This window comes from Pleurodeles waltl, chromosome 6, assembly GCF_031143425.1.
Source record: "Pleurodeles waltl isolate 20211129_DDA chromosome 6, aPleWal1.hap1.20221129, whole genome shotgun sequence".
NCBI classification, from domain to species: domain Eukaryota; kingdom Metazoa; phylum Chordata; class Amphibia; order Caudata; family Salamandridae; genus Pleurodeles; species Pleurodeles waltl.
In genome coordinates this window covers 369104663-369248841 of record NC_090445.1, presented here as the reverse complement: position 1 = coordinate 369248841, position 144179 = coordinate 369104663, and the positions used below count along the sequence as shown (strand labels likewise).

General features: G+C 45.5%; 1 protein-coding gene across 2 annotated transcripts; it reads right to left on the bottom strand.

Annotated features, from left to right (window-relative positions):
- Positions 1-32861: 32861 nt before the first annotated feature.
- LOC138299750 (leukotriene B4 receptor 1-like) lies at positions 32862-140552 on the bottom strand. Of its 2 annotated transcripts, XM_069238281.1 has the most exons (3): positions 140387-140552; positions 34915-36042; positions 32862-34280 (listed from the first exon to the last, which is right to left on the bottom strand). In XM_069238281.1, exon 2 carries the CDS (start codon positions 36023-36025, stop codon positions 34946-34948), a length of 1080 nt encoding a protein of 359 aa, XP_069094382.1. In that variant the 5' UTR covers positions 36026-36042; positions 140387-140552; the 3' UTR covers positions 32862-34280; positions 34915-34945. The 2 variants fall into 2 exon arrangements, with proteins under 2 accessions (XP_069094382.1, XP_069094381.1); XM_069238280.1 differs by having other exon boundaries at positions 32862-36042; positions 140387-140551.
- Between the last annotated feature and the right edge of the window lie 3627 nt (positions 140553-144179).

The window sequence follows — 144179 nt, the reverse complement described above, 5'->3', positions numbered from 1 at the left end:
CCTCTAGTAAGAAGTGTGTCCCTCCCAAGTATTGGCCTGTGTTTCAACGAGCCCGCCCCCATTGCTCTTCAGGAACCTCATGAGCCCTTAGTGAAACTTCATATACAGCAAATCATTTATCAGTGCCATCTCCCACCACTTAACTTGGCACCACATCCTTGGGTATACAAACATTTTTGTCTCCAGCAGGTCCTATAGGTAGGCTGCTACCATCACTACTGGACTCAGACTGCCTAGACTTGAGCTCCAGACTGTGTTCGTAAGCCAAGATCAGTTTCTTCTCTGCCAGGGCTCTCTCGGCCTCAGCTCTCCTCTCCTCTACCTCTATTTTTAACCTTGACAAATCTAGTTGAAATTCTCTTTCCTCCTCCTTTCCTCTGCGGTTGGGCCATGATGGGAAACACTGCTTCAAGGTCTCACAAAAGGAACAAAATCAGGGGTGTCACCCCACACTACTGGTGAATCCTCTGGAAAGCCATCCTCTTGTTCTACCAACTGAGCATGCTCTTGTGAGCGGGCTTCTGCCCAGGCCCTCAGCGCCTTTTGGTAATCCTCCTTCCTGGAGGCTCCATGGGTAGGTACCCCCATCCCTTTGCAGAAACCCTTCAACTGGTTGACAATTGGTATCTCCAGCTTGGCTAGGTCAAACTCTCCAGCACCACTTGCAGACCGAGCCAGAGACATGTTGTATAGAGAAAATGTCAAGCAGGGAAATTGCAGAGAAAGAAACAAATCAACAAGTGATCTTTGACCGTGGGTGGGTAGTGTACACGTAGCTATTGTATGGCACTGCACAAACGTAAGTCCTATTCCACCGCTGCACCCAATGTTAGAAATGGGGGTCTCTATCTGGCAGAGGTACGCATCCCTGTCCGAAGAGGGACCACAATCCTAGTCAGGGTAAGTCACACACAATCCAAATTATCCTGTGCCCACCCTCTGGTAGCTTGGCACTGAGTAGTCAGGCTTAACTTAGAAAGCCATGTGTAAAGTATTTGTGCAATAAACCATACAGTAACGCAGTGAAAACACCAGAAAAATACACCACAAAAGTTTAGAAAAGAGATAATATTTCTCTGAATAAAATAAGGTAAAAATGACAAAGATCCAATAAGCACAAGTTGAAATATCCCTTTTAAAAGGGTAAAAAGAGTATTAATCCTTACAAATAACCAGTTGTCTCTTTGTTACATACAATACCTGGTATGCGTAAAAAATAACGACGCACAGAGACCGCAGAGAAGGAGATGCGTTGAAAAATAAGGTGTTCGTTGAATGTTCAGATGCAGCACAGACTATGCGTTGTTTCTGTCCACACAGCAAGGGGCTTACGTTGTTTTTCGGGGAGCAGTCTTGGTTCCTCACTGCAATGCGGGAATACTTTGACGCCCAGGGGTGATGCGTGAAAATCCTTGATGTGCTGGACGAAGGCATGGGCGTTGCGTCAATCTGGCAGGTGATGCCTCAAATTTTTCCATCACAAGGCAGGCGCAGAATCGAATTTCCGTTCGGGAAATCAGGCTGCGTTGTTCGGATTAGCTGTGTGGTGATTTCTCAGTTGCAAGGCAGGCTTTGTATCGTTTTTGGCAGGAGTTGCGTTGATTTTAGACGCACAAGGAGTTTCCTGAACAGATGAAGTCTTTTTGACCCTGAGACTTCAGAAAACAGGAGGCAAGCTCAATCCAAGCCCTTAGAGAGCACTTTTGGGGAAGGCAGAGTCATTCTCAGCAAAGTCAGAAGCCAGCAGGGCAACAGCAGAGCAGCAGTCCTTCTCAGCAAAGCAGTTCAGATGAGTCCTTTGGCCAGCCAGGCAGCTCTTCTTGACAGGTTGCAGGTGTAGGTCCAGAAGTGTCTGAGTTGGTGGGGACAGAGACCCAGTTTAAATACCAAAAAATGCTTTTGAAGTGGGGGATACTTCAAAAAGCGGTTATGAAGTGCACAAGTTCCCCTTTCAGGACAGCCCTGTCTGCCAGGGTCCCAGTAGGGAGTTTGGCACTCCATTGTGTGAGGGCAGGCCACTAGCCTTTGAAATGTAAGTGTCAGGTCCTCCACCCTTCCAGCCCAGGAAGACCCATTCAATACGGAGATGAGTACAGGTGTGACTGAGCGTCCTGTGTTTGTGGTTGTCTCTGTGAAATGCACAAGGGAGCTGTCAATCAGCCCAGACGTTGATTGGAGACAGGCTGTAAGGCACAGATGGTTTTGAAGTGTGGAGAAATGCACACTTTCTAAAAGTGGTATTTCATAAATAGTAATATAAAATCGAACCTCACCAATAAGAGGGATTTTCTATTACCATTCTGGCCATACTAAATATGACCTGGTTACCCCTTTCAGATCAGAATCTACCACTCAAAATGTATATGAGGGCAGTCCTAATGCTAGCCTATGAAAGGAGCCGTCCTCACAGTGGTGGAAACCAAATTTAGGAGTTCTCCACTACCAGGACATATAAAACACATATGTACATGTCCTGTATTTTGCTTTGCTACATAGCACCCTGCCCTATGGGTTACCTAGGGCCTACCTTAGGGGTGACTTATTTGTAGAAAAAAGGGAGTTTTAAGGCTTAGCAAGTACTTTTGAATGCCAAGTGGCAGTGAAACTGCACACACAGACCTTGAAATAGCAGGCCTGAGACATGGTTAAGGGGCTACTAGTGTGGGCGGCACAATCAGTGCTGAAGACCCACTAGTAGCTTTTAATTTACAGGTCCTGGGCACATGTAGTGCACTTTAACTTGGGACTTATAAGTACATCAAATATGCTTATTGGGAGTGATCCAATGTTACCATGTTTAAGGGAGAGAGCATATTCACTTTAGCACTGGTTAGCAGTGGTAAAGTGCACAGAGTCCTAAAACCAACAGTGTCAGAAAAGTGGAGGGAGGCAGGCAAAAAGTTGGGGGATGACTACCCAAGGCCGTCAGGTCTAACATATGTTTTTCGAGTTTGGTGTCTCTGGACTCACAATGTAAAATCACAACTTATGGTGAAGATGGATTTTAAATTGCAGTTCTGAAAATGCCTCTTCTGGAAAGTTGGCATGTTCTTACTTTAGCCATTTGGTCCTGCTGCCTGTCTCTGAATACAATCTAGGGTGGGTGACAGCTGGGTTTTGTGCATTACCTCTCAGCAGCAACACACAAAGGAAGCTTAGGTATGACTTTATAGGCCATCCACATCTATATGGGCCACCATGGACAAGATGAGAGGGAGGAGCTGGGCACAACCCCACAAAAAGGGATGCCTACCCCCGTAGTGAGTCTGGAGTCAGGGCAGGAAGATCTGGACCTCTGTGCACATCGATGACCTTTCTGTGAAGTCTTCCACACTTCAAAGGCAAATCTGGATACAAGTACTGGACCTCTGACACCGCCACTTGAGCACACTTCGGGACCTGTGGCTACTCTCCTAGGAAGACGTACTGCTGTCCTGCTACAAAGACTGCCACTCTGCTGGACTGCTTCTGTGCTGTAATCCTGGTTTGCTGTGATGGCCTGCTGCCCTCTTGCCAGGGAGTGAGAAATACTGGACCTGTATCTCTCCACCCCAAAACCTAGAGTGACTCCAAGGGCCAGCTGACTGTTTTCCTGTTTTCTAAAGTCTCAGGGCATAAAAGACTTCCAACTTACATGTATCTGCATCTAGACTCTGCCATCTGTGAGTCTGCCCTTCCAAGTGGTGTCATCCAAATCCTGGACCCTTGGAAGGGAGGCCTAATGTGTGTCTTCAGTCAAACCAGGCATCCTCAATCTGTGCTGGGATTAGAACCAGCGATTCTTCACCTTTGCGTGGAACGGGACAGGCCTGGCGCATTGCCTTCGGAACCAATGCACTGCCCTTGGAATTGATGCATCCTCTGCTACAGCAGCAGAACTGGCCAGTGCCTCATCTTCAGAACTGGTGCATCATCAATTTTGTGTGGAGAAAAATGACACATCTACTGCTGTTGCAGGATCAGAACCAGCGCATTGCCTTGGCTGCACCCCACATCTTCCTTGACATTGACGTAGCCAGGATCAAGGTACCTTTTGTCAACAGCCATAAGCGGGTCCCTCTAACCGGCCTGTGCTCTATTGCGGTCAGCATGAACTCTTGACTTTGTCCTGGTCCAGTGCGACCAGATAGCCCTTATTGGGCCTTCTTGCTTCTAAGCACTTTTCTACACTTTGGGGGTCATTCCTACCCTGGCGGTCATGGACCGCCAGGGCAGGGGACGGAGGAAGCACCGCCAACAGGCTGGCGGTGCTTCAGGGGCCATTCTGACTGCGGCGGTAAAGCCGCGGTCAGAAAAGGGAAACCGGTGGTTTCCTGCCGGTTTTCCCCTGCCCCAGGGAATCCTCCACGGCGGTTTTCACCGCCAGAAACAGGATGGCGGGAACGGGTGTTGTGGGGCCCCCTAACAGGGCCCCATTAAGATTTTCAGTGTCTGCAAAGCAGACACTGAAAATCACGACGGGTGCAACTGCACCCGTCGCACACCAGCAACTCCTCCGGCTCCATTCGGAGCCGGCTTCATCGTTGCTGGGGCTTTCCCGCTGGGCGGGCGGGCGGCCTTTTGGCGGTCGCCCGCCAGCCCAGCGGGAAAGTCAAAATGACCGCCGCGGTCTTTTGACCGCGGTACGGTCTTTTGGCGGTCACCGCCTGGCAGGCGGCGCCTGGCAGGCGGCGCCCGCCGCCCGCCGGGGTAGGAATGACCCCCTTTATGCTTTAAATAATCATAACTCAAGTTCTACTTATTGGATTTGTGCTGGTTTTGTCTTGTTTCATTTATTAAATTACACTCTCCCTTTCTAACCTGGTGTGGAATCTTTTTGTGTGGTATTTTCACTATTTTACTGTTTGAAGTGTTGCACAAATACTTTACACATTGCCTCTTAAGTTAAGCCTGACTGCTCTGTGACAAGCTACTAAAGGGTAAGCACAAGCTAATTTAGGGTGTATTTGTGAATTACCGTGCCTAGGATTGTGGTTCCTGCATGATCAGGGTGCAAACCTCTGTCAACCAGAAATGCAATTTCTAACACGTACTGTATTGCCTATCACAGCCTCATCAAGGTAGGTGTTTTTTTACTTTTATTAATTCTACATCCACATGCCTAGGCTTACTGCCCGAAGTAGCAGTAAAGCCACTATTGAAGATGCAATTGTTTTGTAGATGCATATTTTGCCCTCTTTCTGAAATATGTGTAATCAATATACCTTTCTGAAGTGCTTTCTGGAGTGTTGTGATTTGCTTCTGACACTGTTATCCTTACTCACCCTTTAGTCATGAACTAACATCGAAATGTTGTGGACATCATCCCTGAATAAGAATTATCTGTCAGTTGGAAACATGAGCTTGGACAGGAAAGCTTATCCCAGTCCAGGTTCAGCTAAAGCACACAACAATAATCCCCTTGGAGGGAGGAATACACCTAAACTCTCTTGGCAAATGACTACCATACAATTAGATATTGGTACATTATGCAGATATATCTTAATGACCAAATATTGTATCAATATAGCAAAGCTATGATCAATAGTTCCTACTGTAGGTGCTCCAAAAGAAAGGTGCAGTAGACAGTGACATAGGTGAATAAAGTGCACAAGTGAGTATTTACAATATATACACACTAGGGGCTTATATTTAGTGCAGCTCCAACAGCAAAACTCAAGGTTAGAGTACATTGTGTAACATTATTTCATCAATATACATCCCCTAGTGTAAGTCAACATTTCCACCCCCCCCAGATGATTATAACAGGGTCATCATCAGGACCACCATGGTAGTGACCAAGTCACCTATTTTATTATAGGGGTGTTCCATAGGAGGAGGTATTGTTGCTCTTTTCTCAGAAATTGTATTATATACATAAATGCCAACCCTACCGATTTAGGTGGTAAGCCACGGCTTTTTCAGCAGCCCTACTGCTTACTGATTTTAGCCCACCATCCTACTGCCTTTCAGACAGAAAGACCTTGGAAAATCCTGGCCTCAAACAAACAGAAAATATATACAAGGTCCAGGATGACTTTGAATATTCCAGACGAAGTGTGCCCAAAGCTTGGTTAACGAAAGCTTAGCTGTCCAGGGACCCTATACAGCTTGCTCTGTTATTATGTCTGTTCAAGAGAACTAGCATTTTTGATGAAGATTTGTTAAAAACACATGACTCTCTGAAAGCCGTGCCCTCATCAGGTGTGTTAATTCTCCTTAACTTTGTGCAGTCACTAGAAGCACACCCACATTGCATGGTGCCATCCAAGGGGAAGCCAGTAAGTTATTTTCTTGATAGGCATAACAGGAAACAACCTGGGTGTCTGAGCAGCACCCAGTTGCTAGCACACACAACACCTCACTGAAATCTAACTAAACCCCTCTTCGAAACCTGACATCGCCACTGCATCACCCCGGGGGCTACAAGATCATACACTGTAACTGCACCTACAAACACGGCAGGGGCATCAACATCATGTTCAAGAATACTATTCAGTGCATCGTCACCAACAACTATACTTCACCCTTCATGGAACACCTCAATTTCCAGCTACAAACAGATGCCAAAACTACCTGAAGAGGTACCTTCCTAAACAGACCCCCAGGACCCCAACCAGCCTTCTTTGACATCATCCCCAACATCAACGCACCACTAGCCAACGACACCAAACACTACATTCTATTAGACAACTTCAATTTCCACATCAATTACCTCAATGACACCAACTCCACCACCCTCCTTGAGAACTTGAGCAAAATAGCCCTCATCCAGCTTGTCAATGTTCCCACACACACGACCAGACACACTCTTGACTCCCTCTTAACCTCAAGCAAAAGAATCACATTCAGCCACATCACAGAACTCTCCTGGTCTGACCACAACATCGTCCACTTCTCCATGGCTGAAGCCCAACACACCACCACCAGGAACCACAGAGCCGACTAACCCAACTGGAGCATAGTAACTGAATCACAGTGGATGCAGGCCCTCAGCTCATCCAAACCCAAGGACTCATTCGACCTTGACCAGGCCATCCTAAACTTCTCCTCCTCGATCAGTGAATGCGCGGACTCATTTGACTGGCTTCACCCCAGCCAGAACCAACGAAACCTCTACAAATGGCAGCTGGTACATTCTGGAGCTCAGAGTCATCAATCGCAGCTGCTACTCACCCAAGAAACAATTGCAATCCATCAGGAAGCCCTACAAAAGAACAGCCCATAAAACAGCCCTTAGTAACTACCACAACAACTCAAGAAGGCCAAGAGAGCGGCCATCACAATCTGCATCAACTTTGCAGACAACCGAACAGAAAACCTTTTTGAGATAGTCAAAGAACACTCCAACCTAGCAGCCACCGAGAACATCATCCACCCCTCCCAAGAACTCTGCAACACCCTCTCAGACTACTTCCACAGCAAGATCACCACCATCTACAACTTCAACCCCTAACTCACGATCTCCAAACTCAGCTCTCTCGACCCCCCCAGTGCACGCCAATAGTATGATTTCCACGTGGGCACCATTCACCACTCAATCCACATCAGCCATCATGTCATCCATTCACTCCGGGGCACCCACCGACCCATGCCCCACCACTGGTTCAACCTCAGAACCAACCCCATCAGCACAGACCTCACCAGCATCCTCAACATTTTCATCACCTCTGCAGTTTTTCCAGACAAATGGAAACATGTGGCATGTGGAAATCAAACCCCTCTTGAAAAACTCTCTGCTGACCCCAACTAACTCAAGAATTACCAAATCTCTACTCTCCTACCCTGCCAAAGTACACAAGAAAGCCATCAACCAGCAGCTCACTGACTGCCTGGAAGAAAACAACTTACTTGACACCTCCCAATCAGGGATCCATTCCAACTACAGCACCGAGACCTCACTCATCACTGCCACTGATGACATCAGAGCACTCCTCGACCAAGGAGGAACCGCCGCCCTGCTCCTCCTCGACCTATCAGCCATGTTCGACACCATCTCCCACCACACCCTCATCAACAGACAAACGCAGCATTAGAATAAAAAACAATGCCCTCAAATTGATCACCTCCTTCTAGACTGGATGCACTCAGAGCGTTCCACTACCCCCTTTCACCTCTGTACCCAAGAACATCATTTGAGGTGTATCCCAAGGCTCATCCCTCAGACCCACTTTGTTCAATACCAACATGACCCCCTTGACCAACATCATTAGATCCCACGGACTCAACATCATCTCCTATGCAGATGATACTCAGCTGATCATCTCACTTACTGAACACCCCTCCACTACCAGAACCAAGTTCTGCAATGCCATGACCACAGTAGCCAACTGTATGAAAATCAGCCGCCTAAATCTCAATTCCACCAAGACACAAATCATGATCTTTGGGAAAAACACCTCCATTTGTGACCGTAGCTGGTGGCCAGCCGAATTTGGGCCCACTCTCACGCCTACAGACTATGCTTGCAACTTTGGCATCATCCTTGACAGTAAACTGACCATGAAGAGGCAGATCAATGCAGTCACTTCCTCTTGCTTCCACACCCTCCACCTGCTCTGCAGAATGTTCAGGTGGATCCCAGCCGACATCAGAAAACTGTCATCCAGGCCCTTGTCACCAGCCACCTGGACTAGAGCAATGTTCTCTATACTGGCATGTCCGCCCAGCTCCTAAAGAGAGTCCAGACAATACAGAACTGACTCATCGTGACTCATCTTGGGACTTCCCAGGCGCTCCCGTATCACCCCCCACCTCAGCAACCTCCACTGCCTCCCCTTCCAGAAGAGATGTCATTCCAAGCTTGTTAGAAATAGGGTCTCAAGTTGGCAGTCGGTTTGCACCCTGTCCAAGTAGGGACCCTCACTCTAGTCAGGATAAGGGAGATACCCGCTCAGATAACCCCTGGTCACCCCCTTGGTACCTTGGCACAAGCAGTCCGGCTTATCTCAGAAGCAATGTGTAAAGCATTTCCGCTTAACACACAATAATAAGTGAAAACACTACAAAAGGACACCACACCAGTTTTAGAAAAATAGCCAATATTTATCTATATAAAACAAGACCAAATACGATGCAAATCCAACATACAGTAATAAAAATATGAATTCTGCAAGAATTATTAAAAAATGCAGTTCCTTTAAGTCGATAGCTCCACCTGGGGACTATCACGGCGTTGTGATCAGCAAAATCAACAGCTAATGCCGGCCGCGACGTTGCGGGCCAGCTACAGTGTCGGGAAGACCCTCAAACAGTACCTTGGATTTGCAGGGCGTAGTGATCCTCGCGGGGAGCTCCTGAGAGCAGCATCGCTGATGTTGCGGTGTCCGTTCCGGAGTTGGTGCAGGAGTCATCGAGCCCTTGCGGTCACATGCTTTGCAGATCGAACTCCAGGCTAATGAAGTCAGGTACGCCAGCGTGGATGGCTTCGGGGCTGCAGTGCGAAGCGGGACAATGCAACGCATGGTGCCCACAGGTCACGGTGCAGGCAGAGGCTCAGTGAAGGTGTACAGCGGCGTCGGCGAGACCAGGGCTGCGGTGTGAAGCGGGGCGATGTGATGTGCAGTGTCCACAGATCACGGTGCAGGCAGCATCGTTGTTGTTGCTGAAGCGCTGTCGTTGGTAGGCCCAAGCCAGCAGTGCGGGAGGGGGCGGTGCTTCGTGACCCTCATGAGCGGTGTCCACAGGTCACGGTGCAGGCAGGATGCCTGGTAAAGACACAGGAGTCGATGGTGCTGGCGTCGGTGGACCGGGGCTGCGGTGCGGGACGGGACGGTGCTTCGTGTACCTCACGAGTAGTGTCCACAGGCCATGGTGCAGGCAGCAGCGCCGGTGTCAGCAGGAGTGTCGTTGTCGGGGATGCCCAGGGGGTGGTGCGAACAGCGGCTTGGTGAAGTCATCCGATGACGGCATTGGGGAGACCAGGGTCCCGGTGCAAAGTGGGGCAATGCAACTCCGTGTGGCGTCAGCAGGTCACGGTGCAGGCCAGCAGCATCGTTGCCGACGTTGCGTTGGTTTCTCCTTTTGAACAGCACACAACACACAGTTCCCAGTGCTGCTGGTCGAGGAAACTGAAGTCTTTGGTGTCCCTGAGACTTCCAACAGGAGGCAAGCTCTACTCCAAGCCCTTGGAGAATTTTCTCACGCAGGACACACAGCAAAGCTTGCCCTTTGCACTCTTTTCAGGCAGAAGCAGCAACTGCAGGCCAGTCCAGCAAAGCAACACAGCAAAGGGACAGTACTCCTCCTTCAGTTCTGTAGACCTTCTCCTGGGCAGAGGTTCCTCTTGGTTCCAGAAAGAATCTAAAAGTCTGGGGTTTTGGGTCTTCTTCTTATACCCAGTTCTGCATTTGAAGTTGGCAAACTTCAAATCAAAGTCTCAAGTGCTTCCAATATCCTTCCTTGTCCAGGCCAGGCCCCAGACACTCACCAGGGGGTCGGAGACGGCATTGTGTGAGGGCAGGCACAGTCCTTTCAGGTGTGAGTGACCACTCCTGCCCTCCCGTCCCCTCCAGCACAGATGGCTAATCAAGATATGCAGGCTACACCCCGCCCCCCTTTGTGTCACTGTCTAGAGGAGAGGTGTGAACAGCCCACTGTCAAACTGACCCAGATGGGGAATCCACAAACAAGCAGAGTCATAGAATGCATTAAGCAAGAAAATGCCTACTTTTTAAAAGTGGCATTTGCAAACTAACAATCTAAAAACCAACTTCACTAAAAGATGCATTTTTAAATTGTGAGCTCAGAGACCCTAAACTCCACATTTGTATCTGCTCTCAAAGAGAATCTGTGCTTTAAGGATACTTAAAGGCAGCCCCCATGTTAACCTATGAGAGAGATAGGCCTTGCAAAGTGAAAACCGAATTTGGCAGTATTTCACTGTTAGGACATATAAAACACACTACTATGTGTCCTACCTTAAATATACACTGCACCCTGCCCCTGGGGCTACCTAGGGCCTACGTTAGGGGTGCCTGACATGTAGTAGAAAGGAAGGATTAGGCCTGGCAAATGGGTACACTTGCCACGTCGAATTGGCAGTTTAAAACTTCACACACAGACACTGCAGTGGCAGGTCTGAGCCATGTTCACAGGGCTATTAATGTGGGTGGCACAACCAGTGCTGCGGGCCCACTAGTAGCATTTGATTTACAGGCCCTGGGAACCTCTAGTGCACTTTACTAGGGACTCACCAGTAAATCAATATTCCAATCCTGGATAAACCAATCAACAGTACACTTTACACATAGAGCATATGCACCTTAGCACTGGTTAGCAGTGGTAAAGTACACAGAGTCCTAAAGCCAACAAAAACAGGTCAGAAAAAATAGGAGGAAGGAGGCAAAAAGACTGGGGATGACCCTGCAAAAAGGGCCATTTCCAACAAAGCTCCTCACACATGCCTACAAAGCCCTACGTGATCAAGGACCAGTCTACATCAACCACCATCTACACTTCCACCTACCCACTAGGCAGCTGCGCTCTTCCTCTCTGGCCCTTGCACACACATCTAGAATCTGCACAGCCACAGCAGCGGCCACTCTTTCTCCTACATCGCCACTAAGGCCTGGAACAACCTAACCCTTCCAACCCTTACCCTCCAAACGGCACCCTCACTGGCAGATTTCAGAAAGAGACTCAAGACCTGGCTCTTCGACAGAGACATTGAAACATCGCACCCCAGTGTCCAGATACCCCCAGGGGTGACAGCGACATGCTCTACAAATGACTGATTTATTGATTGATGGTCTGATCAGAGTGAAGCACTCACTGTCAGACCACAGAAACACTGAATTGGCATATAAAACTGATACTACTGAATATCAGTCACAATAGAGTAACAAACTAGCACACAAAGGCTTATATTTATACTTTTTTAGCGCCGCATTTGCGCCGCTTTTTTACGCAAAAACGGCGTAAACTTACAAAATACAATTGTATTTTGTATGTTTGTGCCGCTTTTACATCAAAAAATGATGCAAATGCGGCGCTAAAAAAGTATAAATATGGGCCAAAATGTCTGTGAGAGTACATTACTGAACAGAAGGAAGTGGAAAAGACTGTAAGAAAAGCATTATGGCTTCAACACCACCCCTTCCCAACTTAACTTATTTCACGTTGCCGATTTGACATTGGCCCTCCTACATTGTGGAAAAATGCAAGTACTTCGACTTAGAGTAAATCGCAACAGATGAGCTACTTACACCTCAGATGGGGCCATTTGACATTTCAGAAGGAAGAGAGTCAGTGGGAAGGACTAGAGGGGCTTAAAGGGACAATGGGGAGCAAATTAAGTAAAGAGGGAAGTTGTGGCAGCAAGAGGAATAAGAGAATAAACTGTAAACCACGAAAAGCAGGAATAGGGAGGGGATAAAGTGAGATGAGAGACTAAGGCACAATGGGTATACAGAGAAAAGAGAAACATTCAAAAACAAATAATGAAGAACTTGTAAAAGGTAGAGGAAAAGTAATGGCCTTCAGGTATGAGGGAGAGGCAGGAATCTGAAACTGGACCAAATCGGGTATGAGGAGGAAGAGACAAAAGGACATAAAGTGCTCAAAAGGTATAGGAATGGTGGCCTGCCACCTTAAATACTTTATAACCCCTCCAGTATCACGCCTTCATTTCTTTCTTGGATACCCCGAGTCTATGTGACAGGGAACTGCACTGCAATGGGATTCCATATGCAGGACATTGCACGGATAGCCTGTCTAGGGCACTGCACATTGAGAGGCCACTGTGAGACCACTGCATCCAGCGTCAAATCTTCATGGCACTGATAGGGGCAGGCCCCTGCAGCATCTATGGGGCAGGGACCCCGAACTATTCAGGCTGACTCAATTCAGCTCAGGGCCAATGAACAACTTTATGTAATGACACTCTCAAGTCAAGTCATGTGATGTAGTTTCCTGTGGTGCAACCACTTTTTTAGCCTTGGAAAATCCTCTGTGTTTGGTGACAGTGTGTTGGCAAGTAACGTGAATACCATATTACTCTCTGCACATCTAAATACATAGTTTATGACACAATTGTTTCATGTGTATGTGTTTTAAAAAACTATATGTCACCAATTCCGTACATTTGGCAGTAAGATCAAATCGCATTGAAGACGCCTCTTATCGAGATTGTTGTCCTGTGTATAGTCGTTGTAAAATGTGTCTTGTGAGAGACAGTAAAGAGTATTTTCCTCTTGTCAGTACTGCTTATATTAGTGTACAATCTATAACCAGCACCCCCCGTTTAGTTCATTAATCGCTTACAACAAAAGGCCCTGATTCCGAGTTTGTCGAAATGTAGGTGCTATTTATCACACCTGATAAGTAACGTTAGTGTAGAGCTTGGTACAATGCCCCAGAGTCTGTCCCGGCCACAACACCCAGGACCGGTGCTTCTTTAAGGCCACTCTAGATATCTGCCTTATGGCACCTTCAAGAAACGGCCTCAAATGGGGTTGTTGGTGGAAGAGAAAAAGCGCTATGAACCAGCGCCGGAACGGCTCCGCTTCCCGTGCAGGTCGGGCTGTGAACTCAGACATACAAACATCTGCTCAGGCACATCGTGGTCATCTGTAATAAACAGGCCGCGTATCTCTGCTTTCAGCTGGCTCTATGTTCTTTGTGCGCTTAAGTGACTATCGCTTTCTACATGCTGCAGGCATTTAAACACGCCGACCGTGTCGCTCGCTGCACACACCCTTTTTAGCTGTGCCAAACAAACTCTTCCAGCGCATGCAGAGAGATGATTAAGCCACTACGCTCTATTTATAGACACAGCTGTACCCAAACACCTCTCGGCTCAGTGATCTGTTGCCGGATGGTAGCAGAAAGTATGTGTGCCGCGTTTGGACTCTGTGTTTTAGGTTTTCTAGGCCCATCTGAACTGTAAACAGCGAAAATCTGAGTAATCCGGAAGGATCTACCCCCCTCTAGTCATTTACGAAAGGCAAGGACATGTATCATATGTAGGCATCGTAGCAAGGTTACTGTAAGGTCAACCCCAGTGTGCATGCATGTTTGGCCGGCCGTCTCGGGCCAACCAAACACACATGCACACTGTGCTCCCTTCAACCAGGAGAGAGCAAGCACAGGCTCCCAGTCTGGCTAGGAGCACCCTGGCTCGCTGCTCCCAGCCAATCCTAACGCTGCTCTGAGCAGCATCAGGATTGGCCGCAGGGCAAGCTGGGAGCCTGTGAATGTAGCGTGCCTGCAGCAAAGGAGTAGCATGGTGGAAGCGCAGCGGTGGTGGCACAATACAGGTAAGTTTTTTTTTAAATTAGTCCCCCCACGCACCTCACCACCCCTATTAAGCACGGCAAGCCGCTCCTGTTCTCTAAACCCCCCATATAGAACAATTGCCCCACCGTCTGCTTCTGCATATACCATCTCCATTCATCCGGTGAGGGAGCATGTGTGTAATGTAGGAGACTTTCAGAGCCCCTTGGACAGACAGGGGTCCGATGTAGGGTTAATTCCTCTAAGTCTCCCTTCCATGCTTGCATGTCGTCTTTTTAGTTTAATATCTCTTCCGCACTTGCACACTCTAGGACATCTCTTACCCAAGCCATAACTCGGGGGGAGGGCGCTGTCTTAAGCCACGTTGTGGCAATGTGTCTCTTGGCCAGTACAAGCCCCAGGAGAATGAACCTCTGGCTTAAGTGTTTCTTAGAAGGTGTGGGAAGCAAGCACAATAGTATTAGATGAATTACGAGTTGTACATCCCACCCTGAGGCTCTGTAGAGACTATTAAAAACCGTTTGCTAATATAAAGATAAAGACTGGCATGTCCAGACCATATGCAGAAAATCTGCTGGTTGGGTGTTGCAACATGGCCAGTTCTCCGGTCAGGTCTCATAGATTGTGTGCAATGTTTGGGGAGTGAGATATATCTGATGAATTAAGTTGTATTGGAGGAGTTTGAAACGCACATTGGAGCTGACCTTTCTTACCCCCTCATGTACCTTCTCCTATTCCTTGGGCGATTGGGGCTGCTCCATAAGCCTTTCCCATTTAGTCTGCGTTGGCAGCAACCCATGTGGTAAAACGATTCCAAGAGATCGGTACATGTGGGTAATCAGTCAACGACCCTGGGCCATCCCCGCATAGTGGTCAATGTGTTGGATCTAATCAGCTCATCCAGAAAGGATGTCCAAATTTCACAGGCCCTGCTGGCGATCTCCATAAATAGGAGGTACTGCCCCTCTCCCAGGGAGAAAGCAGCCACAGCTTCCTCCCTGGTGATAAAGTGTTGCTCGGGGTAAAGATTCCCCCATAACTTCACATCCCCAATCCTTCCATTTCTGCACCAAAACAGAGTCAACAATGAGCAGGAATGGCTGCACCACCCATAAAGGCATATCAGGGGCATATGGAACCCTATGAAGAATGTAGTGAACCACACCCTCCCACACCCCCGCCACTAGGCAGATGGGGGATCTCTGGGGGGATCTGGAGTCCAGACATCAAGAGGACCGGCAGTGTTCTCTCCCCATATGTACTACAAAGTAGCCTCTTCTCTCAATTATCATCTGCATGAAGCCAGTTGACTGCATGCTGTTGTATAGTAAAGCTGGAAACATGGAACCTCCGATCTCCCTGATACCGTGGCAACTGCAGGGTGGTAAGCTTGACCCGTCTGAGTCCAGATCCCCATAGCAGATCGGTTATCAGACTGTTCAGAGTTCGAAAATAATAGCAAGGGATCACATGTAACGTATTCTGTAGGGCATATAAACATTGAGCTAACACTATCATCTTTACAATAGCAATTCTGCCCATAAGGGGCAGGAGCAACCTCCTCCAGAACCAGACTGAGGCCCACAACCTCTTCACCCCCCTACCTATATTGCTCTTGTGGCATGCCGGGCAGTGTGGATCAAGTGTATTTCCAGATAACGGGCTTCTGTCAGCACCCAGGGAATACCTGCTCAGGGCAGTTCATCTGCTAGGGTGTCTACCAGCTGTCCTAGGGAAAACAGCTTGGATTTATTGGGATTGATGCGTAACCCCAAGATCTCCCCAAGTGCCTGCAAGAAACTAAGGAGGATAGGCACAGAATACGTTGGTTGGTGCAAGTATACCAGTGCACTGGCAGCAATTAAGGAGACCATATGGTTGGTTTCTTTCAACATTATTCCCAGTGGTTCCATCACCCGCTATAGTAGTTCCGCCAAGGGCTCCATTGCAATGGCAAAAAGAAGCAGCAACAAGGGCCACCCCTGCTGCATGCCTAGTCCCAGCTGCAAGGGCTCCGATACCACCCCACCGCACGCGAGCACATGGGTCAGTGTAAAGGAGGCGAATCCAACAGATAAATCCTGTACCTCGACTCATCTTCTGTAGCACACACCATAAGTAAGCCCAATTCTGGGAATCAAAGGCCTGCTCTATGTCAATGAGTGCCAGTGTGTATTCATCTGTCAGGAGCCGTGGAGCACGGTACACATAGGCCAAACTAACTTAGCTTCTAAATAAAGCCCAACTGGTCTGGGTGCATCAGAGTAGCCATTTGGGGGAGCAGTCTAACCGTCAACACCCACTGAGGATTTTCACATCTATTTAAGCAGCGATATTGGATGATAGGCTGTGGTGGACTCCAGATCCCTACCCATTTTTTGTATCATGTCCACCAGTGCTTTACACATGGAGGATGGCAGTGAACTGTTGCATTGAGCTTCACCATATATCTCTAGTAGCCAATTAGCCAGGACGTCTGTGAATCTTTGATAAAATTCAGCTGGAAGTCCGTCACTGAACGGGTCTTCCTGGGTCTGAGGTTCGTAATCACAGTGACAACCTCCTGTTTAGAGAGTTGGATGTCCAATGACTCTCTGATTCAGTCAACATTATGCTGTTTCTATAGATGTTAGCTACTTAAAGAAAACACTCCTTTGTACTGCCGACGTTTATGGATACCCAATCTGTACATTATGTTATGTTCCTCCTAAAGTAGAAAATGTAGACAAATTGAATATTGTACAATACCTTCTGTTAAATGTTTGTATTCACTTCTGGTATAGGATAATATAACCAAGGAATGTTTGTCCATGCTCGCATCAACTTTTGAAGAACACTCTGAGATCCATTGCATTTAGCAGCACTACATGAAGACGTTTTTAAATTAAGACCACAAATTAGTGGAGGCAGAATTCAGAACTAATAATAAGAGTAAACACAGCATAGTCCTACCGCAGCAGCCCCACAACATGCGCTTAGGCCAGGAAAGCAACAGTGAAGGCTCTGTTACATTAAAAGTAGAATGTTATATTATGAACATCTCAACACTACAAACCTTCCTGTGAAAACATAAAAATGAAAGCTGCCTAACACCAACTTCTTCTTTCTGAAGCAGACACTGTAGCATTGCTGTGAGAAACTCAACTGCATCACACATCACTCCCACCATGATCAATGGCATCTACTGGACACAACTCTCATGCTCTGGTTCCTGTGTACAAATCTTATTTTAGAGCATGGGTCTGCAATCTTTTCTACACTGAAGGCTACTAATGCTCAAAGAAAACCCTCTTGAGCTAGTAGCAAATGTTATCATTGTAAAATAGTGACAACATATATTAACATCCAATCAGCCACCACTCTAAAAAGAATTATAAGGAGTGATCTTCCAACCATCTTAGGTGACCAACAGCTTTAAAAGTGTTTTGGAAATACAACCTTTTATCTTGGCACTATTAGGGCCTGATTTATACTTTTTTAGTGCTGCATTTGCGTCATTTGTTGATGCAAAATTGGCGCAAACATAAAATATAATTGAATTGTGTACGTTTGCACCGCTTTTGTGGTGCTAAAAAAGTATAAATCAGGCCCTTAGTTTCTGAAAATACACATTTTTCTATCAAATGCTTTGTTCCCATTTTGGGCAAACAGCCTTAATTTTCAGGTGAAAAACCTTCTATGAAAAAAACCCCAGTATGTCAGGGTTGGTTAAAGGGAAGGGATGCCAGCCATGCTCTTAATGTGTCATTGATGGCTGACTGTGTGCCACAAATCAAGAATTCCCAAAATATATTAATGATTAGTTTGCCATTTCACTACTATTCCATGAGCGTATTCCTCTGTGGCAGAGATTAACTCCTTATGTTGGCAGGCAGCATATACTTTTGGTGGTCTTAACCACTGCTTAATTTGTAAAAGAAAAAGTGTCAGTGTCTGAAGCTCTGCTCAGAAGCCTGCAGTCTGTGCAACTAAACTTCAGCATGCAGAATACCAAGGCTGGTATTCTTAAACCTCCCTCATGCCTCTTTAATCCACTATCAGACACTCCCTGATCCTTTATCTCACTCCTGCAGGTTCCTCATTTTTCCCTTTGTGGCGTTTTCCTGTTTTTCTGATATGTGTGTTTTCCCTCTTTTGCTTATGGTAAATGTGTGATGAGAAAAATAAGTGCTGATCCCAACATTTACACACATACTCCCCCCTTTATGTCTCTCTCTCTCTCACTCTCTCTCTCTCTTTCTCTCTCTCTCTTTCTTTCCCGCCCTCTCTCTCTGTCTCTCCATTCTTCTTACCATGTCCATTGTTCACACACATAATGTGATTGATAGAGTAGGACCTACAACATGGCCTTTGACCTTGTTATTGTGCTACATTGAGCATGGAGACAAATGGTCAGCTGACAGACTAATTGACTGATCCAGTGTGGTTTGGACTGTTATCATCAGACAATACAATTGAATTGGCTGGCTGCCACTCTAAGCATTTTGAGATGAGCATTGCTGCCTTCTTTAATAAGCACATATCCTCTGAACGAGGTAATGGGTTTGGCATCACCTCTTAGAGATACTTTTAGGGATGGTTGTGCGCTTTCAGTAGCTCCCAAACTAATTGTAGGAGGCCCTTGTTTTAGACACTCAGCCTAACACCATCAGGCATGTCTGCATCACACTTTCTTTGTGACTAGAGACAATGGATTGCTCATTGGTGCAGGAAACAACTATTCTGCTTTGAATCTGCTACCTTTTAATCTACCACCTTGTTGTCTAACAACATTCCTCACACTGCTATCACTTGCTTAAGCTCGATGAACACAGATATGCAGTTCTTCACCTACCTTGTCCATGGCCATGAGCCTTAGTGCAACATGAAAATTGGGCCCATGTCCCTGATTTGGGTAGAAGAAAAACAACATTAAGACCCTCATTATGACATTGCTGGTAAGTGCTGCTTACTGCCATGCTGACTGCCGCCAACATACCGTGACCACGGCGGTATACCACTACGGGTATTATGACCCACACCTAGAAATCCGCCACTATACAGAAACACACATAAGTCCGCCAGCCCAAAGGTCAGTGACAAACTGGCGGTACCAAAACCCACACTGTTACGCCAACAGAAATATGCCCACAGCATCATGACCCACGAATCACCATGGTGGACATTCAACTGCGGTAAACCATTGGTGATGCAGACTGCCGCGATCAAAATACACACACACACTAACAAAACAACACCACATTGGACAATTCAAACTACACACACCTGACACACATACACACACCACACCCACACACCCACAACACTATAAAACACACACCCACACTACCCACAACTCTTTACGACCTAAAGAATTTACAACTGAGAAACAAGCCAGGGGCACCCACTGAATCTGAGCCACAAAACACCATAACTCATAAACCATCCACGCACCTCACAGCACACACCCCAACACATCACCCACACACCCTCACACACACCACTCACACTACACCCATGACACATTAACGACACCCCAGATTCTCGGAGGAGGAGCTAAAGGTCATGGTGGAGGAAATCATCTGGGTAGAGCCACAGCTATTCGGATCACAGGTGCAGCAAACGTCCATTGCTAGGAAGATGGAGCTATGGCGTAGAGTTGTGGACATGGTCAACGCCGTGGGACAACACCCCAGAACAAGGGATGACATCAGGAAGAGGTGGAACGACCTACAGGGGAAGGTGCGTTCCGTGGTAGCAAGACACCAGACAGCTGTACAGAGGACTGGCGATGGACCCCCACCTCCTCCCCCACAACTAACAACATGGGAGGAGTAAGTCTTGGCGATCATGCATCCTGAGGGCCTGGCAGGAGTAGCAGGAGGTAGACTCTGGTAAGTCAAATCTTTACTACTTTATCCCCCCACCTGCATGCCATCACAAAGTACTGCCCCTACCCTCACCCCCATCACTCGAGCACCTCACATATACCCCACCATCACAACCCACCCATCCCAGTACCAAGCCCTGCATGCAACACCAATGCATAGACCTCCATCAGAGACCTGCATGGACACCCATCACCACAGCATGCACACTAGTAACAATCACTTAGCTAACCAAATCACAACTCACAGAAGCCAAAGCTGCCTTGGTATTTACAACCATAGAGGGAAACATACCCATGCACAAGATGTCACACTCAGAAACAATAACACTGCATTTACATCCCCACAGGACCTCCATACAACGTCACCGGAGAGGAGGTGCCAGCAACATCCAGCCCACCCCCCAGAAGAGGCCCACAGTGATGACAGCAGTTCTGCACGCCTGGATCAGGATGACCAACCTGGCCCTTCAGGGACCTCTGGACAGTCGGTGACCCAGCCACAGTACCAAACCATCAAAGAGCCTCCCCCTTCAGGAAACACCATCACAGCACCCACACAGCGGGCCCATTCCTCTGTCCCCAGGACACGTCAATCAGCAGTGTGTCCACCACTACAGCAACCCCAGGCAACCCCACAAACACAGGACGATCAGGGACCTGGGGTCAGTGGCAGTGGGCCCACGGTTCAGGGGACAAAGGCACAGGACAACAGGGAAGCTGGGAGGACTGCTGTGTGACAGGTGGAAGACAGGCCCAGGGAACCAACTCTCCACGAGGCACTCATCAACATCCTGGGAGCATACCACCATTCCCAGGACACCATGGGCCAGATCCTGGCCAAGCTGCAGGAGACCCAGCGGCTGCAGGATGAACAGTACCTGGGGATCAGGGAGGACCTGAGGGACATCCACACCACCCTGGTCACCATTGCATGGGTGCTGACAGACATGGCCAACACCATGAGGGAGGCAGTGGCACACTAACGGGCCCCTGACACTAGCCACACTGAAGAACAGCCCTCCACCTCCACTGACGCTAGTGGACAAGAGGCTCCGCCACTGGAACAACAGGCCACCAGCACCCCACCCCCTGCAGAAGGAGAACAACCACGCAAAAAGTCCCTGCAATCCAGGCAGAAGTCAATGAACATTGCCAAGACCCCCACCAGGAAATAGGACTCACCTGATTGTCACGCTTCTGACCCACTCTGTCACCCTGTCCACCTGGAACTGACATTGCTCCACTTCCTATGCCCCCTTGGACAATGCACCTGTAATACCAAAAGACTGGACTCTGTCCTGGACATTTCTCCACCATCAACCCAGCCCATTGCAATACCCCCTACACATATTATCACAGAAATAAACACCCTTGGAACAAATACAAGTATGGAGTCTGTCAATTGATTGAAATATGTATTACTTAAACAAGCTGTAAACATTGCAATTCATATTTACAGTTATATTTACATAGGTATGACCTGTAGTGGGCAGCAGTAAACACACCATGAGCCAGAGTGGAGCACAGATATCTGAAAATATGGATGCCAAAGGGTACAGTAAGTGGCCATGGAAATAGGGAAATCAGGCTGCCATGTACAAGGTCCAACACAAAACTGCAGTGGAAGGTGAAGTTACAGTGTCTTACCTGTGTGTCACTGGAAGTACTGTTGAATTATTGTAGTTCTGTTGTCCACATCCTCTTCCTCTGCCTCCTCTTCGTCACAGTCCACTGGCTCCACCGCTGCCACACAACCATCCCCAGGCTCATCCTCCTGCAGAAAAGGCACCTGGCGTCTCATGGCCAGGTTATGCAACATGCAACATGCAACGGTGATCTGGCAAACCTTCTTGGGTGAGTACTACAGAGATCCACCTGTCAGATGGAGGCACCGGAATCTGGCCTTCAGGAGGCCAAAGGTGCACTCAATGATCCTCCTTGTTCGCCCATGTGTCTCATTGTAATGTTCCTCTGCCCTTGTCATGGCATTCCTCACTGGAGTCAGTAGCCATGAGAGGTCGGGGTAATCAAGGCCACCTGTAAATATCGAGGGATACCTGTTAGCCACACACTTACCATTAGGGCCAAACCCACACCCATATACATGCATCAACTGGGTGGGGACCATGGGCTCACCTATTAGCCACACCCTGTGCCTCTGGAGTTGAGCCATCACATAAGGGATGCTGCTATTCCTCAAGATAAAGGCATCATGCACAGAGCCAGGATACTTTGCATTGACATGGGAGATGTACTGGTCCGCCAGAGACACAATCTGCACATTCAGAGAGTAAAAGCTTTTTTGATTTCTGAACACCTGTTCATTACTCCGGGGGAGGGGGACAAAGGCAATATGTGTACCATCAATAGCACCAATGATGTTGGGGATATGTCCCAGTGCATAGAAGTCAGCCTTCGCTGTGGCCAAATCCTCCACCTTGGGGAATACGATGTAGCTGTGCATGTGTTTCAGCAGGGCAGACAACGCTGTGGCCAGCACGTTTGAGAACATAGGCTGTGACATCCCTGATGCCATGGCCACTGTCACTTGGAAGGAACCACTTGCCAAGAATTGGAGCCCTGACAGGACCTGCACTAGAGGGGGAGATACCTGTGGGGTGGCGGATAGCTGAAATCAGGTCTGGCTCCAATTGGGCACACAGCTCTTGGATTGTGGCCCTATCAAGTCTGTAGATTAGGATAATGTGCCTGTCCTCCATTGTTGACAGGTCCACCAGGGGTCTGTACACGGGGGGACGTCTCCATCTCCTATTCATCCTCAGTGATTGAACTCTAGAGTGAAAAACAGTGAGCAAAATGTCATATTCAAACATGTACTCAGATTAATATGCAATTTTTGTTTTACAGAAACAGTATGTGAACTTGTAAGTCAGTTGATGTGCCTATGTCTGCTGTGACTCAGTTACCTGCCATGGCCTGTGCCCTCCTGAAATGGCGGCTGCCTGACCTGTGCGGAGGGACAAGTGGAAATGAGGTAATTCCTCTGGCGTTGTACACTGTTGCGGCCGGCAGTCGATGACCGCCATACAACACCGCATTGGTTATCATTGAGCCCTACGGGTTCCAGGAACCAATCACGATGTACGCCTGTGATGACTGTATGCACCGCCGTGGATGTGACCACCATTTTCTCTCTGTTCACTCAACTGCTACCTGACCTTCAACAGGAAAGGACCTACACTACAAGTGCTGCTGTGACCTGTGTCTGGAAGTGACCATGGCTCGAGTGTCTGGGGAAATGGCACCTGCCTTCACTTCCGAGGAGTTGGAGAGACTGGTGGATGGGGTCCTACCCCAGTACCCTTTACTTTATGGTCCTCCAGACCAACAGATGAGTACACTGTGAGCATGATGCGTGGGGCATGAATGTATGGAGTGCTGTGTGTGTAAGCCTCATGTAGGGGGGGGCTGAGGGGTCCTGTGCATAGTGCTGCATGTATTGTGGTCAATGTCTGTGGGTAAGGGGATGGGAGGGATATGGTGGGCCATGAGTATAACAGTCCGGACGGTATGACTAATCCTTTTTTCTGCTGTATTTTTCCTGCAGGTCAGCGCCCATCAGAAGAATGATATTTGGCATGCCATTGCCAAGGAGGTGCGGACCTGGGGGTCTTTGACAGGCGGAGCACCCACTGCTGCAAACGGTGAGAAGTCCTGCGCCGCTGGGCAAGGAAGACGGCACGAGGAAGGGATGCCCATCGTACTCTGACCCCCCGGATGTTCCGCATCCTGGCGATGGCCTGTCCGGAGTTGAATGGGCGCTTGAAGTCATCACATCAGCCACAAGGGGGTGAGTACAGATTCAGATTCTTCACTTTGTGCGCGTTAAGGTGTTACCTGGGTGGTGGATGTGGGCTGTGGGTGCCCCTAGGCCAGCGCGAACATGGCAGGGTAGGTTCCATGATGGGCAAGCTCAGATGCACTCCAACCACAATAATGTTGGTGGACATCTACTACTGGGCAGGGTCCTGTGTGTTTCAGGTGTGCAGCTAATGGCGCTAGGCATTGTACCCCTTGGGCTGGTGACTAGCATTGTAACTGGTAGTGCATGGCCTAGTGCATAGGGATGTTCCCTGTGAGTTGTGTACACCAATGGTAGTGTTGTTGCTGGCATTGACCAAGTGTATTGTCTGTCTCTCCCCCCCTTTTTGTTTTGTGACCCTGCTCTTGTATGCATTAGCATCATCTGGTGGAGGAGTAGAGGCACCAGTGATGAAGGGAGCTGCATCCCACATGGGCCTGGAGGCCAAATCCACCGACGGTGAGGGCACCAGTGGGACGGAGGGCGAGGGGAGCACCACGATGGGGACAGGAGGGAACAGTACCTACAGCGACTCCTCCTCCGATGGAAGCTCCCTGGCGGCGGCGGACACCTCTGTGCCCACCCCAACTATAGGTACATCTGCCACCCCCGTACCAGCACCGCCCTACTACCAGCCCTCAGCGTGTATCCCATGCCCGCTCACCTAGGAGGGTGGGCATCTTCTTCGCCCCAGGCACCTTAGGCTCTGCCCCAGTCAGCCCTGCTGCCCTCAGTGAGGAGGCTATTGACCTCCTGAGATCCCTCTCTGTTGGGCAGTCAACCATACTGAATGCCATCCAGGGTCTAGCAGGGCATTTGCAACAAACAAATGCATAACTGGAGGGCATTCACTATGGCGAGGAGGCCCAACAGAGAGCATTCAAGGCTCTGGCCAACTCACTGATGGCAGCCATTGTCCCTGTCTCCAGCCTCCTCCCTCCAACGTCCACTACCCAGTCCCAATCCCCTCAACCCCAGCCTATCCCAAGCACACCTTTAGACCAGCATTCACCCAAATCAACATACAGAAGTGGCTCAGGCAAACACAAGCATCACACTTCATCTCACAGGCACTCACACAAGCACCATCCACATGCAGACACACCAACATCCACTGCCTCCAATGTGTCCCCCTTCTCCTCATTGTCTACCTCCCTCCCAGTAGCGTCTCCACTCACACCTGCATGCACTGCATCCTCCTCCACTACCTTCATCACCAGCACGCCTATCACTACATGCCCGTCACTGGCAGTCACCACCCCTACATCCATGCACATGTCCCCTGTGTCCTCTCCCCCTGTGTCTGTGACCCTCCTCCCAAAGTACACAAAGGCAAGCACACAGTCACTCAACAGCCATCCACCTCACAACAGCCAGGTGGCCAGAACCCAGCCCAGCACCTCAGCCACCCAGTCCACGGCCACTGTGGTTTCTGCAGCTACTGCAGGTGTGAGAGGCTCCAAGGAGGCACCCATCAGCACATCCAGTGTGTCAGCACCACCTGCCAAGGCCTAGAAGGGTCAGCCACCTAGCAATGGCAAGAAGGAGACACCAGCCAGCAAAGGGAAGGAGGCAACACCAGCCATCAAGGGGAAGGAGGCACCACCAGCCAGCAGGGCAAGATAAGAACACCAACTGGCAGAAGCAAGGAGGCATGACCATTTGCCAAGGGCAGGAAGGGGCACACAGCACCTGCCATGGCACTTCAGCCATCCGAGGCAGCAGGTGAAGGGCTGGAGCCTACCACCACCACTTACAGCACTGCCACCTGCAGTGCAACTGCCATCCACTGAGCAGCCGTAACCGCCGGCGAGCAGTGTGTAGTACTGAGTACATGGGCAGCAGTGCGTCCTGGCCCCTGCAACACCTGTCTGGGTGACACCCACCTGAGAGACTGTGACCTTGCCCCATCCAGGATTAATCACACTGGGCACAAAGCCCCCTCCAGAACCAGTGGAAGAAGGCATCCACTCACCCCCTCCTTGGTAGGATGAAGCACACTGGGCACAAAGCCCCCTCCAAAACCAGTGGGAAAACCACCCACTAGAGAGACTGTGGCTTAGCACTCCCCAGGAACAAGCAGTGGGCAAACCACCCAATAGAGAGACTGTGGCGTTGCACTCCCCAGGACAAAGCAGTGGGGATGGAGCCCCCTCCAGGCCAATGGCATTGTACCATCTTCCGGATGAGGTGCCCCTCTATTCCCCTTCCCCCTGAGGTGCCTGTGTTCTTTAGACCTGATGCCCCTGCAGTGTTCTCTCCATATTGAGGAAGGAGTCAAGTGTGGCCTTGGCCTATGTGTTAGTGCCCCTTGGACCACGGACATTGTGGAGTGGGCATTGTCCCTCCTTTTGTATATATTGTACATACTGTTTATTGTTTAAGGACGTATTTGTCTAAAACTGTACTACTACACTCATTTTAATCCATTCCTTTTGTCCTTGCATTATTCCTGAGGGTTAAGTTGTGTATATGTAATGTTGTTGCATCTGTTTGTGTGTATGGTGTTGGGGGTGGGGGTGTTGCATGTAGCGTGTTTGTGTCACTCTCTTACCCCCCCCCTTGTGCTAGGTGCGGTACTCCTGTGGTAGTCTTCGCCGGCGTTCGTGTTCCTGGTGTATGAGAAGGTACACCAGCATTGGAAAAAAGTGCAGCTCGGGCTCCATGGCGTCGTGGTTCTTCCTTGAGTGTCGAGAGGTGAGTTGTTTCCCTTCGGTGTACTGTTTCCGCAGTGCTTTTGATGGCATTGGTACCACCCTGGAAAAGGTTGCAGATAGGCCTGTTGTAATGCTGTGGGTGGTACATTGTCTTCTGCCTGGCTGTTAGCGGTTACCACTGCGGTGTTTGTTGCTACCGCCGTGGCTGTATGTGTTGGCGGTCATGATTCCATTTGTTTTACCGCCGTCCTGTTGGCGGTGTTACTGCTGCTTTCTCACTGAGCGCCAGGGTTGTAATGAGGGCCTAAATGTGGTGCTTTGTAACCTTTACTTACAAGTGCTGTTGCAGCTGCTGCACTAATGATAGATATCCCCTGCTTGCTGCAGATGTGATCCAATCATCAATCTTTACCTTAGGAGTGTCCAACAGAGTCCGGTCAGCGGAAGCGGCCACGGATCTCTGTGGTGCAGTTTGCTGACTTAACCACAGACTCCCTTTACCAAACCTCTCCGTGACCTGAAACGTAATTTGGCTGGGATAGTACCAGAAGAGGACTACACGTGCTCGTGCCCCTCAACCCATAGGTGTGGCGGTGTGTCTATCTGACGGAAAAGAAAAAAGGAAAGAAGATTGCTTGGACTTTAACAGGAGCCAGCAGCTCTTTTGGGCAGCGGAAGCGGCCACGGATCCCCATGGTGCGGTTTGCTACCCCAATCCACAGACACTCTCCAACAAACCTCCCCGTGACCTGAAACGCATCTTGATTGGGATGGTACCAGAGGAGGACTACACGTGCTTGTGCCCCTCAATCCAGAGGGTGGCAGTGTGTCCATCTGACGGAAAAGAAAAAAGGATGAAGACTGCTTAGGCCTTAATAGGAGCCAGCAGCCCATTTCAGCGGCAATCCAAGAGAAACAAGAAGCAAATTAAGCCCATACTTTCATCATTAACACCAAAATGGGAAGGGAATAGGAAGACAAAGCATCAATCCCTGATCTCCCCTATCACCTCTTTCTTCAGCAGGCTTCAAAAATCGGTAAGGATTTCTCATAATTCAGATTTTTTAAAGGCCCCTTTGGATGTGTTTTTTTCTCTACCTAATGGCTCTGCGACCCCACCTCATTCAATCTCCCCCATAAAAAGTGAATGCAGCCTGATATATGAGCAAGATGATAAGAGTAGGTTTAAGGAGAAAGGGCAGTCTGGAAAATCTACCCTCGGAAAAAATAACAGTCAAATTGAAGATAATTCTAAAGAAAATGTTTGGGGCTCAATTAATTACCTAGAATTACTGACTCTCAGGTCGTCTTTGCCTACCCCTGTTACCTCCAACTTTCAATCCTTGGAAAATCAAATTAACTTTCCCTATCTATGTACTCAATTTCCATTTGAGGTAAATGTGATTATCAAAGGAGCGAATGATTCTTCCTCAAGTGAACCTGTTGTGAGGCCACAGGAGCATGGCAAAGTGAGGAATTTGAATCATTCATCAGAATCTAATCATAGTTCTGAAAATCTCAATAATCTGGACTCTTTAAACTTAAATCTTTCTTGCCAAAATAGCCACTTGAGCCCCACCATGTACATCTTTAATAAGCCGTTTTACAAAGATACAGGAGTGTCCCTGCAAGAAGATATAATTGCAGTCTCAGAAACACAAACGGATATCTTGGTCCTTAAATGCAGATCCCTAAATGCATCCTTTATACTAAATGAAAAAAAAGTGAATCTGAAGGTAAGGAGGAAAATAAGGAGAACTCACTGCAAGCACGAAATACCAATAAGCAACTGGATCAAAATGCGGTATGGGATATCTTTTTTAAAACCTCACAGCTAACACTGGATGCTCTGTCCTCTCAGTCCTCTAAAATGGATGTCCAGGTGGATATACTGAATGCCATGGCCAAATCAGTAGCAGGGATTGACCAGAAATTGGCAAATTTAAACAACTTGATTAAGCAAGCTCAGAATCTTGCCGAAATGTCTATAACAGAATGCACTTGTGAGCTGATAATTGATAAGTTGTCCACTCTCCCAGAAGCTCTAAACTCATTGATAACAAACCTCAAAGAAAATTTAAATATGAGAAAAGAGGAAGAAATTATAATTAAAGGATCCCCCTTGTATCAGAGGGAGGCGGGGGAAAATAAAACCTCGGGGGAACAGAGCGAATTGGTGTACAATGAAATCAAAGGACAAAGAGATAGAATCCCTTGAAGAACCCAGATGTGATCAGGAAGGAGCATGTAAAGAAATTATAGGCTCTTTTGACTCCTCCAAATCAGTGGGGCCCCCGCTTCAACTAGTAAAGCCACCCACCAAAAGGCAAAAGAAAAAGCAACAAAAAGCGAGAAATAAAAAAGGGGTGGCCTTAATGGGCCCCTCCGCTATAAAATTGAATACCTTCTCAAGTCAGGTCATAGGAGATGATATGCCAATGTCCAAAGACCTCGTGAAAAACACAAAGAGTACTTCAACGACAAATAAATTGTTTCCATTATTTAACACTAGAGTGAGAGGCCATATCATCCAAAACCAAAAGGGGCAAAATGAACTCGACCTACACTCCAATGAGGGGGATATAAAAAGTAATGACCAACTAATTATGGTAATGTTAGATTATATAAATAAATCAGACGAGGAACCTCAAAATATTATATTACATCAACGGGAGACACAAGCTGTAACGAGTCCTAGTCCTAAAATAAATAGGAAGCCTTTTGAAAAAGAGGGTATAACAATTACGGTTGCATATTCGGAATATGCAGGGAATCATGGGGCTCAAATCAGAGCCCATTCGGCCCAACATCAAGCAAAAAAAGAAAGAATGCCAAGATCACCCCTGGAGGAAGAATACCTAAGTGGTTCAATAGCAAAACAAAAGGCTATAAAGTTAGAACGTTCCGATGGAGAGCCACTGTCAGGCAGTCAGGTAATAGAACATCTAAGGGCTGTCCGACTAGATGAACAGGTAGATACTATAGGTAGCTCCGAATTTGCTCTGCCAAATGATTGTTTACAACTAATATTGGAACCACAATATCAATCTAGGGCACGATTTGATATCTTAAATAGAGGAAATATATTAAAACTATTGCAAGCTATTCCTGCACTAAAAGATATAAAATCTACAGATATTGTCTCCATAGAGTTTTTACTAAGGGAAAACACAAATGAAAGAGGTCTAAAATAATTAACCCTGGTAACCTGGAGGTCATCACATTTAATAAAAAGAGTTGTTAAAGAAAAATGCTCCTTCTTAAAATGGGGAATTAATTTCAGTATACCCAAACAAGTAGGCTATCCTGACCCGCTAAACAATTCGCCTAAACAATCTAAGCCAAAAGAGATGGTTAAACCTTTCTCTGTTCTTAGATCGGCAAGTGGAAGAATGGAAATTAGGGTGTATGATATCCAATTCACGCTTACCATAGCTAGATTTAGGATGGATATCGGAAATAATCCACCTAGAACAACGTCAGTGACTTATGAGTAGTAGGGCACACAATAAGTTGACAATTTTGCATGAAAACCCTCTCCAAGTTTGCTCCTGGAATATAAACCGGGTTAGATCAAATACCAACAAAAAGATCTATCAAGCCTACTAATCAAATTTCAAATTATTCTTCTCCAGGAGACCTGGGCCACCGACCCTTTTTAATTTGATGGATATATGGGAATTTTTTCCCCAGCAATAAAGGAGAAAAGGTATGGCCATCCAAAGGGAGGATTAGCAATTTTTATCTCTGCAGGATTAAGCATTTTATGTACTCGATTATATGAGGAAAACACAGATTTCCTGCTAGTAAAGCTAGATGGATGGAATAAGGAACATTCCAGCCCACTCCTGCTAATTAATATCTATATCCATCCAGATGGACGATCCAGAAAGCATATAGCTTCCAAATTGATAGATACAATTTTAACTGCCCATCGGGATTTAGGACCTCTGGAGTTCTTAATAGCCGGGGACTTTAATCTGAAATTATTAAACCCCTTTGAAAGGAATACACAAACTATCTTGCAAGATCTATTATGAGCAGTCCCTGAGGGTAACAAAGAAAGAAAAATCCAGGACAGTAGCACTCTCCTTAGTAAAAGACCTCGAGGCTCTTGGGCTTAGACTTTTAAATGGAAGATATCCGCAAGATACTCCGCCGGCATCTATCTGCTACGTCACTGAAACGCAAGCGACAATTGATTATACTGTGGCCTCCTTATTTTTGCTTACGCATATTACAAAGTTTTATATTGTAAAATCAGATATGAGTGACCATGGCCAGCAATGCCTGGAGATAGAATGTGGCCCCCCCTAGCTTTAACCCTGCACTAACTACACCCAGGGATATTAATACAACAAACTACAAAAAACTTCGATAGACGGAAAAGTTAAAGGAATCCATTGGTGAACGGTCAATGGCGATAATCGACCAATGGACATAAATGGGGACCCAATAGCGATTTGGTCAACCTTCCTAGATACATTTGCGGCTGTTCTTCTCGCAGATCAACCACAAAAAAGGTTTATAGGGCTGTGCAAGGCACCTTTAGCATGATGGACTGTGAGCCCAGATGGGAGGCCAGACAAGGGAGTTGGTTGTTCCAAACCTGTATCACTTTAACTGCATCCACCAAATTCATTGGGGCATCTACAATTTGGTAAGCACATGGAAACAGGGACAGAGCTATACCTTTATGAGACTCACTGCAGAGAAACGCCGTTATAAAAACAATACAATTTTGGTTGCTACAATCAAAATATAACTCACCAATTGTATTTCGTATTCATTAAAAAACATTTCATAATACCGTCTGTTTTCTTTATAGCTTTGTCGTTTGAAGCTCTGCAAATAGGAGATGTTATTAATACCTAGTGACAACGCCACATAAGAATTTGTCAGCCTTGTAGAAATTCGAACTGGTAACCTTCAAATGAGCGCATTTATCAGACTCACTGATCCAGTCCTTTGTTTAAAGGTGCACCACTGAGGAGCAGGGTATGGCTAAGATATTCGCTGTACTACAAGTCATGCTTGAAGTGTCAGCGATAGATAGGTCTATCTGTAATCTGTCTAATAACGTAAATCTCAAACAACAAACACTTCTTTTTTAGAACGTTACTGACAACATACCTTTCGTCGGTGGCGTCATCCTGATAAAAAGGGGGGAATGTCCCCAATACTTGCCATTTAGCCAGTCAATACCAAGACAAAATTACCATGTGCCTCTCAAACTAGCTATCCACACATACACTAGCCAAGCTCACTCTTTCTCCTAATATAGCTGCATTGTTGAATCTGCTTTCGCCTCTGAGTGAAGGACCTACATGTACTGTTAGAGAAAGGACTGTGACAATGATTATCACTTGCGTCAGTCCCTCTACTTCGAGGCAGTGCCTCCTTCACATGTAAGTACAGCAATGTACCTGTTAGGTAGGGCATGCCATAGTATGTCCCAGAAGGTACCACCGTGAAGCATGACAACACCACCTACATGTTGTACAGCACTATATAAAATCCACTACAGTAACCTGTTGATTCAAACTAGCTAAGGAACTTGGAGATTACATGGTTTGTGTAGGACTTCGCAAATTAGAAAAGTGGGGAAGTAGGGATTAGAGTGCAAGTCCAAAGATTTCACAGATGCTAATTTCAAGTATCTCAAATTGAAGTAAATTAGATGGCTAGCTCAATCAGTTCATTTTTACCTTATTACTGCTACTTGGGGATCTACATTTCAAATCAGCGTTTATTTTTATTTATTCACAAAAAAACCTGATAAATACAATCTTTTCATTGTCACACATTTCTATCAATAAAAACATTGAAATATTTATATGTGATTCCAAGTAACAATGCAGGACTAAAAGTAGGAAACTACAAAGATAAAAATAGAGGTGTATGAAGTACTTGCTCCTGACATACTTCCAAAATGTAGATGCCAGTGATAATAATGGGAAGTCCGATGATTTACAATGGACGCAATAAATCTACCATCCGCGCACTGACTACTAGCACAAATACTTCATTTTTTAGTATGGCAGTGGTAAGTACACCACCGGTAATCCACCTTACGTTAGAGTTACCTCATCTACGGGAAGCAATTGGTTCTACATAGCCACACATTGCTTAGCGTTTAGAATGCCGAGAATCCGTTCTCATAGTGTAGTAGTAGGCTAGGAGGTCAGTTAATTCTCAAATGTCAGGCATTATAGTAAATGACGGGCAACCAATGGAAGCCTGAAAACCTACAAGAGAGGACAATACAAAACCAAACAAGACAAGAAAAAGCAGCACATCACAAGAAGTAAAACTTATTTTATTGGCATTATCAGTCATACACATATCGCCAATATTAATACATAGAGTATAAAAAGTGATGCATAGATAACAAGTCTATAAACTCATTTGCTGTGCTCCTCCCCGAAAGTGTCTTTTCTAATATGGAAACTTGCAGAGATAAGTGAAGGGACCCTTTCTGCTGGGCCTGGTATTTAAAGGAATCATAGATTGTTTCTTTGCTCATCTCAGGGATTCTGTATTTTCCCCAGTGTATTTTTAAGTGTTTGTATGTTGGTCTGGGTAAGAGAAAGTTCCTTCTTTGAAGTAACATCATTAGCATATTCTGACCTCCTTTGGAGCTCGGTTTGATCGATGTCACCAAGGCTCTATGTCGGGTCGCGTGTACACCGGCCTGTAATTGATAAGCGGTTACAGACCCTCAATGGTTCCTTGTGGCGAGAGCAGGAGGTGGAATATAGACCTGAAGAGGTTGTTCCACCACATTGGAGAGGCAACTTTCCAGTATCAGTGGAGAAACGGCCAACCTTACCCTACTCCAAGCTGACTTGCAAATTGAGACAAGAACCAACTCGATGCAAATGCATGAATCAAAGTTAAAGTCCCGCAGCCTTTTACCAAAACCTAGCCATACAGGTATCCTGGCCACAGCAATGGCCGTTAGGTCTCTTGTTGTCTTAACATTGCTTCTGTGTATTTTCTTTCTTTAAAACATCTTTCTTGACCAAAAGCTCTGGGTGTAAATTTGAACTTGTCATTTGGATACACTATATGTACCTGACACAATGCATATCTCTATGGGATCTAAACATTTTGGAATTGCAGGGAGGAAGGAGGGTGGAAAGGGAACCGGATCGATGCTAATAGTGCTTTGTTTATACAGTGCCTAATAATCCAGATTTGACCTACTTTGACAGTAATAGACTTAGATATAACTAGAATCAAGCGTGACCTGCAAATCATACAGATGTAGGCAGCAATTGTTTAGCTTGCTAAGCGGTCTTGCTGATCTTATTTGCTTGGCAGTGGCCTACTAATAGCTTTGAGTTTCACAGTGGAGTGAGCAGAGCACAATTCTGGCTGTTGCATGATGGGCAGCCCAGTTAGGACTCAATGGCTGGAGACTGCATGCCTTTGGGTGACCTTGAGAGCATGCAATGAGTTAACTAATGCAAACTTTCCTCAAAGCTGGCCTCTATATGACAAGAGGGAGTAGACGACATCTCTACCTTTAGTTTAAATTAATGTCATGAAATTATGTTCATAAGCGAAATCTTGAAAAACAGCAGTCATCACCTTTGCGGCATGTCTGTCCCTGTCCCCTATCACTCTCCTGCACCACAAACATACAGAGCTCAGTGTCTTCAAAGGGGTCAGAAATGTTGATGAAGGTGAAACTCTCCATGCTTGAAAAGCTCTGTTGAAGAAAAAAAACAACTGATGGGTGAAAAGCTTGAATTAACATCACCTACTAGTAAATACTCTTGGCCCCGTTCCAGTTCATTTTTTTTTTTTTTTTTTTTTGCTCACTGTGCCACTACAAACAGGGACCAAACATATGCAAATGAAAACCCACCTTTAGGCAGAAGAGTAGGGGAGGGGTTGCAATTATGGCAGCCCTGGCACAACCCAAATCACAACCCACTGTGGAGAGTGAACAACCATTCGTCGTGTCACTATGAGTTATTATGTATTAGTATTTAAATAGTAACTTGTAACTTGTTATCCCGTATATGCACAAAGGGCTTAACGACATACTGGTAACATTTACTTAATCCCCGAAGGACTTAAAAAACTTGTCAGACACTTTTTGTGATTTGAATAGGAGTGCACTGACAATACTCCGGCCACAAAATTGTGTTTTGCATTGCTTTTAGCATGGAAATGTAGACCTCTTTCTGTCTGAACCCCTAATGGAGCTCCCGTGTTTAATGTCTGTGGAAAATGTTTTCACAATTGGTTTACAAATGACTTAGAGGTAGTTCTATTGTTTTTCTGCCCAAATGTTTGACAGCTGGTGGAATGGTTTGTTAATCGTCAAATGTGCCTACTTTTTGCATAGTCAGAGTGGAACTCCTGGTTTCATTCTGCTGGGCCAGAGGAGAAAGTTTTGCTCTGAGTGTCAGTATCTGTGTTCATTCGGTCCAGCTCCCTGGGATCGCTCCTTTTTCCATGGCCAGGAAGTGAGTGAGCATCCTTGTTAGTGCCAGAGACTTCAGATGAGGTTCCTTCGAAGAGTTTGGCCATGAAGCCCACACCTGCTGTCTTAATGAAAGAGCCTCCTACAAAGGCATACAGAATGGGGTTTACGCTGCTGCTTAGGAACGCCAGGGCTGTAACATTGGGCCGAGCCCTAGCAGCAGCCGACTTCAGGCTGGTAGCACTGGAATCTGACAGCAGGTTGCCTAGGACTTGAATAACATTCACTACATGGTAGGGCAGCCAGAACACTGCAAAGGCCAGTACAATCAAGGCAATGAGGCATGCTGTCTTCTTCTTCTGCTGAAAGCGGGCACTCCTCAAGCGAAGCCCAATATAGTTGTAGCTTCCAAGAATGATGGTAAAGGGGAGGAGGAAGCCAAACAAGGTCTCAAACAAATATTGGAAGACAACATGCCTGGGGCTGATGTGGAAGGGAACACAGACGGTGCGGTTATAGTAGAAGGTGACCACCCGGTAGAAGGGCATGGGTATTGCGAACAGGAAGGCCAGGAGCCAGATGACCAATAGGATCGCCATCACTACTGGTTTAGTCCTCACCTTCTGGGACAGTATGGGCTTGTAGATGACCAGGAAGCGGTCCAAACTCATGAAAGAGATCAGGAAGATGCTGGCATACATGCTGAGGCAGCAAATGTAGTGGCAGATCTTGCAGATGGCAGTCCCAAAGGTCCAAGCACCTGTCGCCAGCAGGTGGATGAAGAGTGGTGCTGTGAGCAGTACGGCTGCATCAGCCACAGCCAGGTGGAGGATAAGTACACAGGTAACGCTGCGCTTTGTCATGCGTGCCAGGATGGTCCAGATGATGAAGATGTTGCCAGGGATGCCCACAACTGTGGCAATTGAGAGGATGATGATTCCTAATGCCGGAGACGAGCTTGGAGGTTGGGCTTGTGTGTGAGTGGCATTAAAGACAGTGGAGTTACTAAGCGAGATGGACATCTTGGTGGAAGGTCTTTCTAGTGGAGAAAATATATATATCTCAGTCAATGAAAATGACTAAATGCAATTGCTTTTTTACAGTTGTGCTATTATTATTTCTTTAAGCATTTTTTAAAAGACAGTCATAATTATGAATAGGCGCAAAATAACTGAACATGTTAAAGCAAAATTTCCAAATAACAATAACATATATAAAAGCAATGCTTGTTAACAAGTGAAATAAGAATGACACATGACCAAAATTGCACAAATTTACAGATGATAAAATGAGAAACACTCCAGTAAATATTAGGCGTGTTATGCAATAAAACATGCGATTTAAAAAGTCATTAAAAACAGCAACGATTCCATTCGCATTGCTATTTCATACATTTTGGTTGACATAAATCTACAATGAATGAGTTGTTTCAGCTATTGGCCACTTAATGGCACCAAGTGCAAAAGTAGAAAAAGATACACTTGCCAATCCTACCGATTTAGATGGTAAATCCTTTTAAAGTATCCATACTACTAACAGACTAATCTCCCGCTAGCTACCGCTTTAAATTTCAAGCCGTAGCAGCATAAGACATAGCCTACAGCAAACACGGTGCTGGGGGCCCCAAACATTCCTATCTCGGGGTGCACCCTCAGTCACTTCCTAATTCGAAGTGCTCACATTATATCAGCAGATTGCAGCCTGCTGTGTATTGTGTGCAGAGACTGAAAGGATGGGGCTGTATTGCAGAAACGAAAACAAGTTCTTTTAATATAATTTATTGACCATGTTCCCTTTCTTAGCATGCCTGGACAGGTTCTAGTAGGGATCTGGCCTGCTAATTTCAGGACTCGGTGGGGCCCCGTGGTGGGCTGGCTGGATGAATGTGCACCGGCTACAGGAGGGGCTTTTTATGGCCTGGCTTGACAGCGTAGCTGTAGCCAAACAATTATGTGAGAATTACCAAGCCAGGGTTTTTGCCTCCGTCCAGAAGCTGAGAGCCATGAGTACACGTTTTGATTGGGCGGAAGTTATGTGTTTTCTTTAAAATTTCCTAGCCCGCGACACAGCTTTGGTAATTTTATTCATTTATCCAGGTGCCTGAGCTTGGATTTTCAAGGACACACATATGGCATTGTAATGATGTTAAAGTGTCCTAGATAACTAGGTCGTTTATGTTGTATTTCTCTAGCAGCAGCTCAGATGGGAGGAGGGCAGTCATTAACCTATATGGATTTTAAGGTCTCGCTTGAAAGTGCAACTGATATTGGTGCTTGTAACTTACACCAATAATATTCTACAGTTTTTTCCTTCCATACAAATTCATATTCATTGCCATGCCATGCACTTGTAATGCTTTGCATTTCTATACAACATTCCTTTAAAGCTAGACCTACTGGACTTGCTAGTGCATGTTTGTATTTTGTACTACTGGATCCAAGCCTGCAGCAGCTTTCTATCTGTCTTCAATGTATGATGATGAAAAAAGTGCGATTACCCCACATATTTCAGCTTGTGAGTGCAAGAGAGCCCTTTGACTGTTGCAAAATAACGGGATATACTTAGGAGACAGGCTTCCGTTCACCTCTTAGGGCCTGATTTAGAAGTTGTCGGAGGGGAATACTCCATCACAAACATGACATTCTGTCTGCCATATTATGATCCTGTTCTATCCTATGGGGATCGTAATATGGCAGATGGGATATCCGTCATGTTTGTAACAGAGTACTCCCTCCACCAACTGTTCAGAGCAGTCGTTAAAAGGAGGCTTCCATTGGTTATAGTGGGCCTCTGGGTGTTTTGCAGCATTAGCGTCAGAATTGGTTATGTTAATCCTGCAAAGCACCCAACTAGCGTCAAAAATTCTGATATTGGTTCCCTAACTACCACCATATTTTAAATACGATGCACACATGGTGGCGTTAGGGGCACTGCACTGTGTGCAACACCATTTTTCTTAAATATGCCCCTAAGTGATTTCTCCAGAATCACAGGATGTTGAGCCCTCACCGAGACTCGAACCTGCTTCCTCAACTCAAAGGTTGGCAGCTCTGGCCATTATGCCACAACCACTCCCTGAGAGTTGAGACAAATGGACATTTTTTGTAGCTTTGGTAATAGTTACTTTTCTACCTAGTGATTTGTTATAGGGAAAGGGCAAACTTTTTGCATGCTTTTTAATCAATATAGTCAAATTTATATAAATTTGTACAAACATATCACCACCTTCTTCACTGAGGTACTGTTGTACCCCTTGTAAATAAAACATGAAAGTGCTCCTCAGTGCCATTTGGTCACCTTGAGCAAAACATCATGAAGAAGCGCTTTAATTTATGGACAATTATTTTCCACCGTCTCAAACGTCTTTGAGGAAACATTAGCAAAAGTTAAATTAGGAATCGGGAACTGGTGCTCTCACAGGGGATGATTTACTCACATAAAAACAGTACAACATTCCATGGAGCAATGAGTGGTGGCATCGTTTGCATTAATTTATAATAAAATGACGATAATGTTGAATGTAATACATTAGGATCCATTAAACATGATTGTGCTCAATGGCAGTTCCTGAGCCTATATACTTTAAAGACTCAGGCTACAGAGTAACTTTGCCTTGTACACTACACTGCTGCATTACATGACTGATTACACACATATCATGTGAGTCGTCCAATATCACAGTAAACCTTTGCAGAGAGCTGGAAACTCCTCAACTGAAGCTCGAGCTTTAAGATAACTGTTCATATTTCACTTTTACAGTTCTCTTTTGGATACTGAAATATGGATTTGTAGGACTGATAGAGTCACTTGAATTTATCACATATATTAGTTTCAATGTGGGGACAGATACGTTTCTTGCATAGTCTGTTAAGGCTGAGGACCGCAATAAAATAATGTTGGTGAGAGTAAAGAAATTGTTGATTTTATAATTAGAGAAAAGCGCATCCAGTAATGCATCTTTCTGGAAAGCTTGCCAGTTAGCACCAGCTTAAGCTTATTTCCAGGCCTTCAAATGTGAAAGAAATCAGGAGGCAGTGTTCCACATATGAAGCCCTAATTAAATATATTTTGTTGTAGTATCACAAATACTGGGTGGGACACTATGTAGATCGCAGCAAACAAAAATTAGCAACTATGATTATTAATAACGATTTCTCTTTTACCCACAGATAATAGACGAAGGAAGCCCCCGCCGGAGGGGTCAGAAAGTGTGGCACGGATGAATGAATGTGTTTGTGACAACTTTGACACAGAATAGGAAGCCCTGAAGGGCATGGATAATAACAAATAGGTTTCTAAATAGGAATCTGGAAATGTGGTCCTGATGAAAGCTGGTTGACCAGTTCTGGCAAATCTATGACTATTGAGTACCTTCACGATATGAGAGTTGACTGTGTGATAAACTAATATTGTCATTTTTACAGTTTTTATTTAGAGGACTTCATTGCAGATTACTGAAGCGAGTACACAACATAAAGGATTGTCATCATATGCAGGTTGGGTTATCTCTAATTTTCACCTTTAAAATCTATGCTATTTAATATTTGTTGTAGTAGAGAGGGCGTTCTTGGTCCAGTGGGTGGAATTATCCCCCTCTCTGTTTTAACCTTGCCACTGGTGGACTCAATAACATTTCTCATTGCACCCAGGGAGGCAGTTTTAATTTCCTCTGCACATAGACACCTCACATTTGTTCTTTTACACTTGGGAAGACCACATGAGCGGCATGGCGATACATCTATAAACAACATCTCCCCGTATAGAAACTAGGTAGTAACGTACATCTTATCGAATTGGATGGGTCCCAGGAGGGCCGAAGACAAAGCATACCACCCTTGGGGTGGGTGAGGGCTTTCGTCCTTAAACATTAAGTAACGCCATCCAAGGTATTATAGATTAGAAGGTTGAATTGACCATTTACATTCCTCCAGACCTTGTTAATGCTCAATAAAACTAATTTCACCAACTTTAGATGTCTGAAAGATTAAGCTGTGTGGAAGATTACAGGCAGTCTTTTGCAGCAGTAACATAACTCACACACTTACTTTATCAGATTTGTAACCTGCATTAGAAAAGGATCTGTGAAACAACAGCATGAGATGTGAGATGCAAGAAGGGAACAAGGAGGAGGCGCTCCCGAGCAGCTGCAGCTGAGCGGCACCGTATTGTAGGACGGAAGCAGCCCAACCAGGTTCGGGTGCGGCTTGTGGGTCAGATGAGCTCCTGAGCCTGCCACACTCTTCTTCGTTCATCGTCCTCAACACTCCTCATTGCTCATCATCCCCATCATCTGTATCTCCAGTAGCAGGGTGATAATTGACTGCCCTCTGCACAGCAACCATTAGAAACTCCTCGGACCGCCCTTAATTAAAAAATCTCCGGTTAGCCTCTGGAGAGTTCAGCCTCACTGCCTTGAAAACGTGCTCGTGCCCTCCTCTCCACTAGGCAAGACAAATACCCCAGGAGAGCGTGGTGGTGGTAGGAAAGGACCAGATCCTTGGCAGGCAGCTTTTCTGGGATGCAGAACCCAAGCGCTCCAGCATTAAGGGAGACTGAGGACTTCGGACCCCTCCTCATTTGATTCGTTTCATCTCTGCCTCATTCTGTCCTTCATAACATGTTTGTGCCCCCCTCTCCACCAGGCAAGACAACTAGTCCAGGAGAGGGTTGTGGCAGCACTAGGAAAAGTTGAGAACTGGTCCGACTCAGCCAGCCATCCTAGACCACCCCTAAGGACCTTGAGTCGCACAGCACCCAGCTTTTGGCAGCAGTTGGCAATCCTAGACAGCTCAAACTGCCACATGATCTAACAGGATGAGATCAGGGGAAGCCAGAAGCTCACTGCAGTAAGGAAGTATGGGGAGGAAGCTCACACAACAACTCACTCCTACTCCTGCAATTACTACTGCTGCAATTATAGCTCAGTGCCACGCCAAGGTAGCCCTGACAGCCAACTGAAAATTACCTCCAAATTTCAATATCTGAGAGATGAAAACCTGTTCATCCTATGAGACACATCTGAGATTAGGGGCCTGCCAGCCCCCTTAGAGCCAATGATAATTATACAAACAAGGACTATGCACCAGTGCCATCTCATGGTCCTGCCGCCTGTACTGACAACAACAGATGCCCCCAACTCTCAATTTATCATCTCAGGGGATCAAGGTATCCCTGTGGACTCGAAAGGTGCACATTTGGAACCCCCAACTTCCACCTCCACAGCAGGAAGAACTCTAGCTGGAGAGAATGGTGGTGCACTCTCACCTCTGTCATCACCGCATCAAGCACGTACTTCTCTGGTATCATTGGATCTGGCTCACCTTAAAAAATCCAAAGCAACAACTCCTATCACAGTTCCCTTCAAACCAGATGGAGCTAGCAGTCAAATGTAAGAGAAACTCGCTGAAAAGGTTCAGATAAACAAAGCTCACAATACGTGGATTCACACAAGCACATAGAGAGAGCAGAAACCTCCTAACTGACACATGAAGAGTGGGATGAGATGCTAGCCTCCTATGCCACTGACATCGAGCTGGAAACCAATTAGGATGCGGCGAATCAAAAAGCAAAGTCCCTCAAAGCAGAAGCTACTGCAAAAAGTAACAACCCACCCAACCCCTAGAAGTAGGGGTCTGGCCCTCTATCTTGATAACAATGCAATCCATAGTCAATACCATGGTAGCGGACTGGATGAAGGACAGCAGACTGAAGCTGAACTCAGACAAGACGGAGGTCCTCATTCTCAGACCCACCCCATCAGCCTGGGACGACTCTTGGTGGCCCACGTCACTAGGCACAGCCCTGGAACCCACGGACCACGCACTCAACCTGGGGGTCATCCTCGACTCCTCTCTCTCCATGACCAGGCAAGTCAACGCCTTCTCCGCGTCCTGCTTCAACACCCTCCGTATGCTCCGCAAGATCTTCAAATGGATCCCCCTCGACAAGAGAAAAACTGTTACCCAGGCCCTCATCACCAACAGACTCGACTACGGGAACGCCCTCTACTCAGGAATTACAAACAAGCTCCTGAGACGACTCCAACGCATCCAGAACGCCTTGGCCCGACTCATCCTCGATGTCCCCCGCCGCAGCCACATCACACTCCACCTGAGAGGCCTGCACTGGCCTGCAACATGGAGCTTGAAGGTGATCCTTTTGTTGACGGGGAGTCAACAAAAGGATCACCTTCAAGCTCCTGATCCACGCACGCAAAGCACTGCACAACACCGGACCCACCTACCTCAACAACCAACTCAGCTTCCACACCCCCACCCGAAGCCTCCGCTCAGCCAACCTCGCCCTCGCCACAGTCCCCCGCATCCGAAAGACCACCGCCGGCGGCAGATCCTTCTCCTACCTCGCCGCCAAGACCTGGAACACTCTCCCCACCATCTTACGACAGACCCAGGACCTGCTGGCCTTCAGGAGACTCCTCAAGACCTGGCTCTTCGACCAGTAGCACCCCCCCCCAGCACCTTGAGACCCTCGCGGGTATGTAGCGCGCTTTACAAATGCAGTGATTGATTGACTGATTGATTATCACTCAGCAAAAATGGACATTGAAATAGAGGTATTGAATACCACAGCCACCTATGTGGCCGGGATCGATGGTAAGATCTCTGACTTGAACAACCTTATCAGAAGGGCCCAAAATGTCGCTAGAGAGCTAACCCCTAGGTGTACATGTTCTCCAATACTGAAAATCCTGAGCACGTTACCAACCATGCTTGCAAGCTCATTTGACAAGCTAAAAGCTTTTTTGCAGCCCAAAATGGAAAACTGGACTAAACCACCATCAGAGGAGACAATGTACAAAGGGGGAAATACAGCGCTGAGACAATTCAAAACCATAACAATTAGGCTAAATGCAATTAGCCCTCTTTTAGCAACCAAACCTCTTTGTTCTGTTTCTAAATTCTGCTCAAGAGCCCGTTGCAATTGAAATAGGTGGGGCCGCAAATCAGAGAACAAAGAGAGACATCTTTAACAGTGACTCCAGCAGCAGGACAGATCCAAGCCAGTTTGGCCCTGATAGTCTATCTCAAAATACACTATCGGAAAAGTTCCACAGAAGTAGTCGGAGGTACAAGACCCAAACAAAGATGAGAAAGTCAAGGAATAAAAATTTCTCCAAAACCAACTGGCTGAGGAATTACGGAAGGAATGCAGCAAATTCCCCCAACGAGGGAAGGGGGAGAGTGGTTGATACAAATGGGGACAAATCTCCATCAATGGAAGCAACGCTAACAGCTAAAGGCAGGAACTCGCTAGGGGATCCCCTAATTTCCTGCATCTCTACCTTCCAGCCATCCAACCCAGCTGAAGAGAAAACATACAAAAAGTCTAGTGGGCTGTTAACTGCATCCACAAAGTACTGAGCCTTTCTAACTGCCCACAGTCTAACAAATGAGGAACCTCCAGCCTGCATCATATCGCCACCCAATCTAAAGAAAGTAATCTAGGACGAGTTGGCTGGAGGTCAGCGACTCTCTGAAATAATGATTTGTGACTCCCACATAGGAAGCCCCCAAAATTCCAACCAGGTCCTGAAGAGAACAATTCAAGTCAAACAAGCAGAATTCTCAGTGGTGAAACACATACAGGCCACTTGGCCTCTACTAACTCTCAGCCAAGAGCACATCCTGCAAGATCTCTGAAGCAAGAGATCACAGCATAACCCTGTTCTATCCACTTTACTGCTCATTAGGAAACAATGACATCCTCAATAGAGGAAATATCATGACACTGCTGAAGCAGATTCCAGATCTAGCAAGGGTAACCTCTGCTGACGGAGAATATGTCAAATTCGTAAACATAAACCATGGACAACATGGAGACTCCACAAAGCTCATCTGGAGCACACCGGACATGGCAGACAAGGTGCAACGCAAATGTAATCAACATTTGTACACAGTAAAGTGGGTCTTGCAATTTACCTGTCCACAACTCTCAAGAACAGCATAAAGGAGCAAAAAACTGACTCGGACAACATTCAGATACTGCACTTAGTGCTGCAGAATGGGTGAGCACCAACTATAGGTCTCTTAGTGAAATTAGTAAATCTCTATGCACCGCAAACCGCAAAGAGCATGCAGACACATTGGAGAAACTATGCGATAGCCTCCTCAGGCTACAGGCAACTAATCGGCACCCCCTGACCATGGTAACCAATGATTTCTACCCTTATTTACTAGGCTGTGCACCAATGAGCAAGATTATCGAGGCACAAGAGCACCAATGGGATATTCCAGGTCAGGCAGATGTAGAGTTGGGGAGCAGGGACCAAAGGGACCAAATTCTGCTAGGAAAATTAGAACATATGGGCCAACTGGCCCTAAATGGAGGCTTCCAAGGTGACCTTCCGACTGCTATGTCTTTTCATTCTACTAGCAGCAATTCTTTGATTGATTATACTTTTGGATCCTTTCCCCTTCTACAGTAAGTGTGAGCCTTTAAAACGGGGGAAAGAGCAGGGCGTGACTAACGACTGCAGGAGCTGGAACTTGCATTTGATGTGGCCATGAACACATCCACTGCAGATCCACAGGCATCTATCTACTTGCCCCATTTAAGAAGGGTAAAATGGTCTGCAACCAACATAGATTCACTGAAACCTGAAGATGAAACCATTTCAAGTTGGCTCATAGCGATAGGAACACTCCAAAACGAATTGGGAAATAACCACAACATCTTTTTCCCAACAATATGCCTCAAAAGTTAACACCCACATAGCCCAAACAACATCTGGCCTCCCAGTAGAAAGTTGGAATAAAAAGTGCCATTTAGACCAAAAAAGAGAGAAATGGCGGACAACTTCTGGGCAAAGCCCCCTTGGGACATAAAGCACCATAATGCAAACGCCACACCGAGGAGCAAATGTGTCTGAGGAAGCCTGGGTTTCCTTTCTTACTGCAACATCTCTATAAACACAGCCGATACATTGAGCAGTGAAGGGGTGGCCTCGGCAGATGAGCATTGCTACCTAGACTCCATCATCTCAGAGGAGGAGCGAATCCTAGATGAGGACACAATAAAAAGGCAGATCAATAAAGGAAGACTCACAGGTACTCCTTGCCCAAATGCAATCCCACAGGCCATCTAAAAGATCAACCCAGAAAAATGGGTGGGGCATATGGCTCCCCTTTTCACCCACGTTCTGTCAGGTACAACAAACCCAGCCTCCTGGAAAGGGTCCATCATCTCACCAATCTTCAAGGAAGGCGGTAAGTCAAAACCTGAAAAATACAGACTGATAGCCCTTATTGATAACAAGGCAAAGTATTATGTGGGTGTCCTACTGGAGCGGTTCCTTTATTGGGCTGAAGCCACTTCAATCATCTTGATTAACCAGATGGGGTTTTCAAAAATTACAGGCACCACAACAAACATCATGGCACTGACGTTGTTGCTGGAACCCTAAAAAAAAACAAAAAAACAACCATTGTATCTCTGTGACCTAGATTACAAAGCGGCCTTTGACTGTGTCCCATGAAACCTTCGCTGGAGCAAGCTAAAGAACTGGGACACTTCAGCTATGCTTTTGAGAGCAACTGAAAACCTATACACAGACACCTGGGTCAGAATAAAGCTGGGAAATGGGGCTAGCTTCTCCAGGACCATTCCAACATCCTGAGAGTTTAAATAGGTGTGTGTGTCCTGGCCCCAACACTCTTTACTCTATTCCTGGCAGACCTCTCCTCATCCCTGACCATAGTAAACCCTCATGCCCTGAAGCTCGGCATGATCATACTCTCAAACTTGTTGTATGCTGGTGATTTGGTGCTAATCGGCTATACCAAGATGGGGATGCAGCGCCTTCTAAACACCACCTACTACTACTTGCTAAGGAATGGCCTTTCAATTAACACCAAGAAAACTAAAATTCAGGAGCTGCTTGCGGTGCTAAAGAGGGGTGGGATGGTGCGTGCGTGGGTGGGGGGAAGGGTGGAGCTTTGGGGGAATTAATAAAATTAATTTTTGAAAAAGGTACCTGAATCATCGCCGCCGCCACTGTGCTGCTCCTCTCCTGTGCAGGCACAGGCTCCCTGCCTGCCCTGCGGGCAATCCTGACGCTGCTCAGAGCAGCGTCAGGATTGGCTGGTAGAGCCCCATCAGCCTACTGCGCATGTGTGTTTGGCCAGCCCGAGACGGCTGGCCAAACAGACATGCACAGCACTCTCCCTCAGTGCTCGTCACAGTTTATTATCATTTTTTGGTAAAAGGTTTGCAGCTGCTGCTGTTGGCAGGGGGGCCACGCTCCTCCGCCCTAGCGGAGGAGCTGCGCCTGCTAAAAGTATGAACTGCTGCAGAAGAACGAGGCAAAATCAGCTGATCCCTTGACTCCACGAAGGTTGAAGGTCGAAGAAGTCACCGTCTATAAATACCTTGACCTTACATTCATCAACAAAGGTAATTTTAAGTCGCATAGGGAGGAAATTAATACAAAAGGGCTTGTCCTTGGCTGCAGGTCTCATTGTGCTCTCTAGGAACATGAATGAACCTTCTTACAGCTCCATTTTGGGAATAACAATTGCAAAGATAATCCCAACCTTGGCATAAGGAAGCAAAGCCCTCCTAGGGAGGGCCTAAACTACTCTGGATAAAATCTACAGGGGGATTTTCCATCTTCCCAGATACACATTGGCAGCCTAGAATTTGGCCTCGTAAAACAAACAATTGCCAGAAGTGCAGCTTTTGTCATCATGTGCTGCACTCTCCAGTCAGCTGAAAGGAATACCCTGAATTACAACATCTGTCTGGAAATGAATAAAGCCCAATCAGCAGCCGGGAAATTCCTCAGAGCATCCATCGACCAGCTCATACCCATATCACCCACCCTTGAGGTATTTAGGAAGACAACTGACAGAATGTCGAGACTAATCTCATTACTAGAGGATAAGGCCTCTCTCGAGAATCGTGCCCATGCATGGGTGGTACTAATTAGATACACATCGTTAAAACTACAACCATATTTGGGCGAAGCCTTCAGTAGTAGAATCTAGGGAACGTTTAAAATATCGCCTTTGTGTTCTGCCCACTAATTGACAAGCAGCACCCAGGCTAAGGGTAGAAACCCCATGAAAGTTGTGCAGCCAATCAAAAGAAGACGCAATGCATATCATCTACCACTGTAGTTCAACTTTAATTCTGTGGCATCACTGACTTAGAACTATTTGGAACCAGACAAGTATATGTTCTTGCCGACAAGCAATAATAGCATGCTTAAATTCTGGGAACCCTCAAGTAATCTCTCGACAGTAAAATATCTACAGGGCGTGGATCCGGCTGGAAAGAAAGCACTTTGCCAGTTCGCACAGCTCCAATAGATAGAGCCAATCGGTCCTCGACGTAGATAGGGTAAAGTACCTGTTTCACTATCTGCTGTAATAGCCCCTAACTCTTGGCTTACTCTCCGCACTTTACTTAATATTTGCACAGGCCTCCTTTGAGCACTTCTTACTTTTATACTTGTAAACATGTTTAATGGCCCTTTGTTCCTGTAAAAACCAGGTCGCAATCTTACAGCTGGGACACTGAACAATGAGTAATAAGACACTCTTGCTCTCATATGCCAAGAACCTGTATACTTTTAATGAATCATTGCAATATATATATTGTAACTATGTTAACTGATCAAACAATAAAGTTTTAGTAGTCCTAAAAAAACAGTACTAACCCACTGATCTACTTTTTATAAAATACAAATCTGTCTCTTAGTTATCACAAGCAATGGCCTGCTCCCTGAATGCTTTTGTATAATTCAGACTGGGGACCAGTGACTACACAACTATCCCTTCAGCAAGCAAATTGAAGCATGAGCTATTTTATCATTATTATATTCTGAGACGTTCACATTTGACTATCATATTTTTCCTTCTTGTCAATTTAATTGGGACGAATTTTGTTCAAATAATGCAGGTGTGCTTTTAGACCATAGGCTGACTTTCACTGACTCTGCTCTTCGTAGTAGGACCCCGCCATGACTCCTCCCCTCTTGATTTCACCTCTTATAGGCCAAAAATCCCTGAATTACCTTGTGGGTTTTCAGGACATGTTTTCCCTTGTCAGGCAGAGGTTCACTGAGCTGCATCAATGGCTATGTCTGTTGGCCAAATGTATCCATTAGAACTACAATGAGTGCGTCAAGGTGCTGTGCGTGGCCAACAGTATGAAACCTCAGCTTAAAAGGCGACACATGGTAGGCAGTGAGTTGTAGGGTGTCCTCTGTAGACATCATGGGACAGTAGCAGCTGCAGTGGGGGTGTCTTCATGTTTTCTGATGACACTGTGTCGCGGCAAGACAGGCAGGTACGGCCTATGTTAAGGGCATTAACAAATAAGAGTGCGCACTAGAGTAGAGGCTGCCTGCTGGCACAGTGTTGACAAGCAGTGGGATTTAGCAGATTAGCAGGCGACTTGTGGCAGTCCCGATGTTTGGAGTTGGGCGTAAGAATGAGTTTGTCCGGCGTTGCTCATGCTGGTGAGTGAGGCTGAGAAGTACCTCATGCCAGGGAGTGAGGTTGAGTGGTGCTTCATGTCAGTGAGTGAAGCTGAGAGGTGCCTTGTGCCTGTGAGTGAGGTTGAGTGGTGCCTCATGCTGGTGAGTGGGACTGAGGGGTGCCTTGTGCCATGGAGTAAGGTCGAGTTGTGCCTCATACTAGTGAGTGAGACTGAGGGGTGCCTCATTCGGGTAAATGAGGCTAAGGGGTGCCTCATGCCGGGGAGTAAGTTTGAGGGGTGCCTCATGCCGGTAAATGAGGCTAAAGGCTGCCTCGTGCCAGGGACTGGGGTGCCTCATGCCAGTAAAAAGGCTGATGGGTTGCCTAATGCCAGTGAGTGAGGCTGAGGTATGCTTCATGCCAGGGACTGAGGTTGAGTTGTGCCTCATACTGCTGAGTGAGGCTAAGGGGTGCCTCATGCAGGTGAGTGCGGCTGAGGGGTGCCTCATGCCAGGGAGGGTTGATGAGGGGTTGTAGGAGGCAGGTCTGGTGTGTAGTGAGTACCTATGGTACTTACACCTTATACCAGGTCTAGGTATCCCTTCTTAGTGTGGTGTATTCAGTGTCTAGAAGCCAGGCTCTCTATAGGTAACTGTGGATGAGCAGCCAAGGCTTATCTACGAGACATGCAAAGTTCATTCAGTACCACTGTAGCCACACTTAGTACTTACACACATGAAAGAAAACACTCAGTGTTACAAAAATAAAAATGCTTTGTTTTGGTGACACAAATACCAAATATACCATAGAGGCTATACTCCCTTAGGAGGTAAGTAATTCACAAATTATATACACCAGTATCCAGAAATTGGCATAAACACACTAAGAAAACAGTGCAATTAGTGAAAATCACAATAGTTTGAAATAGGCCTAGGGGAGCACAAATAATATACTAAGAAAGTGGAATGCAAAGGTCGGTCCCCCACCTTGGTAAATGTAGTGTGTAGAGGGGAGCTGGGAGTACTAGGAAAGCCCAAAGGTAAGTACGACAAACCACCCCAGCGGCCAGGAAACCAGAACTAAATCACTTTAAATTCCCCTGATCACACACAGAGAAGAGAAAAATTATGCAAAGCCCAGAAGAGACTGCAAGACACCAACAGTGGATTCCTGGACAAGAAGACCTGTGGGAGAAGGGGACCAAGTCCAGGAAGCACAGGAGAGTCCAGGGAGGGCAGGATCCCCTACCCACCAGGATGAAGGTGCAAAAGGTGAGAACCACTGGTGAAGAAGAGTCAGCACTGCATCCAAGAAGATGAAGTTGAGTTCCTGGAGGATGCATGTGGTGTCCCACACCGGAAGGAGGATTGCAATCGGGTACGAGTCTTCGGGCTCCGCCAACAAGCTTTGGCACATGCAAAACTTGGGTTAGCAGAAAGTGGAGCTGCCGGGGATCAGGAAGGACCAGGTTGGCTCTACCCAGAAGGGGGAGTTAAGAGAGGGCCCTCAGCAACACAGAGAGCCCACAAAAGCCCAGGCAGCACCCACAGGGGTCCCACAGGAAGGGGACAGGAGAGACGCAGAAGAGGCCCATGCAGCACTACGAGAAAGGGTCCCACGCCACCGGTGAACCATTCAGGGAGCTGTGCATCGCAGGAAGGAGTACTGGAGGATGGAGCTTCAAGATGTCTGAAGATCTTGTGGAAAGGATACCAGCAAGCCATGGCAGCTGGAAAGGATGCAGTGCATGGGGGTACTGTCCTGCGTGGGCAGGTAAGGGCTTACCTCCACCCAAGTTGGACAGTTAGAAGAAAGGACTATCAGGACCACTTCAGTCCACCACCCATGATGCAGGATCCATGCAGCTCAGCAGAAGAGGGGATCCACGCTGCTGGTCGTCATCACAGTTGGTGCCTGCAGAAGCAGGGGAGGGACTCCTTCACCCCAAGGGAGATTCCTTCTTCCTTCTGAAGCAGGCTGAAGATGGGCTGTCCTCAGAGGATGCACGACTGGGGAAATGTTGCAGTTGCTGGAAGGAGCCAGAAATACAATGTTGCAGGAGACATATTGTGTCTTTGTTGCAGCTTGTAGGGTTCTGAAGAGTCCAGATGCAGTTTCTTCGGTCAGAAGTTGAGGTGGAGGTTGCAGAGGATTCCTGCTTGAGTCTTGCAATCTAAATCTGAGAAACAAGCCAATAAAGGGACCCTAAATAGCCCTGAAAGGGGATTGGTCACCTAGCTGGGTGACCACCTATGAGGTGGGGGCTCTGACGTCACCTGGTGGAACTGGCCACTCTGATGCTCCCAGAGTTCCCTGCCAACCTTGAATCCAAGATGGCAAAACCCAGGGACCCTCTGGAGGAGCTCTGGGCACCACCCCTGGAGTGGTGGTGGGAAGGGGAGTGGTCACTCTCCTTTCCTTTGTCCAGTTTCATGTCAGAGCAGGGACTGGGGGTCCCTGAATCGGTGTAGACTGGTTTATGCAAGGAAGGCACCAAATGTGCCCTTCAAAGCATTTCCAATGGCTTGGAGAGGCTACCCCTCCTAAACCTGTAACACCTATTGCCAAAGGGAGAGGGTGTAACACCCCTCTCCCAAAGGAAATCATTTGTTCTGCCTTCCTGTGTTTGAGCTGCATAAGCAACAGGAGGGCAGAAACCTGTATGGGCGGTAGCAGCAGCTTGGGCTGCCCCAAAACCCTCAGAAGACTGAAAGGGCAATACTGGGGGTCCTTGCAAAAACCTTGGGGTATGATTCCAACATGTTTGATACTAAACATGACTATGTTCAGAGTTACCATTATGTAGTTGGACATAGGTATTGACCCATGTCTAGTACACGCGTAAAATGGCGTCCCCGCACTCAGGAGGTCCAGGAAAATGGGCCAGGAGTTTGTGAGGTCACCTCTGCTAGTGCAGGGGTACCCTCACACACAGGTACTTTGCACCCTGCCCTCTGGGTTGGAAGGCCTGCCATCGGGTGACTTATAAGTGACCTGGTGCAGTGGAAAATGGCAGTGAAAGGGTGCTTGCAACTCTTCATACAGGCTGCAATGGCAGTCCTGCAGAACCATTTGCTTGGGCTCCCTATGGGTGGCAAAATATATGATGCAGCCCATAGGGATCCCCTGGAACCCCAATGCCCTGGGTACCTGGATGCCATATACTAGGGACTTATAATGGGGCACCAGTGTGCCAATTGTGGGATAAAATACAGTGATAACAGTTACCAACAACTAAATTTAGGGGGAGAGCATAACTACTGGGGTCCTGGGTAGCAGGATCCCAGTAGGCACAGTCAAACACACTGACAAACAGGCCAAAAGAGGGGGTAACCAAGCTAGAAGGAGGCTACTTTCCTACAGAGGTGCCTTATGCCGGTGAGTGAGGCTGAGAAAAGCCTCATGCCAGGGAGTGAGGTGGCAGGGTGCCTTATGCCAGTGAGCGAGGCTGAAGGATGCCTCACGCCTGGGAGTGAGGTTGAGCGGTGCCTCTTGCTGATGAAGGCTGAGTGGTACCTCATGCCCGGGAGTGAGGTTGAATGATGCCTCATGCCAGTGAGAGAGGCTGAGGGGTACCTCCTGTCAGTGAGTGAGGCTGAGGGGTACCTCATGCCGGTAAGTGAGGCTAAATGGTGCCTCATACTGGTGAGAGAGTCTGAGGGATGCCTTATGCTGATCAGTGAGGCTGAGGCATGAGGAGTACCTCATGCCAGTAAGTGAGGCTGAGGACCCTTCCATTTGCTGGGGAGGACCAAGCACTCCACAACAGCGTGCAGTACTGAGCTTCTGTGCAGGGCTGCTGACTAGGACCAATTCCCTATCTGCAGGATAGCTGAGAATGCCCAGAGAACCACATGACCCACAGACTAAATAGTGGTGGAAAGAGCAAATCTGGCTGACAGAAAGGATACAGTGGTTGGCTGGTTGGCTTCCTCCTCCTTCCATCAGATAAACATGTAAGCAAGAGAGTCTGACAGGAAGGAAAGGATTCAGTGTGAGCCAGGAATCAGCAATACACTTCTCACATCCACAATATTCCAGGCCGCCCTTTCATGAGAGGAAAGGTCTGGTAAAAAGTGAGAAAACAATGTTTGATTCCAAATGAAACATCTCTTAGACCTAAGTAAAAACACAAGCTGGTAGATTTTAAGGTAGGAATCCTTGCTATTCAGAACACCGAGATCGCCCAAATACCAGACTAAAGTAATGGCCAAGACAATCCAAACCCTGTCTTAATAAAAGGGGAAAGAAAAGGACTCCAGATGCTCAGAAGAAATGTCCTTGGGACTTCTAAGAACCAAAGGTACGTGCACAGCTGGAGTGTGTGTGGGTGGGGGGGGGTAGGAACAGCACCTGCAGTGGTCAAGTTCCTAAAATACCTTTTTAGCAGCTCTTCAGAACAAAAGGGTGAAAGCAGGCAATTTTTTCAGGAAAAAGTCTTTAAGGAAGTAGAGAAACAAAAAGGACATCCAGGAAGCAGCATGTAGTCCTTCAAAGAGACACCACTGGTGAGCTTTGGAGGACACCCTAAAACTTAACTAGGTGCAGGAAGCCACATCACTAGATCAGGTCAGGCACTTCAAACCTAATCACTCTACCGGGCTGTCATAAGACCATGACGCGGGGACGATGGATGAAGACGTTGCCACATGAGAGTACATGGGACTTTGAAAGCTGTAACAGGTGAACTCTGACAACCTGAACAACATGGAAAACCACTACGTGGAAGCCAGAATCGAGGAACCAAGCAATCAACCGAAACTGATGCCTTAGCCCTCAGAATCATCTTTAACATCGTCAGGAGGAGAGTACTGAGTCAGAGAACATGAGCGTGAAACTATACAGGGGATCTGAAGGCAACAGGAATGACAGAGCAGTAATCCCCACGCCTTGGGAGTTTGAAAGCTGGAACAAAAAGGTCATTCTCCGTCGAGTGTGAGCAGGCTTTTATATGTTTTGATAATATTACATATGTCATGGTGTCAGATCCTTTTAAATATAATACTTGTTCATGCACTGAATTGATTTGAGTATCAAATCAAATTAATTTACTGAAGTGCTTAGGCATTGGTTTTAGGTCACCTTTATCACGCATTTCTTAGCTCTGTTTGTACGCTGAAATTGCTAGATTGACAAAAGTTTCCTGCTGCTGTTGCATTAGCCAAAGGAGGATTTTTCCATTCTCTGCTGCAAGGTGACAAACGTATCCTTGCTGACTGTGTTTGTGCACGTTATTTGCTGGTACAATTTTAGGGATTCAAAAGCTGTAGTTTCAGTGTGCTTCTTACCAAACTAGAAGGAACATTTATTTAGTTTTGCAGGATCTAAGTTTGGTGGGCATCCATGTGCTTTATAATCTACAATGCACAAAGGAGCATAAAAGATCTTACCTGTTAGGGTGAGCAAGCAGATGGACTCTTTGGCAGGGGTATATGTTGTCTTACTGCCATGCAGGTATGCGAGGACGTTTAATAACTAAAAAAATATATAATATTGTGAATATATGAAGATGCTTGGCAGCTCAGCATTTTAGAGTTAGGGATTTCGGGCTCATAACTTATTGATCTGTGCTGAACATTACAGAGATAGAACTCTAATTATATGTTTAATTATTGAGGTGTTAGCAATCATGATGATAATTCCTAATCATATGACTTGCAGAAGAATACCACATAAGGATAATAAAAAAATGTGTTATTAAATTGGGAGAAGAAATCCCTCCCGATTTAATAAACACAATCTAGTTAGGTCACTGCATAGTTCTAACAGAATTTCTGCCCTATCCCTGCCAGCAGTGGCACAGGCGCATGCACGTCTCCAGAGAAGTGCATACTAGATTTAATTGGTTCTCAAAATTCTCTAAAGGGGCAAGGCTGGAAGGTGTATCTGGCCAGAGGTTCATGAGGCCTGATACCTTCTCCCCGGAGATACAGGTGAATCATTTTTCTTTACAATAAGAAGTTCCACACAGGTTGAAACTGAATATCGTGCATGTCTAAGATGTGCACTTCAGTAGCGTGTCACAAGCAGTTCTGAAGAGGTGGGAAAAATGATTAACTTCCATTTTTTTCTTACACCTTGAAAAGTATTCTCTTAATCACTCCTTCAGCCCAAGGTCCACACAGCAGGCTTCCATGCTCCAGGTCTCTCCATTCAGGGTTCCTGCCTTTTCTAGTCCTCATTGGCAGGCTGGCTTTTTTGGAGTCAGGAGTCCTTCTGCTTTTTATTTCTCCATAGCCTCAACAGGAGGCAAACCACATGACCCTTGGTGAGCAGTTTCCTACCCTTTTTTCAGATGGTGTCTTCTGAGGTAAACAAAAATGTAAGCAAAAATGTTTTGGAGATGTACTGTTAAGGTGCCGGTCGAATCCTGTGCGCTAGCCAGTACCTAAAAATTCCCTGCACCAAATTCTGAATAATTTTCCACAGAATGTCCACCTCCTTTTTCCCAACATATGTTGTTTCTTAGTTTACTGCAAACCTTCTCACAGTTGCTTATACAAAAAGTCCCAGGCCTTCCTCCAGCTGCAAAAACAATGTTTCTCCTACTTGTCACTCTCCTATATAGATAAGACTCCACCCTTTGTCCAGGGTTAGAACTGTTTCTCCACCTGCTGGCAGCATAGCCAGAACCTAGTGAGGCTTTCCGTTAGAATGATTTGAGTTCCTGGCACCCACCTTTGCGACCTCTACTTCAAAGGAAGAGCTGTGAAAGACATATTTTGTGCTGCCAACTCTTCCTGTTCCCTTCCAGTTGCCTAGTGCCTTCTAAGTGACCACTGTTACCGCCACTCCAGTCTCCCTGCTGCCAGAGAATAAGGGGGTCATTATGAACACAGCGGGGAAACCCCGACGTGTTCATGCTGGCAGTCTTATCACAGAGTGCCAGCCCCCTTGAGACCCCGCCGGCCGAATAATATACATTCTGCTGGGCCGGCGGGTGGAAACAGCGTTTCCGCCCACCAGCCCAGGAGAATGCAGGGCCGGGACATTGAAGATGGCTCCACATGGAGCCGTCGTCAATGCTGCTGTGCAGCGAGTGCAGCAGCACCCGTCGCGCAGATCGGGGCACTGCACGGGGGCTCCTGCACTGCCCAAGCCAAATGCATGGGCAGTGCAGAGGCCCCCAGGGGGGCCCCGGAGCCCCCTTTCCACCAGCCTTTCCCTGGCAGGGGAACCCACCAGGGAAAGGTTGGAGGAACAAGGGTTCTTTATCAGCAGCGCAGCCCTGTCGGATAAAGTAATCCGCCATCATCATGCTGCCTGTAGGCGGTAGCCTGGCGGTGGCGGAGGGCCACCTCTGGTGGCCCTCCCTTGTTCAGAATATAGCAGTTCAGACCGCCATGCCGGTGGCGGTATTTTCCGCCACCGCCGGCATGGCGGTCTGAACCGCCATGTTCGTAATGAGGGCCTTGGTCTTTGTTTTCAAGGAGTAGTGTCATTAACAGCTTGCTAGTGGTGTGTATTCAGCTTCAGGAGCAGGGCTAACCAGTTCTAAACCAGTTTACTCCTGGACAGTACAAAGTAATTTTTTTATAATGATGTGTTTCCACTAAAATTATCGAAAGTCTACTTACATTGAATTAGATTTTTATTAATCACTGAAAAGTAACTTAGATTTATACAGTTCTTTCATTTTCGCACGCCAAGGATCAATGAACTTGCTTTTGTTTATAATTGGGTCTGTTCATGCAAAATGTAACATTACCTGAAGAGTGGCCATCAGATTGTTGTAACTGTTCACTGCGGGGACGTTTTCCTTAATATCTAGTATGCCCCACTATTAGATATCAGGCACGTAGCCTGTGGGCTTCTGGAGCACACTTCAATGATGACTTAGCCAACATATAAAAGTTGTTTATTCTACGTGACCAAATCTCATTGAAGTGCTTTTTAACTATAGTCCAGCTAGAACACAGTGGTGCTCTCCAGAGGTTTATCGTCTATAAGGATAGCTTAATTACATACTGCAGTCCACATAAAGCATTTAACTTCCATGCCACTGGTGCATTTTCTATGCTATCTTCCATGGATTTACTGGAAAGTCAGTAAGCCAATTATGTGAAACCAATGCACCAATCGTGTTTTTAGGGGGACAAGCACTGTCATTGTTTGGCAGTATCATAGGACCGCGTCCTAAAGTCACCAACAACAACCACTAACAATCATTTGCAATGCTATGGGTCTCGCGTTTGCTCGAGTTAGAGCTATTAACGTTGTAAATACCTAACTGGATATTTCTTGCCACATAAATTGAAAATAAAAGGTAAAACAGTTGACATAAGCGAGTCAATTCAAAGCGCCAACACCGCCATGAGCGTGAGCACAAAGCAGACACACAAAAGGTAAAAGAAGTTTGCTCGCAGTCAAACGTATCTGCAAACGTGCAATTATCCATGTAACAGGGTCGATGGCCAAGGCGGTAACAACCTGCCCCAAGGAGGGACAAATGTAAAGCATTTACCAATGATAACAAAGGATTTTTGAAAGGCGAGCCCATGAATGAGTGATAGTGATTGCCGTGGTGTCTGCGTGGTTTAAAGATCACATAGATAACAACATGTCAGAAAAGCAGCACTTGCACGCTGCTATGCTCAACCTAAAAATGGGAAAGATCACTACAAAGTAAGTCTTTCTTACAAAAAAAAACCATAATTTGTTTAGGTACTGATTTTGGAGAATCTTGGCGGAGCTCTATTTTATCACCTGCTGATGCACATGATTTTCAGGAAATGTTGTCAGACCCCAAACACCCTTAATTCATTAGAGCATAACTCAGTATGAGAGGTGAGAGGCACTTGCCGGTTTTGCTATTCTGCGAAAAGGACATAGCTTTCTTTTTAGAATCTGGAAGTCCTACCTGGTATAACCCCGAAAAAAGTAGGGTATCGCAACACCTAAACGCAAGCAATCATGTCCCTAGAGGAATATGCAAGATGGGACAACATAAGAAGACTTAAGTCCAATAGCACAAGAATACTCAGATCAACCGATCTTTCCCAACATTCTAAGCTCTGCCAGGTATGAGGACAGCAGTTGGACCAGACTGACGTCAGTCCCCAGGCGCAGTGAGCTTCCCACAGATGCTAGACCCCTGGCACATGGTTGCCTCTCAAGAGAAGAACAGCCTGACTATTGAGGAAGGAAGTGAAAGCCTTCAGAACGAGAAACACAGCAGTGAGTTTTCTCACGGTGGAAATGCGGAAACTTTCACTTGGAGAACACTGTCACTGAGCCAGGTTGTCCCCCAGTGACAGGATGCTATAGACACCCCAAGAACAGATTTTAATCCAGCAACTACTATGCCAGATAGACTTGAAGTTAAAAAGAGCACACCACAATCTAGAGATCCTGACTGAAAATCCCAGTGAGCCAGAACGTGCTACACTGTAGGCTAAGGGTGCAGGCCTGCCAGGGGGGCACTGCAACAGATATGCCAGACATGAACTCCTGAACCTTCAGGTAAGCACCTGCTGAGGCCCATTGCCAGGAGCACCTGTAATTATTTCTTATAATAGTTGTATAAAACATGAGAAACTCCACGAACGGGATAAGCAAATATTTGGGCTCTGTGCAAGACTTCAGATGCACAAGCACAAACAATTCACACAGAAGTAGCTATGTCTGCAAGTATGTCACCATTGGTGTGAAACTAGAGGAAAAGTGGACTGGAATTACAACCATGATGAAAGAAAACATATAGAATTACAAGGGCGGGTACGTGTCCCTTTTCCCGTGCTGGTAGTAAACCAAGTGCTAATGATACCTATAATAATTTGGGATTTAAGGCTACAGATAAGACAATTCTGATTACTTTAGTTTGTACTGGATTACTCAGTGTAGTTACTTATGATTACTTTTTTTGTTTGATTGTGGGGTGGTTACTTTGATTCCTTTAAGTTTTATTGCTAACAAAGAAAATTACTTTCAACTTGTACCATGCAGTTCCCTGATTTAGATTATAGAACATGATGGCTATAATTACTTTACCATCATTGAATTAAAGAAGAAACTTACTTTACAATGCGGATTGCCTTGCCCTGTGTTTGCTAACCTTATTTTAAATTTTCTATAACATGTACAAGGCACAGGCTCATATGTGTAAGCATCATGGTAGAGCAGAGTCAAGTAAACCTGTGTTTAACCCTCTGGTAGCTTGGAACAAAAGCATTCAGGCTTAACTTAGAGGCAATGTGTAGAGTATTTATGCAGCACTCAAACAGTAATACAGTGAAAACACAACGAAAGAAAAATCCCAAACCAATTTAGAAAAATAGAGTACATTATAATAAATCTAATGACATCAAAACAAGAAAACTCTATTCAGTAGAACGAAAGTTATGAGCTTTTTCATTCGTAGGTAAAAATAGCATCAACTGGGGGTATTTGGTTATGCTGGACAGGAACAAAGTCACAAATTCAGGCCGACTGCAATGGAAGGTGGACTGAAAACAGACACTGGTTCATCCTTCTGGAAGATTTATCTCCTGTCTTGGATGCGAGGACTGCGTGGCACGACTGCTGGGCTATGTGTTGCTCGTTGTTGCTTTATGTTGACTGATCCTGCTCATGCTTTCAGTTAGGAGATACACCACTTTATGGGATTCTGAGTCACTCAGCATGGACCTGGTGAAACCTTTGATGAGAAACTGCACAGCTCTATACCACTCAGCCTTGTGCTGTGTTGGGTCTGGTGAGGCTTTCAGTCGGCAGCTGCACATCACTGTGTTGGATCCCATGAAGCTTGGTGACAACCTGTGTAGCGTGGCTCTGCATCACTCAGCTTCACTCTGCATCAAATGCGGTGAAACCTTTAGTTAGGCAGGGAGAAATGCAAGTGTCCAGAACCCTAAGGACAGCAGTGGGAGGGCAGGATTCTCTTTTACAGAGGCCAGGATAGGGGGTACTAGGTAAGATTCCGTTTGGGTCTAGCCAGCTGAAGAGCAGGAATGCCCTCAGGAAATTTGCTGTGCTGCTGTAGCTCAAATAGGAGGTCAGCCAAATGACTATGGGAGTCAGTTATGGGGTCCTGGGTTCAAGGCAAGCAAGTCTGGGTTTCCTTTAGGATTCTCAGACAGTAGGGCAGTCCTTCTTCTGAACAGGCCCAGGAGTCTTCTGATTTCAGGTTCTGGGGAGGCCACTTTTTCAACCAGTACCACGCTGAGGATAGGAGACACCCATTGTCTAACTCTAAAACCAGTCCTGGTCAGTTCTTCTCTGTTCTCTGCCTCTCCCTCCTTCTTCCTGGCCAGTGGAACAAAGGGCAGCCAGGCCCAGGTGTGATCTGTATCTGCATCTGCTAGAGACAGGGTAGGTTTCATCTGCAGTGAAGAAGAGCTGGGTACATCTCCCAGACCAACCTTTGAAGTACAATCAGGGCAGGGACACAGATCATCCCCAGCCATCCTGCCAGAAAGACCCACACCTCTCCATACCTTGGCCCCTTGTCTCCTGTGTGGAAGCATCACATATCTCACCACATGGGGGCCATTATATATTTATATATATTTATTTAATCTTTAAAGTACATCAACAAATTGCACTTACAAACCATGACAAACAATGATCAATAGATACAATAGATTAAAAATGCATTGAATTTAAACAATACAAAACGGGATTAAAACTGGCATAATACATTATAATACATACAAATAACTCACAAAGAAAGGTTGAAGGGATTTAACAGATAGGTGATCTTAGACACTGGTAGAAAGGTGCACTTGGCTTATGCAGGAAACGGCAACATTTTAAAAGTGACATTTTTCACAATTGTAATGAAAATACGACTTGAGCATGAGGTTGGATTTGACATTAATATTACAATGAGTCTTTGAATAAGGTATTATAATGTAACCCAGAGATATTCTATGGGGCAGCCAGGTTTGCCAAAGTGCAAAACAACTTTGGAGGTGTTGTCACTGACACGACATGTGAAACTTTAAATATACATGCCCCGCTTTTAAATACCATGCAAACCCCCACACTGCCCTGGGCAGCTGCAGCCTATCCTAGGGGTGACTTATAAGTATTAAGCATTTTCAATGCAACGGGTCTCGTATTTGTTCGAGTTAGAGCTATTAGCGTTGTAAAGCAAAAAAAAATGCAGCGCAATAACGCTATGTAAAATGCAGCGCGATCGTGCTGCGTGGAAAATAAACAGATAAAGTAGTCCAGACTCCAGGCTGAAAACATCGAGCCTCGTATGTTTTTGGTACTTCACCGGTGCTGTGTAGGTGGGCTAAACACGGGAAAAGGCCTGACATATGCATGCCTTTCACAAATGAAAGCAAGCGGATTTTAAAAGGCAAGCCCACGAACCAATGTAAGTGACTGACGTGGCATGGGTGTGGTTTCAAGCCCAAAGAGAGATTATGGAATGGACGGAGCACTTTGTGCTCGCCCATAAAAACGGTTAGACTTGGCAAAAGGTTCATTTTGGCAGGTCAAAATGGCAGTTTAAAACTGCACTACAGGCTGCAATGGTAGACCTGAGACATGTTGTTCGGTGCCACTTTAGTAGGAAGCACAATGAGCACTGCAGCGTACTTGTAACATTTAATTCCCAGGCTCTATGTATGTACATACAGTACTATATACTAGCGACCTGAGGAAAATTACATGTGACAATTGGGTGTATGCCAATTGCCCCATGTTTAAAAGGGAGATAACAAGCACTTTAGCACTTATTAGCAGGAGCTAAATGTACAGAGTCCTGTGGCCAACAAAAACGGGTTCAGCAAAAATAGGGTAGTGAAGACAATACATCTGGGGGAATGCCACACAAAAGGTGGTTGTCTTCCACAAGGCCTGGTTCACAAAGCGATTTTCGAGTACAGACTTCCATTTAAGGCTGAATGGAGCTCCATGTACACCTGACAGCTATCCACAAAAAGTGTAATCGATATTACTACTGCATAGGCAAAGCCATGAATGTAAGCAATTATGCAGTAGTCCCCATATAAGTGGTGGGAAGTTCAGGGCATGGTGTGCTTTGAGACTTTGTGAATACCCACAAAATCATGAGTTTTTCGAATCAAAAATCCCTCCTTGACCCTTCCTCAATCTGGAAACTGGCTGAAACATACTCTACCAAAGGGCTGGAGTACTCCCTTTGCAAAATGTGAAGGGGAACAGAACATGCCCAGACTTCACAGAGGTGTTTGGTGAAGGGTCTCTCCACATAGAAAACTGTATTCCCCAAGGAGGAAAGAAAAAATGATGCTCATTTTCACAAAGGACTGTATTTGCCTAATGCAAGTTAGATTGTGGCTATAAATCCACATAAGGGAATTAACAGATGGCACATGACGTTTCCAGTCGCACAGCTGGAAAGCTGACACAATGTTTGTGAATTCTAAAAAGTTGTATTTTCACACCCATACACAAGGAGTGTGTCATGTTTAAATGTCTGTGTTATCTTTTTCAATAGAGACCCCCCCATATAAAGATCTTTAAGAATACCTAGTAGCAGTACCTAATCTGTGACTGTAGATTCCAATGGGCCAGTGCGTAATATGTAATAATTTAAGTGCCAGGGCTCAAGGTATTCTACTGAAGCCGGTATGAACCACAGCTTCTGCTTCTGCTGTTGAGTGACACTGCCATTATTACTTACTAACCATCACACCTAAAAGAGTGACATTTTGAACTACTTCAGCCCGCCCCACGCTGTTGGGAGGTCTGAAGTCTGAGTTTTATCATTTTTTAATACATTAAGCACTCCTGCTGAGTGCAAAATATAGGTTGAGTGTGCCCCCTTGTGATGTACTCTCCTTAAAATGTGCCAGTGTTTAAAAATAAGTGCTGTGACGAGCATCAGCAAACACTTGAACAAATTAAGCACTGCAATGGCCAACATCAGCACTTATTTTTCGGCGCAGGGGCTCTTTAGTGTTTGTGTTTCAAAGTGCTCAATGACTGCTGTCTGTGCAGTGCTTAATCTGAGCCAGTGGTTTCCGGTTCTTGGCACTGGCACTTTATTGTCAACACCGGCTCTTATGAGAGTCTGCCACAGGGTGGCACTGTTTGTTTTTTTAGGAGCACCACAGCTGTTGTTTAATAATTAAACACACATTAAAATCACTAACAGCTGCCACCCAAAACTATAAGTATAGCTTGGATGGCATGTGTTAATCATTTTAATGTATATTTAAAGTCTGAATTGTCACACTTATATGAGTGGGCTGGCTGGTAGTGATAGTACTTCCATTGGCAGTGCTAGTGGGAGCAATGAGACGTGCATGGGCCAGGGCCCTCCTGACAAGGGTCCTGGCACTTCTTGTTTTACAAAATAAGCACGTCTGATATGTTTTGGATTCCTCTCTGCTGCTATTATGTTCATGGTGCATATTGCTACGGCCTTCCCCATTCGAGCCAATTGTGCGTGGATTATTTTAACACAAAGGAGGCAGCACCGCAGGCCCTCTCTTCAGAAGCTGAACGCTAAGGCGTTCACATCTGCTTCGAAGTCTCAAGGGCTGGAGTGAGAATGAGTCTTGTCGCTCACTGGCTGGCAGGGCCCGCTACTTTCAGTTTTTTGCAAAGTGGACTGGGGGGCCTTTGCTGACGCATGTTCTTACAGACGCACCACACGCAGCTGCGAGGTGTGAACAGCCCCCGTTTCTATTAATCAAAGGCACAGCTAGTGTTGGACCGCCTGTGCATCTCCTGCACACCCATCCGGAGGTATTAGGTAGAAAAGGCTCGGGATCTTTCTGAAGATGAACTCCGCAGACACCGCTAATTTCACACCTTCAGTTAATATACTATCTAATCTTTGACCTTTAAGAATTAGTCATGTGCAATTACATTAGAGGATACATTATTGGCACATGGGCTCAGTTTTTTAAGCATTGCAAACTAATTCTCATCAATCAAATCCCCGCATTTTGTTGCAGGAAAATTTTCAATACACCTCGATTGGTAGGTGATTGTAAAATAATGTTATATTAATTCCCGTTGCATCACATTGCAGATGAACACGAACTAATTATTTCAACCTGCGTTAGGTCAAATAATCTTATTTCTCTAAATAATTTATACTGTGTTGGATTAGGACGACAGATAAATTCACTGATCACTGTGCCCTGCATTAAGTCACAAGACTATATTGATCTAATGGCTTCACTTTGCATTAGATTAAAAAGTAATACTTCACTTACTGTTACCTGCGTTATATTGCAGTCATGAGATTGCAAGACAATTTACTGATTGATTCATCCTTTAATGATTTACAGAAAGTTACTTTGATTGATTTACTTCTGTTGCTCGAATTACAGAGGGACAGTACTCTGTTTATTTTATATACATTACGTAGTAGAAAGAGATTACCATTATTACCATGCACTTGAAATGGATTACAGGTGATTACTTTGATTGCTTCCCTCTGATTTAATCTGCATTAGATCACAGAACGTGATTACTCGTACAATTTACGATCTATTAGATTACAGAAGGAAATTAATCCAATGATTTTGTCTTTAATTTTACTCTGTTACACGGCGGCATGCGCGGATTGCTTTGCTGTGCATTGGACTAAAGCAGAGTACTTTAATTATTTGATTACGGTTCTTTACTTCAGTTACTCCACTTTTACTGAATTACAGAAGAATAAATTCACTACTTTATTCTGCATTAGATTACATAAAATTACTTATATTACATTACACCGAATTAAAGAAAGCGCACACACACAATACTTCAACGTGTGTTAGATACAGGGGAGCAAAGATCATCTAAGTTATTTTCTCATTGCTCGCTCTGAAAGGAAATGCATGCAAGGAGAATAACTAATATGATGTAGTTATTTAATTCAGGATGCACCCATCCAATCTCAGGGCAGCGACTTCCATCTGCATTCAAGGGGGTCAGTGGGTCACGCTTGCACTTCGAGGCACTTGGGACATATGCAAAGCATGATAACAGTAGGGTTGCAGGTTCCCACCATCCCCATTCTAATCAAATCAAATCAAATCATTAACATTTATAAAGCGCGCTACTCACCCGTGCGGGTCTCAAGGCGCTAGGGGGGAAAGGGGGGGGTTATCGCTGCTCGAACAGCCAAGTCTTTAGGAGTCTCCGGAAAGCGGAGTGGTCCTGGGTGGTCCTGAGGCTGGTGGGGAGGGAGTTCCAGGTCTTGGCCGCCAGGAAGGAGAAAGATCTCCCACCCGCCGTGGAGCGGCGGGTGCGAGGGACGGCAGCAAGTGCGAGGCCAGCGGAGCGGAGGGGGCGGGTGGGGACGTAGAAGCTGAGGCGTCTGTTGAGGTATTCCGGTCCCTTGTTGTGGAGGGCTTTGTGTGCGTGGGTGAGAAGACGGAAGGTGATCCTTTTGCTGACTGGGAGCCAATGCAGGTGTCTCAGGTGGGCGGAGATGTGGCTGTTGCGGGGTACGTCGAGGATGAGGCGGGCCGAGGCGTTTTGGATGCGTTGCAGGCGGTTTTGGAGTTTGGCTGTGGTCCCGGCGTAGAGGGTGTTGCCGTAGTCCAGGCGGCTCGTGACGAGGGCGTGGGTCACGGTTTTTCTGGTGTCGGCGGGGATCCAGCGGAAGATCTTACGGAGCATGCGGAGAGTGAGGAAGCAGGCGGAGGACACGGCGTTGACTTGCTTGGTCATGGAATCGCTTCAAAGTAGAAAATGTCGTCTAAGTGGACATTTCATCCGTTCTCCTGCCATTTCACAGCTGCGACCTGTCACAATCCCACACAGAAAACTATACCATAATCCTGCCACTTTCTTACCTCCTTCCAGGTTGTCTTTGAATCAAATACTTTGCAGCTAATCAGCAGGGATAGCATGCAACCATAAACCTGTCCCAGGAAGTAAGGGGGCGTGAGGCCATCGGCCTCAGTACTCGCTTGAGACAAATTGCACCAACATGTTAATTTTAAAGTACACATTCTCCATTACTCTGCCTAAAAACTGGTAGGGTTCACTAGGTGATGAACTATTGCAACCTTCCACTATACTCAAGAGCAATATTTCTCTGTAGCAGCAAATCATGAATGTTCATATGAAATCGTTTTGTGCCTGGTACAGATGCTGTAAACAAGTTGCAAGAGAAGCTTCGCTAGATCACATGCACACATAGCCTATCCTATGCTAAAATAGTCAAACGAGTTTTAAATACCATGTTATGAGATAATGTCGGCCATTGTCCCCGGGCCAGCTGATTAACAGGTGATGCTTCCCATGTCACACAATAAAATGCCAACAGAACAGGGTTTTTTTGTCACATTCCTGCCGTCGTGTGCCAGGGTACGTGCCAGGTTGCACACAGAATAGCAGTGTGTTACTAAAGTATTTTAAGCTGTGTTGAGTTGTTTTATAGTTTTGCTCAAATCTTCAAGGGTGCTGCAAGCAATGTGATGCTCAAAATGCCATCGCCCTAGAATGCGGCTGGAATGCCCCCGAGTACTGTAGGGATGCAGGAACGGGTCGGAGCTGCTCATTGCGCCGCGAGGCGCTGGCTGTGAAAGGCACTCTACACTGCACCCATGGGAGAGGAGAGGGTGCTCAGAGTGCCGGGATTGGTAAAGATTACCTATGGCTCCTGCTATTGCAGACCAGGCAGTTATTGGCCATGTATGTGACAGGTACTGCAATGAGCTTTCTCCAGCATGACTAGCACAGATTGTCGAGCGCGTTTACGCGGCACGTCACAGTGTCCCTTCACACTGCCCCCTACTTTGTAAAATACGATTGCCACGCTGTACATAAACTACAGTGCCATGGCGCACCCTACATTTCCCTCAGTATATATAGCACCATGGGCAGGTTAATTTCACCATTTTCCCGAATATATAAAAATACATTGCCATGTCATTTCCCGCTTACTCCCTTCTATGAAGCAACCATTGCCATGTCTCTTCTCTCCCCTTCGTGTAAAGCATCTGCCCATCGGAGGGTGACCAGAATTTTAAAGCCCAAAACCGGAACATTTCACGAATATAGAAGAAGGACTACAATTTTACTTCAATCGAGCCCACCGAATGAAGGCGCTCATCAGCATAGAATTACTGAAGCGGCACTGAGAACATAAATACAAATTATATTTTTAAAGCCGGTATCATGCCTGTCAATTAAATTCCTTTCTTCTACCAGCTACTAGCTACCCCTGCTTTGGAAAAGATAAAAAGGCACCTTCCACCGTTTTCACTCGACCCTCTCTAAAGGATATCGTCTAAATTTAACGAAATCTGACAGCTGGTGAAAATCCGGGATGCCTGGTTTCCCTACACTGCTGAGGCCCAATAGGCCCTAAAGAGACTGAGGTTGCATACCTTCCCATATATGAAGACCCGGTCCGGCGGCATGGGCTGATTTTTTCTTGCCGTGGGAAAGACCGAATCTCGTTTGCATATGGTTGCTCTCTGGGTGGACTGGCAAAGAGAGCTATAAAATGATGGACTGAAATGCAGCCCAAGTAACTATGACGGCAGGGGTTATTTCAAGCATTCCGCCTATCACTTGGTTTTGTTATTCTAAACTTGCTTAAAGCATAATTCCCACACAGCATTCCCGAAGGCCCATTTCATTTTGAACACTCGCCAGAACTCACCAGCGAGCTGTGCTTAATTTGAGCTGGTAATTGCAGAGGAAGGGCACCGGCACTCATTGAGGGAGACCGACACTTATTTGTCCTCATCAGAACTTTCCCGAACCTAACAAAGAGTAAAATAAAAACATGCAAAGTGGAAAGAGCAGGAAAAGAAAGACAGAAAATTGTCACAAAGGAGGAACCCGAACCTGCAAGAATGATATAAAGAGCAGGAAGTGTCTGGAACTGGTTTAAAGTGGTATGTGGTGGACTGAAGACTGCGCAGACATTTAACTGTTGTAGCGCAGGTGTTTTAATTAGAAATTGTTAATGAGTGTTTATGTATTTTGAATAATGAGTTTATGTAGAAAATGAAATACGTAGAAAAATAAGGCACGCATTTAGAAATGTGACCTCAAAGAATGGCCGCCAATGTTCACGAAATGTACTAATTAGTGATTAGTACTTGTGAAATATTGAATATGTACTAGACTAATGAAGTAATATGTCATATTAAGGATTATGAAGTATGTTTTAGCTTTATTAATTGTAGGCCTTAACTTAGCGAGTGTCTTGGCCTATTTTTAGCGGTTAGTAAAAATGCTGATCGAGTGAATTAAACTGTGAAATGTCCATTGTCCTGTTAAATGTGCTTAACAGAAGCTTTTCATGAGAACCGACTGCAGGGAGATGATGTTCCTGCTAATGTAACATTTTATGTGTAATGTGTGTGAGGCTGACTTTCCCAGGACAAGAACAATGAAGATACTGACTGGACCTGAAGATGCAACAATATTGTTACCTGACGAGCCAGATGATGAGAACATCGTAAAGAGAACCAATCAACTGCAGGTAAATAGTGAAATATTAGAATTCATAGATTCGATATAGGAATATTATTTGGTAAGATATGAACATACGATTAACTGACCAATAGGGTATATGGGGATAGTTTAGGTGACTTTGATATAACAATGCAACAGAGAAGAATTTATTCAGACTAGAGAAGAGATTCAGAATTACAAACACACAAAAAGGAGTACGGGGTTCTTTTATTACAACGAGGGGCAGACCTATGGTGCACCAGTTGTGCCACCACATTCCTCGTGGTCCTCTAGTGGAGACGGGGTATCAATGTGATGTGGAGCTGCAGTGGGTCTGGAGAACAGGGGGGAGTTTCCTTTACGGACTAGGTGGTCTCACACACTATATAGTGTCATGTTTCATCATATGGCTACCTAGTCCCACCCAGGTAGGACAGTGCCACCTGGGCGGACTCTACCTCACTGTTAAAGGAACAGGAGGGAGTGCGTAAATTAATTCTGGGTCTGGAAATGAAGGAATACAGCTAATCTAAGGAATAAAAACACCTAAACAGATACCTGTGTAAGTATTTAATAATAGGGTCTGTTTGGTGTGGTTAAAAATAGAGATTGGGACACCTCTGTGAGAACAAGGACTCACAGGGTCACCTATCTAAGAAGTGAAAGCCGACATGTTTCTGCCCTCAGTAGTGAGCTCTGGAAAGTCTTGGGGCATTCATCAGGGCAAAGGATCCCTAATACTCACGCTAGGAGTATGTGAAAAACACGGTACAGAGGTAACAATTAAAGAAAGGAAGCAAAAGAAGGGGGCCTACCTTGCCAGGGAACTACCTGGAGGGGACCCCGTCCCTAGAGGCTACTGGCCTCTGGTATCCAGGAGAGGGAGTGTCCCCTTATAGTCAGACATGCATCAAAAGAGGCGCTCGCTGTGCGCCTAAAGCGTCCTCTCCCTGGACCGCCTGACCGTGAGATTCAGAATTATTCAGAACTGTAGGAGGGAAGAAGAGACTTTAGGAGAGACTCGAGATTCATACCGACATTGGGCTCATATTCTCTGAGAACCTGATGTTTTGCTGATCGACTGATGACCTGAGGATGAAGACTGATTCTACTTTGCTGACCCATACCGAGGATAGGTATATACTGAAAAACAGTGACTGTTATGCATCTTATGCCTTTTTTTTCTAGGTACCAACTGCGCTGTTTTGACAGAACCATAGTTAGATGTTTTTCAAATTTGTGTTTCTAAATTGTTTTGCATGAAGCCCAACATGCTGATGCTAATCTGATGTTAGTGTAGGGCCCTCACAAATGACTTACGATTACAGGGACTAAATGTTTGACAAATTATTTTGCTGAATTCCGTTTACGTTATAACTTTGTCGCAGCTGACTCTGCTATTGATTTGCACTGTAACTTTAGAATGTGTCGTGGTTAGAACTTTGATTAGATTGAGTTTACTTACTAAACCTTTACTAAAGGTGTGGTTATTCATGACTGAAAGGTCATGGTGCATGAACATTACCGACTCCATTAATTAGTGATTTTATTGATTACCAATGATTATTGACTATTGTGTATTGATTATTGATTATGCACTGGAGCTATGGTAAGAACTTCTTAATTGCAAGTCAAAAGGTTCATCGATCTATTCGCGTCCCCTTGTAAGTATACTTATTAAGGTCTGACGCGCTAACAGTTATGGCAGCAGACTGATGGTTTGTCTCCTTAACCCCTTCACTGCGGGCGACGGCCACTGGCCGACACCCGCACTACCTCCCTGGTGCGGGTCACGACCAGTGACCGACACCAGGGAGGGGGTTAATAAATCCTCGGGTGCGTCGCACCGAGGATTTTTTATTTTATTTTTATATCCCAGGGAGACACGGAAGCTTCCGTGTCTTCCCCCCACCCGCCCCTTTGTGACATCAGCGCGCCGCGAGACGCGCTGACGTAACAAAGTTGATTTCTCCATTGGGGCAGGAAGCAGCCTTGCGGCCGCTTCCTGCTTCGATGGGGAGAACGGCCTTCCCCACGTTCGGGAAGGCCTCGTAAGAAAGGGGAGAGTCTCCCCTTTCTTACGAGGCCTTCCTGAAAGTGTTTCCTGGCCCCCGGTCGCAGCACAGCTGCGATCGGGGGGCCAGGAAACAGTTTAAGAAGGCCTCGTAAGAAAGGGGAGAGTCTTCCCTTTCTTACGAGGCCTTCTGAAAGTGTTTCCTGGCCCCCGATCGCAGCACAGCTGCGATAGGGGGCCAGGAAACACCACTAGATGCCAGGGATTTCACTTGGGGGGGGTCGGCCCCCTCGGAAAACGGGCCGGCCCCCCACCCGGGGAAACATTTAAAAACAATTAAAAAAAAAAAATAATAAAAATAAATGGACAGGGGGGTCGCCCGTGGGCAGGGCGACTCCCTGTGGGGGCAATATTTTTTTTTTGTTGTTGTAGGGTTTCCCTGGGGGCCATTTTGGCCCCCAAGGAAACCATACAACAACAACAAAAAAATTGATCTCTATATATATATATATATATATATATATAGATCTATATATACAGATAGATATCTATGTACATGGATATATCTATAGATAGATCTATAGATATATATAGATATATATGTATATATATATAGATCACTTTTGTCAATATGTGTGTGGTTTCCTTGGGTGCTGCGATCGGCCCCCAGGAAAACCAGACCCACATATAAAAGTTATATATATATATATATATATATATATATATATATATAGAGAGAGAGAGAGAGAGAGATAGATAGATTTGCCGCCAGTTGTCTTGCAGTTGCAGCTTGCGTCTTCAAAGCAATGCACATACTTCAACTGACGCTTTTCAACTGTAGCTTTTAGGCAGCAATTAAAAAGTCAAGTAAGTATTGTGACTATGTTTCTGCTACAAAAGGGTCAGACTTGTCTAGTGGCAGTTTTAGTGCCATAAAGAAGCGCAGAAGTTTTATATGCCTACTGCAAAGAGCAAATCTGTATTTTATGTAAATAGCTGAGTACATTAGTAAAGTCAGCCATTACCTGCGCTATAATACCAATGAAATGTATGTGCGGGGTGGAGGGCGGCTATGGAGAGATGAAGGGCACTTTTGCTGGGTGGTAATGAGGGAATCAGAGGAGGAGGGAGTGGGAGCACCAATAATGATTGTTGGACTGGGCACAGGAGGTGCTAAAGAATGTGACGAATGGTATGTGAGAAGGTGTTTTTTGAGGGTCTTGAAAGAACGTGCTGATTGAGGGAAGAAGCACAGGTAAGGTGGCCTCTACTGTTGCACGTATCTCACACACACCATCGATTTTGTGACTGTCTACGTAGGCTAGTGTTTTAGAGCAACAGTTTAGCCAATAGCAGAGATGGCATCTTGATGGATGACTGCTGCCGGCACTCGGGTTATAGAGGACAGCTCTGACATAGGATTCAGAGACTGAGACATCAGATACTGAGACAACATCTGAGGGATAGGACAATGGCGCAGACTCTGGGAGTGATTTTTCAGTCGGAGGAGTCCCATTCAATAACTCCTCTTCCAGTACCTTATGAGGGAGGTGATGAGGACAGTCCTGCTGTCCCTTCCCAAGCAGTTTGTGCAACTGGGTAATAGTGGGTTAGCCCAACCCAGAGAGCAGGTGAATGCGGCGGCAAGCAGAGAGAGAGAGAGAGAGTGCTCTCTTGGGAGCTCCCCAATTTAGTTCAGCCCCAAATTCCACCGCCCAAATCGTATTGAGGAGACATCAAAATTATCTATGGCAAAACAAACTGGTTTTGTAAGGCAGGCACCTGTGTTTTTGGTCCTGGGTTCGGCGGCCATATAGAGAAACACACTAAACCCAAACATTTCTGGAAACTAGACATTCGGGGGAGTCCACAGAGGTGTGACTTGTGTGGATTCCCCAAAGTTTTCTTACCCAGAATACCCTGCCAAGCTGAAATGTTGAATAAAAACTCTATTTTTCTCGCATTTCTGTCACACAAACTACAGGAATATGCTGGGATCCACAAAATTCCTACCACCCAGTGACTCCTCAGCTGTCCTGATAAAAACACTACCCCACTTGAGTGCCTACACCTAGTGCCTGCGTCAGGAATGGATCATCCCAGGGTCAACAGCTGCCTCATGTAAGGACCAACATTGACCGTTGTGTGATCTATTCCTTTTGCGGGCACCAGGCCTACCCACACAAGTGAGGTACTGTTTTTATCGGGAGACTTGGGGGAATGCTGGGTGGAAGGAAATTTGTGGCTCCTCTCAGATTCCAGAACTTTCTGTCACCGAAATAAGAGGAAAAAGTGTTTTTTTGGCCAAATTTTGATGTTTGCAAAGTATTCTGGGTAACAGAACCTGGTAGGAGCCCCACAAGTCACCCCATCTTGGATTCCCCTGGGTTTCTAGTTTTCAAAAATGCGCTGGTTTGCTAGGTTTCCCCAGGTGCTGGCTGAGCTAGAGGCCAAAATCCACAGGTAGGCACTGTTTTCTATGCAAAAATGTGATGTGTCCACGTTGTGTTTTGGGGCACTTCCTGTCGCGGGCACTAGGCCTACCCACACAAGTGAGGTATCATTTTTATAGGGAGACTTGGGGGAACGCTGGGTGGAAGGAAATTTGTGGCTCCTCTTAGATTCCAGAACTTTCTGTCACCGAAATGTGAGGAAAACGTGTTATTTTAGCCACATTTTGAGGTTTGCAAAGGATTCTGGGTAACAGAACCTGGTCAGAGCCCCACAAGTCACCTCATCTTGGATTCCCCTAGGTCTCTAGTTTTCAAAAATGCACAGGTTTGGTAGGTTTCCCTAGGTGCCGACTGAGCTAGAGGCCAAAATCTACAGGTAGGCACTTTGCAAAAAACAGCTCTGTTTTCTGTCAAAAAATGGGATGTGTCCATGTTGTGTTTTGGGGCATTTCTTGTCGCGGGCGTTAGGCCTACCCACACAAGTGAGGTATCATTTTTATCGGGAGACTTGGGGGAACGCTGGGTGGAAGGACATTTGTGTCTCCTCTCAGATTCCAGAACTTTCTGTCACCGAAATGGGAGGAAAACATGTTTTTTAGCCACATTTTGTGGTTTGCAAAGGATTCTGGGTAACAGAACCTGGTCAGAGCCCCACAAGTCACCCTATCTTGGATTCCCCTAGGCCTCTAGTTTTCAAACATGCACAGGTTTGGTAGGTTTCCCTATGTGCCGGCTGAGCTAGAGGCCAAAATCCACAGGTAGGCACTGTTTTCTATGAAAAAATGTGATGTGTCCACGTTGTGTTTTGGGGCACTTCCTGTCGCGGGCACTAGGCCTACCCACGCAAGTGAGGTATCATTGTTATCGGGAGACTTGGGGGAACGCTGGGTGGAAGGAAATTTGTGGCTCCTCTCAGATGCCAGAACTTTCTGTCACCGAAATGTGAGGAAAACGTGTTATTTTAGCCACATTTTGAGGTTTGCAAAGGATTCTGGGTAACAGAACCTGGTCAGAGCCCCACAAGTCACCTCATCTTGGATTCCCCTACGTCTCTAGTTTAAAAAAATGCACAGTTTTGGTAGGTTTCCTTAGGTGCCGACTGAGCTAGAGGCCAAAATCTACAGGTAGGCACTTTGAAAAAAACAGCTCTGTTTTCTGTCAAAAAATGGGATGTGTCCACGTTGTGTTTTGGGGCATTTCCTGTCGCGGGCACTAGGACTACCCACACAACTGAGGTATCATTTTTATCGGGAGACTTGGGGGAACGCTGGGTGGAAGGACCTTTGTGGCTCCCCTCAGATTTCAGAACTTTCTGTTACTGAAATGTGAGGAAAACGTGTTTTTAGCCACGTTTTGAGGTTTGCAAAGGATTCTGGATAACAGAACCTGGTCAGAGCCCCACAAGTCACCCCATCTTGGATTCCCCTAGATCTCTAGTTTTAAAAAATGCACAGGTTTGGTAGGTTTCCCTATGTGCCGGCTGAGCTAGAGGCCAAAATCTACAGGTAGGCACTTTGCAAAAAACAGCTCAGTTTTCTGTCAAAAAGTGTGATGTTTCCATGTTGTGTTTTGGGGTATATCCTGTCGCGGCCGCTAGGCCTACCCACACAAGTGAGGTATCATTTATATCGGGAGACTTGGGGGAACGCTGGGCGGAAGGAAATTTGGGGCTCCTCTCAGATTTCAGAACTTTCTGTCACTGAAATGTGAGAAAAAGTGTTTTTTTAGCCACATTTTGAGGTTTGCAAAGGATTCTGGGTAACAGAACCTGGTCAGAGCCCCACAAGTCACCCCATCTTGGATTTCCCTAGGTCTCTAGTTTTCAAAAATGCACAGAGTTGGTAGGTTTCCCTAGGTGCTGGCTGAGCTAGAGGCCAAAATCCACAGCTAGGCACTTTGCAAAAAACAGCTCTGTTTTCCGTCAAAAAAATGGGATGTGTCCACGTTGTGTTTTGGGGCATTTCCTGTCGCGGGCGCTAGGCCTACCCACACAAGTGAGGTATCATTTTTATCGGGAGACTTGGGGGAACATAGAATAGCAAAACAAGTGTTATTGCCCCTTATCTTTCTCTACATTTCTTCCTTCCAAATATAAGAGAGTGTGTAAAAAGACGCCTATTTGAGAAACGCCCTGCAATTCACATGCTAGTATGGGCACCCCGGAATTCAGAGATGTGCAAATAACCACTGCTCCTCAAAACCTTATCTTGAGCCCATTTTGGAAATGCAAAGGTTTTCTTGATACCTATTTTTCACTCCATATTTCAGCAAATTAATTGCTGTATACCCAGTATAGAATGAAAACCAACTGCAGGGTGCAGCTCATTTATTGGCTCTGGGTACCTAGGGTTCTTGATGAACCTACAAGCCCTTTATATCCCCGCAACCAGAAGAGTCTAGCAGACAAAACAGTATATTGCTTTCAGAAATCTGACATCACAGGAAAAAGTTACAGAGTAAAACATAAAGAAAAATGGCTGTTGTTTTCAGCTCAATTTCAATATTTTTTTATTTCAGCTGTTATTTTCTGTAGGAAAACCTTGTAGGATCTACACAAATGACCCCTTGCTGAATTCAGAATTTTGTCTAGTTTACAGAAATGTTTAGCTTTCTGGGATCCAGCATGGGTTTCACACCCATTCCTGTCACTAACTGGAAGGAGGCTGAAAGCACCAAAAATAGTAAAAATGGGGTATGTCCCAGTAAAATGCCAAATTTGTGTTGAAAAATGTGGTTTTCTGATTCAAGTCTGCCCGTCCCTGAAAGGTGGGAAGATGGTGATTTCAGCACCAGAAACCCTTTGTTGATGGCATTTTCAGGGAAAAAAACCACAAGCCTTCATCGGCAGCCCTTTTTTCCCATTTTTTGGGAAAAAACGAAATTTTCACTGTATTTTGGCTAATTTCTTGGTCTCCTCCAGGAGAAACCACAAACTCTGGGTACCATTAGAATCCCTAGGATGTTGGAAAAAAAGGACGCAAATTTGGCGTGGATAGCTTATGTGGACAAAAAGTTATGAAGGCCTAAGCGCGAACTACCCCAAATAGCCAAAAAAGAGCTCAGCACAGGGGGGTGGGGGGATGCCCAGCAGCTAAGAGGTTAAAAGCTTGCCATAGATGTCCAGTACAGAGTGATAACAGAGACTATAAGAGACTGATGGTTTGTCTCCTCAAGAGCTTGCCATAGATGTCCGGTAGAGAGTGACAACAGTTATGGTAGCAGCTTGAAGCTGGTCCTTTCGAGAATCATTATTTTTCTATTGAGATTTGGGTTTTGTTTTTCAGTGATGATAATTGGAGAGCAAATGATGTTCCCTTAAGCCCAGAAATGACTTTCCCAGATCCTGGATCCTGCTTATGGGTCGTTGAGGATGTTCTCAGCATTCTAGTGATAGTGTGAGTGAAATAGGTCGCACTTGCACAGCTTATGCAAATCGCAGGTGAATTGTGAGGTTTGTGAGGGGTTTTAGGGAGTTTGCGTACTCCAAATGAAGTTATAGTAGGAGTGTGCGCGTACTCTGCAGTGTGAGAGTAGGGAAGTTATGGAACTTTATATGTGTGTGGCGCTTTGTGCTAAAAAATTGTCCACATAGTTGTTGATGTACGGACCCTGCGTGGTCTAAAACTCCAGAGTATATTGAAAAGTACATGAGACAGTTGGTTATATGTTGTAGTTTTTCTGGTTTAGTAGGGTGATCGGGTGTGGTCAACAAGTCAGTGTGTGAATTAAAGTGGGCAAGAGAAAATTTAAACTGAGATTTGGCGAGTCCTATGTACACCAGGACAGATCCATGGATCAGATGAAAGTAAAATTTGCTGGTCAAATTTTGCTTGCGAATCTGAGAGACTGAGAAAGAGGAATAGCTGCATGCATGAAAGCAGCCATCAGTGAAAATCCATAAGGTTTCTGAAGCAATTGTGTTACCTTTCCTGTAGTAAACCAGCAGATTTGTTTTTGGTTTTTGGTTTTGATTAGTGCTCGCAATATTTAGCATTTGTTTTCTGTGAATTAGAGTTTAAGAGGACAAGCCGCAAGACTTTGCCAGCCGTAGTACGTGTGAGTGTGACGTAATCGGAGCCACGCTGAGGTAGGTTGGTTAGCGAGAAGGATCGCGCACGGATTGGCAGCCACCCGTGAGAGGCAATTGGTTGAGAACGTGGGTGAAAGGAATCTTAGGATTAAAAGTAATTTCCTGATTTGGTTCAAAAACACAAAAGTAGAAAAGATTAAGTTTTTCAAAGCGATTAGAAATGCCTTAAGGGGAGATATGTACATTACAGCGAGGGTAGGGGAGCCTACACCGCCAGAGAAAACACCAGCATATTTTGTAATGGAAGGGAGAGGTGTTGCCCCATGTCTTTGGTTAAAGAAGTGGTGCAAGTTGACAGAGAATAATGGAAGCTTACCGTTTCCTACAAATGGGACATTCAATTTGAGAATTTTGGAGCATTTACGGATGGCGCTATACGAATCGAAGCCCCTTTCAAGACAGCACAGTTTGAGGCATTAGCGGCTTGGGAGCTGGTAGCTAGGCAGCAACAGCAATTGAAATTTGGGAGAACAATGAAAAGGGCAGAAAATACTTTAGTGGAAGCTAAATGGGATTGGGATCAGAAGATATGGAGAACAGAGACTTTGCAGGGAGTTAAGTTTTTTCCGGCGATTACACAGGAGGGTGAGAAGCAAGGAAAGAAGGCGATGAGGAAGTCCAATAGAAGTCCGTCCGAAAGTAAGGGAGCTAGAAAGTCTTTAACAGTAGAGGAGGAATCAGACAATGATGAGTTTCTTATGCAGCTATTGAGAGATCGACCACCACCATATACAGTATGCAAGAGTGGTCCAAGTACTAGTGCCGATCCGACAGCTCCAACACAGGTGACAGGGACAGTGAGTCTGGTGCAGGTTAATGCTAGTCTGACACAGAACGCAATGCAAAATGGTCCTAATGTGCTGACTACTCCTGTAGTGCAGACACAGATGCAGCTGCCAAAGATACAGAGAATTTATCCTGATGTGCCCATTTTAGAAACAACTTTGAACTTAGTGGTGCCCATGTAGCAGGTAATTCCGAGACTAATACTGGTCCAGACTGAGCCGACTCCGATTTTGTTGCCCCAAGTGCAGTCGCAGGTAATGCCGAGATTTACACCAATGACAGGGACACAGTCAGACCTGACTCCAATGATAAATCAGAATATGGGAGTTACTCTCCCACAGAGTGTAGGTGCCAGTGCAGACCCAGATGCAATATCGCTACCAATTACTGTTGGTCCAGCGGTACCATTATTTGTACAAAAGAAACTAACTGTGAGTGAACAGGGAGCAATGGCCCAGAGTCTGATGAGGTGAGGACATAATGAACAAGTTCAGGTAGTCTCTCCCGTGGGACAGATTTTTGATGGGTCCAGATCATTGTTAGATTTTAGTCCATTTGTTGCACTTCCAGATGCCACGACAGGACCAGATGTAAGTCATAGCCTGAAATTATTGACACCGCAGACTTCGAATTTAGTGGCGCAGCAAGTGCCCACCATCCAAGCGAGTAACATTTCGTTACAGGGACTGACAGCACAGCAGTTGACTGACTGGTTAGACATGCTGAATACCCCACAGAATGCCGCTAAAGGAAAGGAGTATTTGAACTGTGTCACACTGGGCATGGAAGCGGGTGGACTCATTGAGGGAACAATGGAGGTGAATAGGTTAGAATCCTACATAGAGGCAGAATTGAGATATTTGTGCCCAAAAGAGAGGTGAGCAGAGTGCATCAGAGATTAGCAGACTTAGCAGAGAAGTATGGCATAGAAATTGAGAAAACGAAGCATTTGAAGAGGAGTTACAGATTCGATTTCGAGGCAAAGGCTTTTGAACATATGAGGTCGGCTAGAATGAAGGCACACCTTAAAGAATTATTGCAGAGTGCTCAGACCTGGGGAGCATTAGACAAATGGGAAGGCTGATGACTGAGAATAAGTAGCAGGATAAAGATCCAGTAAAGATTTTACCAATGAGGGAAATTCCCGGGAAATTTTGTTCATGTCCCTTGGAGTAGAAGTGACATTTTATTATTTACAAATGATTATCCAAAATTGAGAGAAAAACCCGTAGAGTGGTATCAGCAGACAGACAGGTGTGTGAAACTTGCAAAGTGTTTGTGGGAGGACTTGAACACATTACTGGAGACACTGGTTCCAGCTGACTTATGGGTCTAGTGTAAGAGGAGTGTAGACTGGCCAACAAGTGAACCGGACAGAGACAAGAATACAGGTGCACCATCTCCTGAGGTAATGAAATATTACTATAAGGTGATTGAGTTTCTGAAATCGAGGATTTCGCCCAAGAATATTGATTGGCAGAGAAATGACAGGACAGCTCAGGAAGCTAAAGATTCAATAAATGCGGATGATGAGAGATTGTTGCAGGTGTTCAAGCATTACAGTGGTACAGAAACAATTGAGGCGAAAGACATGCTTCATTTTGTGTTCAGATTTGTGGAAGGACTGAGACCTGAAATTAGCCAGATGATTAGGAATCATTTGATTTGCTGGCAATCTAAGCAGATTGATGAGGTGTTGCAGTATGTGAAATACTGCAGTGATGAGATTAAGTTGAAGCAGAAAAAGTTGAAAGAGAAGGCGACGGTGATGCAGATTAAGGCAGCTCCAACAGGAGTGCAAGGAACTTTTGTGCAGCAGATGCCACAGCAGCAGGGAAATGTCATGTTTCAGCCTCAGATGAGAGGTAGAGCTCGTGGAGGCAATATCAATCGTGGTCCGGATTTGAATACTGTAGAGGTTCAGAATGATGCGCAGGGTATGAAGAAGCTATTGCTGTGTCACATTTGCAGAGCCGTGGGACATTGGAAGCAGGAGTGTCTGATGATGGTACAGGAAGGTGTTGTTCAGCAGAGTAATGACGTCAATTCATTTCAGAATGTGAGAGGACCGAGAATAAGGGGTCCTAATCTAAATGTTCAGAATAATGTGAATCAAGTGCAAAATGTTCAGCCCGTGCATCAGGTGCAAATGCCCCATGCACAAGTGTCACAGTTGCAGCGATGCAACAGCAGGTTCCCATGGTACCTAGACAGCAAATGCAAATACCTCAAGGCCCGATGGAGCAGCAACAGATGATTCTTTCTCAACAGGTCAGAGACAAGACAGAAGTAGTAATACAGTTCATCAATTCCCATTGCACAGTGAGGGTGAAATAAATGGTGACTGGACGAGTAACAGTTCAGATGAGGGGCCATTTGTGATTGCGACTTCTTTAGCAATAGATCAGAGAGGACCCTATGTGAGGGGAAAGGTTATGGGTCACAGAGTTTCATTCTTGGTGGACACAGGAGCTACACGCTCTACAATGAGAAGTGCAGAGGTTCAGAATTTATCCCTTTCTGGAAGGATAGTTCAGGTTGTGGGAGTAGCAAAACAGTATTTGACAAACCCAATTACAGATTCAGTTCAAGTTGAGATTGGCAATTTTCAGGGACTGCATACTTTTGTAGTCTGAGATTCAAGTCCGGTATCCCTACTGGGAGGAGACTGCCTGTGTAAAACAAAATGTTTGATTACCTGCTCGAATGATGGAATTGAGATAAAGACGAATAGTGATGATGAGGAAGACCAAGCCCCAGAAACAGAGTGTGAAAATACAAATGAGGAGTACCCTTTGATTGAGTTTTTCCCGATGTTCACAGTGAAAGAGCTCCATCCTGATCTGGAGGGAACAGTGCAAGAGAAGGTGTGGGATTTGACAGGAAAAGAAGTAGGTCTGATCAAGAGAGTGGAGCCAGTTTTCCCCCAATTTCCACAGTACAACATGTCACAAGATGTGCTGATGAAAGTGGCTCAGATAATTGCAGATCTTGTGAAGCAGGGCGTTCTGAAAGAAGTATTGAGCAGTCCACGTAACTTACCGATAATGGGTTTCAATAAGCCCTGTGGGAAGGTTCGGATTGTTCAGGAATTGAGAAAAATAAATGAGATTGTGGTCAAATGTTGTCCCATAGTGCCCAATCCAGCTGTGATACTATTCTAGATTACATGTGATGCAGAGTGGTTCACGGTCATGTATTTGTCACAAGCATTCTTTTCTGTGCCTCTTCATGAGGACATCCAAATTCTCTTTTGTTTCAAATTCCTGGATTGAGACTATTGCTGGTGTAGAATTCCTCAAGGGTATACAGAGTCACCTTCCCTATTCAATCAGATCTTGAAAAAGAATTTGGAGTCACATCGACTTTGGTGCAGTACATTGATGACTTACTGATTGCGTCCAAGAGAAGGGATGAGTGCACCCTGTTGAACCATTTGGGAAAGACTGTGCATAATGGGCCTGATAACAACTTTGGCGGAGGGGGTTAATCCTTCCCAAATGTGATGGATATCCGCCCGCCGTATTACGAGTCCATTGTATCCTATGGAACTCGTAATACGGTGGCCGGGATATCCGTCACGTTTGGGACAGATTAACCCCCTCCGCCAAAGTTGTAATCAGGCCCAAAGTGTCTCTGCTTAAAATGCAGTATTGTCAGAAAGTAGTGAAATATTTGGTCACCAGCTTGAGAAAGAGTTGAGGAAGATATCCAGAGAAAGGATTACAACAATATTGCAGATAAGTCCCCCAACTACACAGAGGGATGTCAGGATGTTCTTGGGAATGGTGGGTTATTGTCGCCAATGGATTTCAAAGTTTTCAGTCATTTCAAAACCATTGCAGAAGCCGACTCATAAGGAAGTTACTGATCCCATAGTGCTAGACCAGGATGAGATGAAAGCGTTCACAGAGTTGAGAGAGAGTTTGTGCAGAGCTCCAGCGTTGGGTATGCCTGATTACACAAAGGGGGTTATTCCAACTTTGGAGGAGGTGTTAATCCGTCCCAAAAGTGACGGAAAAGTGACAGATTTACCACCAGCCGTATTACGAGTCCATTATATTCTATGGAACTCGTAATACGGCTGGTGGTATATCCGTCACTTTACCGTCACTTTTGGGACGGATTAACACCTCCTCCAAAGTTGGAATAACCCCCAAAGTCTTTTACACTGTTTTGTCATGAGCGTGATGCATGTTCATTGTCTATCTTGACACAGGTCCATGGAGGTGTAAATCGCCCAGTAGCACGTTTTTCAGCTACTTTGGACCCTGTTGCAGCAGCCCTACCAGGTTGTTTGCATGCAGTTGCCGCAGTTGGTCAAAGTCTTTCAGTGTGAAGGTGTGTTGATGGGATATCCCCTGACTGTAATGATCCCTCACTCGATTGAGATCTTACTGACACTGACGAAGACCCAATACCTGACTGGTGCTAGGTTGACTAGATATGAGATGAGTATTTTGGGGTCACCAAATGTGACACTGAAAAGATGTACATTGCTGAACCTGGCAACCTTACTTCCGAGTGAAAATGGCAAAATTGAGAAAGACGTGGAACATGACTGTCTCGAAGTAACTGAGCTGTGCACAAAACCGAGACCTGACATTAAAGATACATGATTCGAAGACAATGACCACATTATCTTTGTTGCTGGTTCTTGTCTGAGAGACAATACAGGGACACTGAGAGCAGGATATGCTGTGTGCACAATTACCGGTACCTTGGAAGCTTCCTGGCTTTGAAGGAGTGTATTCTACTTAAGTGGCGGAACTGGTCACCCTTACTAGAGCATGACATGTTTCTGCTACGTTGAGAGTTATTATCTATATAGATAGTCAGTATGGATTTAAAAAAGTTAATGATTTTGGTCAGTTATGGTCACAGAGAGGCTTCCTGACCTCTTCTGGTTCACCAGTGAGAAATGGTGAGAGAATTAAGGAACTGTTGCATGCAATACAAATGCCTGAAAAGATTGCCGTGGTGAAATGCAGTGCACATCTGAAGTCGCAGGACTATGTGTCATTGGGAAATGGATATGCGGATCAAGTCACAAGATTTTGCGCATTGAATTGTATATCGTTCAAAGACATGTGGGAACTGTTACCAGAAGAAGACAAAACTTATACAAGTTACACATTGAAAATAATTGGCACTTTGGAAGAATTAAAATCTTTGCAGAATAATGTTGACAAGGAGGAGAAGCGTTCATGGAGCAAATTGAAATGTGTTCAAAGACAAGATGAATTGTGGGTGTCTGAGGTGGGTCAATTGGTTTTTCCAAATAGTCTGTTGTCTCAAATGGTAAGGTACTATCTTGGTCAAGCACATATTGGGAGGGATGCCATGGGTCGTCTGTTCCAACATGATTGGTTCAACCCAAAGTTTAGGCAAGGTGCTGAAGCAGTTTGCCATCAGTGTGTCATTTGCCAACAGTTAAATGTGGGGAAAGGGACAGTGGTTAATTGAGCCACTTTGGAAGAGCAGGAGGTCCATTCAGCAGAATGCAAATGGATTTAATTGAAATGCCTGTGTGTGGAGGTTTGAGATATGTGTTGGTGATTGAGTTTATCTTTAGTCACTGAATTGAAGCGTACCCTACACAAAGAAATGATAGTCTCACAGTAGCGAAACTACTGCTTAGGGAACTGATACAGCATTTTGGGTTTCCAATCTCTTTAGAATCAAATAGGGGAAGTCACTTCAATAACGATGTAATTAAATTACTGTGTGCAGCATTGAACATTGAGCAGAAGTTGCATTGTAGTTATTGCCCTGAAGCATCAGGACTAGTGGAGCAGATGAATGGTACTTGAATTCAAGAGTTACAAAGATGTGTGCAGCTACGAATTTGAAATGGCCTGATACATTGCTTTTAGTGTTGATGTCAATGAGAAACACACCTGACAGGAAGACAGGATTGTTGCCTCATGAGATCCTCATGAGCAGAGCAATGAGGTTGCCAGCGGTGCCAGCAAATGCACTTGTCAACATTACAGATGACATGGTGTTGGATTACTGCAAGGGTCTGGCTGATGTAGTCCGCTCTTTTTCTCAGCAGGTGGAGGCCACCACACTGCCACCGATCCCTGACCCAGGGCACAACCTGAGAGCTGGGGACAGGGTTGGCATCCATAAGCACGTGAGAAGACATGTGTCACAGTGCCCTTTCCTCGGGATCTGCACGCTGCTGACCAAAAGGCCAACCTCACCACCTCAGAAATCTATCAGAGCGCAGAGTATTGATGAAGCCAGGCGGGGGAAGGGAAACTACAGCTTGCTTTTCTCAAGCGCTTTCACTTTTGCAACTGAGGCCTGAAAAGTTTTACTAATTAAACTTGAAGCGCTTTGATCATCATGCATGAAGAGCTTTACTCATTATGCCAGGGGCGCTTCTACTTGTTTTGCCTGAAGCGCTTTGATTGTCGTGCCAAGGGCGCTTTACTTGTGTGGCCTGAAGCACTTCGATTGTCAAGCCAAGGGTGCTTTCCTCGTGTGGCCTGAAGTGCTTTGATTATCGTGCCAAGCGCACTTTACTCATTTAGCCTGAAGCGCTTTGATTGTCGTGCCAAGGGCGCTTTACTCGTTTAGACTGAAGCGCTTTGCTCGTTGTGCTAAGGGGCGCTTTACTCATGTGGCCTGAAGCACTTTGATTGTCGTGCCAAGGACGCTTTACTCGTTTGGCCTGAAGCGCTTTGATCATCGTGCCAGTAGCTCTTGACTTTTGGTCTAAAGCTTTTTGCTCGTTTTGCTAAGGGGCGCTTTACTTTTGGGAGTAAACAACCCCCTTCAAGATTTGACTCATTAGGCCTTACCGATACGAGTAGGACCTACTCGTTTTTTAATTCACCATGGAAACAAGGATACTCTGACATGGTGCCACTCTGCCATGCAGGAAATCCGCTTTCTTCAGAGGAACTCCCCACGAGGTCCGACTGCACTGAAGTCTTCAAAATAGTGAGCAATGTGCTTGGGTGTGGCTGGACTTTTTCACCCAGCTCATCATCTCCCTCACCAGGAACCCTACAACAGCCAAGACCAACCTCCACGCCAGACTCCTAGACACCCGCCAACTGGATGAAAGCAAGCCACCTCAAACTAAACTCCAACAAGACCAAAATCATCATTTTCGGCCCCAACAAAACAATATGGGACGACTCCTGGTGGCCCACCACCTCCAACACCGCCACCCACGCACGCAAACTCGACATCATCTTAGATCCTTCTCTCTCCATGACCCAGCAAATCAACTCGATCACCTCCTCCTGCTTCAACACTCTCCGCATACTGCGAAAAAACTTCAAATGGATACCCATAGAAACAAAAAAGACAGTCACCCAGGCACTCATCAGCAACAGGCTAGACTACGCAAACCCCCTCTACGCTGGCACCACAGTCAAGCTTCAGCAGAAACTCCAGAGGATCCAAAACGCAGCCACAAGCATCATCCTGAACCTCCCACGCCATGAACACATCTCCGCCCACCTCAGATCCCTCAAATGGCTTCCTTTCGACAAATGGATCATCTTCAAAGTCCTCATCTACGCACACAAATCCCTCCACAACACTGGACCAGCCTACCTCAACGAAAGAGTGAACTTCCACATTCCCAGCCGCCACCTCCGCTCTGCCGACCTCGCCACAGTTCCTCGCATCCAACACACCACCTCAGGAGGAAGGTCCTTCTCCTACCTCGCCCCCAAAACCTGGAACTCCCTCCCCACCAACCTCCGCAAGACCCAGGACCTCATGTCTTTCCGAAATCACCTCAAGACATGGCTCTTTGAACAGTAAAATGGCAGCCCCTTCCCCCCTCTTTTTACACCCCCCCCAGTGCCTTGAGACCCTCACGGGTGAGTAGCGCACTTTATAATACTTTTTTGATTGATTGATTGATTGATGGTCCATTCATAGAATGGCATTGATAGGTGCATCTTGTTCATCAATGTCCTGACCCTGCAGCTACATGAGCTTTACCACAGGGCAGGCGACGCTGATGACCACTTCTGGAGAAAGCGGGGACGACAAGTGGGCTGCATGACGTGCCGCAAAGACGCAAAGCAGAGGTCAGGGTGGGTCCTGGACCACGCACAGCTTTATTCCTGACACTTGTTTGGAGCCTCGTTGGAAGGGACAATACCAAGTGGTCCTAACAAGTACTACAGCTGTGAAGTTTGCTGGGATCCCAAACTGGATTCAAGCAAGTCACACGAAGAAAGTGGCATGTCCACTGGATCATGAAGAAGCGTTGTTGAGGTTACCAACAACAGTGAGACATGTCTCAGAGCCAGAAGAAGAGCAAAGAGGAAATGAGACCAGATCCAAGATCGTTTAGGATGGTTCAGTCACTCCTGTGAGAGACTAGGGTAAAGACCTCCAGGAGAGCATCGAAGAGCCTATCTCAACTGAAGAAGCAGGAGAGCCTAGTCGGAGGAGAGCTTTCCCAGAAGCAGCCGAACCTGAGAGATCAATGGAGCAATTAACAGACCCAGAAGGGGAAGGAGTTGAGGTGGATCAAAGTCAAAGAGATCTGACTCCTCCTGAACCGGTTGCAAGTCCGTCAAGAGAAAACACCTCAGAACAAGAAAAAGTTTCAAGTTCAATCTTGAAGAGAATACTGACAAAAGGTCCACTGAAAGGAGATAAGTGGCCGGAATCGCAAGTGGAGAAAGGGAAAGAGGTGGTTGTCGAACCAACAATAGAGGAAGAAGTAGATGCCACAAGGAAGGAAGAGCTAAGTGAAGGAGAGCTGAATGGTGAACGAAAATTGAAAAGAAAGAGAATAGCAAGTTGAAGATACGCAGGTCCTGAATGGGCGTATGCAACTACAAACGAATGGCAGCAAAAGTTTATGTCTTTTTGTTTTGATAAAGAAGTTCCAGGTCAATATTTTGAGGTGACGTGAAGAAGATTGATGAAATGAACTGTTGAAAAAATCAGAGAGAAAATGTTTGAGAAAGAGACTGTTGAAAGTAACCGGAAGAGACATTGATAACCTGATTTGACTTTTTGAAACCTGATTTTGACAAAGCTGCTAACTGATTTTGACAAGGAAGAGGGTTCCTGGAAGTGAAACTGAAGAAGAATTGTTATTTTTGCTGCACGTTTGTCTAAATTTATTTTGCTTTCTGATTCTTTACGGTTCATGGCTGACTTTAATAAACAAGATAGAGGTGCTAGGCACTGTAAATATATAAGCATTAGTTTGGTAATTATGTGTGGGATATTGTTTGTGGTGTTGATTGTGGGTATGTCTGTTTTTGATATGAGAGGAGCCAACCATACTTCTGTTTTTGAGACGACTACTGCACTAACGGACTTAGAGAAGTTTAAGTTAGATGAGAAATAGTTGCATGATTATACTAATGCTATAGGAGAACTTTCTTCTAATGTTTTCTATCGCTTATTGAGTGAGTATGTTGAGAGAATGGGTGCAAAGAATTGTTTTGTGTGGACGCAGATTCCTTCATCAGTCGAGGAAGCAGTCACCTATCATAGTTTGCCCCTAACCTACGGGATAAGTTGTAGTCTGTTACTAACAAGATTTTATTCAATACTTCTATTCAAATCATGACCTTGTGTTTTCGTTTGTTCCTATAATTAGGTATTTGAGTAAAGTAGCTAAGGATAATGACATAGTATTAGTTAGAGGATTCTTTGAATCTACACTGGCATTTGGCACAGCTTGCGCACAACGCAACAATCTGACATGCTTGCTTACACCTTTAGAAAATATTTTTTTCGATCACACAGATGATAGGAGAAAGGCGTTAAAGGAGAAATTAGAAAAAGGCTTAGAGAAAAGAACTTACAAGAATGATTATGCTTAAAGTGCAATAAAACACAAGGGAAATCATCCTTAGATGCACAACACATAGGGAAGATTTGTATATATAGGCCTAAATCGCGCACTGACACTTTATTTGTGGGTACGAGTGAATGCAGGCATGTGTTTTTGTTTCAGGGTAAATGGACTTTTATGTTGAATGGGTAGGACCCTGCAATTCCAGGGATATACTGTATTTGTGGACTTAAAGCTTATTAACATCTTCCAAGGGAATGGTATGGGACATGGTATTTGGGGATAGTTTTCGCAAAGATTTATCAATTGGAGGATTTGAAAAAGTTTCCGAAAGTGACTGATTTACATCATAAGAGACAGAGGAGGGAGCCCTCTTCTGCGATAGTGGGAGATATATTTGGAGCAGTGATTCCGTCATGTGGGAGTCATACTGAATTTCATTAAGATTAGAAAGTTGTCTACTATTGTAGATAACTTGATGACAAATTTTCCAGGAGCTATACGCCTGATAGATACTGAATTAGCTGCGTATAGAGCTATGACTTTTCAAAATCGTCTTGCTTTAGACATTCTTTTAGCAAGAGGTGGTGGAGTCTGTAGAATGATTAATTCTAGGCATTGTTGTTCGTATATACCCGATACTAGTAGAGAGATAAGAGACTTCCTTACTAATCTGTCTAATGCAAATGCTGATTTGAAAGAATTGAAAGAACCAGGTGTTTCGGGAAAAGGTTGGTAAATGGTTTGCTTCAGTGGGAAATTGGTTCAGCAACATTTGGAATGGGGAACTATTGAAAATATTACAGGGAATATTAATCGTTGTGGTTTGTTTAATTGGGAAATGGGGATTATGCAAATTATGTAAAAGGATTAAATTGAAAAGGTCTAAAAACAATCAGAGGAGGGAAGAAAAGGGAAACATTTTATGGAGAAAATTCATGGGGAAGACAAAATTGTGAAGAATCTGAATTGTAAACGTTTGTGGGTAAAGGTTGGTGTGATGACATATTTAGTCATCAGCGGAGGGATTGTTAGCGCAGGTGTTTTAATTAGAAATTGTTAATGAGTGTTTATGTATTTTGAATAATGAGTTTATGTAGAAAATTAATTAATGTAGAAAAATAATGCACGCATTTGGAAATGTGACTATGACGAATGGCCACCAGTGTTCACAAAATGTAATGATTAGTGATTAGTACTTATGAAATATTGAATATGTACTAGACTATTGCAGTAATATGTCATATTAAGGGTTATGAAGTATGCTTTAGCTTTATTAATTGTAGGCCTTAACTTAGCGAGTGTTTTAGCCTATTTTGCCAGGCCTCATGCAGAAGCTGTATCTTTTAGTGGTAATAAAAATGCTGATTGAGTGAATTAAACTGTGAAATGTTTATTGTCCTCTTAAATGTGCTTAACAGAAGATTTTCATGAGAACCGACTGCAAGGAGATGATGTTCCTGCTAATTTAACATTTTGGGTCTCATTATGAACACGGTGGGATTCCCCACTGTGTTCATGCTGGCGGTCTAAACATAGATCGCCAGCTCCTAGAAGACCCTGCCGGCCCTATAATATACATTCCACTGGGCTGGCGGGCGGTAACAGTGTTTCCGCCAGCCGGCCCAGCGGACTGCTGGGCCAGGACATTGCCGACGGCTCCATGCCGCAGTGCGGCAGGTGCAGCAGCACCCGTCGCGCATATCACTGCCTGTAAATCGGGCAGTGACCTGCGCGACAGGGCTGTGCACAGGGGCCCCGGAGCACCCTTTAAACCAGCCTTTCCCTGGTGGGGGAAAACACCAGGGAAAGGCTGGAGGAACAAGGGTTCCTGTCGGCGGAAGCCTGGCAGTGACGGAGGGCCGCCTGTGACGGTCTTCCCTAGTTTATTATATGGTGGTCCAGACCGCCATGCCGGTGGCAGTAATTTCCGCTGACGGCGGCATGGCGGTCTGGACCGCCATGTTCATAATGAGGCCCTTTATGTGTAATGTGTGTGAGACTGACTTTCCCAGGACAAGAACAATGAAGATACTGACTGGAGCTGAAGATGCAACAATATTGTTACCTGACGAGCCGGATGATGAGAACATCGTAAAGTAAACCAATCAACTTCATGTGAATAGTGAAATATTAGAATTCATAGAATTGGTATAGAAATATTATTGGATGAGGTATGAACATATGATTAACATACCTATATGCAATTAGGAGGTAGTTTTGGTGACTTTGATATAACAATGTGACAGAGAAGAATTTATTCAGACTACAGAAGAGATTCAGACTTATTCAGAACTGTAGGAGAGAAGAAGAGACTTTAGGAGAGACTCGAGATTCATACCGACATTGGGCTCATATTTTCTGAGAGCCTGATGTTTTGATGATCGACTGATGACCTGAGGATGAAGACTAATTCTGCTTTGCTGACCCATACCGAGGATAGGTATATAATGATAAACTGTGACTGTTATGCATCTTATGCCTTTTCTTTTTGGGTACCAATTGCGCTGTTTTGACAGAACCATAGTTAGATGTTTTTCAAATTTGTGTTTCTAAATTGTTTTGCATGAAGCCTAACATGCTGATGCTAATCTGATGTTAGTTTAGGGCCCTCATAAATGATTGACGATTACAGGAACTAAATGTTTGACGAATTACTTTGTTGAATTCCATGTACGTTATAACTTTGTAGCAGCTGACTCTGCTATTGATTTACACTGTAACTTTAGAATGTGTAGTAGTTAGAGCTTTAATTAGATTGTGTTTCTTCCGCCGCTTTGGACAACCAGTGTTGTTTCTGTAAGTGTTTCATTTGATTTTGAGATTAATCTACATGACTTTAGCACCGTTAATATAGGGAAATAATCTTACTAAACTTTTAATAAAGGTGTGGTTATTCATGACTGATAGGTCATGGTGCGTGACAATTACTGACTCCATTGATTAGTGATTTTATTGATTACTATTGAATTTTGATTATTGTGTATTGAATATTGATTTTGTAATGGAGCTATGGAAAGAACTTCTTAATTGCGAGTCAAAAGTTTCATTCACCTATTCGCGTCCCCTGTAAGTATACTTATTAAGGTCTGATGTGCTAAGAACTGCACCACCTGCTGGCTTCTGAACAGACCCAGCTCTCATTCTTCTTGTGAGTCCTGCTCCCAGTGAGGTGCAATGTGGGTCATGCAGATGGCATCCCCTGGCTCTGCGGACTGCAGTCATCTTTGGGGTGTGAAATGCCCACTTTCCCTCCTGATGCTACACCCACTGTTCACCTTTTATGCATGTGGCCTGCTGAGTATCAAATAACGCATGTGTTTCAGGCACAGCAAAGCTTCATGGGTACCTTTTTGTCATTTAAATGTAAGCCTGCTGTGCTTTTTCAAGTGACTGAGTCCGAGAGGAATCAACTGGACTGCAGGAAAATTGCCAAGCTAGTGGGCAGGGGCTATGGTTGGAAATGGTACATTCACATGTGAATGTCAGCCCTACCAGCACTGAATCCGGTCCCTAGAGAATTGCTTGGGTACCACATGCTCCCTGCTTTCTCCATCAATACCCTCATCTACATACAAAATTAACAGCAACCAGTCATGCTCAGGTAAGATTGTCTGGACTGTTACAACTTTCTGTGCAGAGCGATAAATCCTCATAATTGTGCGTGGCTACCCCATCCAATGCATGGATACGTAGGATATATGAAAGGAGACAGGCAATGGCTGGTTCTCTATGTTAGGCCCATTCTAATATTCTGCTCTATGGCAGATTACATCTTTTCTTCATAGCCATTATAAACAAGCATTTGCAATTCAATGGGTCTTGCGTTTGCTCGAGTTAAAGGTATTGGAATTGTAAACTCCTAACCGGACTTTTCTTGCCACATAAACTGAAACATTTGCACATAAGCGAGTCGACAGCCTCCATGAGCGCAAAGCAGACACACAAAAGGAAACAGAAGTTTGCTTGCAGTGAAATGTATTGGTAAAAGTGCAATTATCCATGTAACCGGCAAAAGTGCAAATATTCATGTAACCGGCAAAAGTGCAAATATTCATGTAACAGGGTCGATGTCATGCAAAGCGCTCGACTACTGCCCAGCGAGATTGTGCTGCCTATCAAATAAAGAGAAAAAGTAGCCCAGAAACCATACCGAAAATATGGAGCCTTAAATGTTTTCAGTAGTTGCCCGGTGCGCTCGAGGCAGGCTAAACACCAGAAAAGGCATGACGTATGCATGCCTTTCACTAATTAAATTAAGCTAATTTTTAAAGGCAAGCCCACAAACCAACCAAACTGATGGGCATGGCATGGGAACGGTTAAAAGCCCACAAAGAGATTACACCAGGGACAGAGCGTTTTGCGTGCATAACCCTAAAAAATGACTATATTCTAATTGGCTGGGTCTACTAGTTGTAAGATCCTGTAAGGCAATGCACATGTGTCAGTGCATCCCTATTGTTCAACATTTACTTGTGTTACTTAGCTCTGATAATCGAGTGCCGTAATTTTCAATCCAAGATGTGTGCAAGAAATCCAAATATGTGCATTTGCCAAGAAAATGTGTCAGGCTGCCACAACAGCTTCACCAAGTGTCTATATCATGAGCACCTCTGGATGAGGGAGGACTACTTTTTCTGTACCGCACCAAAATTGAGATCTTAGTAGGAGACAGCAGCAAGGGACACCTTTGCATTTTGGTTGCCCCCCCAACTTTTAGACTTTGCCAAATACCAACATAAAAAGTGAGAATTCTAGACTCTAATTATGAAATCTACCTGCTTAGAAAGAGAGCACTTTTTATTATTTCAATGAATAAATGCAACATTGTACCCACTAGTCGTAGTACAAAACTCAAAAACAGGTTAAGTAAATCAGAAACCAGGTGGCTAGGTTGAGCCTTAAAGTAAACAAAAATGTGTCTACACAACACCTGTTTTAAAAACCTTCCATTGACTTCAGGGGGAAGTCGGCGGCAACTTCAAAATTGTGTGACTCATGCCCAATGCACACTTGCCTACTCAAAAAAGGGCACCCAACTATACCAAACCCAGTTTCCTAAAATCAGCAAACTTCCTTACAACAATTAAGTCAAAATTCAAGGATTAGAAGCACAAAGCAAAATTATTTGATGTGAAGTCCTAAGCTCTGGAGTGCCTTTCACCAGAACGAATCTCTGTAAGGGCCTCTAAAGTAGGCTATGGCACCACACTGCACTCTACTGCTTAATATGCCCATGACAACACTTAACAATTCTGGTGAGTTACAACTGAAGAGGGGGCTAAATGGGAGTTAGCCATGATCACTCTGCACACAACAGATCACTGTATCAAATACAGAGTGCTCTACACTCCAGTGGGAAATGGTGTTTAACCCCTTAGCTGCTGGGACAATCCCCCCAGCAGGGCTGAGTCTTTTCTTGGCTATTTGGGGTAGTTAGCGCTTAGGGCTTCATAACGTTTTGTCCACATAAACTATCCACACCAAATTTGCATCCTTTCTTTCCAACATTTCAGGGATTCTAAGGGTACCCAGAATTTGTGTATTCCTCTGGAGGAGACCAAGAAAATAGCCAAAATACAGCTATTTCTTTTTTCAGAAAAATGGGAAAAGGGCTGCAGAAGCAGGCATGTGTTTTCTTCCTCTGAAAATGGCATCAACAAAGGATTTGCAGTGCTAAAATCACCATCTTCTCAGCTTTCTGGAACAGGCAGACTTGAATAAGGAAACCACATTTTTTAACACAATTTTGACATTTTACTGGGACATACCCCATTTTTACTATTTTTTGTGCTTTCAGCCTCCTTCTAGTTAGTGACAGAAATGGGTGTGAAACCAATGCTGGATCCTGGACAACTAAATATTTCTGAAAAGTAGACAAATTCTGAATTCGGCAAGGGGTCATTTGTGTAAATCCTTCAAGGTCTTCCTACCAGCTACATAAAAATAAAAAATGAAATTGAGGTGAAAAAAAGAGCATTTCTGTCCACGTTTTCTTCTATAACTTTTTCCAGCTATGGCATATTTTTGAAAGCAATATACCGTTATGTCTGCTGGACTCTTTTGGTTGCGGGGATATATAGGGCTTGTAGGTTCATCAAAAACCCTAGGTACCCAGAGCCAATAAATGAGCTGCACCTTGCAATGGGTTTTTATTGTTTACCAGGTATAAAGCAATTAATTTGGTGAAATATAAAGATTCAAAAATAGGAATCAAGGAAACCTTTGTGTTTCCAAAATGGGCACAAGGTAAGGTGTTGAGAAGTAGTGGTTATCTGCACATTTCTGAATTCAGGGGTCCCCATACTAGCATGTGAATTACAGGGCATTTCTCAAATAGATGTATTTTTTACACACTGTCTTACTGTAGGTGTTTGGCTCTGTATATACTATCTCAAAGTGAGAGATACTGTGCACAGAGTCCAAGGGTTCCCCTTAGAGGTTGATAGTGAAAATTTGATAATTCTAATGATCTATTTTGTGGTAGGTGTGGTTGAGCAGTAGGCTTATCAGATGGTAGTGTTAAGCATTTGTTGTACACACACAGGCAATAAATGAGGAACACACACTCAAAGACTTAACTCCAGGCCAATAGTTTTTATATAGAAAAATATATTTTTTTGATTTATTTTTGAACCACAAGATTCAAGATTTGAAGTAAATACATAAAATGCAAGGTACTCCACAGAGGTAAGTAAGGAACTTTGAATTAAAGCAGTAGTACACACAGTATAGGTTAAATGGCAATAAGCTATTTTAAAAGTGGACACACTGCAAAAATCAACAGTTCCTGGGGGAGGTAAGTATTGTTAGGTTTCTCAGGTAAGTAAAGCACTTACACAGTCAGTCTCCTGGGCATAGGCAGCCCACTGTTGGGGGTTTAAGGCAACCCCAAACTCACCGCACCAGCAACACAGGACCGGTCAGGTGCAGAGGTCTAAGGCGGGCTCAAAACACATAGATGCCTATGGAGAACAGGGGTTCTCCGGTTCCGGTCTACTGGCAGGTAAGTACCTGCATCCTCGGGGAGCAGACCAGGGGGGTTTTGTAGAGCACTGGAGGGGACACAAACAGGCACACAAAACACACCTTCAGCGGCACAGGGGCGGCGGGTGCAGTGTGCAAAGTTGGCATCGGGTTTGCTATTGAAAGCAATGGAGGGACCCGGGGGTCACTTAGGCGATGCAGGCAGGGCACAGGGGGGCTTCTCGGGCCAGCCACTTACAGGGCTAGGAAGAGAGCTGCCTGCTGGTCACTCCTACACAGGAGGTTGGTTCCTCTCTGTCCTGGGGCTGCGGGTGCAGTGCTTGGTCCAGGCGTTGGGTTCCTTGTTACCAGGCAGTAGCGGTCAGGAGAAGCCTCTGGATCCTCTCTGCAGGCGTCGCTGTGAGGGTGCAGGGGGGTCGTCTCAGGTTACTCATGTAGTCGCAGTCGCTTGGGAGTCCTCTCTGCGGTGTTAGTTCTCTGGAGCTCGAGCGGGGGTGTCGGTGCAGATGGTGAAGTCTCACGCTTCCGGCGGGAAGAGTGAGTTCTTTGAAAGTTGATTCTTTGTTGCAAAGATTTTGCTGTTGTTGAATAGTGCCGCTGTTCTCAGGAGTTTCTTGGTCCTTCCGATTCAGGGCAGTCCTCTAAGTCCTCAGAGGTCGCTGGTCCCGGTCGGATGTGCTGCTGTGCAGGTTCTTTGAGTCTGGAGACAGGGCGGTAGGGCTGGGGCCAAGTCAGTTGTTGCCTCCTTCGTCTCTGCGTCTCTGCGGGGCTTTCAGATCAACAGTCCTTCTTCTTGTTGTAGGTTGCAGGAATCTAGTTTCCTGGGTTCAGGGTCGCCCTTAAATACTAAATTTAGGGGTGTGTTTCGGTCTAGGGGGCAGTAACCAATGGCTACTGCCTTGGAGGGTGGCTACACCCTCTTTGTGCCTCCTCCCCGAGGGAAGGGGGGCGCATCCCTATTCCTATTGGGGGAATCCTCCAAAACCAATATGGAGGATTTCCAAAGGCAGCAGTCACCTCAGCTCAGGGCACCTTAGGGGCTGTCCTGACTGGTAGGTGACTCCTCCTTTTTTTCTCATTATCTCCTCTAGACTTGCTGCCAAAAGTGGGGGCTGTGTCCAGGGAGTGGGCATCTCCACTAGCTATAGTGCCCTGGGGCATTGTAACATGAAGCCTGAGCCTTTGAGGCTCACTACTAGGTGTTACAGTTCCTGCAGGGGGGAGGTGTTAAGCACCTCCACCCAGTGCAGGCTTTGTTTCTGGCCTCAGAGAGCACAAAGGCTCTCACCCCGGGGGGTCAGAAACTCATTTCAGTGGCAGGCTGGCACAGACCAGTCAGTCCTGCACTGAAGGAGTGGGTAAAATACAGGGGGCATCTTCTAAGATGCCATCTGTGTGCACTTTTTAATAAATCCAACACTGGCATCAGTGTGGGTTTATTATTCTGAGACGTTTGATACCAAACTTCCCAGTATTCAGTGTAGCCATTATGGAGCTGTGGAGTTCGTTTTGACAAACTCCCAGAACGTATACTTAATATGGCCACACTGTACTTACAATGTCTAAGAATAGACTTAGACACTGTAAGGGCATATTGCCAATGCAGCTATGCCCTCACCTGTGGTATAGAGCACCCTGCCTTAGGGCTGTCAGGCCTGCTAGAGGGGTGACTCACCTATGCCACAGGCAGTATTTTGTGCGCATGCAGCCTGAGGGGGATGCCATGTCGACTTTGCTTTTGTCTCCCCACCAACACACACAATCTGCAATGGCAGTGTGCATGTGTTAGGTGAGGGGTCCCTAAGGGTGGCACAACACAGGCTGCAGCCCTTAGAGACCTTCCCTGGTCACAGGGCCCTTGGTACCACTGGTACCTTTTACAAGGGACTTATCTGTGTGCCAGGGGTGGGCCAATTGTGGAAACAATGGTACATTTTTAGTGAAAAACACTGGTGCTGGGGCCTGGTTAGCAGGGTCCCAGCACACTTCTCAGTCAACTAAGCATCAATATCAGGCAAAAAGTGGGGGGTAACTGCAACAGGGAGTCATATTCCTACACTTACATTTGGAAGGGAAAAAATGTAGAGAAAGACAAGGGGAAACAACACCTGTTCTGCTATTGTGTGTTTCCCCAAGTCACCTGATAAAAATAGCACCTCACTTGTGTGAGTAGGCCTACTGCGTGCGACAGGAAACACAAAATGAACACATCACATTTTTACATTGAAATCTGACGTGTTTTTTGGAAAGTGCCTAGCTGTGGATTTTGGTCTCTAGCTCTGCCGGCACCTAGGGAAGCCTGCCAAACTTGTGTATTTTTGAAAACTAGACACCTGGAGGAATCCAGAATGGGGTGACTTGTGGGGCTCTCACCAGGTTCTGCTACCCAGAAACCTCACAATTTGGCAAAAAAACACTTTTCCCTCAGATTTCGGTGCTGCAAAGTTCTGGAATCTGAGAGGAGCCACAAACTTCCTTCTTCCCAGCATTTACCCAAGTCTCCCAATAAAAATGGTACCTCACTTGCGTGGGTAGGCCTAGTGCCCTCGACAGGAAATGCCCCAAAACACAACGTGGACACATCACATTTTCCCAAATCAAACGGACCTGTTTTTTGCAAATTGCCTAGCTGTGGATGTTGGCCTCTAGCTAAGCCGGCACCTAGGGAAACCTAGCAAACCTATATGTTTTTGGAAACTAGACCCCTAGGTGAATTCAGAATGGGGTGACTTGTGGGGCCCTCACCAGGTTCTGTTACCCAGTATACTTTGCAATCCTCAAATTCTGGCAAAAAAAACAACTTTTTCCTCACATTTCGGTGATGGAAAGTTCTGGAATCTGAGAGGAGCCACAAATTCTTTCCACCCAACATTCCCCCAAGTCTCCCAATAAAATGGTACCTCAGTCGTGTTGGTAGGCCTAGTGCCCGCGACAGGGAACGCCCCAAAACGCAACATGGACACATCACATTTTTACATTGAAAACTGACGTGTTTTTTGGAAAGTGCCTAGCTGTGGATTTTGGTCTCTAGCTCAGCTGGTACCAAGGAAAACTACCAAATATGTGCATTTTTAAAAACTAGACACCTAGGGGAACCCAGGATGGGATAATTGTTGCCACTCTCACCAGGTTATGTTACCCTGAATCCTTTGCAAACCTCAACATTTGACAAAAAAACACTTTTTCCTCACATTTCAGGGAGAGAAAGTTCTGGAATCTGAGAAGACCCACAAATTTCCTTCCACCCAGCATTCCTCCATGTCTCCCAATAAAAACAGTACCTCACTTATGTGGGTAGGCCTAGTGCCCGTGTCAGGAATGCATCACACAACCGGCAATGTGCGTCCGTACATGAGGGCGACTGTTTACCCTGGGGTGATCCATTCCTGACGCAGGCACTAGGCACAGGCAATCAAGTGGGGTAGCCTTTTTATCAGAACAGGTGGGGAAGCACTGGGTGGTAGGAATTTTGTGGATCCCAGCATATTCCTGTAGTTTGTGTGACAGAAATTCAAGAAAAAATTGAGTTTTTATTCAACATTTCAGATTTTCAGGGTATTCTGGGTAAGAACACTTTGGACAGTCCACACAAGTCACACCTCAGTGGACTCCCCCCGGTGTCTAGTTTCGAGAAATATCTGGGTTTGATAGGTTTCCCTTTATGGCCGCTGTTAGACCTGACAGCCTTAGGGTGGTCACCCCTAACTTTTTGCCTGCCTCCCTCCACTTTTTGGACACTGTTTTTGCTGGCTTTTTGACTCTGCGCACTTTACCACTGCTAATCAGTGTTAAAGTGCATATGCTCTCTCGCTTAAAACATGGTAACCTTGAATCATACCTGATTGGACTATTTGATTTACTTATAAGTCCCTATGTGCCTAGGGCCTGTAGATTAAATGCTACTAGTGGGCCTGCAGCACTGGTTGTGCCAACCACTTAAGTATCCCCTTTTCCTTGTCTCAGGCCTGCCACTGCAAGGCCTGTGTGTGCAGTTTCACCATCACCTCGACTTGGCATTTAAAAGTACTTGCCAAGCCTAAACCTCCCCTTTCTCCACATATACGTCACCTCTAATGTGTGCCCTAGGTAACCCCTAGAGCTGGGTGCTGTGTGGGGGAAAGGCAGGACATGTACCTGTGTAGTTTACATGTCCTGGTAGTGTAAAACTCCTAAATTCGTTTTTGCACTACTGTGAGGCCTGCTCCCTTCATAGGCTAACATTGGGGCTGCCCTCATACAGTATTGAAGTGGTAGCTGCTGATCTGAAAGGAGTAGAAAGGTCATATTTAGTATGGCCAGAATGGTAATATAAAATCCTGCTGACTGGTGAAGTTGGATTTAATATTACTATTCTAGAAATGCCACTTTTAGAAAGTGAGCATTTCTTTGCACTTAAATCTTTCTGTGCCTTACAATCCACGTCTGGCTGGGCTTAGTTGACAGCTCCTTGTGCATTCACTCAGACACACCCCAAACACAGGGTACTCAGCCTCACTTGCATACATCTGCATTTTGAATGGGTCTTCCTGGGCTGGGAGGGTGGAGGGCCTGCTCTCACACAAAGGACTGCCACACCCCCTACTGGGACCCTGGCAGACAGGATTGAACTGAAAGGGGACCTGGTGCACTTCTTAGCCACTCTTTGAAGTCTCCCCCACTTCAAAGGCACATTTGGGTATAAAGCAGGGCCTCTGCCCTACCTCATCAGACACTTGTTGGAGAAGAAACCTGAACCAGAACCTACATCCTGCCAAGAAGAACTGCCTGGCTGCTCAAAGGACTCACCTGTCTGCTTTCTACTAAGGACTGCTGCCTTGCTGTTGGCCTGCTGCCTTGTTGAACTCTTGTCTGGCTGTGAAAGTGCTCTCCAAGGGATTGGTTAGAGCTTGCCTCCTGTTCCCTGAAGTCTCAGGACCAAAAAGACTTCTCTTTTTCACTTGGACGCTTCGTGCGGCAAAATGTTCGACGCACAGCTTGTTCCACGGCGAGAAAAACACTGCACACCGACGCTGATCGATGCGACGCCTTCGGGACGACCGGAACTTCGATGCACGGCCTCGCAAGCACAACGCCGCCCGACCTCCAGAGGAGAAATCGACGCGATGCCTGCCGTGAGAGCGAAACTTCGACGCGCAGCCCCGCAGAACGGCACAAAACAAGCAGGAGAATCCACGCACAGACCAGGGACATCTGGTAATCCCCACGATCCACAGAAAGAGACTGTCCGCGCGCCGGAAAATGACACACGACTTCCCCGTGTGAAAAATAACGACGCAAGTCCATGTGTGCTGGGGAGAAATCGATGCACACCCCATTTTTCCACGTATCTCTTCTTTTCAGTGATATCTCTACAAATTCTCATTGCAACTTTATTCGTTTTGACCTACAATTATCCTGATAAATATTATATATTTTTCTAAACACTGTGTGGTGTATTTTTGTGGTGCTATATGGTGGTACTGTATGATTTATTGCACAAATACTTTACACATTGCCTTCTAAATTAAGCCTGAGTGCTCGTGCCAAGCTACCAGAGGGTGGGCACAGGATAATCTTGGATTGTGTGTGACTTACCCTGACTAGAGTGAGGGCTTTTGCTTGGACAGGGGGTAACCTGACTGCCAACCAAAAACCCCATTTCTAAAATTGGTGATCAGCGGTGAGAATAGGACTTGTATTTGTGCAGTGACATACAGTAGCTAAGTATTTCACTACCTACCCACAGTTGAAGTTCAACTTGATCTTTATCTCTTTTTGCAAATTCGTTTTTCCTGACAATTTTCAAAAACTAAATCCTCACTCAACATGTCTCTGACTGAGTCTCAGATAGGAGTCTTTGACCTAGTCCTGTTGGATACATATACGGTCAAACAACTAAACGGATTCTGCAGGGCAATGAAGGTACCCACCCAAGGGGCCTCCAAAAAGGAGGACTTTCAAGTGGCGCTGAGGGCCTGGGCAGAAGCTCATTTGGAAGAGGATGATGAGGAAGAGGAGCCAGAAAATGGCCCCTCAGAGGATTTGTTGCTATCTGTGGATGGTGTTACCACTGCAATTGTGCCCCCTTCCAGACCAGGGAGCAGTGTCTCTGTGCAAAGCCTGACCGCAGAGGAAAGGAGAGAGGAAAGGGAGTTCCAATTGCAAATGGCAAAACTGAAAATTGAGGCTCAACAGGAGGAAAGAAGGGCAGAGAGAGAAGACAAGCAAGCTGAGGCTGAAAGAGCAGCCAAACAGATTGAAGCTGTAAGAGCTGAAGCTGCAGCTGAGAGAGCCTTGGCTGAAAAGAAACTGTTATTGGCTCATGAACTGAGTCTCAAGGAGCTGGATCTCAAGGCAAAGCAGTCTGAATCCAGCAATAATGGTGGCAGCATACTGACAGGACCTGCTGGAGAAAAGAAAGTTTGTATACCCAAAAATGTGGTGCCCAGTTTTGTGGTGGGAGATGACATAGATAAATGGTTAGCTGCTTATGAAGTTGCACTAAGGGCTCATTAGGTTCCTGAAGGGCAATGGGGGGTAGCTATGTGGGGTTATGTGCCGCCATTGGGGAGGGACACACTTCTCACATTGGATCAACCTGATCAAAACACATACCCACTTCAGAAAGCCACTTTACTTGCCAAGTTTGGGCTGACCTCTGAGGGATACCGTCAGAGGTTCAGGGACAGCACCAAACAAACCACACAAACATGGGTAGATTTCTTTGACTTTTCCAGTAAGGCACTGAATGGATGGGTGCAGGGCAATAAAGTAGATGATTAGAAAGGGTTATATGACTTGATTCTGAGAGAGCATATGCTTAATACTACTTTTGCAGAGTTGCGCCAGCACTTAGTGGATAGTAAGCTGACTGATCCCAGGAAGCTTGCTGAGGAGGCAGACCTCTGGGTTAGCACCAGAGTGTCCAAGAAGGTACCTGGGGGGGACACCCACAAAGGTGGTCAGGGTTCCCAACAGAAGAAAGAGGGGGGAGATAAACTTACAGATAAGGAACTCTCCAAAGGCCCCCAAAAGAATTCCCAGGGAGGGGGTGGCAACCATTCCTTTTCCAGATTTGGGAAAAAGCCCGGGACATATGATAGGTCAGGGAAATCCAACCCCAAATGCATGGAGTGTTACCAGTATGGTCACTATAAAGGCGACCCCCAGTGCTCCAAGAGAGCACCGTCCACTACGGGACAGACACCTGGGTTGACTAGTGTAGCGCTCGGGGGGAGATGGACCCAGATAGCTTTGGGGAACAGGTAGAGATTTCCCTAGTGTCCCTGGGAGAAGGAGAAATGGTGCCCAAAGCCCACATGCCCCAAAATACTTCCAAGTACAGGCAGTGGGTCACCATTGATGGGCAGAAGGTGGAGGCTCTGCGTGACACAGGAGCCAGTATGACTACTGTCAAGAGTCAGCTGGTGTCAACAGAGCAGAAAGTCCCTAATATATTCGACCAGGTCATAGTCGCTGACAATCGTGAGAGTCACCTACCGGTGGCTCTGGTTCCCTTAGAGTGGGGGGGGGCTCTGGTACTCTGAAAGTAGCTGTGAGTCCTGCCATGCCTGTAGATTGTCTGTTAGGCATTGATCTTGAGCATACTGCTTGGAAAGAAGAGGAGCTCAGATCTCACCTGGAGATGTTAGGGTTACCTGAGTGGGTCTGCATGACCACACGGTCTATGGCTGACCGAGAGGGAAGTCAAGGGCATCTGGAGCCTGGAACAATGGCCCAGAGAACTGCCAAGAGGAGGGGCAAGGGGCGCGGGAAACCGGTCCCAGAAGTTCCCGCAGTGGTTGACGGGGCTCCTGAGGAGGAGGCTCCCGAGCCAACTGGGGAATACATTGCCACCCTAGGTGACCTACCTGAGCTTGCTGGCTGGCAAGTTGAGGGTGGACCCACCAGGGAGGAATTCTGCAAGGCGCAGAAAGAATGTCCCACTCTAGAGGGTCTGAGGAAGCAAGCCTCAGACCAGGCGGCAGGTGAAGCCTCTGGCGATCACCACATATATTGGGAGAATGATCTCCTCTACAGTGAGCCTAAAGTTCCGGCCTTTGGGGAAGCGCGTGCGCTGGTGGTCCCCCAGTGTTACCGAACCTTCCTACTGGGTCTGGCTCACGACATTCCCCTGGCAGGACATTTGGGGCAAGGTAAGACCTTTGACAGGCTTGTCACCCACTTTTATTGGCCCAGAATGAGGACAAACTCAGATAAGTTCTGTAGATCTTGTCATACCTGCAAGGCCAGTGGTAAAGCAGGGAAAAGGGTTAAAACCCCCCTAATTCCAATTCCTGTCATTGGCACCCCCTTTGAAAGGGTGGGAATCGACATTGTTGGTCCATTGGACCCCAAAACTGCCTTAGGCAACAGGTTCATCCTGGTTTTGGTGGACCATGCCACCCGTTACCCAGAGGCAATCCCTCTGAGGACCGTAACTCCACCGGTGGTGACCAGAACTCTGAAGGGGATATTTACCCGTGTGGGATTCCCAAAGGAGACAGTGTCTGACAGAGGCACTAACTTCATGTCTGCATACATGAAGTCTCTGTGGGATGCGTGTGGTGTAACCTACAAGTTCACCGCACCCTATCACCCCCAATCTAATGGTCTTGTGGAGAGATTCAACAAGACCTTGAAAGGCATGATTGGTGGCCTCCCTGAGGCCATGAGGCGTAAGTGGGACATCCTCTTACCATGCTTTCTCTTTGCTTACCGAGAGGTCCCCCAGAGGGGGGTGGGGTTCAGTCCCTTTGAGCTTCTCTATGGGTACCCTGTCAGGGGACCCTTAAACATTGTCAAGGAGGGGTTGGAGAGAGCTCCAAAGGCGCCCCCTCAGGATGTGGTCAGCTACATGTTGGCCCTCCACAACCAGATGACCCGCTTCTGGAAAGAGGCCCAAAGTAACCTTTAGGCCAGTCAAGAGGTAATGAAACGCTGGTATGACCAGAAGGCCACCCTGGTAGAGTTTCAACCTGGAGACAAAGTGTGGGTATTGGAGCCAGTAAAGCCTAGAGCTCTCCAGGACCGCTGGTCTGGCCCATTTGAAGTAAAGGAGCGGAAAGGGGAGGCCAATTACCTAGTGGACCTCCAAACCCCTAGAAACCCCCTATGGGTGCTCCATGTCAACCGACTAAAAGCTCATTTTGAGAGGTCTGAGGTCAACATGCTTCTGGTCACAGATGAAGGAATCGAAGAGGAGAGTGAACCTCTCCCCGACCTCCTCTCTGCCCAAGAAGGTGATGGGTCAGTGAAAGGGGTCATCCTCTCTGACTCCCTGACTCTAAACCAGAAAGGAGACTGCTATGAGCTGTTGGAGCAGTTCTCCCCCCTGTTCTCCCTTACTCCTGGACTGACCCACCTCTGTGTTCATGACATTGACACCGGTGACAGTCTCCCTGTGAAGAACAAAATTTCCAGGTTATCGGATAAGGTGAAAGCCATCATCAAGGAGGAGGTCTCCAAGATGTTAGCTTTAAGGGTTATCGAGAAATCCAGTAGTCCCTGGGCCAGCCCCGTGGTGTTGGTCCCTAAGGCTACTGCCCCAGGTGCGAAGCCAGAGCTCCGGTTCTGTGTGGACTACCGGGGTTTCAACTCAGTCACCAGGACTGATGCTCACCCCATCCCCCGAGCTGATGAGCTCGTTGACAGGCTGGGCGCTGCCAAGTTCCTGAGTACGTTTGATCTTACTTCAGGGTACTGCCAGATTGCCCTGACTGAGGGGGCCAAAGAGAGATCCACATTTTCAACCCCTGATGGCCATTACCAGTTCCGGGTGATGCCATTTGGATTGAAAAATGCCCCTGCTACCTTCCAACGGTTGGTTAACGGAATCCTAGCTGGCAAGGATGCCTTCTGTGCAGCCTACCTGGATGACATAGCTGTCTACAGTTCCAGCTGGGAGGAACACCTGCTACACCTCAAGGAGGTGCTTCAGGCCCTGCAACAGGCAGGCCTGACCATCAAGGCTAGTAAGTGCCAGATTGGGCAGGGTCCCGTGGTGTACTTGGGACACCTAGTGGGTGGTGGCAAGGTGCAGCCACTACAGGCCAAGATTGAAACTATCAAGGCCTGGCAACCACCTAGAACTCAGACTGAGGTGAGAGCCTTTTTAGGCCTCACAGGATACTACCGCAGATTTGTCAAGGGCTATGGTACCATTGTGTCACCCTTGACAGAACTCACTTCCAAGAAACAACCTAGGTTAGTGAATTGGACAGAGGCTTGTCAGAAAGCCTTTGACTCCCTGAAGGAAGCCATGTGCACGGCCCCCATGCTCAAGGCCCCTGACTACTCCCAGGAATTTATTGTGCAGACAGACGCTTCAGAACATGGCAGAGGGGCGGTTGTAGCACAGCTAAATGAGGAGGGCCTAGACCAACCAGTAGTCTTTATTAGCAGAAGGCTATTACCACGAGAACAGAGGTGGAGTGCTATTGAAAGAGAAGCTTTTGCTGTGGTCTGGGCACTGAAGAAGCTAAGACCCTACCTGTTTGGGACTCACTTCCGGGTTCATACAGACCACAGGCCCCTCAGATGGTTCATGCAGATGAGGGGTGAGAATCCAAAACTCTTGAGGTTGTCCATTTCCCTACAGGGGATGGACTTTACGGTGGAACATCGCCCTGGGGTTGACCACGCCACTGCTGATGGTCTCTCCAGATACTTCAGCCTTAGCGATGAGAGCTCCCAGGAGGTCGGGTAGCTCTCCCCACTTTCAGCTGGGGGGACACATGTTAGACCTGACAGCCTTAGGGTGGTCACCCCTAACTTTTTGCCTGCCTCCCTCCACTTTTTGGACACTGTTATTGCTGGCTTTTAGACTCTGCGCACTTTACCACTGCTAACCAGTGTTAAAGTGCATATGCTCTCTCCCTTAAAACATGGTAACCTTGAATCATACCTGATTGGACTATTTAATGTACTTATAAGTCCCTAGTAATGTGCACTCTATGTGCCTAGGGCCTGTAGATTAAATGCTACTAGTGGGCCTGCAGCACTGGTTGTGCCAACCACTTAAGTAGCCCCTTTTCCTTGTCTCAGGCCTGCCACTGCAAGGCCTGTGTGTGCAGTTTCACTGTCACCTCGACTTGGCATTTAAAAGTACTTGCCAAACCTAAACCTCCCCTTTCTCCACATATAAGTCACCTCTAATGTGTGCCCTAGGTAACCCCTAGAGCAGGGTGCTGTGTGGGGGAAAGGCAGGACATGTACCTGTGTTTTTTACATGTCCTGGTAGTGTAAAACTCCTAAATTTGTTTTTACACTACTGTGAGGCTTGCTCACTTCGTAGGCTAACATTGGGGCTGCCCTCATACAGTATTGAAGTGGTAACTGCTGATCTGAAAGGAGTAGGAAGGTCATATTTAGTATGGCCAGAATGGTAATATAAAATCCTGCTGACTGGTGAAGTTGGATTTAATATTACTATTCTAGAAATGCCACTTTTAATAAGTGAGCATTACTTTGCACTAAAATCTTTCTGTGCCTTACAATCCACGTCTGGCTGGGCTTAGTTGACAGCTCCTTGTGCATTCACTCAGACACACCCCAAACACAGGGTACTCAGCCTCACTTGCATACATCTGCATTTTGAATGGGTCTTCCTGGGCTGGGAGGGTGAAGGACCTGCTCTCACATAAAGGACTGCCACACCCCCTACTGGGACCCTGGCAGACAGGATTGAACTGAAAGGGGACCTGGTGCACTTCTTAGCTACTCTTTGAAGTCTCCCCCACTTCAAAGGCACATTTTGGTGTAAAGCAGGGCCTCTGCCCTACCTCATCAGACCCTTGCTGGAGAAGAAACCTGAACCAGAATCTACATCCTGCCAAGAAGAACTGCCTGGATGCTCAAAGGACTCACCTGTCTGCTTTCTACTAAGGACTGCTGCCTTGCTGTTGGCCTGCTGCCTTGCTGAACTCTTGTCTGGCTGTGAAAGTACTCTCCAAGGCCTTGGTTAGAGCTTGCCTCCTGTTCCCTGAAGTCTCAGGACCAAAAAGACTTCTCTTTTTCACTTGGACGTTTCGTGCGCCGACATTTTCGACGCACAGCTTGTTCCGCGGTGAGAAAAACACCGCACACCGACGCTGATCGATGCGACGCCTTCGGGATGACCGGAACTTCGACGCACCGCCTCGCAAGGACAACGCCACCCGACCTCCAGAGGAGAAATCGACGTGACGCCTGCCGTGAGAGCAAAACTTCGACACGTAGCCCCGCAGAACGACGCGCAGCCGGAAAACAAGCAGGAGAATCCCCGCGATCCACAAAAAGAGACTGTCCGCGCACCGGAAAACGACGCACGACTTCCCCGTGTGAAAAATAACTACGCAAGTCTGTGTGTGCTGGGGAGAAATCAACGCACACCCCATTTTTTCATGTATCTCTTCTTCTGTGGCCCTCTGAGGAGATTTTCCACTCCAAACCAGGTACTTGAAAGAGACTTTGTTTGCTTTTTAAAGACTTAAGACACTTTATATCACTTTTCAGTGATATCTCTATAAATTCACATTGCAACTTTATTCGTTTTGACCTACAATTATCCTGATAAATATTATATATTTTTCTAAACACTGTGTGGTGTATTTTTGTGGTGCTATATGGTGGTATTGTATGATTTATTGCACAAATACTGTACACATTGCCTTCTAAGTTAAGCCTGACTGCTCGTGCCAAGCTACCAGAGGATGGGCACAGGATAATCTTGGATTGTGTGTGACTTACCCTGACTAGAGTGAGGGCTTTTGTTTGCACAGCGGGTAACCTGCCTGCCAACCAAAAACCCAATTTCTAACAGCCGCCAAGCCCGGGACCAAAAACGCAGGTGCCTGCCTTACAAAACCAGGTTGTTTTTTGATAGATAATTTTGGTGTCTCCACAATACAATTTGGGCGGTGGAATTTGGGGCTGAACTAAATTGGGGAGCTCCCAAGAGAGCACTCTCTCTGTGCTTGCCGCCACATGCACCTCCTCTCTGGGTTGGGCTAACCCACTATAGTCCTGCTGCACAGACTGTGCTTGCGAAAGGACAGTAGGTCTGTCCTCATCACCTCCCTCAGAATCACTGGAAGAGGAGTTGTTGGAAAAATCACTCCCAGAGTCTGCGACATTGTCTTATCCCTCAGATGCTGTCTCAGTATATGCTGTCTCAGTCTCTGATCCTATGTCAGAGCTGTCCTCTATAACCCGAGTTAGGGCTTGTGCAGCCGTCATCCAACAAGACGCCATATCTGCTACTGGCTAAACTCTCACTCTAAAACACTAGCCTATGTAGACTGTCACAAAAGTGCTGGTGGGTGTGTGTGTGATGCGTGCAACTGTAAAGGTCAGTCACCTTACCTTCGCTTCTTCCCTAAATCAGCATGTTCTCTCAAAACACTCAAAAAAAGAAAAAAGACACACTATTACTTCACCTTGTAACATACCAATCGTCACAGTCTTTAACACCTCTGGCACCCAGTCAATCAATCATTATTGGTATTCCCACACCCATGATCTCCTCCTCGGATTACCTCACTACCACCCAGCAAAAGTGCCCTTTATCTATTCATGGCCCCACTCGCACATACATTTCATTTGTATGATAGTGGATGGCTTTACTAATTCACTCAGCTACTTACATAAAATACAGATTTGATCTTTGCAGTAGGCATATAAACCTTCTGAGCTACTTTACGGCATCAAATCTGCCACTAGACAAAAGTCAGATCCTTTTGTATCAGAAACTTAATCGCAAGAGTTACTTGACTTTGTTATTGCTGCCTAAAATCTACAGTTGAAATGTGTCAGTTGAAGTATGTGCATTGTTTTGAAGACACAAGCTGCAACTGCTAGAGAACTGGTGGCGAATATATATATATATATATATATATATATATATATACATATATATATATATATATATATATATATATATATATATAACAAAACTTCATTTCTCTCACTTCAGAGAAACACCTGCACTCGAACTGGGATGAAATATAATATATTTAATCAAACAGCAATCTTTGTGGTGCCACTCAATCCTTTTCGCAAAAACTGTCTCCAATTCAGAACGTGTTTCGGCTGAATACACAGCCTTTGTCAACTGAAAAATGCTGTGCTTGATTTCTATTCTTTACACATGAGTTAATTACAACCAACATGGTAAAAATACTTCTCCAAGCCAATACTCCGGTTTCACTTCAGTTTTTTAAAGTTCATTATTTACAGTTTCTTTATATTAATTACTTTTTTCTGAAGCTGGCTCAAATATACTCTCTGTGCTTTGTTATACTTCAAAGTAAATTAGCTGGCTTCAAAACTTTATATACAGTCATGCGAACATCTGCGCAGCACCAAGTAAGGTGTCTTGATATTTTTGATCCTAATTAAATCTTTGCTTTCATCACACTTCAGAATTAGAAAAAAAGGTTTCATTTGTGCTTTCTTAACTGCTGCTATGTTTTCAAATATTTGTGAATTTAATTGTTGTGTGTAGAAAGAACTGACATCCTACAACCTTTTCTTTTACACTCCCTGTAGCAAGATTGTCAGATAAATCACTTTGCAAAATCTTTCTTTGCAGTTAGAGAATTAAAACTAAACACAAATCTGCCTGACATTTGACTTTTGTATTTGATCAGACAGCAAATGTGATAAGACAAGAATAAAATGTAAAGGCATCTTTATTGCTCATTCGCCTTCTGAACTCATCATGGTTACTTTTGGGGTGCTTCAGCACCACCTGCACCCTTACGTCTGGTGTTTATGATTGCAACCCAGTCATGACAACCCCACGGCGCTTTGAATCTTGAGGTACTGATACCTTTCAGTCTCACAGGCTCCATTTCATATGGATTCGCTCTTCAAGGCTCAAAGGGACTGATTAATGGTTTGGCAGACCGGGATGCTCCATCACAATGTGGTGAATATCCAGTCACCCGTATCACAAGTCCATTATATCATATGGCACTTGTAATATGGGGGACGGGATATCCGTCAAATTTCTGATGGAGTAACACATCCACAAAACTCTAAATCAGGCCCTAAATGTTTCTCAACCTTTGGGTGGTTCTCAACCTTTTGACTTCTGTGGGCCCACCACCTTATCATTAATGGAATTCAGAGACCCCCACTAATCCATTATTGGAATCCTAGGGTCTCCCACTGAGACATGAATAGAAGCCGTGGAACCCTGGCTTAAACATTGTCGATTTGAACTGCAGAACAATACACAAAAAATACAGGAAAAAGCATTTAATTAAATACATACACAAGTGATAATACATTTTATTTAATTTGTAAACAAATATAAATTAAAAAATAAACATTTTAATTTTAATAGGAAGGCTAGAGAGTTTCTTAATTTAATTGAAGCCACACATCATCAGTATATATTCTATTTGATGCACCTGCGCTGCTCCCACAAATCAATACAAATTTAAATTTTAGCCTCCAATTTCAAATTCCTTGACATTTACAGTAAGTTTTAAAATTTTCAATTGTACATTTAGGCACTTTTTTATACACACTTTATTATTCTGTTCACATTATTTAATATTTCTAAGCAATCACGGCCCCCCTGAGGAGGCTTCGTTGACCCCCGAGAGGTCCCTGGACCACAGGTTTGGAATTACTGGTCTATTTTAACGAAAGGCGGTAGTTTCAGTCGCACACGTACACACACACTGTAAATAGCACTTTAGTTGAAATAAAGAAACGCAGCCACAATCAGCTATCAACTGCCGGTAAAATATTTCTGCTGAGGTTACATTTTACACATAATGAAATGCATGCTTTTCCTGCGTGATTCCCTTCTGTAAATATGTTCTTGTGTTGAAACTGACTCATTACAACTTTACTTGCCAGCCAGGTTTACAATCGTATTCTGAACCTCACCTAAAAATGTTTTCTCTGAGACGTTTCAGTATTGTATTGTATTGTATGTGTAAGAAAGCAATTTTTTGTCATGTGACAACCAATTTTATGACCTGAACATACGGTATTTGACCTCTTGCCAGCTCAAACAAAGGGATGCAGGAGAGAAATGAATCTAGTCCACACATCATTATTTCTTCGTGTAAGGAAAACATATGGCCTTCCCTCTATTTGCGGATAGTCCATCCTAAGTAAAGGGAAGACACTGCGTGGAATAGGGAAGGATGACACCTAGAGGGAATAGAGATTTTCTTTGCTCTTTAGTAGGCAGAATAGGGTCTGTATTGGAAGGAGTTAGGAGAAAAAGGAGGGATATATAAGTGAATTGACATTCTGAATATATGTAGTTAAAAGGGATCTGTAATAACTATTACAATAACACTATTTATTTAATACAGGGACCGAGGCCTACTGCTAGTCGCTTTAGACATAGAAAGAGTCAGAACGTTAGTCTAATTTCCTCAGGGGTTGCCACCAATCACAGACTGGCCTAGCCTTTTAAACATTTCAAATGATCATATTACTTTCAAAGGCTCACATATCCTCCAACTCTAAACTGGACAAGCTGCAGTTAAAATATTGTAATTGTTAAAATATGTTTGTTGCAAAATTATCTTTTAATCCATTGTATTATTCATACATTGATATAAAAGAAAGCTCGCAACATTGGAATCATTTTACGAAGTTCTTCTGTTCCTTCTCTGTAAGAACCAGAACGTTTCTCCAGGTCTAGACTCTTGCTCTCCCCCCAATGACATGGGGATCATGGCCCTGCCAGGAAGTTTGGTTGCCCCTTGAGTTTCTTCCTTGAAGCTGAAACTTATAGAAGGTCCTGGAGACCTTGAGGAAGCCCTAAGTATCTGTAAAGAAACAAGTGGCAACTGAACATTTCCATTGCCTGCTGTTTGTGGAACTTTGTACCCATGCCTGGGGAGAGGAATAGGGCTTCTGGCAAATGGAAGTTGTTTCTGCTGCAGAAGTGGACAGTTTGTTGTGCATCTAACAAAGATTTGTAGGATTCTCTTGCAAAATAAATCAATTGGCTGGTGTCTCAAGAGTAATTTCTGAAATGTTATTTTTACTTTTTTCTCTAGTTTCAATAGTTTTTTTGTAATTTTGATCAGATAGTACAAACAATAGATGAGTATACCCCACTTAAAACCCTTCTCCCTTCCCTGCATCCCCCCAACAAACCCCACCACTTAAATTCCCTTCTCCCATTACCAACCCCATCAATTGAGTAAAGTATCATATTAATCATCTGGGTGAGGCAATGGCCCAAAACAGTATATGGTAGTTGAGATCACAAAGCCTAAGGCCCTAATTATGAGTTTGGTGGGGGGAAAAGGCTGCCTGCCAAACTCCTGAGGTCAGGTTACCGCCCATGCGGCAGTCCTCCTGCAGCCCCTATTATGGGTTTCCACTGGGCCAGCGGGAAACGCACAACAACATTGACGCCAGATCATAATAGAGCAATTGTGCAAAGCAGACAGTGGTTTGCGCAACGTGGTTTGCGCAACGGGGGGCCCGCACTGCCCAACTGGGGGCCCCGCACTGCCCTAGGGCCCCCGGCACCCTGTCTCCACCTGCCTTTACGTGGCTGTGCAACTGCCATGTAAACGCCGGTGGAGAGAGGGGTTGTAATCCCCAGGGCAGTGCTGCCCTGTGGATTGGGACTGCCGGCATCGTCAGGCTGTTGGGCAGCCGAAAAGTGGTGGTGCCAGTGGTCCGACTGTGGCGGTAACGCCACGGTCGTAATGTCGCAGTTGGACCGCCACTTTGGAGGCGTTCCGACTGCGACTGCGAGGCTGTGAGGGTCTAAGACTCTTCACAACTGTGGGCAAGGTCGGTTCCTGCAGCCTTTGTCCAGGCATAACAAAAATTGTATCCCCTAATTTGTAACATTGGTGGGACTCTTCTGCTAGGTACTATGTGATACTTTTAGTCTTCCAACAGTTCTCAAATCTTTTGCAGCTATAGTTCATATGGCAGTGCAGTGTCTTTACTCCAAAGTGGCAATATAGCTTCCTTCTTCATTAACAGTTTTGATATTTAATTGTATGTGACTCCTCTGACCTCTTGGTCTGCTCACTCCCCTCCGTGCAGCTCCACCGGTTGCTGCCGCTGGTGTTGATCGGACTGAGAGCCTGCCTGACTCTCAGTTCAAGGTCCGCAGGCACCCGTCTGCACCTCATCCCTGGTGGCCTACTGGCCATCTGTACATATTTGTGTGTGTCTCTTTGCTTTCTGTCATCTTTTTTCTTGTCGCCTTTACTCCTTTTTTTAACTTTTTGTGCCTTTTTCTCCTCTTTTCCCCTTTTTGCACCTTTTTCTCCTCCCACGCTCCATTCCTGCCACTTCTGCCCCTGCGGCCCCACCCCACTTCCTATGAAGCTCTTTCCCACCCTCGCATCTCCCAGTTGACCAGACCCTCACACCTCCCTCCCCTTCTTAATGGTGGCTGCGCGCAGCAGGAATGCCTCTGGTGTGCCTTTCGGCACCTGGACCGCACCCAGTGCCATGGAACCTGGTTCCCGCACCATCCACCAGTACAATGGCAGTGTTCTACATGCCCTCAACACTAAAAGAATCCCAGCCTGCCACCAAGCGGATCCAAGGAACACCCATCTACCTTTCTCCTGCCGCTCCTGCTCCCTGACCTGCCACCACACGCCACAATGCACCACCGACAGACCAGACGGACACCTCAAGTGCTTACTCCTCAACACCCGCTCTCTCACCAAACTTGCAGTAGAAGTCTGGGACCTTCCTCACTGACACCTGGATCACCCTCACCTCAGCCCCGGACATTCCAGAGGGCTACAAATTTGTCCACAAAGACAGAATCAATCAACCAGGAGGAGGAGTTGCATTGTATACAGGAACACCCTCTGCCTCTCAACCACCGTTGAAACGCCGAACCACCCAACCACCACCGAACACACACACACTTCGAAATTAAGAACAACCGAACACCTCCCTTCATGGCACACTCATCTGCAGACCACCCAGACCATGGCCCCAGTTCAGTGAAACCTTCACCAACCTCATCGCCCCCACGCACTCGTCTCCACTGAGTACACCCTACTCGTGACCTCAACTTACACCTTGAAAACTGCACAACACCAGCACCTCATCTCTCCTGGACAACCTCGCCACCCTTGGTCTCAAGCAACTTGTCAACCTCCCCACCCACTCAGCAGGCCACACCCTCAACCCCATCTTTTTGGCTGGAAACAATATCACAATCTCGCACACCTCCGAAGAGCATTGGACCGACCACTGATGCATCCACTTCACCTTTACGAAGACCACCACACACCACCATGCCACCAGCCTCTAGGCAGAAACTGGAGCAAAGTCACAGAAACCCAACTCACTGATGTCCTTAGCCACTTCCCCACACCAAACGCCACAAACATGAACAACTAAGCACATACCCTGCTCGGCTGGATTACAGAATATGCCAACACCAAAGCCCCTCTCAGAAAACCACAGGAAACCGGCATCAAAGGAAACCAAACTGATTCACAACAGTACTCCAAGAATGCAAATGCAACTGCAGGCGACTAGAATGAAAATAAAGGAACTGCAAAGCAACAGCAGATTGCACTGCCTACAAAGACGCAGTCACCACAAACCACCAGTGCATCAGATCCTCCAAGAAAGCTGCCATTCAAGAACATATCAGCACCAAACACAAAACAGCAAGGAGCTATTCACCATAGTCAAGGAATTCACAAACCCCATATCAGACACCTCAGATATCCACCCCTCTCAAGACCTCTGCAACAACCTCGCCACCTTTTTTCACTGAAAAATCCAGGACATATACGAAGGATTCAAGAACCAAAACCCGCCCCCACTGCCCACCAGCATCACCAAGGACCCCAGTCAGAGGCACCCTCAGACTCATGCCCACATCACATCTTCAATCTGGCCATCACCACCATCGCACCAGAGCTCTGCCAGACTATCAACCACTCCATAATAACTGCCACCTTCCCATCTGACTAGAAAGATGTAGAAATCAACCCACTCCTGAAGAAACCCTCCACCGACCCTAGGTAGGGAGATGAAGAACTACAGACCCATTTCGCTGCTCCCTTTCCCAGCCAAGGTAACAGAAAAGGCCATAAAAATGCAACTCACAGAGTTTCTCGTATCAAAGCACATTCTGGACCCCTCAAAGTCCTGGTTCAGGAGCAACCACAGTACAGAGACAGCCCTCCTTGCAGCCATAGATGACATCCACGCTATACTGGACCATGGAAACACGGCCCCCCACATCCTCCGTGTCCTCTCTGCTGCATTTGACACAGTCTCCCACTCCACTCTCCGCACCAGACTCCAAAATGCCATCCCTGGCAAGGCACTGGAATGGATTTGTTCCTTCCTGACCGGAAGAACCCAGAGCGCTAGACTCCAACCGTGCACTTCGGCTCCCAAAGAAACATGCTGCGGAGTACCCCAAGGATCCTCACTAAGCCCGACCCTCTTAAACATCTACATGGCCCGCTCGCTAGGATCATCAGACAGCAGGGACTAAACATCATCTCCTACGCTGACACCCAGCTCATCCTCTCCCTGACCGACGAGCTATCAACAGCCAAGACAAATTTCCCAAAGTTATGAGATGAGTTGCTGCCTGGATGGATGCCAGCTGCCTCAGGCTCAACTCGGACAAGACATAGATCCTCGTACTCGGCTCCACCCACTCCACCTGGGATGACTTCTGGTGGCGAGCCACCCTAGGAAACACCCTCACCGACCATGCACGCAGCCTGGGCATCATCCTGGACTCAATGATGTCCATGACCCATCAAGTCAATGCCGTCTCTTCTGCCTGTTTCCACACCTCGTGGCTCCTTCAAAAGATGTTCAAGTGGTCCCCACTTAGACTAGAAGGATGGTCACCCGCACCTTGGTCAGCAGAAAATTGGACTTGGGCAAGGCATTCTACGCCGGCATCACAAAAAAGCTACAAGCAAGACTACTGAGAATCCAGAACTCAGATGCCGGACTTATTCTGGACATCCCCAGCCACAGCTACATCTCCGCCCACCTTAGAGACCTCCACTGGCTCCCTGTCGACAAAAGCATGACCTCCAAGCTATTGACTCATACCTATAAGGCACTTCACAACATCAGACCAGACTACCTCAACCACCCCCTGACCTTTCACACCCCCACCAGGCAACTGCGATCCTCCCATCTCACCTTCGCCACTATCCCCAGAATCAAGAAAAGCACAGCTGGAAGAAGCTCCTTCTCCTATCTTGCAACCTGGACATGAAACACACTCCCTCTCAACCTCAGACAGGCCGCATTACTGAAGCAATTCAGGAAGGAACTCAAGACCTGGCTCTTCGAATGATCAGCATGCCCAACACAGCACCTTAAGACCCCAAGGGAGATAAGCCGTGCTTTATAAGCACTGATTAATTGATTGATTTACCTGCAGTGACGTGTTGGTGGCAGACCCCTTCAGCAGGTCTACCTAACACTGCAAACCAGACAGTTAGTCAAATGTCTTGGCAGTGAATCTGAGAGATAGCTAGACCGATCTTGTCCCAAACTTCCACTACCCATGGACAGAACCAAGCACGTTTGAAAGGAGAACTTACAAGCATATACTGAGGAATTAAGATGTAGATGTAGGAATTAGGGTACACATCTTGGTGACTAGGAGTCCGGTGAAGTATAAGTTTTGAAGGAATTTCCCAAAGCTTGTAGTTTCTTGGTGGTCCCTTTTTTGACCCCGCTAAGAGCTACTCAGTGCCAGATTTGGAGCTAAGGGAAGCGTCCTGCCATTTGAATCCAATATTCTAATTTAACTTCCTCAAATGGTTCCAAATTACCTCCTCTAGAGTAAAAATCTCAAAGCCTGAAAACACCCCCTCTGCCTCCAGATCTGAAGCGCATGTATCTCATGTATCCCGGCAGAAACTCAGGGTTACCAACTATCAGGGAAAGATATAATGAAAACATGGTAAAACCATACCTACAAGCTATGAAGTCCATAAGCTCTAATGTACCCCCTATTAACTGGAGAAGCTAAAGGAGTCAGCCTCATAAGCCCTTACGGACCCCAGAGACCTCAACCAATGGCTTGACCTCTAGGTTCTGATTGATGAAGTATCTCTGCTTGTTGGTTGACCCTCTCAACTACTTGATCATATAACTTAGTTGAGATGTTTGATAGTAACACAGCAGATAAGGAACCGCCAGATCCCCATCCTTCAGCTGACACACACAAACCTCAGAGTCTTTGTCCCCTACTCACCCAGATGTAAGCCAAGCAAGCTGCCTGCATTCATGCAATATCTGCCTTCCACAGCGGGAAACCTAAAAACAGCATACAGCATCTGCGGCAATAGTGTAATTTTCAGGGTGGCTATCCTTCCCACTCAAGAGAGAGTTTAGTTTCTCAGCCAAGTTTGACCTAGTCTGCTAGAGTATGAGTTCAGCGTTCCCAAAAGTATAGGTTAGTGCGGTGAGCTGGATGCCTAGGTACTGAATGCTACGTAGAGTCCAACAAACGGGTGTAAGATGTAAGGTTTTTCAATTTTGCAGCAAGACTGTCACCACCAGTTATCACAAAACCCTATTGATTTTGAACCCTACCCCTGTCCAGTATTCCCAAAGTATAGAATAATAGTGAATGCATAGGGCCTGTTGGCGGTACAATCGCCAAAACAACCGTGGCGGTATTTGACCGCCAGGGTTGTAATGAGGGCCAGAGTGTCACCCTGACCCGATCCGCCTTGAGGAGGTGACTCTTCTGGAGAAAACTGATATCAGCTTCCGTGATCTAAGCCTGCCCAGGGTGCCAAACTGTTTAAAGGAACTAATGGATTTGTGGGCATTTCAGTGCAAGACAAACCCCGCTTCATTGTAGACACTGGAGTTTGCCATGCAGTGATTGACTGTTTCTTTTCTTTTTATAGGAGGTGCCCTCTACCCCATTCCTCTGCTCCCATTCCCATTCTGCCGATGGGCATTTTGCCACCTACTATTGTAGCACTGTTTATTTAGGCTCTACAGTGCAGGTGGCAAAAAGCTTGTTTGCAAGGATGTTAGAGTCCTTATTGTTTCACTACAACATCATGACCCCTAGTGCAAAGGGACTACAGCTACAGTAGATGGTAGGGTTTAGGGTCCCAGGAGCTCAGGAGCTCAGGTCCTGCTAACACGGCTCCCCAGTGTGAGCCAGAGGCCATTTTCTATAGTTCAAAGTAAGGATTGAGCACCACCAGGAAGACGGGAGTGAGTCCTAGGGCTACCTGCTGGAGTTTCTCGATGTAAGTCTGAGCTATTGTTCCTGCTAGAATACTGGATGAGGGAAATGTCGCTCACTGCCCCTTGCACTGGTCACCACCCCTTGACCTGGCCCCTGAGTATGATCCCCTAAGCCAGTGCATTCCACCCAAGCTGAAACAGCAGGGATTGTCAGAGCTAGTTGGGGAGCACTGAGACTCAGAGTCCACCATTTTGGCCACAACCCCCTCATGGCTCTTTTTAACAGCAAGATTTGCTGCTGAATGAAAGCAGAACATATTGGGTACGGATTTGCTAGGTTTCTGCACAATGGAAAGCAGAAACATGCAACGTTGCTTGAAATGAATGGAGCAGAAGAGCGCCAAATCTAGTAAGAAATGTTACTGTTTACCACTCCCTCTGCACTGCTTCACTTTCTGTGGTCTTGCGCCAACACAGGCACTCTTGCATCATGGTGTAAGGGTAGCCCTTCAGTACAAAATTCTATGGTTAGACATAATTTAAAGCATTCTCCTCCTTGCATGTGTACTATACACTGCAGCACACATGCAAAGATGGAAGGGTTTTGAGAAAAGACGATTTTTCTCAAAGGCTATTCCTTTTTTGAATAGGCATTAATTTTTGGAGCAAATTCCTCTCTATGATATTTACTATACAATGCTTGGTAACAAAACCAATGGGGGTTGTATGGAAACAAAAATAGTGAAAAGTAACATAAAGTACTACTTTGTGTTACTTTAGGGCCAGGTTCCAATTTACACTGGAAAATTAAATCTCAAAACAAACCTTTTGTGTCCGTGTGCATCATTTTTGTGTAACTCTGCCCCATACTTTTTATAGGCATTTTTTCTAAAAATATATTCTCTCAAGAAAGGTTGTGAAGGACCCTACTAAAAAACTATACCTGCAGGTGGTCGTTTTTAAGAACGGCTTAGGACTTTATTTAGACTCTGGCCTACTTCACAGCACTAAAAGTTTGCCAAGTGGGTTTCAAGTTTAAAGAACCTACTTTCCAAACTTTTTTTGAGAAAACAAACTCCCAAAGTGGTATTTTTGCCCCAATGAATGGGGGCAATTTAACATTTATTCTGCCCATTTCACTGCACCAATGCCCTATTTTGGGCCTGGTTCTTGCAACCAAAATTACATAAATTAAATTAACTAAAATATAAATGTGCGTGAATGCTTGAACAGAAATGCAGCAGCATAACTCTACTAAAGTGGAAATAACATTTGCAGATATGCATGATGTGCTTATTTAATCTGCACAAAATCTCATATATCATATATAGTTTAGGTATTTACTTGATGAGCATCCTATTCACATCCAGCACAGGTTATTTTAATATATAATGCAGGTGTAGAAAATATGCATGTTGACAGACTATATTGACATAAGTCATAGGTAACCATGTTCTAAAATAATGTGATTGTAGACCTTAATGGAATATAGGACAGTGATGAATCTCTGCCTTTACATAAATCCTTATCCAGTGCTTAATGATTTAGGATCAGTCCTGTCACATCATGCTTTTAATTATAACTATTTCAACAACATGTCTGCTGAAAACCATGCAAGCAAGCATGAAGCCATGTACATCACTTGATGGGTGATATCCCATGTAGCATGAACAGTATGTTTGTATACTTGTTCCAACATGTCATAGAATATACGGTGTGGATGAGTAGGTCTTCTGCAATATGTTAACTTCATGCACAAGAGTGACTGATGGGTTGCCTGAACAAGATCACTAAAGGTCCAGAGCAGAACGAGTAGAGTCAAGATCCTTTTTGGACACTGATGCCAAATGGGAAGGGTGAGGGTTACAGCAAGAGGAGGAATTTTTAGCACAGAGCTTTCAATCTTTGTGTTGTGGGAGAAGCAGCAGCAATACTGTGTTCATTAAAGGAAGCCCCTGAGACACTGGATCTTGGTATAGGGTTGTGAGCACATTTGTCCTATATCATGTTTTTCTGACCCTGTGGAAAATCTCAGCTGTGGACCACTGACACACAGACAAATATATGTTTCATTTCTGTAAGAAAGGAACTCATACTCCGGGTTATCAAATGGGTTCTGCCCATTTAATCCCCCTGGATTTTTCACTTTTGATTATCATGTCTTTAAACCTTTCATTTTGAGGCAGCCTCGCCAACTGGGTCTCACAGTTAATTCTATGGAAATGGACTGCGAATGCAAACCTACAGTGTTTGGCTTTCCAGATAAGGTCACTGCTGCATAGCTAGGATAAGAGGGTTTGAGCTGGATACATGTACACATACACATGTGCACATATGTGTGCTGCACGGGCAAGACTACATTCATGCACAGCACGGTATCTGCACACATGTAACTTGTTGCAGGAGGGACTCTTCAAGGATTGGTGCTGGTCTGGGGGAGGCCTTACAGTGTGAGTGGACATTCATAGTGTAAATCTGTACTGCTTACTGAAAGTCTGGTGTGCTTAACTGAATTACACATTATAGGAGAAATCTGTGCCAAGGAACAGTTTCACCCCCCTTTACAATGAGATACTGAAGCACTGTAAAACTGTCAATGTAATCAATAGCAATTTTCATCTTGAATAAATGATCCATAAATGTATTTCTCCTATTCTCAGTTTATTTTCAACTGCTCCAGTTTTTCAAATGAGTGCATACATCCAACATCCAATACATGTTTTGCTGGTACAGACGTTTTCAAGGCTGCAGTGAGTACATAAACTAGAATGTATTCCGACAAGATAGAATATATCCCAAAATGCACCTCTCAAGAATACAGTGCTCATCTGTGCCATCCAATAAAGGCTAGAAGGGTCTGACAGACATTGCTTTTTTACATCAGTTAGATGAAGAATGTCTATGCTGTTTCTGTGTTTCCTATTCTCTACATTATTTTTGGTTTCAATAATTAGTTAATTAGGAACATGTTGTGCAATCTACACAAATCACCCCTTGCTTAATGTGGAATTGTGTCTATTTGTCAGAAATGTATAACCTTCCAGGTTCACCTATGGGTTCCTTATCTATTTCCACCACAATCTGCAAGTCAGGTGACACCACAAAAATAGGAAATATTGACTACCACTCAGAAAAATGCAAAAACTGAATCAAAAATGTTTTTTACCACTCTGATTGTTCCTGAAAGTTGGGAAGATGGGGATCTTAGCACAGCAAGCCTTTAGAAAAAAGTTACATTTTCCTATATTTCAACTATTTCCTCTGTTCCCTCCACGGAAATCCACTAATTCTGTGTACCTTTAAAATCCCAAAAATGTGGTGGAAAAGTGTTTTTTTAAGTCACCCCATCAAAGGCATTTTTGAGTATAAGTACTGGGGCTCTGACCTCCTATCCTTAGACACCAATTCTAGATACCTTTAAAATCCTAAAAGTATGGGGGGAAAAGGGCTCAAATTTGACCTAGGTAATCTTTGAGGAAACAAATTACAAAGGCTTAAGCACAAGGTACTTCAAACATCAAATAAAGGGCTCAGCACTGGAGCGGTGTTGAAAATGGCCCTGTTTGCAGGGTTGTCCCATACCTTTTGCCATCCTCCTCCTACTTTTCTGACCTTCTTTTAGTTGGCCTTGGGACTGTGAGCACTTTACCACTGAAAACCAGTGCTAAAGTGTATGTACTCTCTCCTCTAAACATGGTATAATTGGTTTACACCTGTTTGCCATATTTGATTTACTTGTAAGTCTCTTGTAAAGTGGCTTATCCTATACCAATGGCCTGTAAATTAAATGCTACTAGTGGGCCTGCAGCACTGATTGTGCCACCCACAGTAGTAGCCTTTCAAACCTGTTTCAGGCCTGCAAATGCAGTGTCTGAGTGTGCAGTTTACTGACAGTTCAACTTGGCATTTAAAACTACTTGCGAAGCCTTGAACTCCTCTTTCATTACACATAGGTCACCCCTAATATAGACCCTAGGTAACCATATGGGCAGGGTGCTGAACAAGTAAAAGGGAAGATATGTACTTTTATGTTTTAATTGTCAAGGTAGTGACAAACAGCCTCTTTTATTTTTCACTACTGTGAGACCTGTGCCTCTCATCAGTTTGCATTGGGAGTTCCATTATACCCTTTTTAAGTGGTAATTCTCAATCAGAAGAGAGTAGACTTGTCATGTTTGGTATGTTTAGAATGGTAGTGCTAAATCCTCCTTACTGGAGAAGTTGGATGTTACATTACTGTTTTAAAAATGCCACTTTTAGAAAGTGGGCATTTTTCTGTGCTTATAACTTTGTGTGCTTTGCAGCCTGTCTCCAATACACATCTGGTCTGGGCGATAGCTACACTTTGTGCATTTTCTCCAGATACCCACAATGCAACAAGGGCTGGGTGTGACAGGGGATACATCTGCATTCATCTGCATACTGATAGTCTTCCTAGGCAGGAAGTGGTGGTTTACACTTGCAATTGAATAGGCTGTTCCCTGCCCTCACTCAAAGGGCTGTTTTACCCCCTACTGAACATCTGGAGCAAGGGCTGGGCTGAAAGGGATCTTTGTGCACTTTTGAGGGTTCTTTTGAAGTCGCCCTACATCAAAGTCATTTTGAGTATAAATACTGGGACTCTGACCTCCTATCCATAGACATGGTGCTGCTCGCTCCACATCTGCACATTGCCCGGAGGGCTAATGTGCTGCCAGGTGAAGCCACCATCTCTGCTAACTGCTTTGTTGTGTTGGCCTGTTGCCTGCTGATTGCTGGGCTGAAGGAGGGACTGAAACTTTGTAATTTATCTGGATGTGCTGGTCTCCTGTCTGCTACCTGCGTGTGCCCCACGTTTTCTCCAAGAGCTTGCTGGCTTATCCTCTGTTTTGAGATCTCAGAGCCATCAAAGATCTTGCCTATGCACCGCTGTGGTGGGACTGTCAATTGTGAGTCTGACAGTAGTGTGTTCTTATGAGGAGCTCTTTGCTTTGAAACCAGTGCATGTTGAGCACTTCATCTTTCCCCAGGGATCGGCTTCTCCCTCTGTGATTTGCACCACACAAGCAGTGCGGAACAATGCCCCAGCATTTCCCTAGGGATTGATGTGTCCCTCTGTGATTTGTGCCACAAAGGCAGTGTGGGACGAAGCCCAGCATTTCCCCAGGGATCGGCGTGTCCCTCCTTGACTCACACCCTGGGTCATGCACCTTAATTTTGGGCTGCTCACCGCCTGCACGCTTGGGTTCTTGGTGTACTGCTGGCTGCCGCTGAGTCGGCACATAGCTTCAGAGGAAGCCTCCATTCAGCAGAACTTTCCTCCTGCCTAGTTTTGCTGGAGCACCAGAGTGGTGCTCTGATCTGAGGGGAAACTGCGCACCAGCAAAGATTACCCCGTGAGTCCAACTCCACAGCTCTTGTGGGAGGAGACCTCTGGAAGAAGGCCCGAGCTGTGAGGCCGTAACCCTTGCCGTGCCCAAACCCAAAAGGTACTGTGACCCTCTCTCTGTTTTCACGGGTAGTAGAATTTCAGAACGTGGTAGTGAGGGACAGAGTGAGGTCTTTCACGTTCATCTTAAGCTTGTGCCCTCCCTTTTCCCCTTCCTACTAAATTCAGGAGCATTGTTCTTTCCTCTGCGTTGTGGGGTGGAATCTCTGTGAAAGGTCCCAAGAAGGGTGTGGAACTGCCACAAGAAACTGAACATCTTGAGGGGACGCCAGTCTCTTTGGGTGCTTACAGCAAATTACTGTATAAAGTTTGATAGGAGCATAGATGCTCCTGTGCCCTATGTTTTCTCCCTGATGCAATTGTTACGATTTGTCTACAGTACATGAGATTAGCTCTAATCCTGCTGTGCCTGCCCTAAGTGACTAAAGAAAGGCTTATAACCCTTGAAATCCCTAAGGAGCAGAGGCTGACCTACCACCCTAAGGGATTTGAGACAAAACAGTGTTTGGCTGCCATGTGAGTCTGTAAATCAGGGGAAATAGTAAGTATTTGGCTGCCAAGTCTTGGCCCTGTGACCTGAGGAAGCAGAGAGATCTGCTGCCACTTGGCCTTTGGGTCTAATGAGGTGAAAAGAGGCTTGTTGTCTTGTGGGATCTTAACACAGTGAACTGCACATCTCATTTACTCTAGTGAGGGAGCATGCCTGCTGCCCTAGATTTGTTTAAGCCTGAACAACGGGAGGGTTTGGTTTTTTGCCTTAATAGTATTTCAACCTTGCTATATAGGCCCTGAAGGCTAAGGAAGTAGAGAGTGGGCAGCTGTTCAAGACTTTGGCAAATGAAGAATTTCAGGGACGTTCCCATATGGACTTTTTGACTTTAGAATCAGTAGATTAATGGCCTGCTATGCTAATGGGTGCGGATAGTTTTTAGTTTCTTCCTAAAAGTTCTGTGGGAGGAGATATGTTTCACTTCTGAAGGAAGGGAATTCTAACTACCATATGTAGTAACAGAGAAACCTGTACCATAATAGATAGAGTTATTGAAAGAGCATTGAAAAAGATGGGATGGAGAGGAAAATCACAGTTACCATATTGGACTATGTATATATTTTGTTTGTAATACTTCAGGTGCTCCTACGTGAAGAAATGCATGCACTATAAAGAGGTGTTTCACCACAATTCTGCTTTGCATGGGCAGCCAATGAAGTTAGGCCAGCAGTGCTGGCAGGAGAGAAGCGTGCAGTTCCAGCAAACAGTCTGGCAGCTTTATTTTGGATTGCTTGTAATCATTGGTCAGATGTTTTATAAATTCCACAATACAGGGAATTACAGTAGCCAATTCTGGCACCTACAACTGCTGCAATTAATGATTCACTACTTTCTAAGGAAAGTAAAAGCATGATGGGCCTATGCCTATGAATCAAAATGTTCAGCAGGATACCACTGCAGTCACATGCTTATTCATGGTACGTTTTCTGTCCAGAATCATACTGAGGCTGTTTGCACAAGTATTAGATCCTGGACTAGATAGGGCCAAGAAAGTCAGGCCAAAAAGAATATGCCCAAAATAGAGTGTGTTAGACCTGGCTGCCTTGGCTGTGGCTTCCCCAAACTTTTTGTCTTCAGCTCTCCTGTTTTTGCTGACTTTGTTTTTTCTGGCCTTAGGATTCTGCACACTTTACCAGTGCTAATCAGTGCTAAAGTGCTTGTGCAGTTTCCCTAAAACATGTTAACATTGGCATATACCAAATGGCATATTGAATTTGCTTATAAGTCTCTAGTAAAGTGCACTACCTATGCCTAGAGCCAGTAAATTAAATGCTAGACAGTAAATTAAATGCTACCTGTGGGCCTGCAGCACTGCTTGTGCCACCCACTTAAGTAGCCCTGTAAATATGTTTCAGGTCTGCCACTGCCATGCCTGTGTGTGTGCAGTTTTAACCTTTGCCAAGCTTAAATCTTCCTTTCAATACATATAAGTCTCCCCCAAGGTAGGCTCTAGGCAGCCCCAAGGGCAGGGTGCAGTGTATTTAAAAGTAGAACATGTACCTTTTAAGTTTTACATGTCCTAGTAGTGAAAAACTAATTCATTTTTACTATTGCAAGGCCTACCTTTCCCATAGGATAACTTTGGAGTTACCTCATTACACCTTGTAAGCGGAATCTCCAAATGGGGAGAGATATCCACCCAAGTTTGATGTCTCTGGAATCACAAATTAAAATCCTAACGTATGGTGAAGTCACATTTTAAATTTCAGTTCTGAAAATTCCACTTTTAGAAAGTTTGCATTTTTTTACTTTAGCCATTGATGCCTGCTGCCTGTCTCTACTCAAATATCTGGGGTGGGATGACAGCTGGGATGTGTGTATTCCTCCCAGACAGCCACACATTATGGAAGCTTTCATTTGACCTAATGGGCCTTGATGGGCCATCCTAGGCAGGATGAGAGGGAGGTGCTGGGGACCGCCTCAATTACATCTGAATAGGCTGTGTCCTGTCCACACACAAAAGGCTGCATAACCCCATATAGTGAGCCTGGAGCCAGGCACTAAGGGATGGGACTCTGAATATTTCAAAGACATGTCTTTGAAGTCTTCCCCACTTGAAAGGCCCAATTGGGTATAAGTACTTGACCTCTGACACCACCACCTCAGTACACTTCTGGACCTGTGGATACTCTGCCAGGAAGAAGGATTGGTGCTGCCGAAGACCTGCCACTCTGCTGGACTGCTGTTCTGCTGGACTCCTGCTTTGCTGTGCTGATCTGTCCCTGCTGCCCTCTTGCCCTCTTGCCTGGCAGTGAGATGGACTGGACCTTCATCTCTCAAATCCAGAACTCTGAGTGACCGCAAGGGTTAGTTGGTTGGCCTCCTAATCTGAAGTCACAGGGACAAAAACGACTTCCAACCACCCTGCTTCTGCTCCTGGATTCTGCCATCTGTGAGTCTGTCCTGCCAAAAGGTGCCACCCTAGCCCTAGGCCCTTGGAAGTGGGCCTAAAGTGTTTGCCCCAGCTGAACCAATGCATCGTCTGCTGTTGGAGCAGGAGCAGCACCTCGCTGCTGTTGAGTGAAGCGGAGCTGACAAATACTCCACTGCTTACGTCAGAAGCATTGCAACAGACTTCATCACCTTCATAACAGCCACTGTGTAACACTTTCCTCAGTGCAAGCTTCTTGTATCTCCTGTCGGCGGCAGCCTGCACAAATACTTTACACATTGCCTTCAAGGCTTCAAGTTAAGCCTGGCTGCTCTGTGCCAAGCTACCAGACAGTGAGCACAGGTTAAATTTGGGTTTGCTTGTGCCTTACCCTGACAAGAAGTCAACCAACAACCCAATTTCTCACAGAGGACCCTTAGTGAAGACAAAAATGTCAATGTTCTTTATATTTAGTTTGAGTCTGTTATGGTCAATCCGGGTCTTGATGCTGCACAGACAATCTGCAAGGGCAGATAGAGAAGCAGAAGCTCCAGTAATATTAAAAATTAGCTGAGTGTCATCTATAGCTTGGAAATGTGTCTAAATCCTTACACTCTGCATCCTTGTGTTTTACAGCTGTGGGACTGTCAAACAGATCTGACAATACTTCCCAACCTTGGCCTCAGGCACTGTATGTTCTAGTACAAAGACCTAGGTAATGATCTATGCCTGTTATTTTAGGCCTACGTGTACTCTGCTGTTCAAGCCTTTTGACCAACCTATTGCTCCATCAAAATACCCCAACCCTTTCTCCAGCACCACTGTTTATTGCAGCATGAACAATACACAGCAAAGTTATCTTATTCTTCAAGCTAGTCTTGTACTGAGGCCCACACAAAACTCTGCTGATGCACATAGGCCTTTGCCTACTACAACTACTCTTGTTCAAGTACTGGACACGGAACACAGCTCTGCATATGCACCTCAGTCCTGATGGTTAATAGCACTTGGTCTTCACGTTCTGGGTCGTGTAAATCACTCTACCAATGTGGCCCATCTGTCAACCAAGCCCTGCAGCTCTTCCTGCTGTTCCACTATGGTGGACCAGGCACGGTTCTTCCACAGCACTTGAACTGTGTGATGAAGTGCTCATCATGTGCCAAGCCAAAACAGCAACCCTCTAATAGTGCACTTCATTTATGTACTTGGGTACCCCTGGATGTGCCAGTGCTGAGAAGTATACAGAAATCTGTAGATGCACCTCTGTTATGATCTAAAGCACCCTCTGCTATTTCAGTACTGGAGCAACTCTTCTAGTGCACCCCAGTCCTGACCTGCAGCATCTTATGCTTATCTGGTCTAGCACTCAAAAGAAATCTGCCAATGCACTGCAGTTCTCACCTGCAGCACCTCCTGCTTGTTTAGCACTCAACAGAAATCTACCAATGCACCTCAGTTCTCACCCACAGCGCCTCCTGCTTCTCTCCCACTCAATGGAAATCGAACAATGCACCTCAGCCCTGAGGCACAGCACCTCCTACTTTACTAGCACTCAACAGAAATCTATCAACACACCTCAGTCCTGACCTGCAGCACCTCCTGCTTGTCTAGCACTCAACAGAAATCTATCAATGCACCTCAGTCATGAGCTGCAACACCTCCTGCTTGTTCACCACTCAACAGATGTCGACTAATGCACCTCAGTCCTGAGCTGCAATGCCTCCTGCGTATCCATCACTCAACAGAAATCTGTCCTGACCATTCAACAACAATCTATCAATACACCTCAGTCCTGCCCCGCAGCACCTCCTGCTTGGCTAACACACAAGAGAAATCTGCCAATGCACCTCAGTCCTGACCCACAGCACCTCCTACTTGTCCAGCACTCAACAGAAATCTACCAATGCACCTCAGTTCCGACCCACATCACCTCCTGCTTGTCTAGCACTCAACAGAAATCTACCAATGCATCTCCTGACCTGCAGGACCTCCTGCTTGTCCAGCACTCATCAGAAAGCTATCAATGTACCTCAGTCCTGACCAATCAGCAGAAATCTAATGTGCGCTTCAGTCCTGACCACTCAACAGAAATCTACCAATGCACCTCCGTCCTGACCACTCAGCAGAAATCTAATGTGCGCTTCAGTCCTGATCACTCAACAGAAATCTACCAATGCACCAAAGTCCTGACCACTCAGCAGAAATCTAATCTGCACTTCAGTCCTGACCTCTCAACAGAAATCTACCATTGCACCTCAATCCTAACCATTCAACAGAAAACTACTACTGCACCTCAGTGCTGACATACAACACCTCCTGATTGTTCAGCACTCAACAGGAATCCAACACTGCACCTTATTCCTAACCTGCAGTACCTTCTGCTTGTCTAGCACTTACCTCACACAGAAATCTGCCAATGCACCACAATCTGCAGACCGCCTTCTATTTCAGTATTAGGTACCATGTGTATATCTGCTAAAACATCTCAGTTCTGCTTTAGACCATCACTGACCTGACACTAAATAGGTCCAAATCAGATTATCAATGCACCTCATTCACAACCTGGAACACTCCCTGCTATCAAAGTTCTGAGACCAGGAGACCTCTGTCAATATTGACCTACAATACCCTTAGGAGTTCCAGGGCCGCAGCCACAGGGAGCATGTGAGGGCTGAGACAGTCCATAATTGTCTTTGCCCCCCACCCAAACAACTGAGGCACCTGGCACAGTATAGAGGTGCGGGAGCTCAAACAGTGAATGAGCACTAACAATTTATTTAGGTGTTGTTTTAATATTGTTGTATTTGCTGCATGTATCAAGACAGATTAAATGTGAGACAATGTCTTGTAAAAATGTGCTCTGATTCTTCTAATTTGGGGTGTTGTTTACTTTTCTTCCTTTGACTGCAAAGTGAGAGGATTTTGTAAAGTGTACTATGTGACAATCTCTGTGGAACAGACAGGGCCACTGGAATTTGGTGGCAGGGGATGCCACAATGTTGACTAAATTGCTGCATATTATGTGGCTTAATGCAGCATGTTTTCTAATAGTACCACTTCATTATTTTGTACTTTTTGCACATGGTAGCACTGTATGGTCAAATATTTCACTTCATGAGTACCAGTTCCACATCCGAAGATAGCTCTAAGTAACTGAAGGTGACCAGTTCCCTTTGTGAAGGACATTCCGCTGAAAGGCAGAACGTGTCACAGCATTTTTAGTAATTTTGCTCTGTTTGATCTAGAAACACATTTTTATGTAAAAAATCTGCATATTATGCAGGTGATGCTTTATTTGGCAAATGTGATAAATTCATAAATATGGGGGAAAAGTTGTAATCACAGAGTCATACAATTCCCCAACCGCAGAATCACAAAAATCCTGTGGCCTTGAGTACAGGGAGTCAAAAATAAATGTTGTAGGGTGTCAATTTGTTACTACTTCACCAAAAAAAAAATACCTGGAAATGAACTGTGCAAATATTTCAACATGATATACCAGCAATTACGAAACCACAAATTAAGCTTATTTTGATTTATAATTCTGAAGTGTGATGAAAACAAAGATTTTAATAGGATCAAAACAAACTTTGGTGACGCACAAATGATAAATATTGTATTCTATAGTACTGATGTTTGTGTGGCACTCAGGACCCCTATGTGTGGCACTGAAGCTCTATATGGTAGCAAGCTACACCATTTAAGGTAGTGTGTGGTTACAAGGGTGTTGTCTTTGTTTTGTGAGCCAATGTGGGAAGAGTTCTCATGTCATGCCTGATGACTACCGAGGTGGGGTTATAGTGTTATGAGACACAACTCAAAGCCATGTAGAGGAGTATGAGGTGTGAGAGACACATATGTGCAGTGTATGGTTTTTCTGCAAGCTGGCAGCTTTTAACATCCCAATACGGTATTTCTTATGATTCTAATCTGTTTAGCAAACCAACTTGCTGCACTGCATTGCGTGAAAGGAAGACAGCATACATTTGTTCCATTTACAAAGATGTGATACATTTCTTCTGTCTCCTAGCATTGGCGCATTGTGTGCTGCCTAGCCCCAACACTGGCACCAATGTGCCATGGTGCAAGGGTGTCTGTGTTACAGGCAAGTTTAGTTTTTGTGCAAGAATGGACAACTTTCTACACAAACAATCCTTTAAGGCATATTCCTCTTTCTAAGAATGCTGCACAATGCAGCACACATAGAATGAAGAAGTAAGAAAGAGAAAGAAAGATATTTCTCCTTGTTATGCCTCACTGGTGAAGGCGTAGCATTTTCCCAGGATTACTAACTTTATAAAATCTAGGAATGTGCCAATATGTTATGTTATGTTATTTCATCTTATGAAGCTCTAACAGCTACCGAACAACGGGTTTCCCGGTGCTGAGCGATGAAGCAAATAATTGTGAGATTTATGCAAAAAGATGTGTTTTCAATTGCTCCCTAAATCTTAAGAGATTTCAATTTATTCAGATCTGGACTGGGAGAGTGTTCCACAATTTGGTGGCACGATATGCAAATGATCGACATCCTCCTCTTTCTCTATTGATTCTAGGACCTCAAGAAGAGAGAGGCCATTTATCCTTAGCAGTCTCTGGGGTAGATGTGGAGTAATGATATGCTGAAGAAAGTGTGTATCATTTGAATACTTCAGCCTATGAACAATGCATAAGGCTTTAAATTTTACTATTTTTTTAATCAGTAGCAATTGTAAATCAGCTAAGGCAGAGCACGCAGAGTTCCTTCACAGCAGCTCTAGCAATACTCATACTGCTGTGTTTTGAATCACCTGAAGCCTTTTTATAACATATGCTGAACTTCCCAGGTACAATGAATTCCCACAGTCAAGACGCAATAGGATCAGGCCTTGAACCACTATCCTCCTGCATTCTAGAGGAAGCCATCTTAATGTTTTCCTGACAGATCTTAGTAACCCAAAGCAAGTGCCTGACCCTTTATTCACCTGAGAGGCCATGGTTAAGTCCTTATCCAAGATTACACCAAGGCTTTTTACTTCAGGTTTGGGGATCTGAGGATTTCCTAATCAGGGGAGCCATAGATATTGGTCCCACAATGAGGGGTTGTTTCCAAACACAAACACCACTGTTTTATCCCTATTCAACATTAACCATCTAACTGTCATCCAGCTCACCACTTGTACCACGCATGTAGTCAATTTCTTGGAGAAGGAAATGGTTTCTCATGCCAGCAAGACCACAATTTGTATACCCTCTGCATAGGACACTATTGTGAATCCATTAAATCAGATAATGTCAGAGAGTGGGCGCACATATATATTAAAGTGTGTCAGGTTCAGAGATTAACCCTGAGGCACACCACAGTCCAATTTATGCATGCTCGACAGAAAAGGTCCTTCACTCACTTGAAAGCTTCTATTGGTTACAAAAGATATTGACCATTTTAAAGCTGCCCTAGCATCCCTAATGCTTTCATCCTTTCTCTCAGGACTGCATGTGATACCGTATCAAAAGCTGCCCTTAAATCCAAAGGGATGAGCGCAGCAGACACACCCTTATCCAGCGTTCTTTTTATATCCTCTGTAGCCAACAGAAGAGCTGTCTCCATGCTGCATCCTTGGTGAAAGCCAGTTTCTGTATGACACAGCAAATTACTGGATTCCAAGCAGTTCCCATTTAAGAACTTCTCCAGGACTTTGCGTATCCCTGGGAGCAGAGAGATGGGCCTATAGTTTTCTAGCTTGTCCTGGACTAAGGACACTTTTTTCAATAGGGGCCGGATGATAGCATGCTTCCAGGCAGCTGGCACTAGATTTCAGAGACGAGTTGAATAAAATCATTAAAGCAGAGATTATGGCCTTTCCTCCTTGTAATAAAATATTCAGTGGGGCGGGATCAGAGAGAGATCCTGATTTTATTGTCCTTGCTACCTTTAGAACATCAGCTTTATACATCATTGGAGAGGATGAAAGCATTATATCAGGCCTCCTATCTATTTCCCTGAGTTGCATTATAGCAAAACTTTCTTTGACAGGATGTGTTGCTTGTTTGATTTTAGCTGAGAAATCATTCAGCTTGGCAATCAATATGATGTGATGATATTTTTTTAGTGCTATCTTGTATAGTTGGGTGCCCATTGTCCACCCAGGGAATGCCTTCCCAATGCAAGCAATGATATCCACTGCCTTGCAATAGATTGTATTTACTAAACTACTCAAAGCCATTCAAGATGACTTTGCATGGTTTAGTAAATACCAAAAGTGATTTTCCTCTAGGCTGTGCCTCAACATGCAACCCATATGCAAAATCTTAGTAAATCTTCCCCCATTGTATATATCTGGGTCGTAGCTGGCATTGATGGAAGGAGAGAGAAGAGAGAAGTGGAGTCATCTGCTGGGATGTGAATTGCTACTATCATCTCATATCTGAAGCCATGGTGAGATTAAAATAAGTGGTCATAGTGTGTAGGAATGTGGGACCTGCAGTCATGTACTGAATTAAAATCCTTTGAGTGATCTGGACTGTGTGACAGATCTCTTTAGTTATTCCATGCCTGTTCAATTAATGATGGCTGATTAGTTGGCTGCACAGTACTGGCAATCAACAGCCCTCGTAGTGTTGGGGGTTCTCCATGGTGTTTGGGTTGGACACCCTTATTTTAGCATTAGTCCTGTAGACTGTGCCTTTTACAGCTCATATTTGTCAGAGCAGCCAGCTTTTCGCCAGTTGTTTTAATGTATTTTATTCAGCTGCTTCTTTCTGAGAAGTCATCGTTGTTCGCGCTGCACATTTTATCAGCCCCTTGTACACACTACACATTGTACCCTGTTCAAGGCTGTCATGTTTGGTACATGATATTCTAACTCATATTGCCAGTCCAGGAGCTCAGGAGCTCGGGAGTCAGTCCCCAAATCTTAGACATTTTAATGTGTCAGGCCTGTTATTATAACACTGTAAGATTCATTATATAAACATCACTAAGGCCTAAGGAGGGTAGAGGACATTCCAGTCATGGCCGCCCTTGTATGACACCATTCCATTGACAACTTCGCTAGTCCTGGTGCTGACTCTTCAGTTAATCCCTAGGACTGGCCACCCAGATAACAGGCAGGCCCTTGCCTACAATCCAGGTATTTGGTCAGGTTCCTTCCCTTAGATTGGGACAGGCAGAAGGGTTACGGCAGCTATTCTTTCAGGTTTTTAGACATAGGGTGTAGGTAGGAATCTGTGGGTTTTTAGGATCATGGAAAATGGTGGGATTGTTTATCTCCTTCACACTGACTGTAACAGTGATCACCGTATTGTGTCATATGTCTAATTATCGCCATAGGATGCAATTGCTTCAATAAATGCATTGAAATCCATTTTACATCTTTATTCTGACTTGGCATGTGGGAGTCTTTGTGTAACTGAGTGAAAGGGGTATGATCTGTTCACCACAAATTCCCTGAGAGGTCAGAGTGTCATGTTTAGGTTTCCACGAATCACCTTTTCCTTTCCAGGGTTGGATGAAGCACTGTGAGCCAGAAGTTAGGCCAACAGCTTCCAAATTGTGTGGGATCAGCTCAGTTACCCACACTCAGTGGTGCTGCCGCCCTAAACATGCAGGCTTATACCAAAATAGGAACTGCACAACAATAGCATATATGCCTTCATTGAATGTAAGAGATGTAAATTACAGTTGGCTGATGACCACTGAGTGTTTTGGTATTAGTATTAGTGTGGGCCAGAACTGTTATGTATGAACTGACATAACAATGCAATACCCCAGTGAAGCATATGTCAGCTCTCCTAAGGTTGCCAGTTTATCAGAAGTAATTCACTTGTTGGGTTGTTTCCAATCTGTGTATTGTAAGCTAAAGAGTGAGCTTGAGGGTGCAACTGTCTTTCCAGGTTTTCGTTTGCGGGATGTTTAGTGGTATAGTTGTCTTGGGAACAGCCATGTTTTCAGCTGTCTTTTAAAGTGTACTAGCTCCTTGATGATCTGAATGCCGACTAGTAGTGTGTTCCAAAGGTTGCTTGTACTGACAAACCAGTGTGTCCTATATATTTCTTATGGTAGGGTGGTATATGATACGTGGTGGAAGCCTGGGAGCAGTGTTTTGATTTCTTTTTATTGCTTGAATTTAGCTTATAAGTAAAGCAGTCTTTTTCTTTGGAGGCTCTGTGAGCAATGCAAAGTGCTTTGAACATTGACTTCCCTGATATAGGTAACCAGTGGAGTAATTGCACAACTGAAGTTATTTTGGTTGAAGGTAGAGAAGAAGTCTTGCAGAAGTATTTTGGATGAGTTGTATTTTTCATAATATGAATGCTGGTGTACGAAGATATAGGCTGTTGGTATAGTCAAGCCTGGGGATTATGAGTGTGAGGATGGCTTGCAATTTCTGTTAGTATCCAAGGTATGGAAGGATGCGATGTGCTGTTTCCATTGTGTAGAAGCCTCCCTGTATTACTTTGTGAACATGTGGTAATAAATCTAGGTCTGAATCCATGGTTACCACTAGGTTTATGACTTATCTTGATATTGTTGGGGCGGCTTCATGTTCCTTAGGCCATCCTGGAGGTAGGCTGATAGTTCTGTCATTGTCTGCAGTTCATACGCTCTGTTTTGCGGTATTTAGCGTTTTAGGATTATTCATCATCCATACGTTTATGGCTGGAAGTCAGTTATCAAGTTTTAAATTGTAGAGGTCTTTCAGACCATCTGTTTATAAAAATGATAAAAATGATTTGGGTGTCAACTACATAGTTGTAACTGGTGAGGTTGAATGACTTAATCAGGATTGGTAAGGAGGTTAGGTAAGTATTAAAGAGTAGAGTGGATATGATAGACCCCTCTGGGATGCCACAGTGTTGTGTGTGAGAAGCTGATATGAAAGGTAACATCAACACTAATTCACATCACAACTGATAGGCCAGGAATTCAATGGGCGTTAGCTGGACTCCTCCCTCACCTTTCACATATGGTATGTCAAACAAAAATATGCTGTGTGTAGAGATTATACGGGACATTTAGGCCCTTATGTTTGTTGCGGTCTTATGACTGCCAAACTCGCGGTTGGACTGCCGCCAAAGTGGCGGTCCAAACGCCATATTACAACTGTGGCAGAGCTGCCATGGTCGGACCACCGCCACTGCCAGGTTGCTGCCGATTGGCAGCCTGGTGGTGCTGGCGGACTTAATCCACCAGGGCAGCGCTGCCCTGAGGATTGGGAGTCCCCTCTCTGCAAGCTTTTGCATGGCGGTTCCACCGTCATGTAAAGGCTGGCCGAGGCGGGGTGCTGGGGGATAGCATGTCAGTGCAGGAGCCCCCATGGACAGCCCAGTCATGCTTTTCACTGCCTGAATTACAGGCAGTGAAAAGCACAACGGGTGCTGTCACACCCGATGCTATGCAACATTGCCACCAGCTTGATTAAGAGTAGGCATCAATGTTGTGGCCTGTTTCCCACTGGGCCAGTGGGTGGAAATGCTGTTTCCGCCCGCTGGCCCAGCAGGAAACTCATAATAGAGCCACTGGGCAGAAAACTGGAGTGGCGGTTTTCTGACCCAAAGCCCGCCAAACTTGGAATAAGGCCTTTAGTCATGTTGTTCTTAGGAAATAAACTTTTATAACATTTCCTAATCCTGTTATATGTAAGTGGTTCTCACTACTCAAACCTACCAGTCATTAAAAAGCAATGCCCAATCAGGAAACTCCAGATTCCAATATGGAACAGTGCTTTGATTAGCATATTGTCCCAATGACGAAGTATCCCAAGTCAGGTACAACTAATATTTGTCGGACATTGGTCTAGCCTACACTTTCCAGTTGTGAAGTATAGCCTGGAGAGGTAATGTACTTGCTCTACAGATCATGATTTTGTTTGTGGGAGCCTGATACTTTGTTAAGTTGATGTGCCTGCTACAGAGGGGTATACATACCCTAAGTAGCAGTAGTGTGACTCTGAAATAACCCAATATAGACTTCCATGTCACAAAGGGCTGCTATAACAGACTACATTTAAAAAAGGGTTTAATATCTAGATAACCCTGGCAGGGTCAACACACTGAGGATTTATCTCCTTGAACCAAATATTGTGAAAGCCATATCAGGGCACCTGAGGCTGAAAGCATGTGTACTATAATTGACCTCTCTAGACACCTCCACAGAACATCTGCTAACATTTTCTGATTAGCAGATATATTCTAATTTATGATTTGTGTAGTATGAATCAGCTTTTTGAAATGTATTGAATCTGCTTTATCTTTATCTTAAGTATGGTCAAAGCAGATAATCTGCTGCAATGATGTCACATGTAATTAATGTACTAAATGCACAATGGTTGGGTAACATTTGGGGAAGTTTTTATTGGGAGAAGTGTGGGAACGCTCGGTGTTAGGAATTCTTTGGATCCTTTCAGATTCCGGAATATTCCTTCACAGAAACATAAGGAAAATCTATGATTTAGCCAAAGTTTGGTGTTTTCAGGGCATTCTGGCCAAGAAAATGTATTGGAATCTTTGAAAAATATACCATCACAGACTTCCTGAGGTACCTTGTTACCAGAAATGTTTGGGCTACAAAGAGCTTCATGGGTACTGATCAAGGCCTCATCTAAATATACCATCTACCCACATTACAATGACTAATCAAGTTGCATGAAAAAATCTTGATCTTTCTTTGTGTTATAGGCATTCTGCAGATTCATTTGTGTTTTTACCAGAAATATTTTATTTTCTAGTATTGTGGATGACCCATTGAAGTTCATCATACTGTAATAGTAGAATGGTGGACTTCAGTGGGTCGTCCTTTGCTCTAAAGCAGTTAAAATGCCAGGAAATCCATGCAGTCTTTTATCCTGTCCAACACTAATTGACAACAAGCTGCAGGGATATGATGGCCACATTGCTTTGACGTCTTTATTCCATGATTGTAGGAGACCACTCCAGATCCAGGAGGCCCCAGGATGGTAGGCTTCTGTGGCTGAGGAACAGTGAAAAGCACAGTGGTCAAAGAAAGGTGTCAAGTGCTGTTAATGGCCATGCATAGCCAATAGAACGTCTCAATTGTCATAACTGGTATACGGAGAAAAGGGCTAGAGAGAGAATAAAAATATTGAAAAGCACAAAGAAGATAGAAAGAAGATAGAGAGAAAAGGTCTAGAAACTGAAACAAGAGTAAAAGAAAGAAAGGAGAGTAAATAGGAAAAGCAAGTAGGAACAGGAGGGACAGGGTGAGAAGATAGATGCAGCAGCAGACAGAAAGGAATAGTAAGGAAATTTTGAGAGAGGAGGCAGTGGCAGATATTGGAGGTTGGGAATGGATGGAAAAAGTGTGAGAGAGTCCAAAGGAGCAAAATAAGAACTAGGAACATGTTGAGAAATGATGACTGGAGATATTAAGTATAATTTATAGCTTATCATGTTCTGGCCAACACACCTGTCCCACTGTGATTGATTTCAAAGCACAATTTTGCACACTATGGGGGTTATTGCAACTTTGGAGGAGGTGTTAATCCATCCCAAAAGTGCGGGAAAGTGACGGATATACCACCAGCCGTATTACGAGTCCATTATATCCTATGGAACTCGTAATACGGCTGGTGGTATATCCGTCACATTTGGGATGGATTACCACCTCCTCCAAAGTTGTAATAACCCCCTATGTTCTAGAAGGGATTTTAGTGTAAGATCCAATACTGACATTGCATAGTGGTCTTTAAAATACTAATAAGGTCTAACCATTGTTACTTGATGTACACATTGCTTTTTGCAAACTGCTTAACAGTGGTATCTGCAAGTTATTTGTAGCTCTATGCTCTTGGTGAGAAGTGCTGATGCCTTCTTTTCTATTGCTTATCAGCCATGTCTACATTTGCTGGAAAGTATATACTATTTGCTGAGACGTTATGGTTCTATCAGGGGTGGAGATTTGGCATTCTAGTGTACATTTAAATATGGTTGTTTCTCAACTGTTTTATAACATGAAGCTTAAATTTTAGCTGCACCCGTAGTAAAGCTGAATAATCCATTTGCAAGTAAATATTTTCCATTTCTAGTGCACATGGCAGGCAACCATGCGTTCTACATTGATCACTCAGAAATTTGCATGCTCATCTAAGCAATGTTAGCCACATGGAGTGCCACCTTGAGGGTCCTTTGCTAAGAGCCCACTGCATGTGAAGGAGTAGGGATTACCCATACGTCCGGGAGTGGAAGACCCTCTAGCATCCAAATAGGAGTTACCATGCAAACACCATCAAAGAGAGAGGTTATCACGGAGCAGAATCCTAGATGTAAACTTTGAAACCATCATTCAGAGCATTAGAGGCAGTGCAGAGGCAGTGCATCTGCGTGTGACCTCAACCAGGCCACTGGCCTCAAATGGACCCATCCTGGGCTCACACAATCACCTATACTTTACCATGCCTACCTGTCTTGTAGGTGTCTAACCAAGGTCTCCTTTTGCACAACCTGCTTGTAACTATAATATGTAGCCATTGTCAGAGCCTGTCCATGCAGTTTTGATCGGTGCTTTTAATGAAATGTAATTGAACTGTAAATCTGTTGCCACAACCTTACAGTAAAATTCATTGTAGGACATTCCCAAATTCCCCTGTAAAATTACATTTAAATTCTGTTTGGTTTTGTGTTCAAAACATACTGCTCACCACTAATTTCCCAAGATGTTATTGATGGATATGTTGCAAGCTCTCTGTAAAGTTATTTTAAATTAGTGCCAAGATTAATTAGTACTTCAGTCGCAAAGTTGGTCAGAATTAGGAAACTCCACAATTCATGAAGCAGATGAAGTTTCCTAACTTTACTTGTGGTGAAGTTTTTCCTTTCGGGCCTTCCAGGTGTGATGATTCCTGATGCAGAATGTGCCCACATAGGTCATCCTCCAGCAAACAAATTTTGAGTGTGGAGGTTGTACATCCACCACCTCAGGAAAGAGGTCTGTCAGGAAGAGCTCTGAGCTCAGGATCAGGTAAAGCTGCGAGTTAGCTTACTTTACTACATTACATCCTTTTAATTTAACTCCCATCTAATTGATAGGTTTTAAATATGGATTGTGAAAAGTTGATTGAGTGTCCTTTAATATGTACCTTATAAAATCAACATATTCCTTCGCATAGAATCACAGTATGCGCACCCTGAATATCATAACCAGAATATTGATTGCCCAGCATGTTGAGGACAAAACATTGAATCCAAAATCAACAGGTAAGTAATTATAGTTTTTCTATTCCTCACTCCACATATATGTACCTTTGTTTTATCCACTGAAAAAACAAAGGTTACAGGAACATTATAGGTAGTTTCTAAATGTACTCACACAAAACCAAAGAAATTCAGCAGTTATAGTTAACTCAAGTAACTATAACTCGTGCACTAAGATAACTATACCTCGTGCCCTCACCATCCACATTAATATAACCAGAGCCAGACCCTGCAATCAACCCTTCTGCATGCACTCAAGCAGGGCCATGGGCTGCATGGGGTTGGATGCAGTGGCTGTTTTTTTTACATTTTTCTCTGGATCCTCCGCAAATTTACATAGGGGACTGTACTGGGACACAGAGCAGATCTGCAGACTGGACACAAAATAATTGGCCAATTTCTTGCTCACGAGGGGTCCGACTCCTCTATCTGTCCTATTTGGTCAGGATACATGTATCTTGAACCCTTACATGTTTTAATCTCTTCTGCCCCCCCCAGCCAATGTGACGAACAAAATGGCAGCAGCAACTTTTCTGTCAGGTTGCGACCAGCTAATCGGGGCCTTGCTGGATCTGCGGATCTGCTGGAGAATCAGCATCCCTATATATCTATATTTTTGTTCCCTTAAATAACTCCAAATCTACTGAACAATCACAAATGACAAAATGCACAATCTGTGTACCAAGCTCTAGCTTCCTGCCAAATTTAGTGAAATTCTGTTCTGAGGTTCGGGCTGTAAGGGTGTCTAAACACCCTATGGGAAAATGCATGGGGAAAAAGCGTTTGGTTACCCCCTTTTTTTTCAGCCCCTGCTTCACGTATCTCCCCGAAACTTTAAAGTCAGCAGCTGAACCAACTATCATATTACTCTGGAACATTTCGTGAAGGTTCGTCAAGCGGTACCAAAGTTATTGGCAAAACAAAAAATGCTTTTCCTGTGGAAACTAGGTCCTAACTATAACTACCTACTAGCAACCGCCAGTAGATAACATATATATATATGTATATATATATATATATCTCAAATGTAGAAGTGGAGTTACAAATAGTAATTCTATACTTCTCTATATGCATTTATGCATTTAACTTTTAATATTCTGTCAATATACTTGTACAACGATATTCGGAGGGAGCGCGTTATTTAGTAGTACTACAAGTACTTCGGAAAGAATGTACCTATAGAGCTCAGTTTTAATGTATGATCATAGCTGAGGGCCATGCTCCCCTAAAAATATACTGCTGGCTACTGGCCTGAGCAGTTCCAGTAGTGGGGTACCAATGGATCCCACCCTTCCTGGTACCGTCAATGCCATTTTAGACCTGGCACTCACACACACCTCTGCCGTTGCACCTCAGTATGAATTACAAACATCACTTATTTTCCACCACTTTTAGCCCCACCTATCGACGCCATTGCCCCTCTTTCTGAATTTACAGCGCTCCTTTCTGCTCCGAAGACAGTATATTTCCCCTGACCTTCAGCCTTCTTTCAGCTCTGTAAACCGGGCACCCTGCTGCCATTGCACTTAATAAACTGCAGACGCCCCGTTATATCCCAGTAGGGTTCCACCACCCTTAAGCATGCACCTCAACGCTGTCGTGCAGCAGCGATGATATCTCGCTAACTGCAGCGGCACACGTCGCTCCCAGTGGCTTCGAGTTAAATAAAGTGTAAAGTGGGCGTCTGCAGGGCACCGCTTGTGGCTTTAAATTATGTTGCTCCCAGAAACGCAAAAGTACCTCAGGGTTGAGGAGACTGGTCCCTTACCAATAATCCGTGAAATGCCCGCTCTTCGGTGAAATCTTCGTTGGACTAAATTTCAGGGAAGTCCTCTACTCTGATCTCGGTCCTCTCGTCTGATTCCTAAACGTGCTGCTCTCGTGCAGGAGGAAGTGCCTCGCAGCCCAGGGCGAGGCGCGCGGAGAGAGGTCGTGTGTGCTGGATTACGTATAACGTTCGTCTGAGGTACTGGACCGATGCCAGCCAGGGAGGCCTAATGTTGGCGGCAAGGCTACAGAGAGGCCCAGACCAGGCAGGAAGGAATCATGGGTCCGTTATAACGCAATACCAGAGGCGAGCGACTATGTAGTGATGGAAACTATGAGTGATTAAAAACATAAGAGAGCACATTGTATTAATGCATCACGAAGTGGGAGCTTTGAGTGAATATAACTTCTGGGGTCATCAGTGAGTATAACGCACACGAAGGAGTGAGTGATTATGATGGATGCAATGAGCGATTGCAACACATAGCGAAGGTGGTATGTGATTGGAACGTGATGGCAGCAGTGAATGAATAATAGTCATTCGTCTTCCGGGAAGGCATAACTCACTGATTATGAGCTGTGACAAAAGAGTGAGGATAACACATGAGAAGGAAGCACTAAATAATTATGAGGTGCAATAGAATCAGCACGTGGTATGTGATGTAGCAATGAGTGATTATGACATGGAAAAGAAGCACTGTTTGCTTATTAGATAGAGTTGAATGAAAGACTGGTTATACTATGTGATGGAACTTTGAGTGAGTATTGAGACATAATGGAAAGGGCGAGTAAGTATTCAGGCTTTTTAGGGTGGGGCCTGTGAGTGCATGTGTTAGTGCATGCATCTCGATTGGGAGACCCTGCTGTGTACAGTATAGGGCTTGGAGCCCGCCTGTTGCATACTATTTGTTGGCTTGCCTGGCAGTCTTCTTTAGCAATTCGTCACTGCAGGCCTAGCATCATTTCTGTTCATCTGTGTGGAGCAGGGACCAAGCACTGATTGATTCAACTCAATCAATTCCCATCCTCTGCTCCCAACGTGATTGAGGTACTTTTCTTTTTTAAAGTTCTAGTGCCCTGCAAACAGAAGGCTGGTGACTGGCAAAAATGTGCCCAGTAGGACAAACAAAATTGCTAAGTTTTTTTTTTTTATAGCTAACTTTCTTTTACTTTGCCAAGTCGTCTTTTCTCAGTTTGCACTCATGTTTCCTTTCGTTTTTGCTCTTGGGCGCTGTTCATAAAAATATGACAATTATCGTGTTCTAAATATCGCAAAGTGACATTGTTTTTTGTTGTGTGTAGTTTCTGAATTGATACTTTAACACATAATTGCACAATACACCATAATTCACCCCACTCCAATCCGTCCTCCTCCAATCTACTCTAATTCACTCCACCTCACCCCACACAAATCCTCGTCACTCCAGTCCAAACCACTCCCCTCAATCCAATCCACTCCATCCTACTCCACACCAATCCTCCCAACCCACCCCAATCTAATCTGCTCCACTCCAATCCAAAACAATCTGAACCACTGCAAAACATTCTGCCCCACTCCAATCCAAAACAATCTACTCCACTCCAATCTGCCCTACTCCAATCCAAAACAATCTACCCCACTCCAATCTGCCTTACTCCAATCCAAAAGTAAATGCCACTCCCATCTACCACACTCCAACCTGCCCCACTCCAATCCAAAACAATCTGCCACACTCCAATCCAAAACAATCTGGCCCACTGAAATCTGCTGCACTCCAATCCAAAACAATCTGCCACACTCCAGTCTACCCAACTGCAATTCAAAACAGTCTGCCCCACTCCAGTCCAAAACAATCTGCCCCTCTTCAATCTCCTCACACCAATCTGCCCCAGTTTAATCTAAAACATTCCGGAGTGGGGTGGATTGAAGTGGGGCAGATTGCTTTGGATTAAAGTGGGGCAGATTGGAGTGGGGAGGATTGAAGTGGGGCAATCTGCCCCACTGCAATCTAAAACAATCTGTCTCACTTGAATCCACCCCATTCCAGCCTGCCCCAATTCAATCCAAAACAATCTGTCCCAGTCCAAGCTTCCCCACTCCAATCCAAAACAATATGTCCCACTCCAATCCAATCCACAACAATCAGCCACACTCCAGTCCACCCCACTCCAATCTGCTGCACTTCAATCCACCCCACTCCAATTTGCTCCACTGCAATCTGCCCGCTACAACCTGTCCCACTCCAGCCCGAAACAATCTTCCCCACTCCAATCCAAAACAATCTGTCCCACTCCAATCAGCCCCAATCCAATCTGCCCCCACTCCAACCCAAAACAAACACCCCCACTCTAATCTGCCACACTCCAATCCAAAACAATCTGCCCCACTCCAGTCTGCCCACTTCAGTCCAAAACAACCTGCCTCACTCGAGTCCATTTCAATCTGCAACACTCCAATCTGCCCCACTCTAATCGGCTCCACTTTAAACCAAAACAATCTGCCCCAATCCAACCTTAAACAACCCATTCCAATTCAAAACAATCTGCACCACGCCAATTTCCCCACTCCAATCGGTCCAATCCACCTCACCCCAATCTACCCCACTCCATCCCAATTAACCCCACTCCAATCCACCATAATCCACCCCACTACAATCCAGTCCACCTGAGACCAATCCAATCTGACTCCAATCCAATACACTTCATCTCACCCCAATCCAATCCACCCCACCCAAATCCACTCCAGTCCAATCCTCTCCACCCCACTTCATCCACACCCTTCAGTCCGACCCACCCCCTCCAATGCAATCCAACCCAATCCACCAACTACAATCCACCCCACTCCAATCAAGTCCACCGCTACCCAACCCATCCCACTCCAAACAATCCACTTTAATCCACCCCTCTTCAGTCCAATCCACTCCACATTAATTCACCCTATTCCAGTCCAATCCACCACACTCCAAACCATCTTAATCTACCCCTCTCTAATCCAATCCACCCCACTCCAATCCAGTCAGCCCCACTCCAACCCAATCCACCCCAGTCCGATGCACCCCACTCAAGCCCATTCACCCCACTGAATCTGATCTGTCCTACTCACTGCAGTCCACCCCACTCACCCCTCTCTTCCCCACCCACTCCAGTGCACCCCACCCACTCCAATCCACCCCACTCCAGTCCATCCCACTCTAGTCCACCCCACCCCACTCACTCAAATCCAATCCACCCCACCCTCTCCAATCTACCCCCTCAAGTCCAACCCCCACCCCAATCCAACCCACCACATTCCACTCCAATCCACTCCACACCATTTTTATCCAATCCAATCCACCCCACTCCATTCCACCCCACTCTACCCAATTCAACCCACCCCATTCCAGTTTAGTCCACTGCACTCTAGTGCAATCCATCCAGCCTACCCCTCTCCAAATCCAGTCCACTCTAATCCAATCCACCCCATGCCAATCCACCCCAATGCAATTCACCCCACCCCAATTCACTCCAACCCACCCATCCCAGTTCAGTCCACCCCACTCCAAGCTAATCCATACACCGTACTTCACTCCAATCCACCCCACCTCAGTGTAATCCACCCCACTCCAATCCAAATAACTTCAATCAATTCCACTCCAATCCACCCCAATCCAATCCAGTGCAACACACCCCACAACAATCCACCACACTCCACTCAGTCCACCCCACTCTACCCAGTCCAATCCACCCCAATCTACTCCATCCAATCCACCCCACTACCTCATTTCACTCCAACCCACTCCACCCTATCCCACCCCACTCCAAGACACACTCTGCCA

Excerpts from the sequence above, each read along its gene's own strand:
- LOC138299750 (XM_069238281.1), bottom strand. The coding sequence starts at position 36,025 with ATGTCCATCTCGCTTAGTAACTCCACTGTCTTTAATGCCACTCACACA.